Source organism: Neoarius graeffei, chromosome 22 (genome assembly GCF_027579695.1).
Source record: "Neoarius graeffei isolate fNeoGra1 chromosome 22, fNeoGra1.pri, whole genome shotgun sequence".
NCBI lineage: Eukaryota > Metazoa > Chordata > Actinopteri > Siluriformes > Ariidae > Neoarius > Neoarius graeffei.
In genome coordinates this window covers 43,215,143-43,328,094 of record NC_083590.1, presented here as the reverse complement: position 1 = coordinate 43,328,094, position 112,952 = coordinate 43,215,143, and the positions used below count along the sequence as shown (strand labels likewise).

Below are 112,952 nucleotides of genomic sequence, written 5' to 3'. Positions count from 1 at the left end.
GAACCACCATGGCACAGCCTTGCCATGAACTGGAAGCTGATGGATCACTATCTACAGTTCGGTGAGTTTTATATCACCATGGACTAAGAGGCTGCTATCCAAGAAATAACCCCCTGTTCCAAAATTGACAAAATCTGCCCCCTACACCTTCAAGCTTAACTAAAGTTTGCACCTGACCCAAAGAAAATTGTGTGCTGAATTCTAGTTTATTTTTTAAAGATGTATGCTGTACAATCATTCTGCCACAGAAAAAGAACAGTTCAGAGTAATCAGTGAAAGCCCAAATATTGCTATGACATTCATATTCAAGATGACATTCATGTCACTGTATGTAAACTTCTGACCACTACTGTAGGTCAATAGTAGTATTTTATAATCAGTGCAAAATCTGATTGGGAGCCAGTGCAGTGTGAATAAGATAGGGGTGATGTGCTCATATCTTCTAGTTCTAGCAAGGACTCTTGCTGCTGCATTTTGAACTAACTGGAGCTTGTTTATGCACTTATTGGAACATCCAGACAGTAAGGTATTACAATAAGCCAACCTAGAGGTAACAAAAGCATGAACTAGTTTTTCTGCATCATGTAGTAACATTATATTTCTTATTTTAGTAATATAACCCCGATTCCGGGGCAGCACGGTGGTGTAGTGGTTAGCGCTGTCGCCTCACAGCAAGAAGGTCCTGGGTTCGAGCCCCGGGGCCGGCGAGGGCCTTTCTGTGTGGAGTTTGCATGTTCTCCCCGTGTCCGCGTGGGTTTCCTCCGGGTGCTCCGGTTTCCCCCACAGTCCAAAGACATGCAGGTTAGGTTAACTGGTGACTCTAAATTGACCGTAGGTGTGAATGTGAGTGTGAATGGTTGTCTGTGTCTATGTGTCAGCCCTGTGATGACCTGGCGACTTGTCCAGGGTGTACCCCGCCTTTCGCCCGTAGTCAGCTGGGATAGGCTCCAGCTTGCCTGCGACCCTGTAGAAGGATAAAGCGGCTAGAGATGATGAGATGAGATGAGATGAACCCCGATTCCAAAAAAGTTGGGACAAAGTACAAATTGTAAATAAAAATGGAATGCAATGATGTGGAAGTTTCAAAATTCCATATTTTATTCAGAATAGAACATAGATGACATATCAAATGTTTAAACTGAGAAAATGTATCATTTAAAGAGAAAAATTAAGTGATTTTAAATTTCATGACAACAACACATCTCAAAAAAGTTGGGACAAGGCCATGTTTACCACTGTGAGACATCCCCTTTTCTCTTTACAACAGTCTGTAAATGTCTGGGGACTGAGGAGACAAGTTGCTCAAGTTTAGGGATAGGAATGTTAACCCATTCTTGTCTAATGTAGGATTCTAGTTGCTCAACTGTCTTGGGTCTTTTTTGTCGTATCTCCCGTTTTATGATGCGCCAAATGTTTTCTATGGGTGAAAGATCTGGACTGCAGGCTGGCCAGTTCAGTACCCAGACCCTTCTTCTACGCAACCATGATGCTGTAATTGATGCAGTATGTGGTTTGGCATTGTCATGTTGGAAAATGCAAGGTCTTCCCTGAAAGAGACGTCATCTGGATGGGAGCATATGTTGCTCTAGAACCTGAATATACCTTTCAGCATTGATGGTGTCTTTCCAGATGTGTAAGCTGCCCATGCCACACACACTAATGCAACCCCATACCATCAGAGATGCAGGCTTCTGAACTGAGCGCTGATAACAACTTGGGTCGTCTTTCTCCTTTTTAGTCCGAATGACACGGTGTCCCTGATTTCCATAAAGAACTTCAAATTTTGATTCATCTGACCACAGAACAGTTTTCCACTTTGCCACAGTCCAGAGCCTTGGTCCAGAGAAGACGTCTGCGCTTCTGGATCATGTTTAGATACGGCTTCTTCTTTGAACTATAGAGTTTTAGCTGGCAATGACGGATGGCACGGTGAATTGTGTTCACAGATAATGTTCTCTGGAAATATTCCTGAGCCCATTTTGTGATTTGAGTGAACCTAATGAGTTGCAACTTTCAGGAAAGCAGTTTGCCTTGCTGATCAGCGCTTATGCACCGACCATGACCAACCCTGATGAGGTCATTGAGAGGTTCTACGAGGATCTGAAAGCGACCATCTCACCCGTACCCAGAGCCGATAAACTAATCATACTTGGTGGTTTCAACACCAAAGTTGGTACAGATCACACGGCTTGGGAAGGAGTGCTGGGGGAAAATGGCATGGGCAGCTGCAATAGTAATGGGCTACTTCTGCTGGAGACCTATGCTGCACATGAGCTTCTCATCACCAACTCGTTCTTCTACCTACCAAACTCTAAAAAGATGCCGTGGATGCATCCTCACTCTAAGCAATGGCATCTACTAGATTACATCATTGTCAGGCAAAGGGACAGGCAAGACATCAGAGTCACCAAAGCCATGTGTGGTGCAGAGTGTTGAATTGATCATTGCTTGCTGATTACCAAGCTCAACATCAGGATCCAGCCACCCAGAAGACTACAGGGAAAAATGTCCCTAAATGCCTCAAGGTCTCCATGCTCAAGTGCAACCATGTCAGGCAGTCACTGGTTGAAGAAGTCAACAGCAAGCTGGAACCCCTATGTCTCTATTAGCAAGATGTTGAGACAGACTGGGTATTCTTTCATGACGCTGTCAACATGACTGCATTAGAAGTGGTGGGTCCCACCACTTGAAAGCATCAGGACTGGTTCAACAACAACAATGATCGCATCCAATCAGTGCTGGATAAGAAGCATCATCTCCACAGGGCCCACCTTAATGACCCTACATCCGCATCCAAGAAAGCTTTGTTCTGCAACATCAGACGGACCGTGCAGTCCAAGCTACGGCAAATGCAGGACAAGTGGCTAAGTGAGAAGGCCGACGAGATCCAGTCTTTCACTGATTGCCATGATATGAAGAACTTCTACTGTGCTCTTAAGGCTATCTATGGACCCACTTTGTCAGAATCATCCACTCTTCTTAGTGCTGACGGTAACACACTGATCACTGACAAGGTGAAGATCCTTGAGCACTGGACAGAACACTTCAACAGTGTTCTCAATCAACCATCCACCTTCAATGACAAAGTGATTGTAAGACTGCTCCAGGTTCCAACCAACCACTTGCTTGCTGAACTTCCTACTGAAGAAGAAGTGGAGAAAGCTGTGAAGCACCTTTCCAGTAGCAAAGCACCTGGTGCAGACTCGATTCCAGTGGAAATCTATGCCTCTGGTGGCCCATAACTGAGCAGGAAACTCACTGAGTTGTTCCAGTCTATGTGAAACCAAGAGAAACTTCTGCAAGACTTGAAAAATGCTTCAGTAGTCCTCACTGCTACATCTCACTGCTCTCCATTGGGGGGAAGATTCTGGCCAGAATCCTGTTAAACAATCTGAATCAACACCTAGATCAAGGCTTGGTACCTGAAAGTCAATGCGGATTCAACCAGGGCCACAGTACAGTAGATATGATCTTTGCTGCACACCAGCTACAAGAGAAGTGTCGAGCAAAACATCGATCTCTACACCGCTTTCATGGACCTGACCAAGGCCTTTGACACCCTTTCCCACAAAGGACTCTGAAAGATCATGGCCAAGTTTGGCTGCCCTGCAAAGTTCATCTCACTGGTCAGGCAATTCCGTGATGGCAAGCATGCAAGTATGCAGGATGATGGAGAGTACTCACAGCCATTCCCTGTATCCAGTAGCATCAAACAAGGCTGTGTACTGGCCCCCATGCTCTTCATCATGATGCTCTCAGCCATGCTAACAGACATTTTTCATGATGGCAACATTGGAGTAGGTATCAGATACCAAACCGATGGTAAACTGTTCAACTTGCGAAGGCTGCAGGCCAAAAGCAAAGTCCAGGAAGCTACTGCCTGTGACTTTCTCTTCACTGACTACTGCACACTAAATGCTAGTACATAGTCTGACATGCAGGAAAGCTTGGATCTGTTTTCCAAAGTCTGTGATAACTTTGGCCTTACAATTAACATCAAGAAGACCAAAGTGATGCATCAGCAACCTCCTGCAAGCCCCCTACATAAAGCCATGCATCACAATCAATAGCCAAAAGTTCACAGCAGCAGACAAATTTGTCTATCTGGGCAGCATGCTGTCATGTCTCATCAATGAAGAGGTCACCTACAAGATAGCTAGAGCCAGCTCTGCATTTGGGAGACTCCAGGACAAAGTGTGGGAAAGGAGAGGAATCACCCTACAAACCAAGCTCAAAGTGTACCGAGCAGTTTTGATTCCCTCTCCGCTATATGCCTGTGAAACCAGGACAGTATACAGTCAGCATGCCAGGCAGCTGAACTCATTCCACATAAGATGACTCAGAAATCTGCTGCACATCAAATGGCAGGACAGAGTGCCAGATACAGAGGTCCTCCAGAGGGCTGAGATGGAGAGCATTCACACCAATGCTCAAGTGCTCCCAACTCAGATGGGCAGGTCATGTGTGCCGTATGGCCAATGAGTGCCTCCCAAAGAGACTGCTGTATGACAAGCTGAAAGAATGCAAGCACTCTCATGGAGGACAAAGGAAATGCTACAAAAACACTCTGAAGGCTTCCCTTAAGTGTTGCAGGATCAATCCTGATTCCTGGGAGTAAGCTGCACAAGACCGATCTGCCTGGAGCACTCAGATCCATTTTGGAGTAGCTGGCTATGAAGAGAGATGAGTGGAGGAGCAGAAGCAGACACACCAGCAGCAGAAGAGCAGAGTCAGTGCCACCTCTCAGTCTGGCTCACCCCTTGCAACCAACTGTCCTCAGTGCAATCGACACTTTAAAGCCTGATCAGCTATCTTTGTACCAACAACAATTCCCAGTGATATGTGAAGCCGTGGTCGTCATCACTTGCAAAGGATGAACAAAGAAGACTTAAATTGTCTGGCCTTAATTTAAAATTGGCCTCAAAGTAGTTTGAATTTTTTGGGGGATATTTTTGATTTTGTCATTGAAAAAAATTCATGAAGTCATTGCTACTACATATTGCAGGTGTTCATGTGTCTCTGGTGGTCTTTTTCCTAGTTAATTTTCCTAGTCCATTTCCTAGTATTAAATAGAAATCGAGGATTATTTTTGTTATCCTCTATTAGTGTGGAGAGATACACTGACCTAGCAGCACTAAGAGCTTTTTTATATTTCAGGAGGCTCTCCTTTGACACCATTTATGTCCTAATTTTCGGGTGGTCTGTTTTAAGGTGCATGTGTAATCGTTATACCAAGGTGTTAGTTTTTTTTCTCTAATCATTTTTCTTTTAAGTGGAGCTACATTATCTAAAGTATAGCAGAATGTTGACTCGAAGCATTCAGTTGCCTCATCAAGTTCTGTGGGATCTGATGGTGAGCCAATCAAAGTTGATAACTCTGGGGGAATATTTATAAAACTTTGTGCATGTTGACATGAATGTACATTTGCTGCAGTAGCGTGGTGAGGTGCATACTGTATATTGTTGCTCAAACATATTTTGAATGAGATGAGATAATGATCTGAGGTAACTTCAGACTGTGGAAGTGTGACTATATTTTCTATATTTAACCCGAATGTTAATCTTAGATCGAGAGTGTGTCTACCGTTATGAGTAGATCCTATGACGTTTTGATTAACCCCTCCTGAAACTAGAAGGGACACGAATATTGTTTTCAGAGGGTCTTCTGCATTATTGAAGGGAATATTAAAGTCCCCAACAACTAAAGCTTTGTCTAAGTAAATAACAAGGTCTGAGATAAAATCCGCAAATTCAGAAAAAACTCAGAATATGACCTTGGGGGCCTGTAAATAATAAGTAACGGAATTGACGGAGTAGACTTTTTTTTTTGAAGCTACATATGTTATGCTAGCTTCAAACACTACTTTGCTTATGCTAAATAAGAGCCACAGAGCAAACATTAAATTACATTTAAATTAACATTTAAATTAAGCAAACATTGCTTAATTTATAACCAGGTTTTTGTGTCACGCCGAGATAATCATTATAAATAACTGTGATGCCTCCTCCTCTGCCAGTTAGATGAGGCTGGTGTATATACTGTAATTGTATCCAGGAGGACTAGCTTAATTTACTGCTACATACTCATTTGGTTTAATCCACGTTTCTGTAAAGCACTGTACATTAAATTCCTGATCAGTAATAAGTTCATTAATAATTAGCACTTTAGACGTAAGAGATCTAATATTTAATAGTCCTACCTTTAGATCAAAGGTGCTGGTAGTGGCTATACAGTCAGTATGATCTAATTTCATATTAATTAGATTACTAGAACAAACTCTCTGAGTATTTCTACTTTTTTGTATAGCTTGGGGAACAGACACAGTCTCAAAATAGTGGAATCTGAGTGATGACTCTATGCAGTTAGCAGACAGTCAGTTCATCTGCTCCCTGGCTGTGGTTCTGGATTGTTAACTAGGCCTGGTCTGAGATCAGCCATGCTGCAAGCTATGAGCTATGCTGCAAGAAATGAGAGCAGCACCTTTCCGAGTAGGCCAGCCTTGCCCTCAAAACTACTCCAATTATCTATAAAGCCCACATTGTTTTTCAAGCACCACCTGGACATTTTTAAATGAAATTAAATTATACAGGTGGTAAGTGGGTGGAGGAGATAGGACTCAAGATTGCTTAATTGTCCAGCATCTTTCATTGCTTTTGTATATCAACAAAACTAAAATAAAAGCAAATGTATTTCAAATATGTACATTTGTTACTGATTTATTTATATCGCACACCAGATACCTGAAATATCTGCTAAAATTAGATTGCATACATCATGATAAAATCTAACGAGGTGGCCTGTTATATCCATCAACATGACACTTATTAAAACCTAAAAATGAACCAGGAAAGCACAGCTGTTGTGTTATTGCAGATGAGATAAAGGGAACATATTTTTTCAACACTGCAATGCTTTTCATGAATCGCAGTCCTTCCTATAAGGGATGAAGCCATATTGATTTAGCGTCAGGTTCAGTGTAGTGCAGGATGGCAGAGTTCACAGATGAGTACTTTTTTGAGCACAGAATGTACAAACCTTGATTAAGAAGTATCTAGTGGAGAACTGGCTGGAAATTAGATTAAATTTGTTTGTCAACTAGCCCCAGAAGTGATATGTTCTGTGGCTCTTATTTAGCATTTAGTGTGCCAAATCCTCCTAATGAATAGTTGTGAATATTAGGCCACTGGGGAGTACTTTCTTTCCCTGTAAAGCTGTGTGTCTCTCTGAGACGGCTGCAAGCCAGGACAAGCTCTCAGTTGAATACTTGCAGAGGAATTTTGGTGTTCTCATGCTCCCTATATGAAACAAACACACACACACACACAGTGTATGCATGTGCATACAAGCCCAGAAACGTTCACTGCCCTACCCTGAGAACCACAGTGCAAAAAATCATATACAGTAACTTAGCAAGTGAAAATACCTTAATATATGCAATTTTACCTAAAGTTATTTTAAGATTGTAAAGCTTAAAATGTGTTATTCAGCTTTAACTCATTTTAAGCATTACATTTTCTTATTCCATAGGCAGATTATTTAGTTTATTTCTGGAAATAAATGCTTAAAGTTAGAAAATGTATCTGACAATAGAGCCAGACTATATAATGCTTGAAATTAGTATATAAAAAAGTATAGAAATGTTTAATAATTATATATTTGGTTTATTATAATCTTAGAAAATACTAGATACATTTGACTATATTCAAGTATGTCACAGAGAGAAACAATAATTTTAATTTTATGATTAATAAATCCCAAAACACTATTGTTGTTGTTCCTGCAAGTTTTACTATTCCTCAATAAATAAATGAACAAGTATAATATTTTTTTCTCATTTGTGTAACTGTGTTCTCTTTATCTACTTTTAGGACTTGTGTGAAAATCTGATGATGTTTTAGGTCATATTTATGCAGAAATATAGAAAATTCTAAAGCGTTCGCAAACTTTCAAGCACCACTGTATAATCATACTATGTTGTGGTATGTCCCTGATGTGGGTGGAATACTGAAGCACGGCAGGCGGGAAATGAGGTGTACTTTTGCTTTTCAGCTTGCTTTACTGTTTCACAGTCGTACTCTGAGACACACAACACACAGACATGCTCTGGTCAGGAGAGATTCCCCTTCTTTGCTCTCTCCCTCCCTTTCTATCCTCCGTTGTCACTGCAAAACACACATGCACATTAATCGATAATAGGTGTACTGACTTTGCCAATCACCTTCCCTGGCCCTGCCCTCTATTCACAAACCGACACTTGGCCATGCCCCCACTGCCACATATATGGGTGATTCTTAGACTACGGGCACTTTTATGTCCTTTGATCATATTTTATGAAAGAAAGAAAAAAGGGAAATTTCACACCTTTATAGTTATCTTTACAATGAGAGTGTTTTAGGAAATTTGTACTGGTAGTGTATGATGACTTTTTCACCTTTTTCAACATCATTATATATGCAAATGTTGCTGTTTTGTGGTTGTCCCACACCCAGACTTTTGATCTTCAATGATAAAAATTAATTGTAAAAAAATGTTTTTTCTAATGTTTTAAAATGTCACTGAATAAAGTAATGTCCCTTTAAAACACTGTAATGTCCCTTTAAAAGGTTTGTATGAAAGATTGTTTGGGTAGTTTCTGTAGAGATGAACAGTGACACCAGAGAACATGTCTGATATGCAGGGAATTTTGACTTCATCCATCAACTTTTGAAGAAAAGCCAAGGTAAATATAGCTTGAAATGAAAATATTTTTATTGCATGTCATTTCCAAACATGCCGTAACGTCAACTGAGTTTGTAAATAAGTTGTTTTTTTAACGCACATAGATGTATTTTGCGTGCACAAAATGCTAGATACCACTTCTTAGCTAATATAAGATGTTAGCGTAGATTTTTCCTCAAAAAACTGTAGGATTGTAATTTCCACCACCGTAATTTCCACCACATTGCATTCTTGGGTGGAAATTACAATGGTGTGGTGGAAATTACATTTATGCATGCAGGCGAAATTCTTAGATCCCCATACACTGCCTTTGCTCTCTCACACACTCAACTCATGCTCTCCCCACACATTCAGCCTATGCACACACTTCACACACTCAGTCTACTCTCCCCCATCACATCCTGTCCATGCTCTCCCACATCCACATCACTGAATGCTCTCTCACACCACAGACACGCATAGACCCCAACTACCTCATGCCCCTTCACATTACCCCACTCATAGCTCACTTCTCACTGACACACACAAAGTTCATGGTGCCCATCGCATCCAGTATAGTCCATGTTGTCCCACACACTCCATCTCCCTTTCACAGAGAGCCCATGTCCAGGCCAACCACCATGGCAGTGTACCCTCACTCACACACACACACACGCTCCTTGCTTAGCTCAGAAAACTGTGAGTAATCAGAATGTTTCAATATCTCATCCAAATGTCTTCAGGTTTACTTGATTGCAAGTTCACATGATGGCTGTGTTGTGATGTTTTCTTTCTTTATTGTGAACAGGGCCGTTGACAGCTTTGGCTGGGCCCGGGACAAAATAATCTGAGTGCCCCCCCCCCAAATAATCTGAGTGCCCCCCCACACACACACATATGCGCGCACGCACATCGCCACACAGCAACCACCCACACCCAACCCCTCTTTTCACAGTCTCCATTCACTCCAACCCTTAAATAACAGGTATTCCAAGCCCATTATAACAGTCAACCATTTTATTTCAACATTTCAACATATTTACAGTTTGAACATTTCTTTAGTCTGCAACTATTCAGGTGCGAAATGCAATGCGCCGGACTTTTGCTGTGGCAAAGTCGTCAATAAGGTCATTGAAGTCCAGCTTCTTTGCAAGTTCGCGCTCTATAGAGAGCATAGCCAGCCCATTGAGCCTCTCCTGTGACATGTTTGAGCGCAGGTAGTTGATAAACCAAAATAATTGTTTACGGGATGGAACTGGGCCTCAATGAGAACGGAGTTATGGCTTTCCCAAAATCTGAACATAGAAGCATCACCACTAGTGATGTGTACAGTGAGTTTTTCAGTGTATTTTTTGTCTTGTTTTTCATAAATGTCCTTTCCGTACTCGATTTAGAATGTTACAAAAAAAATTGACACCCTCCCAACCACGTAACATTAGCCTATCTGACCTGGGGGCTGACATGTTTATTACGGATAAACCAAAAGGATTACAACGTTCCCTGGATATAGAACTGGACCGAGAAGATTTCAAAATCTTAACGTGTAAGCAACAACAATAAAACAGAGGTTGTTTTATTCATTTAGGGCTTATTAGGCTACTTTCATTAATTGCGCTTTTCATACAGGCCTATCATTTTTCACTTGAGCAAGGGAATTGTTTGAAGAGTATCCAGACTAAGCGAAAGTTTAATGTTTTGCAACAGACTAACCTCAAAACACCCCATTTATAGCCCATTTGTTACATTAAACTCTATCTAGCTGGCAGTTTCACATGCCGTCGTATCTACACGGGATGATTTCCAACAAAATAAGGTTTAATTAACAAGAGGCAGCGTTCCACAGGCTTTCAGCTAACCGGAGTCCAGCTCAGCGCAGCTCAGCAAGCGTGCCTAAAACATTTGGATATGATTGCGGGCCAATGTGATATTCTTTGCTTCATTGAGATATATGCAACACAGTGTTATTAAACCGATATGTTTATGAAATAATTCAATGCCCTGTGCATTTCAGTGTTCACTCAGTGTACCCTGCTATCCCCTACTTTATAATTATGAATGGTGCGTCGCGCGTGCTGGGGTTACATTACGGGGCTGGAAAAAAGTTATCTGTGTCTTACCTGGCTCAGCTGCCCCACTGCCTTCACCACCTGCTGCATCATCTGAATCTTTTCTAAAATATCTATGCAGTGAGCCCCTGAGGCTCTTGGCTTCTTCATCTCTTTTTCTCTTTTCTTTTCTCCTGACTTGTACATGTTGGCAAACGGGCTCGCACGCTTATTGTCGAAGCGTTATGATGGAATAGTGCCATGTTATTTGGCGCCTTAATCAAAGACCAAACCATTTCTGCATTAGGGGTGGTAGGTGGGTTCTTGAATCTATTTTCGAAGACAATAAAGGCAAAAGAACCAGAAATCATTCATTGAATGCAAATATAGCACATTTTTCTCCCCCAAATCAACACATTTTGAAATGAAACAGAATGATTAATGGCATCTTCATGAGGGACCAGTTCTGGGCCCCCCCTCATGCCTGGGCCCGGGACAAAATACCCGGTTGTCCCCCCCTGTCGACGGCCCTGATTGTGAATACTGTTCCCAGCCCAATTGACTTGTGTTCTCATTGTGACAACTCCAGCTGCCGCCTTATTTTGTTTGTTTGTTTGTTTGTTTGTTTGTTTGTTTGTTTGTTTGTTTGTTTGTTTGTTTTTAGTGTTCCTGATTAACCATTCACATGCCAACAATGGTCATGCTCTCTTGGCCAACAATGGTCATGCTCTCAGGACAAACCTCCCTCTCTCTGTGTTCAGAATACTTTTCATGATACTGTCAAGACTACTGTTTGTGAACGGTTTCAAAATACTGTTCATGTTGTATGCAATATATGATATGAAATGTATATGAAGTTGTCTTTTTAAAAAGAAAGGTTCAAACATACTAAATGAATTTGTTGAATGGAATTGGGTGCTTCATAAAGTTTTAAAATAAAAGTTTTGTTTTTCTATGGGGTCCATTTATTGTAATTTCCACAACAACCAGTAATTTCCACTACGCCTAGTAATTTCCACCACCCCATTTCTTTTTAAACAAATAGTTACAAAACTCTAATCACTCATTAAAAACATCTGCATAATTTATGAGGTAATGTTCCACTTCAAGTAAAAACACAAGTAGTTACTCCTTGAAGTGTGTCTAACCATTCCAATGTTATATCTCAGGTTGTGGTGGACGTAAGATTCGTGTTTGGTCCTCATCACAATTAATTTTCCTAATCCATAAATTCATGGGAATTACAATATAGGCATAAACTGCTAAAACCATATATGAAATTGGTCTTCCAGTGAAAAGAAATGATGTGTATCATACTATTTTAAAATAAATGACAAATATTTACGTGATGGAAATTACATTTGTGCAAGGGGAGTCGGGAAATCTGTTAAAAATCACCAACTTGTCTTAGAATATCAGTGTGTTCTCTTATGAACCATCAAACTAGACTAGTTGTGTTTACCTATCCCAGTGTGACAATTTATATTTTCACACTTTTTTCCCCTTCAAGTTCACAAGGCCAATAGTGCCCATAGTTAAAGAATCACCCATATATAATTAACTACTATGTAAGTTTTATATAGTATGTAAGTATAATCAATCCTGAATCCGGCGGGAGAGAAAGTCTGCCACCACTATCTGCGGCTCCGGCCTATGGACCACCTCAAATTTAAATGGCTGGAGGGCAAGATATCAACGGGTGAGCCGCGCATTGGCATCCCTCATGTGGTGGAGCCACTGGAATGGTGCATGGTCCGAACAGAGGGTGAAAGGGTGCCCCAGCAAGTAGTATCGGAGGGTGAGGACTGCCCACTTGATGTCCAGGCATGCCTTCTCAATGGTGCTGTACTTACTTTCATGCATCAAGAGCTTACAACTGATGTACAGCACTGGACATTCCTCACCCTCCACCCTCTGGGACAAAATGGCCCCCAGCACTCTGTCTGATGCGTCTGTCTGTAAAATAAAAGGAAGAGAGAAGTCAGGGGAGTGTAAAAGTGACGCCCCCACACAGTGCAGTTTTGACTTTGGTGAAGGCCTGTTGGCACTGCTCCATCCACTGTACTGGATCTGGTGCTCCCTTTTTAGTGAGATCAGTCAACAGGCTGGTGATGTCTAAATAATTAGGTATGAACCTACGATAGTAGCCAGCCAGCCCCAGGAACTGTCTCACCCTCTTTTTGGTCTTGGGCCTCGGGCAGGCCACAAGTGCTGCAGTCTTGTCAATTTGGGGACACGCCTGCCCATGACCGAAGTGGAAACCCAGATACCCTACTTCCACCCATCCAACCATACACTTTTTCAGGTTAGCCGTGAGCCCTGAATGCCTCAGTAACTCCAGGATGGCCCTAAGGTGTTCTAGGTGTCACGGCCAATCGTTGCTATATATAATAATGTCGTCTAGGTTGGTGGCAGCATAGGCGACATGGGGGCAGAGGATCTTGTCCATGAGCCGCTGCAACATAGGGGGAGCCCCAAATAACCTGAAAGGAAGCATGACAAATTGGTGGTGGCACTCACTTCACATCTGATGAAGACGTTGGAGCGGCTCTTCCTCAGCCTCCTCAGACCCCAGGTACAATATGCCCAGGACTGTCTGCAGTTTGCGTACCGGGCAGGTGTCGGTGTGGAAGATGCCATCCTCTACCTGCTACACTGAGCCCACTCACTAAGGGAAATGGCACAGTGAGGATCCTCTTCTTGGACTTCTCGAGTGCCTTCAACACCATCCAGCCCCTATTGTTTCAGGACAAACTGAACAGGATGCGAGTGGACCCCTGCCTGGTCACCTGGATCTCCAGCTACCTCACTGACAGGCCGCAGTAGGTCAGGCTGAAGAACATCACATCTGATACTGTGATTAGCAGTACCGGAGCACCCCAGGGCACGGTGCTGGCCCCTCTTCTCTTCACCCTGTACACCGCGGACTTCTGTTACAACTAGGAGCTGTGTCACATTCAGAAGTTTGCCGATGACACATCCATCATTGGGTGTATCAGTGACGACAGAGAGGAGGAGTATAGGAGCCTGGTGAGGGACTTTGCTGTGTGGTGCAACAGGAACCATCTGCAGCTCAACACCTCGAAGACCAAGGAGCTGGTCATTGACTTTGGGAGGTCCAGACCAAGGTCACGACCAGTTCTGATCGAGGGAGTCGAGGTGGAGGCTGTGGATTCCTACAAGTACCTCGGGCTGTGGCTGGACAGCAAGCTGGACTGGACTTGCAACACCAAACACTTATACAGGAAGGGACAGAGGAGGCTATACTTCCTTAGGAGGCTGCGGTCCTTTAACATCTGCAGGAAACTCCTGTGGATGTTCTATCAGTCTGTGGTCGCCAGTGTCCTATTTTACACCGTGGTGTGCTGGGGGGGGGGGCAGCACATCCAAGAAGGACACATCCAGGCTGGACAAACTGATCAGGCGGGCCGGCTCTGTGGTCAGCATGAAGCTGGACTCTCTGGTGACGGTGGCAGAGAAGAGGTCTATGGACAAACTACTGAACATCATGGACGATGCCAGTCACCCTCTGCACACAGTCATCAGCAACCAGAGGAGCCTGTTCAGTGACAGAATGCTCCTTCCCAAGTGCAGGACGAACAGACTTAAAAACTCCTTTGTCCCTCATGCCATCAGACTGTCCCCCCCTCTGGGGGGGAGGAGGGGTAACAGGAGGACAGAGGATGGGAAGGAGCAGTAGCCTAGCCTAACAATAAGCAATACCGGACAATGTGCAATATAATGTGCAATATAAAGTGCAATATCTCCCCTGCCACCGCCCCTCCCCTTCTCCCCACCTTTTTTCCCCCTCCTTCCCCCCTCTCCCCCTTCCTCTCTTCCCCATATCTTATTCTTTTTATATTTGTATATGTAAATACTTAATTTATTTTAATTTATCTAGAAGTTTTCTCTATTTCTTTTCTCTGTTTATCTGTAATGATTGCTGCTGGAATCTTAATTTCCCTGAGGGAACCTGCCCAAAGGGATCAATAAAGTTTTATCTAATCTAATCTAATCTAATCTAATCTAAACGGTGCAGAAAAGGCCATTTTCTCTCGTGATAGTGGAGTCCAGGGGATCTGCCAATATCCCTTTGTCAAATCCACAGTCAAATAAAAGCGACCAGCACCTAATCAATTGAGCAACTCATTAATGCGAGACATTGGGCACGTGTCGAATTTAGACACAACATTGACTTTTCTATAGTCCACACAGAACTGGACCGACCCATCTGTCTTGGGGACCAGGACCACTGGGCTGCTCTCGTCAATGTGGGACTCCTTGATTATGCCCATTTTGTGCATGGAGTTTGTCTTGAACCACCTTTTTTTGTGTTTGGGCAAGCGGTATGGGAGGCTACACACCACCACCCTTGGGGCTGTCTTAATGTGGTGTTCTATGAGGTGGGTGTGGCCGGGAAGGGGCGAGAACACGAAATTCCATTTTCAACCTGGCTACCTCTGTGAGAGGTGGTCTCCACAGAGGACCAGAGCAGTTTGAGTAATTATTTTTGTTTTTACTTCCAGCCCCAGCTCTGCCTTCTCCAGAAATACTGATGACAGCGCTATGGGGAACCCCTCATTCCCATGTTTTAACAGGTTCAAGTGGTATATTTGTAGTGCCCCACCCCTATCCATTCACCTCACCTCATAGTCGACGTCCCTGATTCACCAAGTGACCTCAAAGCGCCCTTGCCAATTGGCAATCAATTTTGAGCTCGAAGTGGGCAATAAGATGAATTTCACTGTGCTCGAAGTGTGCATGTGACAAATAAAGTTTTCTTCTTCTAATACGAGTACTTTATCTCCTGGTGTGAACTCTCTAAGGAGCGTGGCCCTGTTGTACAGCTGGGCTTGACGTTCTTTTGCCTGCCATAAATTCTCCTGGGTTAAGTGCATGAGGGTGTGGAGGTTTACGTGCAGGTCAAGAACATACCAAATTTCATTTTTACTAGTTGAAAGTCCCTTCTCCCAATTTTCCTGAAGCATGTCCAAAATGCCATGAGGTTTATGGCCAAATAACAATTCAAATTGGGAAAATCCCGTGGAGGCTTGCAGGACCCCTCGTATAACAGTCTTGAGGGAATAACAGCGTCTCGAGCCATTTATCCCAATTACGTACATCTTCACTTACAAATTTCCAAATAAAATTTGAGTGTTTGATTGAACTGTTCTACCAAGCCATCTGTTTGTTTGCGATAGACACGTGCAGATGGATTAATTTGCCAGGGCCCAGAGCATTTACTTTGAATAAATTAGAGTTTAGAACCCATACAGTTCACAAAATGTGCGTGACATAAACGTAGTACCTTGGTCAGTCAAGATTTCTTTGGCAATCCCGACTTGGGAGATAATGCGGAAGAGTGTCTCCGCAATACTGTGTGCTGAAATATTGTGGAGAGGCACCACTTCTGGATATCATGTTGCATAGTCCACCAGGACTAAAATAAAGCAATATCCCCATGCTGACCAATCTAATGGCCTGACAAGATCCGTGCCAATTCTCTTGAAGGGGGTCTCAATTAGAGGGAGACGGCGCAAAGGCGCTTTTGGCATGGCTGCTGAATTTACTAGTTGGCATTCTCTGTATGCCATGCACCACCGATGGACAACCCCGCGAATCCCTGACCAATAGAACTGGGCCATTTTTCAGGCTAGTGTTTTATCTTAACCACCACCTATACACAATGCTTTTCCCCCGAAATAGGATGTGGATGGACACTAGTGGATATTTGTGAACATCCCTTTGCACACACAAAACCTTCACCACGAGTGCTCTCCCCAATGCCTCACCTTGCACCAAGCTTTAGTGGACTGAGGTCTGATTACAGCCGGAATCCACCAATGTGTGGCACATATCCCCTTGAATATTCACTGGTATATGATATGCTCCAGCCCGATCGAGGGCAGTCTCTGGTGTGTTGGGGATCCGGACCACAGCTCCCACCTCCATTGCAGAGCACTGGCCCTGGAGATGCCCAGGTTCCCTGCAGCGCCAGCACACTGGCCCAGGCTTCACCTCTGCACCAGTGATATGGGAGTCACTCACCTGAGGGGGAGAAGACACAGACACAGAAGGGGAAGACAGGAGGGGGACACCAGAGGTGCGGCAAGCCGGCTGTGTGGGGGCCAGCCCTCACCTCTGTGGTGGGGGAACGGAGCAGGGACGGGAAGAGGTGGGAAAGGGAGAAGGAGAGAGAAAAAGAGAAGAGGTGGAATGACCACCTGCCACCGGAACTGCTGCCAAATGGTCCTCCGCCAACTTGATGACTTGATCCAGCAATGTCAGGTGGTGGCACTGGACCCACTCCACCGTTCCTTCTGGAAGGCGTGCAATTAACTGTTCCAGTGTCACTATGTCGATGATTCCCTCAGAGTTGTGGTCGTCTGCCCAGTAGGCGTCCCAGAGGTGTTGGCTGAAGGCAAACGGCCGACTAATTTCATCCAGTGTCAATGTGCAGAAGTGCTGGCGTTGTTGTTCTGGGGAGCGGCCAACACACTGCAGGATGGCTCGTTTCAAGTCGGCATAAACCAGCCGGCTGTTGTCGGGGAGCTGTTGCGTGGCGAGCTGTACCTCTCCCATCAGCAGCGGTAATAGACAGGCTGCGCGTTGCTCAACCAGCCACCCCCATGCTTCGGCCGCCTGCTCGAAGAGTGCGATGAATGCGTCCAGATTGTCATGTGGTCCTATGTTCTTTAACGTGACGTGGGGTGGCTCCGCTGCGGTGGTGGTTGAGGAACCCACCTACGCGAGCAGGTGCCAGAATGCCTGGCGATCTTCCCACTGGGGCAGCAGCAAGACTTTGAACCATTGTTCCTGCTCCTTCCAGAGGGCAATCAGCACTTGATCCTGGCTCTGTTGGGCGGCAGCGAGGGCATGGATTAAGTCTTTAAGCAGGGAGGACTCCATGGGGTGGTTCCCTTCAGTGTCCCGACCACTGTGGTTTGTCCCCAATGTGGGTGGAATAATGAAGTGTGGCAGGCAGGAAATGAGGTGAACACAGACTTTATTTTGTGGTTTTCTTTACTTTCGCTTTTCAGCTTGCTTTATTGTTTCACAGTTTCACTCTGAGACACAGGGGCGTGTTTAGCCTATTTTTGGGGGTGCTCAAGCACCCCCAAAAACGAGCTCAGCACCCCCTAGCTCAGCACCCTCAAAAACACTGCTTTTGGACGTAATTTTCAGAAATAAGTGCCCTTGCGCACTGCACAATGAATGTGTGCGCGGGCGTGTGTGTGTTCTTGAATTCACCTGTTACATGATAGTTCTATGACCAGTAAAATACCTCTCCTCCTTGTGTCCCCTCTGATTGAGTTGCCTGTCCGCGCGAGTGCTTGCTACGACATGGTGTTTTTTTTAACTGGATTCCACGCCGATGAGGAACTCGAAGTAGCACCTGAGTATTACTGGCATAGCGAGATGTGAAGGTACGGACTGGAGTTACAATTGTTAAACACAACACAATAATATGCATAATGCAATATTGATGTTCCCTGGTCTATGAACAGAATGATAAAAACAACATTTATCATCCATATCGAGATACTTTTGTGCAGAGCTGTACAAGTGCTACGGTGCTAGACCACCGTGTGTTAGTCAATTTTATTTAATGTAACATAGTGTTTACTAATGTAAACTAATGTAAAATCATAATAATACACACTATTATTACACAATACACAATAACACATTAATTAACAATTACCACTGTTCAAAATGAATAGCTCCAACATTACAAATGCAGTAGTAGGTCTTGTTTAGTTAAAAATATAACGTAAATATTTGTGTCAGTGGTTGTAAATGTGTAGATATCATAGTTTATTGGGTCAGCTTCTGTTAAAACATTGCATAAGTCTAGTCTTGTCTAGTCTAGTCTTCTTGTCTAGTTAAGTCTAGTCTAAATGCGGAATAAACGTGGAAGCACTGTCGTTCAAGCCAGGTGCCTCTGTCAGCTCTGGGGGCTAAGCACCCCCAAAGATCAGATGCTAGAATTGCCCCTGCTGAGACACATACACACACAACACACAGACATGCTTTGGTCGGGAGAGATTCCCCTTCTTCGCTCTCTCCCTCCTTTTCCATCCCCCATTGTCACTGCAAAACACACACACACACACACACACACACACACACACACACACACACACACACATTAATTGACCACAAGTGTAATGACTTTGCCACTCACCTTCCCTGGCCCCACCCTCCATTCACAAACCAACGCTTGGCCACGCCCCCACTGCCACATATGTATAATCAACTACTATGTAAGTTTTACTATGGTATAATCAATCCTGAAAATTATTAATGATTGAAAACTCTATTTTGTACCATTATTTAAAAACCTTGTAAACTGAACACATTATAAACTAATAATAGCATAGGCCTAAAAGTGTCAAACTATAGCTCTCACAGATTAGATTTATTGACTTTATGTGTCATGTTGCTATGGCCATTTACATTAGCTTTTTCTCCCTGACTCTTCTAGTCGGGATGCACAAGATATCCTACCATCTCACAGCAGAGTCTGAACTCTTCAAGTATTCCTGTAGTTTGACATAAATATGGGAACTTAACATTTATTAAAATTGTGAAAGAAATATTTATTTTTGTGACCAGAGAAGCCTACACTCTCAAATGCATAGGGGGTAATTTCTCACTTATTCTGCTCTGTGCAACGGTCTTTGTGCTTTTTTGACCGCATATGTCTCTATATTTAGATTTTTATTTGAAAATTAGTTTAGTGTGTAAAAATATTTGTGAGATTGTTCTTGTGACAGCTTGGATAAGACGGTTCTTACAACTATAGTCACACAATTATGTTCATGCATTGAGGGAGTGGTATTTTAATCCCAGAAGGATTATGCATTCTTGGAAAAGGTGTGGCTCACACTCAGGTACCAATGTACCGTAAATAGACTATACTGCCATCAGCAGTCTCCAAATACCAACTACACCCCATATCTTAAGCTTCACAAATGTTTTGACTTACAGTATGTTAGCAGTTCAAATGTATGTATGATCCCTACATATTAATTTATATTCTCTTGTAGTGTGAGTTTTAATGAGTTAAAAGATGAGTTTAACAAGAGCCTTTTTTTCAGCTGCAGAGGATTTCTCATGCCTCAAGGGATGGGACATATTATGCAAATATGCCCCAACAAATGCAAGTTAAAACCACATATAAACAATATCCACAATATCCAGAAACAATTGCAATCCAGCCACTGGGGGTGCAAAAGCGTACTCTTGCTGCCGGTCCCAAGCCCGGATAAATGGAGAGGGTTGTGTCAGGAAGGGCATCCGGTGTAAAACTGTGCCAAATCTTACATGCAGATTGAAAAGAGAAATACCATACCGGATCAGTCGAGGCCCAGGTTAACAACGGCCGGCTCCAGTACTGTTGGTCAACAGGGTGCTGGTGGAAAGTATGCTACTGTTGCACCAAAACGGAGAAGGAGAAAGAGGGGGGGAGGCGTGTTAGGAGACAGAGTGAAAGATGGAAGGGAAGGAGCTTAGAACTGAGGGTAGGAACACTGAATGTGGGAACATTGACTGGTAGAGTGAGAGAGTTAGCAGGTATGATGGAAAGAAGGAAGTTGGACATTTTGTGTGTGCAGGAGATGAGGTGGAAGGGAAGCAAGGCCAAGAACATTGGAGGTGGATGCAAGTTGTTTTGTTTTATTATGGAGTGGATGGAAACAGAAATGGTGTTGGTATTGTTTTGAGGGGAGAGTTGGTCAACAGTGTGATTGATGTGAGGAGGGTGTCAGATAGAGTGATGGGCATGAAGTCGGAGATTCAAGGAGTGGTAATCAATGTTGTGTGTGTGTATGCCCCACAGGTTGGATGTGAGAATGAAGAGAAAGAGTTTTTCTGGGGAAAGATGGATGAAGTGAAGTGGGAGAAAATATACCGAGGGAGGAGCGCATGTTCATAGGAGCAGATTTCAATGGACATGTTGGCGAGGGAAACAGAGGAGATGAGGATGTGATGGGCAGGTATGGTGGAAGAGAGAGAAATGTGGAAAGGCAAATGGTGGTTAATTTTTCAAAGAGGATGAATTTGGCAATAGTCAATACATACTTTGAGAAGAAAGAGCAGCACAGGGTGACATTTAAGAGTAGAGGAAAATCTACACAGGTGAACTACATACTCTGCAGAAGGGGTAACCTGAAAGAGATTGGAGACTGTAAAGTGATGGCGGGGAGAGTGTAGCTAGACAACATCGAGTGGTCGTGTGTAGGATGAGCTTGAAAGTGAAAAAGAGGAAGCGTGAAATAGTGGAGCTGAAGATTAAGTGTGGAAACTAAAAGAGGTTGAACATCAGAAGGAGTTTAGGGAAGAAATGAGACAAGCATTGAGTGGTAATGGAAGTCTGCCAGAAGATTGGGATACTACTGCTATACCAGTAAGAGAGGCAGCAAGGAAGGTGCTAGGGTGGTCATCGGGAAGGAGGAAGGAAGACAAGGAGACATGGTGGTGGAACAAAGAAGTGCAGGAAATTATAAAAGAGAAGAGGCTAGCAAAGAAGAATTGGGATGATCAGAGAGATGAGGAAAGCAGGCTGTTACACAGAGAGATGAGACAGAAGGCAAAAAGAGCGGTAGCGAAGGCGAAAGCAGATGCATACCAGAAGTTGTATGAAAGACTGGAGATCAAAGAAGGAGAGAAAGACCTGTACAGACTAGCTAGGCAGGAAACAGGGAAGCGAGGGATGTACAGCAGGTAAGAGTGATGAAAGATGTAAATGTGCTGACAAACAAAGAGAGTGTATTAAGAAGGTGGAAAGAGTACTTTGAGGATTTATTAAATGAGGAGAATCCAAGACAGAAAAGGTCAGAGTCATTGGAGACAGCAAATCAGGAAGTAGAGTTGGTTAGTAAGAATGAGGTGAGGGCAGCCATGAAAAGAATGAAGACTGGGAAAGCAGTTGGACCAGATGGTATCCCGGTTGAGGCTTGGAGATGTTTGGGTGAGACAGCTGTGGAGTTCCTAAAGAGGTTGTTTAATAAGATCTTAGAGAATGAGAAAATGCTGAATGAATGGAGAAAGAGTGTTCTCGTCCCAATATACAAGAATAAGGGAGATGTACAGAGCTGCAGTAATTACAGAGGGATAAAATTGATGAGCCACACAATGAAGTTATGGGAAAGGGTATTGGAGGCGAGATTGAGAAGAGAGGTAGCAATCTGTGAACAGCAGTACGGGTTTATGCCAAAGAAGAGCATGTTGGATGTGATTTTTGCTTTTAGAATGTTAATGGAGAAGTATAGGGAAGGCCAGAGAAAGCTACATTGTGTGTTTGTAGACCTGGAGAAGGCATACGATAGAGTGCCAAGAGATGAGTTATGGTATTGTATGAGAAAGTGTGGCGTGAATGAGAAGTATATTAGAGTGGTGCAAGACATGTATGAGAACAGTGAAACAGCAGTGAGGTGTGCAGTTGGAATGACTGAACGGTTCAAGGTGAAGGTGGGACTTCATCAAGGATCTGCTTTGAGTCCTTTCTTGTTTGCCATAGTGATGGATAGCTTGACGGACAAAGTGATGCAAGAGTCACCATGGAACATGATGTTTGCGGATGATATTGTGATATGTGGTGAAAGTAGAAAGGAGGTTGAGCTGGGTTTGGAGAGATGGAGGTATGCATTGGAACAAAGAGGAATGAAGGTGAGCAGTAGCAAAACAGAATGCATGTGCATCAATGAGAATGGGGATGAGTCCTTTCTTGTTTGCCATAGTGATGGATAGCTTGACGGATGAAGTGAGTGAAGATGCAAGGTGTAGACGTAAAGAAAGTTGGTGAATTCAAGTACCTGGGGTCAACTGTGCAGGAAAATGGGGGCTGTGATAGTGAGGTAAGAAAGAGAGTGCAGGCAGGGTGGAGCAGTTGGGGAAGGATTTTGGGAGTCATTTGTGATAGGAAAGTCCCAGCAAAAGTGAAAGGTAAGATGTATAGATCAGCTGTGATGTATGGATTGGAGACAGTGCCCTTAATGAAGATACAGGAGGCAAAGTTGGAGGTGGCAGAGTTGAGGATGCTAAGGTTTGCGATGGGAGTGACAAGGTTGGACAGGATAAGGAATGAGCACATCAGAGGGATAGCACATGTGGAGAGCTTGGAAATTAAGCTAAGAGAGATGAGACTGAGATGGTATGGGCACATCCTGAGAAGAGATGCAGAGCATGTTGGAAGGAGAATGTTGAGGATGGAGCTGCCAGGCACATGAAAATGAGGAAGGCCAAAAAGGAGATACGTGGATGTGGTGAGAGAGGACATGAAAGTCACAGGTGTGGTAGAGAAGAATGCGGAAGACAGGGAGCAATGAAGACGAAAGATCTGCTGTGGCGACTCCTAATCGGGATCAGCCAAAAGAAGAAGAAGAAAAAGATCCAGAAACAATTGTGCCTTCTCTGGCCCCGAACTCATTTATGGTGGACTGAGGCATAATGGAAAACTGTCCTGTTGTCTGATGAAATTAAATTTAAAATCATGGACACCGTATCCTCCAGGCTAAAGAGGAGAGGGAGCATCCAGCTTGTTATCAGAGCACAGTTCAAAAGCCAGCATCTGTGATGGTATGTAAGTAGCAGCTTGCACATCTGGGAAGGCTCCAAACAACATTCTGCACATATTAAAACTGCATGGCTCTGTAGTAAGAGTCCAGGTGCTAAACTGGCCTGCCTGCAGTTCTGACCTGTCTCCGACTAAAAACATTTGGTATATTATGAAATGCAAAATACAACAAAGGAGACCCTGAACTGTTGAGCAACTGAAATTGTATATCAGTCAAGAATGGGACAACATTTCACTTTCAATACTACAGCACTTGGTCTCCTCAGTTCCCAAACATTTACAGAGTATTGTTAAAAGTAGAGGTGGTGCAACACAGTGGTAAACATGCCTCTGTCTCATATATATTTTTCCAAAAAGAATAAAATTTCTCAGTTTCAACATTTGATATGTTGTCTTTATCCTCTTCAGACATAATGTGTACAATTGTACACATGAAGTTCCATAGCATGAAGTTCCATAGTATTTTTTCTTGTGTCCAAAGGGGATATATTATTTTCAATGAAATATAGGGTTTCCATGATTTGCAAATCATCGCATGCTCTTTTTATTTCCATTTTATACAGTGACCCAACTTTTTTTGGAATTAGGGTTGTAATACAAATGTAATGTAACTCGCGTAATGGCACATACTGGTACCAGATACTAAATAGCAATAGTTCAGGTAATGTTAGCCTAAAATATGTCAACAAAGCAGGTGATGCTAGCTGTTCACTCTAATTCTCAAATAGTCTTTGATTTCACTTTAAAAAACAAAAATATTGACGTAACTACATACACATGTCAGTGTGCTATATCCATATTGTAAATCAATGCATTTATTGACTACTATTTACTAAAATTTGCAGTTCTTTCTCTCTGTATTTGTGTATCCAAATTGCCTGCCAAGAACTTCCTGGAACTACCTGAAGTCTATATAATATCACATGACAATCAAATATTTTGGACCCCCATTGACATGATTTTCTCTCTACATGGCTCTGATCTACTTGTGGCAAATTCAGCTGATTAGACATGATTATAAAGGCATACACCTTTTGTGTATGAGGTCCACAATTCACTGTGCATGCTAGACAAAATGCAAACCTAGGAACTCTCCATAGACCTTTGGGCAAAGGTGCAATTGTATGCAAGGGTTTAAAACGATTTCTAAAGTTTTGAATGTTCCCAGGAGCACAGTGGGATCCATCATTGTGAAATGGAAGAAGTTTGGAGCCACCAGGGCTCTTCCTAGAGCTGAAATTCAGTAACCAGCCCAGAAGGCCCTTGGTCTGGGAGGTGGCCAAGAAACTAATGGCCACTCTAACAGAGGTTCAGAAGTCTTCCAAATAGATGGGGGAACCTGCTGGAATGACAATCATCTCAGGAACTCCATCAAATAAGCCTTGATGGTAGAATAGCTTGAACAAAGCCACTCCTGATTAAAAGGCATATGGCAACTAGATAAGACCACCCCTACATAATCCATTATAGATAATGGAATTTTGGGAATTTGAAACCTTTATTCGTCACATGTACATGTGACGAATAAAGGTTTCAAATTCCCAAAATTCCATTAGAGCATAGTGAAATTCTCTCTCTTCATATAACCCATCTAGTGATTTGAGTACAAATACCCAGGGAGCAGTGGAGGATTAGACATCTTGCTCAAGGGCACTTCAGCCAAGAATGTAGCGGGAAAGTACTCCCCCCACCCACACATTTTTCCTGCTGGTCCAGGGACTCGAACCAGTGACCTTTTGGTCCCAAAGCTGCTTAGGCCATGGCTTCCACATGGATTTTTATCATTATTGATAATTGTGTGTAAATTTGTGGCCAAAGGTCAACTTAATCCATTTTAAATGAAATCTATAACACAAAGTATGCAGAAACAGAAGGGGTCTGACTACTTCCCAAGCCCACTGTATGATGGTACAGTAGGTAAACTGACAGTACACTCAGCAATAACTGATATTGCTTAGTGCTGCTGATCACTGGAGATATTATGTTCTTGACATAATATGGATTACTACAGTTGTTGAATAGGGCTATTTACTATATTTTTATTATTTATGATTTACTGTTTGGTCTCAAACACATTAAGAAGGCAAGAAGGCACTAGTTAACTTTTGATGAGGCACACCTGTTAATTGAAAAGCATTCCAGGTGACTACCTCATGAAGCTGGTTAAGATAATGCCAATGGTGTGCAAAGCACCATCAAGGTGGCTACTTTGAAGAATCTAAAATATCAAACATATTTTAACACTTTCCTGTTTACCACATAATTCGATATATGTCCCATATGTTATTTCATATTTGACTAGTACTGTACATGGGATCTGTACTTTTCTTAGATTCTTCCATAAGAGTTAGTACATGAATGGAATATCCTTCTGAAGGACAACCCATGCTGACAGAAATACCAATTTTTGTCCACAGTATAAACAGAAGCAGTATAAACAGGAATCAATGGCTCAGAAGTCAATAAAGGTATTGTCAATATGATATATAATGGATGAATGAGCCCAGGGGCGGTCCTGGGGGCGGGCCGACCGGGCAGCCGCCCGGGGCGGCATCGGGGGGGGGGGGGGGCCGCACGAACGCGAAAAAAAAAACAGAAACGGTCCCCCCCCCCAAAAAAAAGGTCCCACCCCCCCCAAAAAAAACCCGAAAAAAAAAAAAAAAAGACGGGCGGGGTGGGGGGGTGAACATTTTGGATGGGGAAGCCCAATACCAAAGTTGCGCAGGTGACGTCATCAGTGTGTGTGTGTGTGTGTGTGTGTGTGCGCCTAACTTGTCGTAGCCCCATAATATGCACAATCCCGCCAGCGGAACGTTGTACTAGTCATCAAAAAGACTTTACTACCATAGTCCTACACTACTATGACATTACACAGAGTCTTAAGTAATACATTACGACTTGATCATTGCCATTCTGGTAACAGCAAATTTATAACGGGCCGTGTCCGCGACGTACAACACACGACGAGAAATGTTTAAACGACCATGTAAAGCTGTTAACATTCTGTTGGCTAATACAGAGCCCAACGCGGGGGGGCGGCACGAGCGCGGGCGCGAAAAAACAAAAAAAACAAAAAACGGTCCCCCCCCAAAAAAAACCCGAAAAAAAAAAAAGACGGGCGGGGGGGCGCCAGCAGGGGGTTTCGCCCGGGGAGTAAATCACTCTACGATCGCCACTGAATGAGCCCTTTTGACAGGAAATGACTAAAGAACAGGAAGTATTTGTTCAGTACTTAGGGGAGGGAGCCCTCTGCTGATGTGGAAATGTCACAACATGAGCTGGTGTATCATAGCTTGATACAATCCTTGTTTTTAATCCTTGCACTTTAAGGGAAATTGATTTTCCTACACAGCAAGCAGCAGAAACGTAAGGTGCAGCACTGTAAATCTAATTATCTATACACAATCAGCCTCAGGCCACCACTCTCATAAACCGTTCCCCATTTATAATTTATAATTGTAATTAGAAATTAAAACTACAAACCTATATTAAATATGATTGGATTATATTAAATATAATATTCAGTGATGTGTTTCTGAAGAATTAGCTCTGAATAGTTTGGCTTCATGGTAATAGGAAGAAAAGGCAATAAAGTGCTCATTACACTCTTATTTGCACTATGACTGATTACTGCCAACTGCACTACCTCACTACCTCCCACACTGAGAGCTGTATATTCTATTACTTGTTCTTATTGGTAATGTTTTATTTCTTTTGGTATTTTGTATTTTAGTTTTTTATACGAATAATGCTATTTAGTTTTTGTATTAATCTTGTGCAATGCGGAAATGTTACTGGATACCTTGAATTTCCCTCTGGGATTAATAAAGTAAGTAAGTAAGTAAGTAAGTAAGTAAGTAAGTAAGTAAGTAAGTAAGTAAGTAAGTAAGTCTGTCTGTCTGTCTGTCTGTCTGTCTGTCTATCTATCTATCTATCTATCTAATGTTCAATAACACTGGACTTATTGAACCATAGGGAAATTAAATAAACACCACAAATAAACTACTTAAAGGGAACCTGCAGCCAAAAAAAAAAAAAATAGACATACGTAGGCTAGAAATATTACACATTTTGCACAAATGCATTTTGACTACCCTGTATTGTCACACTGCGTTGCATAAAGCAGTGCCTTAAAATTATTTTGTATTCCTGCTCACTCAAGGGCGCAGCCATATTGCTGGTGTCAAAGGTCAGCATGATGTCATATCATTGATAGGTTTCCTCAGCCAGTATCAAACCTCCCCTTTATCTCCAAGAGCCTAGAAAAAGCTGTCGCACAGCAGTTATGCTTATATTTACACAGGAATAACATCCATGAAATGTATCAGTCAGGATTTAGACCTCATCATAGCACAGAGACAGCACTGGTTAAAGTAGTAAATGACCTACTGTTGGCATCTGATCAGGGCTGTGTCTCGCTGCTTGTGTTGCTTGACCTTAGTGCAGCATTTGATACCACTAATCATTCCATTCTCCTGGATAGGCTAGAAAATGTTGTGGGAATTAAGGGAACAGCCCTCTCCTGGCTCAGCTCTTATTTAACTGATTGCTATTTGTATGTTGATGTAAATGGTGATTTTTCTAGACATACTGATTTTTTTCTTTATATACTATCTCATCTCATCTCATCTCATCTCATCTCATCTCATCTCATTATCTCTAGCCGCTTAATCCTTCTACAGGGTCGCAGGCAAGCTGGAGCCTATCCCAGCTGACTACGGGCGAAAGGCGGGGTACACCCTGGACAAGTCGCCAGGTCATCACAGGGCTGCTTTATATACTAGTGCATCTCAAAAAATTAGAATATTGTGAAAAAGTTCAATATTTTCCATCAGTTATTTAAGAAAGTGAAAATGTTATATATTATAGACTCATTACACATAAACTAAAATGTTTCAAGCATTTTTCTCATCTCTCGGGCGGCTAACCTGTATGTGGCGCATTGGGCGGCGCCAATCTCCGTTTCCATAGCCCTCAGCCTCTCGCCTATTACATAGCTAGGGTTACAGTGGGGGGCTAGTCCTCTGGTAACCACGAGAGTTTAACTCCCTATGCACATCTGTATTGCAGCGTGCCTTGCCAGAAGGTACCATTTTTATGACGGTCTTTGGTATGACCCGACCGTGAATAGAACTCCCGATCTCCCGATCGAGAGGCGGACACGCTACCACTAGGCCACTAGCCGGTCAAGCATTTTTCTATTTTAATTTTAATCAGTATGGCATACAGTACAAAAACATTTAAAAAAATCTCAAAATATTAGAATATTTTTATTTTGAGTTTGAGTAAAACAGTATGAACACAGTGTATCTCTCGGTCTAGTTCAGCACACACAACCACAATCATGGGGAAGACTGCTGACTTGACTGTTGTCCAGAAGATGATCACTGATGCCCTCCACAAGGAGGGTAAGCCACAAAAGGTCATTGCTGAAAAGGGTGGCTGGAAAAGGTGCACAAGCAACAGGAATGGCCGCCGTCTTGAGAGGATTGTCAAGAAAAGTTGATTCAAGAACTTGGGAGAGCTTCACAAGGAGTGGACTGAGGCTGGTGTCAGTGTATCAAGACCCATCACGAACAGACATCTTCAAGAAAGGGGATACAATTTTCACATTCCTAATATCAAGCTATTCCTGAGCCAGAGACAATGTCAGAAGTGTCTTATCTGGGCTAAGGAGAGAAAGAAATGGACTGTTGCTCAGTGGTCCAAAGTCCTCTTTTCAGATGAAAGTACATTTTGCATTTAATTTGAAAATCACGGTTCTAGAGTCTGGAGGAAGAGTGGAGAGGCACAGAATCCAAGGTGTTTGAAGCCCAGTGTGAAGTTTCCACAGTCTGTGATGATTTGGGGTGCCATGTCATCTGCTGGTGTTGGTCCACTGTATTTTATCAAGTCCAAAGTCAACACAGCCATCTACCAGGAGATTTTAGAGCACTTCATGCTTCCATCTGCTGACGAGCTTTTTGGAGATGCTGATTTCTTTTTCCAGCAGGATTTAGCACCTACCCACAGTGCCAAAACTACTACCAAATGGTTTGCTGACCATGATATTACTGTGTTTGATTGGCCAGCCAACTTGCCTGACCTGAACCCCATAGAGAATCTATGGAGTATTGTCAAGAGGAAGATGAGAAACACCCGACCCAATACGCTGAAGGCCACTATCAAAGCAACCTGGGCTTCAACAACACCTCAGTAGTGCCACAGACTGATCACCTCCATGCCACACCGCATTGATACAGTAATTCATGGTAAAGGAGCCCCAACCAAGTATTGAGTGTATAAATGAATATACTTTTCAGAAGTTGGACATTTCTGTATTGTAAATCCTTTTTTTGATTGATCTTAGGGAATATTCTAATAATTTGAGATACTGGATTTCTGATTTTCATGAGCTATAATAATGGGCATTCCCGAAAATTTTTCCACCTCTTCTACTGCTACAGCTGTTTCCTCTCTGCTCAAGGAGGCTTTTAAGCTTGAGGAGCCTCTCGTGGACCGCGCTCATCGTACTCTCCAGCCGAAGCCCGGAGAGCGCCCTCGTCCCATAATTGCTCGTCTACACTACCATACAGACTGTGTGGACATACTGCGTCGAGCCAGGGCTCAGCAACGGATCAAGATTGGAAACATGAGTTTTTCTTTCTTCCCCGACGACACTCCGAGGACGGCCCATGCCCGAGCCTCCTTTAATGATGTCCGACGCCGGCTCCGCGAAATTGAATTGCTCTACCAGGAGCGCCTCCAGATCACTCATAATGGTGCAGAGAAGGAGTTTAAATCATCAGAAGAGGCCAGTGCATTCATCAGGTTGCTCAATATGTAAGAGAACCGAGAAATGATACACAACTTTGAGGAACCAGTGACAGTTAATATTGACAGTTATCACTTTTTTATTTCATTTGTTTCCTCTTTTCTTTTCACTTTACTATTCTCATATACGCACATTATATGGTTTTCAGTTTTCACTTCAACTTGGACTTGATTGGTTGTACCGTTCTGTCAAATGTTGCTAGGCCTGCAGGAGCTCAACCTGAAGCTTGATAGTCATGCTTAAAGCTGTAAGTTTTTGTTTTGGGGATCTGACTCCTTGTGGAGTTAGCACTGGGTTCTCCATCGTTTGGGGATGGGGTCATTGTAAGTGCAATGGGGTGGGGTGGGGGGGGTTCAATCTGCAAGTGTGTCCCCCCCCCTTCCTTTCTTCCTTCCCTGGGGGTCTGCATTCAGTCTATTTCTATCTCTAGGAACTTAACATATATCCACCAATGCTAATACTTCTGATATTCCACATATTGGGTCCTCTGTGAGATTCTTGAGCTGGAATATTAAAGGCATGGGGAGTCCAATTAAGAGATCAAGGATATTTGCTCATTTGAAACGTCTTAAAGCTGACCTACTGTTTCTGCAGGAAACCCACATGCGCGTCAAAGATCAGGTCAGACTTAAATGTTCCTGGGTTTCTGAGGTGTTTCACTCAAATTTCAACTCTAAAGCCGGGGGGTTGCTATTTTAATTGGTAAGTCAGCTTCTAAGGTGATATCAGACAAAAACGGCAGATACTTAATTGTTCCATATTCCCATTTTATTAGTTAACATATATGCCCCCAATTTTGACGATCCGCACTTTATGAATAAACTTTTTGAATGTCTTCCCTCATTGAACAACAGCTTTCTTATAATTGGAGGGGACATGAATTGTGTAATTGATCCCAACCTAGACCGCTCTAACCCACGATCTCTGACCCCTTCTTTAATGTCAAGGTCACTTTCAGATTTTGTGTCCAAGAACGGTTGCACTGATCCTTGGAGATTTTATAACCCTTGTACCAAGGAGTATTCCTTCTTTTCTCAGATGCATCAGTCTTTCTCTTGGATTGATTATTATTTTATTGATGCTAAACTAATTCCCAAAGTACTGTCTGTTAATTATCACCCTATTGTTATTTCTGACCACGCTCCTCTTTCTTTAGATATTCAGTTCTCTTCACAACCCCGGTGCTCAACACCTTGGAGGTTCAATACATTACTTCTCTCAGATGCAATAAATTCGGTGAACTTATCAACTAAAATTGATGATTATATCTCTATAAATCAAAATGATATGGAACCAGTTTCTTGTTCACTGCTGTGGGAATCATTAAAGGCATACTTGCGGGGACAAATTATTTCCTACTCTGCCCACTTGAATAAGTCCCGTAAAGCCAAATTGCAAGAACTATCTATCAATATCACTAAATTGGACCAACAACTCGCTACTTGCCCCTCTCCCAGTTTACTTAAACAACGTGTTGATTTACAGACTGAATTTGATCACATCACCACCAGTGATGCAGAGCGACTTCTCTTATGATCACGCTCCACATATTATGAACATGGCGACAAGGCAAGTCGGCTCCTGGCTCATCAACTACATCGCCAGGCAGCCTCACGTATGATCCCTCAGATAAAAGATTCATCTGGCTCATTGCATAAGGATCCCACTACCATTAATTCTGTTTTTCACTCATTTTACTCCTCTTTATATATGTCTGAACCTCCACCTGACACCACTGAAGTGAATTCGTTCCTAGATAGCCTCAATTTTCCTGTGTTAAGCTTAGATGCTGCTAAAAAACTTGACTCACCATTAACGGTAGAAGAAATCACTCTCACTGTGAGTAGCATGCAAAATAACAAAGCTCCTGGCCCTGATGGATTCCCAGTGGAATTTTTAAAGAGATTTCAGGAAAAACTGTTCCCTTTACTGCATGCTGTTTATAAAGAATCACTGGAACATGGCACTCTCCCTCCCACTTTAAGGCAAGCCTCCATAAGTCTCCTCTTAAAAAAAGATAAGGATCCAAATCTCTGCAGTTCATACAGACCTCTCTCATTAATAAGTGTAGATGCTAAGATAAAGCTTTGGCCTGTCGCCTGGAAAATATTGTACCAACTATTGTCTCACATGAGCAAACTGGATTTGTTAAGGGGCGGCAGTTATTTTTTAATGTCCGCACACTCCTAAATATTATTTACTCTAAAACTACCACAGCAACACCCGAAGTAGTAATCTCGGTTGATGCCGAAAAAGCATTCGACAGGGTTGAATGGGACTATTTATTTACTGTACTAAAGAAATTTGGACTGGGAAATGGGTTCATTTCATGGATACATCTCCACAAGCAAGCATCTCCACTAATAGTATCCAATCCAGTTTTTTCACTCTAACCCGTGTTACCAGACAGGGGTGTCCCCTATTGTTCACACTAGCTATAGAGCCCTTGTCAATCTTTCTGAGGTCCTCCTCCACTTTTAGAGGGATCTCACGATTGGGCACAGAATTTAAGTTGTCACTTTATGCTGATGATTTATTGTTGTATGTCTCAGATCTTGTCCTTTCCATTCCCACAATTTTATCTGCTTTCCAGAGATTTGGATCATTCTCAGGCTGTAAAGTGATTATCTCTAAAAGTGAATGCTATCCTATCAATGCTTTAGCATCACAGCTCACACAGTCAAATGTCCCTTTTAAGATGAATCTGTCTGGCTTTAGGTATCTTGGGATCAGCGTTACCAGAACGTTAAAGTCACTTTTTTCTGCTAATTTTTTACCTTTAATATCTAAAATTAAATCTGACCTCCAAAGATGGAGAAGCTTGCCTCTCTCGTTAATTGGAAGAATTCACGCAGTTAAAATGAACATCTTGCCTAAATTTCTATTTTTGTTCAACTGTCTCCCACTTTTCCTGCCAAAGCAGTTTTTTAAAACAGTTGATCAAACTATTTCTGACTTCTTATGGTGTGGAAAGGCTCCCAGGATCTGTAAATCCACACTTCAGAGATGTAAATTCAATGGTGGATTGACACTTCTGAATTTCCAACTGTATTATTGGGTGGCACATATTCACATAATTTCATTTTGGTTCAAATCTATGAATCTGCCATGGTGCAACTTGGAGGCACAGTCATGTGTTTCATCCTCCTTACCTGCTCTACTTACCTCTTCTATTCCATCTAACCTCTCTGGCTTTATAAATAATCAAGTGTATAATCACAGTAACTCCACACTTAAAATTTGGTATCAGTTTAAGAAGTACTTCAAATTTAAGTCAGCATCTACATTAGCTCCTTTACTGAAGAATCATTTATTTCGACCTCTGCTTACAGATTCAACCTTTTTCGCATGGCATAATAAAGGCCTGAAATGTTTTAAAGACCTTTACAAGGATGGTATTTTTCGCAGCTTTACAGATCTCTCAAGAGAATTTCATCTCCCACCTTCTCATCTCTTTCGATACTTTCAAATTAGACACTGCGCTGAAGCTTTGTTTCCAGTTTTTCCTTCCTCACCGCCTACTCTACACTGGGAGGTGTTTTTAAACCACGATCCACTTCAAAAATCATTTATTTCTAAAGTTTATAATGAACTTCTTTCTTTTGATTGCTCACCAGTTACTAAAGTTAAGACTGCCTGGGAAGATGAACTGGATCTAAACTTGGAGGATGACTGGTGGGACACTGCTCTTAAGAAAATTCACACAAGCTCATCCTGTGCTCGTCTCACACTTATACAGTTTAAAGTACTGTTTAGAGTCTCTTTTTCTAAAGCTCGACTGTCGCAAATCTATCCCAGTATTGCCAACAAATGCAACAAATGTCATGCCTCATCCTGCAGTTTAACCCATATGTTCTACTCTTGTCCGCTACTCTCTTGCTTCTGGTTGAATTATTTTGATACCATGTCAAAAATACTTTCAGTGGCCATAAAAGTCTCCCCCCATGTTGCCATATTCGGGCTCCCAGAAGACCATAACTGGTTTACCTCTAATCAATTAGATATTTTAGCTTTTACTTCCTTACTGGCAAGACGCCACCTTCTTCTCCACTGGAAGTCGACTAAAGCTCCCTCTAGTCCAGTAGCTCATTGACACCATGTCTTTTCTAATGTTGGAAAAGATCAGATATTCAGTGAAAGGTAACTCTGTTAAATTTTATAACAAGTGGCTTCCCTTTCTTACATTCTTCCACTCTCTCCAGTCCCTGCCCCCTGACTGGCAGACCCTCTCTTTCTCTCTCCATTTTTTTTGTCTTTTGGTTTTATTTGTACTGTGCAGCTTTAATACTTAAATATAGCTGCAAGCAGCAATGCGGGGCCAAGCAGTGTGACCCAGCCTAAGTTGCCATGGCAACAGAAAGAACTGACCAGGCAGACGGTTAGTCCAAAGTTACTATGTACCAAGTTTGAGAGAAATTGGTCAAAAATTGAGGGAGGAGAAGGATTTTAATAGATTTTCACAAATTTCAAAATGGTGGAAAATATACCTGGTGGAATATGACGCCATAGAGCGTGTTGGATTCATTTTGACGGACGGATTCCAGAGATAGTGGAATTTTGTTTCTATCCAAAACGCATCATGAGATATGAGCCAAAAATCATTTTTCCTAGTTATAGCATCCCCTAGTGGCCTATTTGGTCCTAATGTTTTGTGCTCCTTTGGGGTGGCGTGGGGCATAAAGCCACCAAGTTTCGTTAAGATACGCCAAAGGACGGCCGAGATATGAGCACACTTCCTGTTTGGCATCTGCGCAGCCAATTTTGATTGGCTGCCACGGCCAAACGGTTATGAAATTCTAAAAACCGGGTAAGTTTCTTGTGCAGCTTAGTCCATATTTGCCATGTACCAAGTTTGGGAAAAATTGGTCAAAAATTGAGGGAGGAGAAGCATTTTAATTGATTTTCACAAAATTCAAAATGGCGGAAAATCTACTGGGTGGAATATGACGAGACGGAGCGTTGGATTCGATTTGACCCAAGGATTCCAGCGATACTAAGATTTTGACGATCAGACTTACGGTTCAAAAGTAACAAGTACCTGCGACTTTGACCCGTTGGTGGAGCTAGAGAGTTTGATGTGGTGAGTTGAAATTTGCTGATAAGAACCTTGAGGCAGCCTAGAATCAGTGTGCCAAATTTGAATACCTGTCGTCAGACGGTTCTATGGGTTGCCATAGAATTTCATTGATTTTAACAAAATTCAAAATGGCGGAAAATCCTCAAGTCAGAATATGACGACATAGGGTGCGATCGATTCGTCTTGACCCAAGGATTCCAGAGGCAGTGGAATTTTGTTTCTACCCAAAAGCAATCATGAGATATGAGCCAAAAGTCATTTTTCCTAGTTATAGTGCCCCCTAGCAGCCAATTTGTTCCAATTTTTTTGAGGGCCTTTTTGGAGGGGTGGGGCATAATGCCACCAAGTTTCGTTAAGATATGCCAAAGGCCGACAGAGATATGAGCACACTTCCTGTTTGGCGTCTGCGCTACCAAATTTGATTGGCTACCACGGCCAAACGCTTACGAAATTCTAAAAACCGGGTAAGTTTCTTGTGCAGCTTAGTCCAAAGTTGCCATCTACCAAGTTTGGGAGAAATTGGTCAAAAAATGAGGGAGAAGAAGCATTTTAATTGATTTTCACAAAATTCAAAATGGCGGGGAAACTATCCGGGCGGAAAATGACGTCATGGGGTCCGTTGGATTCGTCTTGGCCCAAGGATTCCAGGGATACCAAGTTTTTGAAAATCGGACCAACGGTTCAAAAGTTACAAGCAGAAATGTACCTGCAACTTTGACCTGCTGGTGGCACTAGAGGGTTGGGGGTGGGGACCTAGAATTTGTTGTGGAGAATCATGAGACTGTCCAGAATGTGTGTGCCAAATTTGAGCATTTTCCTATGTACGGTTCTATGGGCTGCCATAGACATCCCTAAGGAGAAAGTTGAATTGTCTATAATAATAATAAGAAAACCTACAAACACATTAGGGGCCTTCGCCAGCTTCGCTGCTTGGCCCCTAATTATTACATAATAGAACTTCCAGTTATTATTATTTTCTTTGAATTGTGTAATGTCTTGTTCTTGTTCGCATGAAAAAAAACATCCTAGGAGGTAGACTGTATGCCTTGCCCTTAATTCATCGAGATGCACAGTATTTCTGTGGTATCGGTATGTGTATTTTGCAGATTGTTGTGCAGGGATGGTGTGGTACTTAATGTAGATTTGGCATTGATTCCTGTTTTGATGTGCCTTGCCTCCTAATAAAATATATTTTTTTAAATAAATAAAATTGAGGAAAATTGAGGACATTAGACACTGGATGCTTATGAACTTATTTCTGCTTAACTCTGACAAGACAGAAGTACTTGTACTAGGACCACATGCAGCTAGAAGTAGGGTTTCTGATTACACAGTAACTCTGGATGGCCTTTCTGTTTCTTCATGTGCAGCCATAAAAGACCTCGGGGTGATTGTTGACCCCAGTCTTTCATTTGAGACTCATATTGATAATATTACTCAGGTAGTTTTCTTTCATCTCAGAAATATTGCTAAGATAAGACATTTAATGTCACTACACAATGCAGAAAAACTAGTTCATGCTTTTGTTACCTCCAGGTAGGATTATTGTAATGCCTTAGTGTCTGGATGTTCCAATAAGTGCATAAACAAGCTCCAGTTGTTAGGGTTTTGCTGGGATTCGAACCTGGTTCATTGGTGTGATAATCCAGCAAACCCCCACTAGGCCACCAGGGGGATGACTCAAATGCAGAGGCGTGAGGCGGAAGTAGAAAAAGAATCAAAAGGTTTATTTAAACTATATACACTATATACAGGGCAAAACAAAAGACAAAAAAAAAACCAAAGAGTATAATCCAAAAGAAAAGCAAAGTGCAAAAATTCAAAAGCTAAGAAGATCAAAAAACACAGTACAAAGGAAACTGGAGATAAACATAACAGCACAAAGACTCCGTGACAAGAGGACTGAACTCAGGGGTATAAATACACAAACTAATTAAGGACACAGGTGAAGATAATTAGGCAATTAACACAAACACAAAACACAGGAACAGTGGCGGCCTCTAGAGGCCAAAATAAACACGACATGAAAAGGAAATAACAGCGGCCTCTAGAGGCCAAAACAGTCCTAGTCCTAACAGGACCCCCCCCTCTAGGAGCGTCTCCTGACGTTCCCAGGGCGATCCGGATGGGCCGAATGGAAGTCCCGACATAGTTCTTTATCAAGGACATCCCGAGCAGGAACCCAGCAGCGCTCCTCAGGACCATAGCCCTCCCAGTCCACCAGATATTGCAACCCGCCGCGGACCCGGCGGGAGTCAAGCAGGCGATTCACAGTGAACACAGTCTGCCCCTGGAAGATGCGGGGGGGTGGGGGGTTCCTAGGGGCAGGGGCATACGTAGATGTCAGTACGGGCCGTAACAGGGAAACATGGAAAGTGGGGTTGATCCTCAGAGTCCGGGGCAACTGGAGCCGGTAGGAGACAGGGTTCACCCTGCGCACCACCTTGAAGGGGCCAATGTAGCGAGGAGCAAGCTTGCGGTTCTCCACCCGCAGTGGAAGGTCCTTAGTGGACAGCCAAACACGCTGCCCAGGGTGGAAAGCGTGTGCAGGTCTTCTATGGCGGTTGGCCTGAGTCTGGTTGGTTCTGGAGGTCTGTATGAGGGTCTTCCTGACCTTGCTCCAGGTCTTGCGACACCGTCTCACATATTGGTTGACCGAGGGCACCCCCGCGTCCTCCTCCTGGTCCGGGAACAGAGGTGGCTGGAACCCGAATTGGCACTGGAATGGCGACAGCTTGGTGGCCGATGACTGCAGGGTGTTGTGGGCGTACTCCGCCCATGGCAGCCAGGTGCTCCACGATGTCGGGTTATCCATAGCCAGGCCTCGCAGGGTGGTTTCCAGGTCCTGGTTGAGCCTCTCCGTCTGACCATTGGACTGTGGGTGAAACCCAGAGGAGAGGCTGGCAGTGGCTCCGATGACCTTGCAGAACCCGTGCCACACTCAGGAGGAGAACTGGGGCCCTCGGTCTGAGACGATGTCCTGTGGAAGACCAAAGACTCGGAAGACATGATTAAACAAAAGTTTCGCAGTTTCAAGAGCAGAGGGGAGTTTGCACAGTGGTATGAAGCGGCAGGCCTTGGAGAATCTGTCAACTAAGACCAAAATGACCGTGTTACCTTGTGACTCAGGGAGACCCGTGATAAAGTCGACTGCCACGTGGGACCAGGGACGCCGGGGAATGGTCAGAGGATGCAGGAGACCCTGGGGACGCTGTCGTGGGTTCTTGGTTCTGGTGCAAACCTCACAGGACAGGACAAATGACCTTACTTCCTTCTCCATGTTAGGCCACCAGAAGCGTCTTTTCAGGAAGTCCAGGGTCCTCCGAGCTCCCGGGTGGGTGGTGAGAGGGGAAGAGTGACCCCACTGGAGAACCTTGGCCCGGGCTTGATGTGGGACGTACAAGAGGCCTGGTGGCCCCGTCCCAGGACCGGGGTCCTGGCGTTGGGCTCGTCGGACAGCCTCCTCAATACCCCAGCGGACAGGGGCCACAATCCGGGACACAGGGATAATAGGCCCGACTTCATTCTCCCTGTTAGTGGCAGAGAACAGTCTGGACAGTGCGTCAGGTTTGGTGTTCTTGGAGCCGGGGCGGTATGAGAGGGTGAAGTCAAACCGACTGAAAAACAGGGCCCACCTAGCCTGTCGAGGGTTCAGTCTCTTGGCTTGCTGGAGGTACTCCAGGTTCTTGTGGTCAGTCCAAACCAGGAATGGATGTTGTGCTCCCTCCAGCCAGTGCCTCCACTCCTCAAGGGCCAGTTTGACCGCTAGCAGTTCTCGATCCCCCACATCGTACCGGGACTCAGCAGGACTCAGGCGGTGGGAGAAGTAAGCGCAGGGGTGCAGCTTTCCTTCCGAACGTTGAGAGAGCACCGCGCCGACACCACTGTCCGAGGCGTCCACCTCCACGATGAATGGTTGGGAGGTGTCCGGGAGAACCAGAATGGGTGCCGTGCAGAAGCGGTCCTTGAGGTCTTTGAACGCCTTTTCTGCCTGAGGAGACCAGCCATAAGATCCACCTGTCCCTTTGGTGAGGTCTGACATGGGTGCTGCCACAGAACTGAAGTTCCTGATGAACTTGCGGTAGAAGTTAGCGAATCCTAAGAACCGCTGAACCTCCTTAACGGACTTGGGAGTAGGCCAGTCCCGGACGGCCAGGGTCTTGGCAGGGTCCATTTGGAGTTGGCCTGTCCGTACAATAAATCCCAGAAAGGAGACCTCGGGAACATGAAATTCGCATTTCTGGGCCTTGGCGAACAGATTGTTCTGTAGCAGCCTCTGGAGAACCTGGCGGACATGGTGGCGGTGCTCCTGCACGGTCTTGGAAAAGATAAGGATGTCGTCGAGGTAGACAAAAACGTATAGGTTAATCATGTCCCTTAAGACGTCGTTGATTAGGGCCTGAAAAACAGCTGGTGCGTTGGTGAGTCCGAAGGGCATCACCTGGTATTCGTAGTGCCCAGACGGGGTGTTAAAGGCAGTCTTCCACTCGTCTCCCTGTCGGATACGGATGAGGTGGTATGCGTTCCGTAGGTCCAACTTGGTGAAGACGGTGGCGCCTTGGAGCAGGTCGAAAGCTGTGGACATCAGCGGAAGGGGATATCGGTTGCGCACAGTGATCTTATTCAGGCCCCTGTAATCAATACATGGTCGGAGCCCCCCATCCTTCTTGCCGACAAAGAAGAAGCCGGCTCCAGCAGGTGAAGTGGAGGGTCGAATAAACCCAGAGACCAGGGCATCTTTGAGGTATTCCTCCATGGCCTTGCGTTCTGGCTGAGAGAGTGAAAACAGTCTGCCACGAGGAGGGGTAGTCCCAGGGAGCAAGTCGATGGCACAGTCGTAGGCCCGGTGCGGAGGAAGAACGGCGGCCCTGCTCTTGCTGAATACCTCCTTGAGATCCCAGTACTCTGTGGGAACTTGAGATAACTCGGTGAGATCAGGGGGCTCGGCAGGAGACACAGGAGAGCTAGAGAGCAGACAAGAGGCATGGCATGCAGGGCCCCATTCCACAACCTGGCTTGTTACCCAGTCTATGCGAGGGTTGTGGCGAGTAAGCCAAGGAAGGCCTAGAATAACTGGGAACTCAGGTGAAGGAATCAGGTGCAGGGATATTTCTTCCTTGTGACCTTGAGACTGGAGGAAAACTGGAGAAGTAACTTGGGTGACTCTTCCATCACCTAACGCTTGGCCATCGAGGGCAGACACAGACAGTGGGACTTCAAGAGGTGCAGTCGGAATATTGATGCTTTGGGCGAAGTGAATATCCATAAAGTTCCCAGCCGCCCCTGAGTCTATCAAAGCTTGACAAGAGTGGACAGACTCACCCCAGGAGATGGAGACCGGGATGTAGATTCCTTGGCCAGGGAGTCCGGGAGAGAGGGTAGGCCCCGTCACAACCCTCCCTCGGCTGGACGGGGCGGTCCTTTTCCCAAGAGTTCGGGACATGATGCTCGGAAGTGACCAGGCTTGCCACAGTAGATGCAGCACTTGTCCCTCCTTCTGCGCTCCCTCTCAGATGCGGAGAGGCGAGTACGACCCACTTGCATGGGTTCTGGACAGTCACTGAAGGAGGTAGACGGTCTCCAGGTAGAGGTAGGGAGGCTGGGGGGGCTCAAGGCTTGGTGGCGTTCTCTCATCCTGTTGTCCAGACGAATAGCATGTGAGATGAGGGTTTCGAGGTCACTTGGGCATCCAATAGAGGCCAGACCGTCCTTGATGGGGTCAGACAGACCATGGTGGAAGGCTGACACCAGGGCAGTCTCGTTCCATCCACTTACTGCTGCGAGTGTTCGGAACGAGATGGCGTAATCTGCGACGCTTCCTCCTTGCCGGATGGACATGAGCTTTCGGGCTGCGTCGGTACTGATGTCTGCCTGATCGAAGACCCGAAGCATCTCTTCAGAAAACAGCTGGAAATCAAAGCACTCAGGTCCCTGTCTTTGCCAGATAGCAGTAGCCCAGGCTCGCGCCTTACCAGCTAATAAGGTGATCACAAAGGCAATCTTGCGGCGATCCGTAGTGTAGGTGGTAGGCTGAAGCTCAAAGGTGAGTTGACACTGGGTAAGGAACTCTCGGCACTCACTGTGCTTGCCGTCATACCTCTGTGGTGCAGGAAGGCTGGGTTCGCGAGGTGAAGAAGGCAGCATTGCAGGAGGCACTGGAGCAGGAGTGGGAGCTGGATCAGGAGCAGGAACTGGATCAGGAGCAGGAGATGCAGGCAGAGATGTCAGCTGTGCCAGGGTTTTCCCAATTTGCTGAAGCAGTTCCTCGTGGCGAGCGAGGGCCTCACGTTGGCTGGTGAGCGTACGTCCATGAGCGTCCATGGTCGCTCCGAAGCGTGTCAAAGCTGCCATAATTCCCTGAAGGTTGGCCGGGTAGACAGTTGAAGCAGCCTCTGCTGAGTCGGTCAGGACGGAGTCTTTCTGTTAGGGTTTTGCTGGGATTCGAACCTGGTTCGTTGGTGTGATAATCCAGCAAACCCCCACTAGGCCACCAGGGGGATGACTCAAATGCAGAGGCGTGAGGCGGAAGTAGAAAAAGAATCAAAAGGTTTATTTAAACTATATACACTATATACAGGGCAAAACAAAAGACAAAAAAAAAACCAAAGAGTATAATCCAAAAGAAAAGCAAAGTGCAAAAATTCAAAAGCTAAGAAGATCAAAAAACACAGTACAAAGGAAACTGGAGATAAACATAACAGCACAAAGACTCCGTGACAAGAGGACTGAACTCAGGGGTATAAATACACAAACTAATTAAGGACACAGGTGAAGATAATTAGGCAATTAACACAAACACAAAACACAGGAACAGTGGCGGCCTCTAGAGGCCAAAATAAACACGACATGAAAAGGAAATAACAGCGGCCTCTAGAGGCCAAAACAGTCCTAGTCCTAACACCAGTTAGTTCAAAATGCATTTTGAACTAACTGGAGCTTGTTTATGCACTTAGCAAGAGTTCTCACTAGAACAAGAAAATATGACCACATCACTCCGTCTTATCCACACTGCATTGGCTCCCAATCAAATTTCGTATTGTTTATAAAATACTACTATTGACCTTTAAAGCGCTGAATGGTCTTGCGCCACAGTACCTGAGCAAACTTCTAGTCCTTTATGACCCGCCACGCCTACTTAGATCAAAAGGTGCAGGCTATTTGCTGGTACCTCATATAGTGAAGGCTACATCAGGGGGCAGAGCCTTTTCTTACAAAGCCCCACAGTTATGGAACAGCCTTCCAAGTAGTGTGCGGGACTCAGACACAGTCTCAGCGTTTAAGTCTAGGCTGAAAACATAACTGTTTAGTCAAGCCTTTTGTTAAGTTTATTAAGTAAAGGAGTAGATCTGGAGGGTCCTCAGGCATAGAGTGTTTTGGTAAACTGAGATGTATGGATGCTGTCAGCCCCCACTCACTTGCTCACTTGAGTTTGTTGATGGTGTAGTGGCTGGCTGCTTTATGTCCCGGGGCGCCCTCATGCCTGCGTTACCTTCTGGCTCTCCTGATTTAGTTATGTCGTCATAGTTAGTTTTGCCAGAGTCCCTGCTTGCACTCAGCACAAAATGTATACTGTTCTTACTCATCAGGTGATTTTGGGCATACCTAATAACCTGTGTTTTCTCTCTCTCTCTCTCTCTTGCTCCCCCCCAAAACTCTGTCTGTCCCTCTGAGTTACATGTCAAGCCTGAGATCAAGATGCTGACCTCTTCTGCTCCTCGGACGTACTTGATCCACCCTGATGCCCTATGTCTGATTGGAGTTTCATCACATCACTCCCGTGGAGGACGGCCCCATATGGACAGTTGAAAGTCGGACTTGGAAGATGGCTCTGGACACTTACAGTAATGCTTTTATGGCTGAGGACTACAGTTGACTTGCTAACTTTAGGACTGCAGTTATTATGAACAGTTTTGCACTTAAGTTTCCATCAATGAAGAGTTTATAACTTCAACAAAACAGACCATGTTAAAACTGTTAAAATGTTATAATCTGTTATCACCCAAATGAGGATGGGTTCCCTTTTGAGTCTGGTTCCTCTCAAGGTTTTATTCCTCATGTCGTCTGAGGAAGTTTTTCCTTGCCACCATTGCCACAGGCTTGCTCATTGGGGGATTGACTAAGGATAGACTAGGGATAAAATTAGTCACTAAAATTCTGTAAAGCTGCTTTGCGACAATGTCTATTGTTAAAAGCGCGATAAAAATAAACTTGACTTGATTTTCCTGTATCTTGATTGGCTCACTGCTCCTGACACCATGATGTAGCCAGATGTACAAAAGATTGTTGAAAAATAGAGGAGTGCTAAGCCTATTGTTGCAAAAGTAATAAACATGATATCTAAGGGAAAGCATTTTTTCCTGTGTTCCATTGCTGACAACCGAGCAACATAAACAACTTGCTCAACAGTGGCTATATAACTTGGTCACAAGTTACACTTTAGAAACACTCTCCTTTGGTAGAAAGTCTGTTGCTTGCAAGGACCATTTTGTGCCTGATTGCTTTGAAAGGAATCTACAGGCTGAGCTCTTGGGTTACGCAGGTCATGTTAGACTTGAATCCAATGCTGTGCCAACAATATTCCAACACTATCCACAGAAAAGGGATTCAGGCCATGCAAGCTGATCAGCTAGAATAGAATGTGCTCAAAGCTAATTTTATATATATAAACACACAACAGCAAAGGGAGATGTTGAAGGACAACTCCAGAACCTGACCACCATTATAGTCTACTTTCACATGGAGTAGATCACCAGGTTTTGTAGAGGACAGCACCAGGTCTTCTCCAGATCACATTGTCTTGGGTTTGAACTTTGCAGGATACAGGAACAGTCTGCAAAATCACAATAGCTGGGATCCATTTTCTCCTTTGCAGTCGTTCCGAGTGAAAACGCGCTCACCTTTTCTGAAGTTCTTGTGCTTGACTTTACATGGTCTCTCTACCTAAACCCTTTGCTGTGACTGTACAACGTACTTGGCTCTTGGAGGTCTCAGGAGATCCAGTCCAATACAAAATCGCCATTACATAGCTCACATTGGTGTGACCTTTGTGGTTTCATGAGGAGTGTGTCTGTAAGTCAACGCAAATGTGTTAAGCCATTGGTTTAGAGAGCCATTGACTTGAGAAGAATGAAGAGCTTGTTTCATTGTCTGGACAAATATTTCAACAACACCTTTAGTCCTGGCCACTTGCGATGAACATCAATGACTACAAGGAACATATAATTCTCTTGTGGGGCAGTGAAGTGTACTGTATGTGAACTCATAGTCATGGCTTTTCTGCTCATGCTTGTTGTAAAGAGTGGTTATTTGAGTTACTGTAGCCTTCCTGTCAGTTCGAACCATTCTGCCCATTCTCCTCTGACTTTTTTTCATTAACAAGGTATTTCTGCTCACAGAAAGAAAGAAAAGCACAACTTTATTCATCACACACTTGTGAAATTCCTCTGTGCATTTAACCCATCTGAAGCAGTGAACACACACACGTACCCAGAGCAGTGGGCAGCCATGCTAACAGCACCCAGGGAGCAGTTGGGAGTTAGGTGCCTCGCTCAAGGGCACCTCAGCCCAAGGCCATCCCGTATTAACCTAACCGCATGTCTTTGAACTGTGGGAAAAACCAAAGCAAACTCACAAACTCCACACAGAAAGGCCCCGCCGGCCGCTGGGCTTGAACCCAGAACTTTCGTGCTGTGAGACGACTGTGCTAACCACTTACACCACCGTGCCACCCGCTGATGATTACTGCATGTTTGTTGTTTGGTTTTTGCACCATTCTGTATAAACTCCAAAGACTGTTGTCCCATGAGATCAGCAGTTTCTGAAATACTCAGACCAGCCCATCTGGCACCAACAACGATGTCACAGTTAAAGTCACTGTGATTTCATTTTCCTCTATTCTGGTGTTTGATGTGAACATTAAATGAAGCTCTTGACCCATGCCTACATGAGTTTATAAATTGCACTACTTCCTCAGGATGAGCCAATTAGATATTTGCATGATTGTGCAGATGTATAGGGGTACCTAATAAAGTGGTCAGTGGAGATACATTACAGTATGGGGTGTATGAGGTGGCCTGGGTATGTGTCAGACTCCTGGTCTGAACTTTTATAATGAAATGTTGATTAAATTGCCCCATTTTGATTACCAGTGCGACTGCATCCCAAAATTTTTTACTAGTTTCTAATAGAGTGCCAAGTGAGATTTTCTGATCTTTCTGGAATGGAACAAAACCAGAAACTAAAGTAAACCTTATAAAATATTATGAGGTGACTATTAATGTCAACTATAAGCAACAGTTTCTTGATTTATGAAAGACAACATTGTTAAAACAGCTTGCAAGAAAGGTCCACAGGACATCTGGTTCAGGATGTTGATGAACTTGAGTGAAATAGCTGTAGAACTTCAGGAGCTGAATAAAGTTACCTTTATTAACAAGGATCGCACTTGTTAGTACTGCTGCCTATGAGGCCAACAAGTTAATTAAATGTTATTCTGTGTACTAGGTGTTTTATGCCATTCTTTCTTTCTTTCTTTCTCTCTCTCTAACACTGTCAGTGGTGACACATGCTTGGATTCACCTGCTCGGATTCACCTGCTCTAATTCCTTAATAGGATTGCTGATTCTCCAGAAATCCTATTAGATCCTGATTAAGTAAGATCAACCCATTAGGTTTGGCAAAAATAATGCAAAAAAAGGTCTCATATAGTTCTACTAATTATTTTTTATATTACTGATAATTAATCCTTCTTTTCACTGATTGTGTCACAAAATAATCTACTAACTAGACATTTCGGAAATTAGAAAGCTAAAGCTCAGTACCCATACCAGAAGCAGTACCCCAAACTGTAGCTCATTTGCATTGTTAAATACTTATGGACTTTTCACTTAATATTTTCTGCTTGGAATCTTACTCTGTCTGTCCTTTCTGCACTGATTCTTAATTTCAGTTTACCTTCTCTCCATGTCCTGTTCTCAATCACCCCTCCTCTATCAGTTCACTTCCTATTGCTCATCTTTTCTCTCAGTTTCCATCTTTAAGCTGATCCCTTCATCCTTGATCTCCTTCATCCGATCCAATCCTCATCTGTTCCTCTCTAGAGGAAGGGAAAGAAAAAGAGTGTGTTTTTCCATAGGTAAGTTGCCTGTACCAGTCTCATAAAGGAACACATGAAAGGCAGAGATTGAGAGAGCTCAGAGGACAGTCTGTTGGATTGAGGTGTGCTAAAAAGCGGTGTTTCAGTTAAGAAGAGAAACATTAATTCTTCAGGAATAACAGAGAAAAGGCACTTTGAGTTGGAAAAAAAAGGTGAGTGAATTTTGGACCTCTTCTTAGGTTTAGTGGAACCAAACTGCAATCATTCTGTAGCAGGTTATTGTGAGTAGTGTTTTTTCATCCATTATCTTACCTTTGTTTTAAACTCAACAGTAATTTTGAGACTTTTTGAAACGGACCTACATAGCACATACCTACAACAACAACATTGTGCAAACCATGTCTCAGTGACATCACATGCAGCTCATTTGCTAATAAGGGAGGCATCAAGATAATGTCATTTTGGGACAAGGTTGAATATTGAGATATTTGTTGAACGTTTTATGTTCAGTTTTGGGTTCCCATACAGTATATGATTAATAATCACAGCAGGAAAGATGAAGGGAACTTGAGCTGAATCTGTGTGGATATTTAATAAAATCATCACTAAGACATCATAAATGTCATATTATACATCGTAAGGATGACTGAAAGTCACAGATGATCATAAAAAACAATGATGTAGTTTTTATAATCATCTTCCTAATCAGCAAAAAGTGTTGTTGTGGCATCATGATTACATATGTGTGATATCTGTTGAGCTTTTAAGAGCATGTTGAATCTCTTAAAAGCATCTCAAACCCCAGTCTCCATTCAAAAGTAAGAAGCAGTTAGTAATTGGATGACAGGAGATTTGATTTGACTCCCTGTCCCTTTGATTCCTTTTGTCTCCCAGACATTTAACATCAACAAAATGCGACAAAAAGCAGAATCATGGTGCTTTGTACATGTCCTTACACAGTGTCTGAAGTTTGTATTTATTAATGAGGTTTAGTTATTAATTTACCCCTAAATAGGTCAGTATGTAGTGATTCATTAGTAGACTGATAACTTGCACAAAGAACCAAGTGGAAACATTAACACACTGCTCCTTTTAAATATTCATTTGTATGTTTCAAAAAATACAACCTGAAATTAAATTATAGGAATGGTGTCTATAGTACTGCTATCAATTAACAACATTAAAGATATTCCCAAATTGTAAAATGTGCATTTAGATAGTGGATTTAGTGTTAGAAACTGGATTATATCCTGTTCAAATGTCAATTTATCTTCATTAACGAAGGTCCTTAATTATTTTACAATTATAAAAACCACACACATTCTTAGATGCTTAGTGACATCAAAATACCCTTTAAAAAAAGACACTGGCAAGCAGAATTATCTTTATGAAATCATCTAAAGTTAACAATTATAATAAGCTAGCTTGCTTCTTGGTATACATAATTCCACTGTTCTTATGTACAGTGGTAAACCACTGTTCTGATGCTGTCATGGTGAGGCCAGCTCATTTAGTGTATGAGGTTTTACTCTTGTTGACAAAAGCAAAACAATATAATGATTAAACTATTTGTTTTCATATCATAAGACCATCACATCCTTCTGCTCAAACCTACAGTTTGGCTCTTGTTTATTTTCTGTCTCACCATTGTCCAGGTCGCCTTATACAGATATCTATTCATTCCCATCAGTAATTACAGCCATCATCTGCTGCCATGGGTGAAATGGAGAAGATGAAAAAGGAGGTTGAATCCCTGAAGACACAGATCGAGGTTGGGTTTCCACATGTCTGTAATCCAGCACTGAGAATCAAAATGCAGCATTTATCACAAAGACTTTTATTGCTGCTGTGTGCAAGTTTGAATGTCTACGTGCACACACACACGTGTGTTTCTTAATGTTCAGATTACAAGACTAACCAACATTTCCAGAATAAAAAGAAAAAGCAAGCACTGAATTTTCATGAGATTTCCATGAGATTAGATCATTAGTGCTTACTCTGTTCCTCATACATCTACAATGCTTTGTAACACAACTGTAATTCATTAATTCATCCAATAGGCAGCACGAAAGGCAGCTCTTGACACAAACTTGGCTGCTGCTGCCTCTGGGGTGACAGCTACGCCCACCATACAGCTGAAGACCAGGAAGACACTGAAAGGCCACTTGGCCAAAATCTATGCCCTGCACTGGGCCACAGACAGCAGGTGAGGGGGGGAGCTCAGTCCAGTGAATGTGATGTGCCAATACTTTTAATGGCAATTGATCTACATTTGTTTTCATTGGACAGTGTGACAAAACATTTTGCAGTAAAAGATTTAAAGTTGTAAAGACAGGAGGACAGCACTGTGTTTGTGATGTACTGTATAATGTAGGCTGAAGTATGACACTCATTTTAGTTCCTCTAGTTTGTGTTTAAAGCTAACATCATGTCTTAAATGAGTTCAGTATCCCACCAACTGCTATAGTTCTACATGTAATTGTCCCCTGCAGTTAAGCCATAATCCACCTAGCCTAGTTAGGATTTTCCTTACAGCAGTCTCCCATCATCTTCTGGTCATCTTGAATCCACTTTAATGCTTAGTTAGATCAATTATCACACTCTGGCCTGAAATAGCCTCAGACTTAACAGATTTCACTGAAAACGAAGGAAGCAGAGATTTTTTTTCATTTACTCATTGTGTGTATTTGATCATACTGAAGTTTTGAGGGGCTAATTGCGATCCAAGTACTAATACAGTGTCTTATGGGTCCATATTTTGTGTATTCACATAGCGTTGTTTCAGCAGTAAATAATATAGCATTATGCTGGAAAAAATATGAAATAAATTAACAGTGCTACTGTGCATTTCTTCACCATTCTCTACCTTTTTTGTATACTCCTGTTGTCAGGCTAATGGTCAGTGCCTCACAGGATGGAAAACTCCTTATTTGGGATACGCACTCAGGAAACAAGGTGAGACTAATATACAGATGCGCTGATAAATCTATAGTGCAATCTTTCTGGTTTGGAATTATGGTCATTAATTGTACAGCACAGTATATTTGCTATGACACTTTTTTAAATCTACTGTTTTAATTACTAGGATTTCATTGTATTTATCAGTTCAATAGTCTTTTCATCTAATATATGACACACTTTATATTACATCTGGAGTCATTTTTATTTGATAAGTCTTGGTTTACAACAAGATCACCAAACACTTACCCATTTATGTAAGCAAAGTGCCTAGCCTCAGGCATGTATCTGACGTCATTCAATAGGACCTGTGAAATACATTACATTTCTACAAAAACACAACTTGTTCCAGCTAACTGGTATACAGCAATTGTGTGCACTTGTAAGAAACCAAATGAACCGTACACATTCATGATCCCCCTGATCTGTCAGGTGGAGATTACCTGTCTGTAAACAATGATTCTTAAACCATAAACATTCACCAGCAGTGTCTGTAAATATATAAATGCCTTGGACTTTCATAGGAAGACCTGTACCCATGGTCATAAGATGCTCAGAGATTACAACATAAGAATAAAAAACAACAGAGTAATCAATAACAACAGTGTTTAATAGAATAACAATAAAAGTCAGATACATTTAGTAAAAGTAAGTAAACCAAGAAGAAGAAAAAAGAAGAGCAGGAAAATAATATTACACATGAAATGTGTATTGTTCAATGATATTGCAAAGTAATAAATGGAATTATTGAACATGATATGAACATGTTATGAACATGACACTGCTCATGATATTGAAACATAATATTGCTGTTATGTTGAAAGAGTAATAATGATGTAATTCATGCAATTATCTAAGCCAATTAGTCACTTATGAGGCAGTAGTGCATCAAATCATGCAGATACTCATCTCCAAAAGCTTCACTTAGTGTTTACATCAAACAGCAAGGTTAGGGGAAATACAACCTGTCAGTGACTTTGAGCAAAGGCTGGTTTGAGTATTTCAGAAACTGCTGATCTCTAAAGTTTACACAGAATGTAGCAAAACAAACAAACAAATAAAATAATTTCCAGTGAGTGGCAGTTGTGTGCATGGAAACACATTGTTCATGAAAGAGATCAGATGAGAATGGCCAGACTGGTTTGGGCTAGACAGGAAGACTATGATAATCACTCTTGATAACCGTGGTGAACAGAAAAGCATCTCAGAATGTACAACATGAAAACCTTGTTGGACTCAGGGACGGACTGGGACCAAAAAAACAGCCCTGGACTTTCCCCCCAAATAGGCCCACTATACTATAGTATACTATACTATAGTGCTATAGTAAAGTGCTATAGTGGTATATTGTCTGTCATAACAAAACCCACACAGATGAACTATTTTCATAAGGTTTTTTTTTTGTCATAACAAAACCCATTAACAGATGAACAGGTTTTTGGGCTTTTGCTGGGGGTGGTAACTGAAAAACTGCTCCAGGCTGTAACTGTCTGAACTGGGGCGGCTGAAATATTGGGGCACTGATCACTCATTCTGGCACTTTCCTGGACTCTCCCTGTCATCTTTTGAGCTGCCACTATCTTCAACCTGAATAAACAAACAATTGAAAAGATGAAATTGGATGCTAATGCTATTGTTGATTATATCTAAACTATGCAATGGCATCTAGGAAAACCCTTCACACTGTGTACTGACATATGCTTGATTAACATTTGTTTAATAGTATTATTTGGAATGATAGCCTTTAAACCTGTACTTATACCTCAAAATTCTATTTTTAAAAACCAGCCAAAACTTTGGATAAACATAGCATTTGATACCTACCGTAGGCTACAGACAAGAAGAATAAAACAGATTTGGAGGTTTTTCCTAAATCCCAATTACATTTTTAGCCTTTTAGGTCTATTCTGTGTAAGAATTAGCCTGCTTGACACATTTTATAGTTTTAATATTATGCTGATTTTTTGGTAGGTAAGCCTGACAAACAGATCAAAAATTAGGCTATTAACAAATTGCACAATGTAATGCTGCTGTGATTAGTTATGATACCATTCAACCAATCATCCTTCAAACAACATTTGTAGCCTATTCCACAGACATTCCACCACGCACCACGAAAGAGAAGACAAAGATAAATAGTGCCAAAATGGAAAACACTTCTCCCCCTCAAACCTTTGGTTAATGATAGGCTAGAGCTTTGGTTCTCTTGAACATAAAGAGCCTAATCTGCATGAATTATGCAGAGGTGAACATATGAAATCGCGGCCATTTGTGCTTGCCTATCTATTTATAATTGGCTTGCTTGGTAGTTACGTGTTTGTTTTGACAGCAATAAACTACATATTTCTCATCATCACACTGCAAATCCAGTCAATAGAAGATTGGCCTACTATGAGAGGGGTCTATGAGTGGCCTTTACGTAACCTGTTTTATGCTATGGTTTTATGTCGTCACTTACCGGGTACCTCCTCCTCCGGTGAAATTCCCTCAGCTGCCTGCCCCTCATCATGACTATCATCATCAGCATGTGGTTGGTCAGGTTGGATGTCCACCTGGTTCTCAGTCTCGCTCGGTGATAACGTGACATGAACGTTACTGCTGCTGCTTGCAGTTGCACTGCTGCCAAAAAAGCTCTGTGAGCTTTCTACATTTTGAAGCATCTTCTTCAAGTGACTTCACTTTCTTTTGTTTTAACTTTTCCCATCCACCTTTCTCCTTATGTTTTCTGCTTGCCATCTTTCTGTTGACAGACACTAACGTTACTCTTCTTTGTTGGCTGTTAGGCCTATGGAATAATGATTGACGGATAAATTATCGTCTTAGTGCCACCTGTTGTAAGTTGATAGACTGAAAATTTTGGTTATTGAACAGGGCTGACGGCCATAGACCGGACAGCTGTTCTGGACTTTTCCAGAACGCGCAGATTGCCAGTCCGCCCCTGGACTATAGCCTCAGGTTACTGTTACTGGCTGACAGGAGTGGAACCCAAAGTGGTCTTCTACTGTTATAGTCCAACTTGGACTATAACAGTAGAAGACCACTTTGGGTTCCACTCCTGTCAGCCAGTAACAGTAACCTGAGGCTATAGTGGGCTTAGACTCAGTGAAACAGGACAGTTTAAGTTTATCTGATCTTCAAATGTCCATTTTACTTGAATAACTGACCAGTGCATGAATGTATAGACGCACAGGTATTCCTATTAAAGTGATCAGTGAGTGTATATGTGGGAAGGTACAGTATCACAGAGTCACAACTCCCATTAGTTCATGGCTTACATTCATTCATGCATTACTGCTGACTATTCAGTGCAGATGTTTTGGAATTGCCTTTCTCCATACCATCCAAAAGCATCTGAAGGTGTGAAGAACTATGGAAGCATTAATCTGTGCTACTCTACTGAATACAGACATATGGCTATATCTCTATCCCACCTCTTTTTCCTATATTAACTTAAACAAAACAGAAAAACAAATTCTTCTTTACATACCAGATCAATGCAGTTCCTCTGAAGTCCTCATGGGTGATGACCTGCGGATATTCCCCCTCTGGAAACCTTGTGGCCAGTGGTGGTCTTGACAACCTATGCACTGTATACAATCTGAAGACGCCCATCGTTAAGATTGTAAAGGAATTAGACGCACACACAGGTAACATGGAAGACACTTTGCCATCAATGCTTTCTCTTCAAGGGTCCAGTTCATCCTTCCCAGAATCCTCTGCGTTAAGTAGCGAGTCTCTATTTTCGATGTTAATGATATTCCAAAAACTATCAGCCACAATTCGGTGACATCCTAGGCCATAGATCTTAAACTGTAACATGAAATTGATGATATTTTGGCAAGGCATATTTTGTTCAAAGCTTCCAAGTATGACACAATGGGTTTTGAAGGGATCACTAATGGTAAATTTGCAGAGGTTTTTCTGCACAGAGAGTTAACAGTGTAGTGGTCACATGAGTTCAAAACACAGTGCCCCCTCTATATTAAAAAAAAGGATTGCTGTAGTTTTAGATTACTTCTTATTAGCACCTTAAACATGATCATGGATTACAGATTACTTGATGGATATTTCTGGGGTGGCACAATGGTGTAGTGGTTAGCACTGTCGCCTCACAGCAAGAAGGTTCTGGGTTCAAGCCCAGGGTTTCCTCCAGGTGCTCTGGTTTCCCCCAAAGACATGCAGGTTAGGCTAATTGATGGCTCTAAAGTGAGTGTGAATGGTTGTTTGTCTCTGTGTCAGCCCTGCGATGACCTGGCGATTTGTCCAGGGTGTACCCTGCCTCTTGCCCATAGTCAGCTGGGATAGGCTCCAGTTTGCCCGTGACCCTGCATAGGATAAGCGGTTACGGATAATGGATGGATATTTCTACTTTAAAAATACATTCTTTCTTTCTTACACAGTGACACTTTCTTTTTTTACACAGGTTATCTCTCCTGTGCCCGCTTTCTTAGTGACAATGAAATCCTCACATCCTCCGGTGACACCACCTGGTAAATAATGTTACTGCATTTGAAATATAGCACGGTTTCATTAGTGCTTTAAGGATTTCTAAACAATCCCACAAATGCTCCTATCTCCAAATTATTGTATTGGATTCTTTTTGACAAGTGGGTGCACTAGTCAAGTTTCCATAAATATGATCTTTGATCTGTACACTGGGATAATGCTAGTTTGTTTTTTTACTGATTAATCCCTCTATCTGCTCTTTAAACCCTGTTCTCTTCTAGTGTGCTGTGGGATATAGAGTCTGGCAAACAGAAGACCGTTTTTCTTAACCATGTGGGTGACTGTATGTGTCTGGCTCTGTCCCCTGATATGAACACATTTATTTCTGGGGCATGTGACTCATTGGCTAAACTGTGGGACATCAGGGATGGCAAATGTAAACAGACATTCCAGGGCCACACCAGCGACGTCAATGCCATTGCTGTGAGTGCAGGGGTCGGGGATGTGATTCATACTCGAACAAATTATTATAAAATTAACATTGGTAGTATTACATGACATTCTGCATAGTTCAATCTTGGTGTATACACTGATCAGCCATAACATTATGACCAGTGACAGGTGAAGTGAATAACACTGATCTGAGTGACTTTGACAAGGGCCAATTTGTGATGGCGAGATGACTGGATCTGAGCATCTCCAAAATAGCACATCTTGTGGAATATTCCCAGTATGCAGTGGTTAGTACCTACCAAAAGTGGTCCAAGGAAGGACAACCAGTGAACCGGTGACAGGGTCATGGGTGTCGAAGGCTAGCCCATATGGTCCAATCCCACAGAACAGCGACTGTAGCACTAACTGCTGAAAAAGTTAATGCTGGCTAAAACAGAAAGGAATCAGAATTGATGTGATCGCTCTCTGGCATATCACTGCAGTGACTGCTATGATGGCTTCAGCCATCAAAGTCTCTAAGGAAGAATTACAGTAGTGGTTTCCCTTTGCTTTCTACTGGATTATTATAAAGGTTTTCTCCTCTCAATCATTCACACCTATGGACAATTTAGAGCCACCAATTAGCCTAACCTGCATGTCTTTGGACTGTGGGGGAAACCCACACAGACACAGGGAGAACATGCAAACTCCACACAGAAAGGGCCCCATTGGCCACTGGGCTCAAACCCAGTACCTTCTTGCTGTGAGGCGACAGTGTTAACCAACTGCACCACTGTACCGCCTGATGTGATCTAGCCATCACAATTTGGTTCTTTTCAAAGTCGCTGAGCTCCTTACACTTGCCCATTTTTCCTGCTTACATCATTATGTTATCAACTTCAAAAATTGACTGTCCTCTTGCTGCCTAATATATTCTACCCCTTTACAGGTGCCACTGTCATGAGATCATCAGTGTTATTCACGTCACCATAGTGGTCATAAGGTGTATAGTTGGAATAATAGAAAATATTAATTTCAAAAGTGCAAAGCAGAGGTCAGAAAATTTACTTCCACCCATAGTGAGGGCCATTGGCGACTCCACAGTGATTTAATAATAATAATAATAATAATAATAATAATAATATCTATGGAAATGACTATTAGGTCAAACTTAAATAACCAGATTTTGGGGTGTGGAGTGGAAAAGTACCACAAAGACAAACATAAGACACCCTAAACTCTCTTATGGAGAGAGTACAGCTCATGAAGGAGAAAAAAAATCCTTTAGTGTGGAAAGCTCAGCTATACTGAATTACTCCTTGATCTATGTTCTTTCCTTCTAGTACCTGAACAATGGAAACGCTTTTGTGACTGGCTCAGACGATTGTACCCTCAAGATATTTGACATTCGCGCTGATCAGGAGGTGATGTGCTATGAGGACAATCAAGCAAACAGTGCTGTGACGTCCCTGGCCCTGTCTATGTCAGGCCGACTCATATTTGCTGGATATGACAACTTTAACTGCAACATCTGGGACTTGCTGAAGGGAGAGAAAGTGGGTGAGTGGAAAAAACTGTAGGGCTGAGCTTAAACAGGTTTGCATTGTGTAGAAAGGTACAAAGTGCTTGTGGAGACTTGGATTGTAGCAGTACATGGATGGTAGGTAAGCGAGACCTAAAGTAAACAACTTATACTCAACTCCTTTTTGTGCCCTCTTTTTAGGAGTGTTGTCTGGGCATGACAACAGAGTAAGTTGCATCGGAGTACCACTGGATGGCATGTGTGTGTGCACTGGCTCATGGGACAGCTTTCTAAAGGTCTGGAACTGATCTGGTCCAACCACCCCAAAAAAGGGAAGGAGGAGGGGGAAGAAATGAAAGAGAAAGGAAGGATAAAGTTGGAGAGGAGAAGTAGAGAGACTAAGAAAGAAGAAAGTCATGAAAAAGATCATGGCACTTGTCAAACATTAATGTCACTAAACTCTTTCTCTCCCAGTCTCTCTTTTTCTCCCACCTATGAATACTGGGAAATTAATGAAGTAATATAAATGTCCTCTCAAACATCATAAGACGTAGCATATTAACATGAGAGTTGAAATATATAATCACCTCATGACCAAGATCTAAAATAGCATAGGCTCAAGCTCATAAGGGAAGATAATAAATGTTAAATACATGAATTAATATTTTATTGTACTGGGTAAAACTGATAGGTTTACAGAAACTTATAGACTATTACAGACTTTGGTGAGATGTAAGTTATGTATATCATAAATAACAGGAAACATGCAGAGTTAATATCAGACCACAATGTACGTTTACCTACAACATGAATATGTCTAGGATTTTGATTTATTGAAGAGAAATGAAACTTGTCTGGGCCTTTTGTCTTTACTCAGCTGAACTCCAGATGTGACACATAATAAAAAAAAAAATCAGTCAATTCCTTTCTCTCATGTCCTTTGACCTCCAGATGAAACATCATATTTGTTGTATGACAAAATGTTTCTGTTACATAATCACTTTTATCCAATTTCATCACACCAACTGTACATAATTATGTCATTCTCTTACACTGGCACAGGATCTCTTAAAAATAATTGAAATGGCTGTGGAAAATCTAATAAACTAAGAATTCTGCATTAAACAATATGTGCACTGTGTGTCCTACTGTTAGATGGTTATCAGATGACTGAAACTGTTATTCCCTGATTATCAATAACTCTTCACTCCAAACGTTTGTACTTTGTAATTCATTAAGAATAATTAATCAAATCAAATGAGAATATTCTCTATATGGCCAAAAGTATGTGCACCATAATTATGCAGAACATCTCTGTTTGCTGTAACATTACAATTCCCCTTCACTGGAACTAAGAAGCTCAAACCTGCTCTAGCATGACGATGCTCCTGTACACAAAGTGAGCTCCATGAAGACATGGTGTGTGAAGGTTGGAGCGGAAGTACTCGAGTGTCCTGCACAGAACCCTGACTGAACTCAACCCCACTGAACATCTTTGGGATGAAATGGAACTGAAGCCTCCTCAACATCCCAACATCAGTGTCCAATCTCACTAATGCTCTTGTGGCTGAATGAACACAAATCCCCACAGACATGCATCAAAATCAAGTGGAAAACCTTCCCAGAAGAGTGGAGCTTATTATAATAGCAAAAAGAGAATAAAACTGGAACAAGATGTCCAACGAACACATATGGCTGTGATGGTCAGGGGTGTACAACATTTTGGCCTTATCGTGCAACTTAATACTTTTGGGGATTTAAAAATTTATTTAGGGGATTTGGGGATTTAAAATAAATGAAACATTAACTAAAGTAAAACATTTTTAATTATCATAGAGTAACTGAATTAACTGAGTGCTAAAAACAGTTGAATGATAAACAATGAACAAAGGGTTACATTTAATTACCAAATACTCTACTGAAATAAAACACTCCTGTCTATATATAATGTTAAGTGCAATAACACATATAGAAGTCTGAGAATTAACTGGATTTTTTCAGCTCTTCATTTATTGAGACCTCACAGAAGGCAGGTGGTGGTCAATTCTGTCTATATATAGAGTTGAGCAAGATTTTTCCAAAAGCAGAGGAGAAGGCAGGAGAGGAGTGTAATAACCATGACTCAGGATGTCACAAAATTCACACAAAATGCAGCTATATGTAAAAACTTCTCAACATACCAGAAAAATTCACAATAGTTAGTCCAGTGTAGTTTTCCAGAGTAACTGCACTTTTAGAATGTACAAATTTAACAATAACCATATGCTGAACTGGGGCGGCACGGTGGTGTAGTGGTTAGCGCTGTCGCCTCACAGCAAGAAGGTCCGGGTTCGAGCCCTGTGGCCGGTGAGGGCCTTTCTGTGTGGAGTTTGCATGTTCTCCCCGTGTCCGCATGGGTTTACTCCGGTTTCCCCCACAGTCCAAAGACATGCAGGTTAGGTTAACTGGTGACTCTAAATTGACCGTAGGTGTGAATGGTTGTATGTGTCAGCCCTGTGATGACCTGTTGACTTGTCCAGGGTGTACATCTGCCTTTTGCCCGTAGTCAGCTGGGATAGGCTCCAGCTTGCCTGCAACCCTGTAGAACAGGATAAAGCGGCTAGAGATAATGAGATGAGATGTGCTGAACTGACATTACAATCACCATCCACTTTAATCAGAACTTGTTCTTGATTCTAAGATTACTGTTTTTAGCTGGGAGGAGTGGAACCCAATGTGGTCTTCTGCTGTTGCATGCTGAGATACTTTTCTGCTCACCACAGTTGTAAAGCATGATATGATATGATATATACACACACACACAAGTTACTATAAACTTCCTGACAGCTTGAATCAATGTGGCCATTTTCCTCTGACCTCTCATCAACAAGGCGTTTCCACCCACAGAACTGTTGCTCACTCAGTGTTCTTTGTTTTTCACACCATTCTGTGTAAACGCTAAAGACTGCTGTGTGTGAAAACCCCAGGAGATCAGCCGTTTCTGAAATACTCAAATCAGTCCATCTGGCACCAACACCCATGCCACAGTGAAAGTCACACTTTGAGATCACAATTTTTCCCATTCTGATGTTTGAAGTGAACATTAACTGAAGCTCTTGATTTGTATCTGCATGATTTTATGCATTGTGCTGCTGTTAAGGGATTGGCTGATTAGAGAACTGCATCAAACAGCAGGTGGATGGGTGTTCCTGATAAAGTCGCCAGTGAGCGTATATCAGCATAATTTTGTTGGTTCAATTTTTTTCTTCTTTATGGAAACTTGAGAATGACCTTCATTTACTGTAAACTTTCAGAAGTTTAGTTACACTCATCATGGACATGAATGTCATGGCAATATTGGGTGTTCAATGATTTCTTTGTACCGTACTATTCTTTTTCTGTAGCAGAATGTACAACCTACATCTTTAAAAGGGGAAAAAAAATTTGATGCATAAGCTTCTAGTAATTTTGGGTAATCAATACAGGGTTAAAATTATATATACAGGGTCAAAAAATGTACACACCCATTTGGATTATTTATTCAGTGGTGCTGAAATTTTCAAAATGTCTTTTAACTTGCCAACTTAGACAACCTTTATTGTCATTGAGTATGCAACAAGTGTACACCAAACGAAATTTCGTTGCAATTTCGCACAGCACGGAAATAAATATGAAGTGTATTAAATTAAATTACAACCCCGATTCCAAAAAAGTTGGGACAAAGTACAAATTGTAAATAAAAATGGAATGCAATGATGTGGAAGTTTCAAAATTCCATATTTTATTCAGAATAGAACATAGATGACATATCAAATGTTTAAACTGAGAAAATGCATCATTTAAAGAGAAAAATTAGGTGATTTTAAATTTCATGACAACAACACATCTCAAAAAAGTTGAGAGAAGGCCATGTTTACCACTGTGAGACATCCCCTTTTCTCTTTACAACAGTCTGTAAACGTCTGGGGACTGAGGAGACAAGTTGCTCAAGTTTAGGGATAGGAATGTTAACCCATTCTTGTCTAATGTAGGATTCTAGTTGCTCAACTGTCTTAGGTCTTTTTTGTCATATCTTCCGTTTTATGATGCGCCAAATGTTTTCTATGGGTATTTAGATCTGGAGTGCAGGCTGGCCAGTTCAGTACCCGGACCCTTCTTCTACGCAGCCATGATGCTGTAATTGATGCAGTATGTGGTTTGGCATTGTCATGTTGGAAAATGCAAGGTCTTCCCTGAAAGAGACATCGTCTGGATGGGAGCATATGTTGCTCTAGAACCTGGCTATACCTTTCAGCATTGATGGTGTCTTTCCAGATGTGTAAGCTGCCCATGCCACACGCACTAATGCAACCCCATACCATCAGAGATGCAGGCTTCTGAACTGAGCGCTGATAACAACTTGGGTCGTCCTTCTCCTCTTTAGTCCGAATGACACGGCGTCCCTGATTTCCATAAAGAACTTCAAATTTTGATTCGTCTGACCACAGAACAGTTTTCCACTTTGCCACAGTCCATTTTAAATGAGCCTTGGCCCAGAGAAGACGTCTGCACTTCTGGATCATGTTTAGATACGGCTTCTTCTTTGAACTATAGAGTTTTAGCTGGCAACGGCGGATGGCACAGTGAATTGTGTTCACAGATAATGTTCTCTGGAAATATTCCTGAGCCCATTTTGTGATTTCCAATACAGAAGCATGCCTGTATGTGATGCAGTGCCGTCTAAGGGCCCGAAGATCACGGGCACCCAGTATGGTTTTCCGGCCTTGACCCTTACGCACAGAGATTCTTCCAGATTCTCTGAATCTTTTGATGATATTATGCACTGTAGATGATGATATGTTCAAACTCTTTGCAGTTTTACACTGTCGAACTCCTTTCTGATATTGCTCCACTATTTGTCGGTGCAGAATTAGGGGGATTGGTGATCCTCTTCCCATCTTTACTTCTGAGAGCCGCTGCCACTCCAAGATGCTCTTTTTATACCCAGTCATGTTAATGACCTATTGCCAATTGACCTAATGAGTTGCAATTTGGTCCTCCAGCTGTTCCTTTTTTGTACCTTTAAGTTTTCCAGCCTCTTATTGCCCCGTCCCAACTTTTTTGAGATGTGTTGCTGTCATGAAACTTGAAATTAGCCAATATTTGGCAAGAAATTTCAAAATGTCTCACTTTCGACATTTGATATGTTGTCTATGTTCTATTGTGAATACAGTATCAGTTTTTGAGATTTGTAAATTATTGCATTCCGTTTTTACTTACAATTTGTACTTTGTCCCAACTTTTTTGGAATCAGGGTTGAATGCAGCAGCAAAAATATTATGGGCGGTACGGTGGTGTAGTGGTTAACGCTGTTGTCTCACAGCAAGAAGGTCCGGGTTCAAGCCCTGTGGCCGGTGAGGGCCTTTCTGTGTGGAGTTTGCATGTTCTCCCCGTGTCCGCGTGGGTTTCCTCCGTGTGCTCCGGTTTCCCCCACAATCCAAAGACATGTAGGTTAGGTTAACTGGTGACTCTAAATTGACCGTAGGTGTGAATGTGAGTGTGAATGGTTGTCTGTGTCTATGTGTCAGCCCTGTGATGACCTGGCGACTTGTCCAGGGTGTACCCCGCCTTTCGCCTGTAGTCAGCTGGGATAGGCTCCAGCTTGCCTGCGACCCTGTAGAACAGGCTAGAGATAATGAGATGAGATGAGAAAAATATTATAAGGTGCAGTAGGCCTCTTAAATTCCGGTTAGTGATGATTGACTGCAGCTGGCAGCTTCTCTGTGCAGTGTGCACAAGATAAAAAGGGTTTGTTTAACACTCATTGGATTGACCAACACACAGTACAATGGAAAAGTCCAAGGAGCTAAGTGCAGATCTGAGGAAGAGGATCATAGATTTACACACTCAGGAATGTCTCTTGGAGCCATTTCTAAACAATTGTAGATTCCAAGATCATCAGTTCTTGTACATCATTATATGTAAATACAAGTTTTTGGGAGGTGTAGTCACTTTGCTAAATCACTTTGCTGGAAACTACCCAAACTGTTGCCATCAACTGAGAGGAAATTGGTTTAGATGGTCAGGAAAAACCCAGGAACCACCAAGGCACAGGCCTGCCCTGAACCGGAAGCTGCTGGAACACCAGTGTCACTACACTCAAGCGAGTTTTACAGCACCATGGAATGAGAGACTTTGTTCAAGAAAGAAGCCCCTGCTCCAAAATCAACATCTTCAAGCTCAACTAAAGTTTGAAGCTGACCATATGGACAAAGAAAAAGCCTTCTGGAGGAAAACAGTGTTTTATGGTTAGATGAGACAAAGATTAAGTTGTTTGGCCAGAAGGACCAGAGGTACAGATGAACACTGTACCAACTGTTAAGCATGATGGTGGTAGCATCAGGCTCTGGGGCTGTTTTGCTGTGGAATTGGTGCATTGGACAAAGTGGATGGAATAATGAAGAACCTCAGAATTCTTCAGCATAACCTCAAACCATCAGAAACTTGGACACAACTGTGTGTTCCAACAAGACAATGACTCCAAACACTAGGGCTGCACGATATCAGAAAAATATGCGATATTCGATAACATGACTGAATATCTCAATATCGATATGTATCACGATAATTAAATATATAATGTTTTTCTTACCTCTACTCGCCGTTCTGCCCTGTATCTAGCATTTAAAAAAAACACCCAATGCATCGCTTCCATTCCAACATTATTTTTTATTGGAAAAACATGGCTACACCTGCAATGGTGTCCATCAATCATCTTTAAATCTCTTAATTTTTGTGAGCGCAGCAGAAAATGTCTTAAGTTGAAGTAAACAAAAAACTGAAAACTACATTACATTAACATAAAGCATTCAAAATGGCAATTTCAGCGGCTCCCGGGAGATGAAGGTGAGCGACACAGATTCACCATAAACTCAAACACAATCTGTTAATAACACATGCGGGTGAGAGAGCAGTGGTGTGTGTGAGAGAGTGAGTGAGAGCGGTAGTGTGTGTGTGTGTGAGAGAGAGAGAGAGAGAGAGAGAGAGCGGTTTTATGTTTTTATGCTTCTGTACAGCAGTGTTTGTCCCAGTGAACCGCCCCACCACTGTTTTACAGGTACATGTCTTGCAAAGTACCAAAGTATCCTGAATCCAAAGTACTTCCAAATAGCAGACGTGCATTTTTTTTTTTTGGAAACCAGTTCCTCCTCACACAAGTTTGTCTCACCACACTTGCTTCCGCCATCACCACGAGGCTTTTACTTGTTTTGCAATAGGGGGCGGAGTTATCCCGCGGCGCTTGTTGACATTCAAATGTGATTGGACGGCACAGAAAAATGTGCCTTTTATCGAAATTTAAGTAATTTTTGCGGTATGTGTATCGCAAACTATGATATCACGATATCGATACTTTTTCGATATATTGTGCAGCCCTACCAAACACACATTAAAGCTGGTTGTGGAAGGGATAAAGCAGGCTTAAGCTTAAAAGCCCCCACCTCAATCCCATCAAAAATATGTGGACTGCGCTGAAAAATCAGGTCCGTGCCAGGAAACACATTTGATTGAACTCTCCCAATTCTGCCAGAAAGAGCAGTCAAATATCCAACCAGAATTCTGCCAGAAGCCTGCTGATGGCTATCAAAAGCGTCTGGCTCAGATGAAAGTTAATAAGAAACATTTATCTAAATATTCAGTATGCTGGGTGTATGTTTTTGACCCTGTGTTAATTTCAGAAAATCCTAAATAAATTAAAACTAGTGCACCAAATTCTTTTTTGCCCCCCTCTTTCAAAGATGCATGTTGTAAAATCATTCTGCCACAGAAAAAGAACAGTTCAAGGAAATCACTGAAAGCCCAATATTGCCATGACATTCATGTTTGTTTATGTAAATTTCTGACCAGAGGAAAAAGGGTGAGGCTTTTAACCTGAAGAACACCATCCCTCTCTGTAAAGCATGGTGGTTGCAGCATCATGTTGTGGGGTGTTTTGCTGGAAAAGTGGCTGGTTCACTTCAGAAAATAGATGGCATCATGAGGAAGTAGGATGATGCAGAAATACTGAAGCAACACCTCAAGACATCAGACAAAAAGTTAAAACTTGGTTGCAATTGGGTCTTCAAGCAGGACAGTGATCCTAAGATTAACTCCAACATTGTAACAAACTGGCTTGGAAATACTGAAGAGATCACCACAAATGCCCAGAATCACAAAGAAAATTTGTGGACTGAACTGAAAAAGTGTGTTTAAGCGTGAAGGCGCACAAACCAGCTCGGTCATCAGGAATAGGCAATAATTTCAGCAAAGTTTTTTGAGAAGTTTGTGGAAGGGTACAAGAAGATTTAGAGTCAAGTTCAAACAATTAAAAGGCAATGCCACCAAATATTAAAAAAAAACCTGACACACAGAAATGCTGATATAGTAAATAAAAGCTGAACTATAATCAGTCTCTTAACTATTATTTTGAAATGACCACTTATGGAAATAGATAACCTAACTGAATTAACACAGGAAATGGAAGATGAAATGTATGGGAAGATGAAATGTGCAAAGTTGCAAAAAATTGAGTCTGAATATCTTTAGTCTTTGTTCATGTAAACTTTTGGTGTCAATGAGCCTTGGGGTATGTAGCTTATAACACAAATGTTATTGTTCTTAAAAAAATGACACACACACACACACCCCAGTAGCCCTGGGTTTTTTTTTTAAAGCATTTTCCAGTGTTTCCAGTGCATAGTGATAGAAGATTTCAAATTATCTCAAGAAATAACTAACTATCACTCAGTTCCAACATTAAAATTATTATTAATTATTAGTATTAAATGTGTTAAATTAGCAAAATTTACTTTAGCCCACCTCAGGCCCAGATAAAATCCCATATAACAGCCCATTTAATGTGCACCTGGGCCTCAGTCAGCAGCCACTAAATACTACCTCCTATCTACAGTAATACATGAACATCCTAAAAATGTAAGAAATCAAATCAGATGAACTTAGACACATAGTCTCTTTCCATACGTTTTTATTCAGTCCCTGATTTCCAATTATGACAAACAGCCATTTTGTAAAAGAACTGCACATAGTCATCTTAGGTAAAGCAATAAAGTGAAAATAGTGAAAGACGACGTACACTCATGACAGCACATATTCTATCCTTAAATAGCCACCACAGGGGTGGGCAAATCATAAATTAACTAGCTAGTCCACCGAGCATGTAAACGCTCCAGGGTACATGCCCAAAAACGTAACTGACCAGATTTAAAAAAATAAATAAATACATTTAAAAAGGGGGGGGGGGGGGGGGGGGGGATAAAACAATGTAACACTATACACCAATGAGCAATAACATTATGACCAATGAGAGGTGAAGGAAGGTCTCCTTCCTTTGACACCCCACAAAATTTGCCATTTTGGAGACGCTCAGACCCAGTCATCTAGCCATCACAATTCGGCCCTTATCAAAGTCACTCAGATCCTTATGCTTGCCCATTTTTCCTGCTTCCCAACACACCAAATTCAAGAACTGACTGTCCTCTTGCTGAATAATATATCCCATCCCTTGACAGGTGCCATTGTAAGGAGATAATCAAATGTTATTCACTTCACCTCTCAGTGATCATAATGTTATGGCTGATCGGTGTATGGTGAGCTAGTTAAGTTCGTTAATACAGACTAAAGGAAAACATACGAGGATGATTATTATTCTTTTCTAACAACATTAAAGTGGCACATCGGGTTTGTGCCCTCAACAAAACATCAGCTAACATTGGAGTCTGGCTGTTGGCTGCTTGTTCAGATGTTTAACCAGGAGGTTACAATTTATTTTACTTGGGTTCATCAGTTTCTACATCGCCTGGAGTTCCTCATCTCATCTCATCATCTCTAGCCGCTTTATCCTGTTCTACAGGGTTGTAGGCAAGCTGGAGCCTATCCCAGCTGACTACAGGCGAAAGGCGGGGTACACCCTGGACAAGTTGCCAGGTCATCACAGGGCTGACACATAGACACAGACAACCATTCACACTCACGGTCAATTTAGAGTCACCAGTTAACCTAACCTGCATGTCTTTGGACTGTGGGGGAAACCGGAGCACACGGAGGAAACCCATGCGGACACGGGGAGAACATGCAAACTCCGCACAGAAAGGCCCTCGTCGGCCACGGGGCTTGAACCCGGACCTTCTTGCTGTGAGGCGACAGCGCTAACCACTACACCACCGTGCCGCCCGCCCGGAGTTCCTGTTTCTGAAAAAGATCCATCATTCGTGCACACTAATTAATCTGCCTAGCAAAAACTGTTCTCGCATCATCCAGATCCTGCCTCATTCGACGTACATGTAGTGGCATAAACCAAGATAAACGTAACCTACAAACCAAATTCAACATTTTGTTTTGTGAAAGGCAATTAGAACTCGATTTATTTTATTTTTTACTGTTGAACAAACATATCTGGCTAGTGATTTGTCCACCCCTGCACCTGCTAATGGTTAGTAGAGCTAGAGCTCACACTCAAAGCTTACATTAATATTAGAAGAAAATTTGCTATTAAAAGACAGAAACAAAAAAGTCTTCTGGAAAGCATAATATAACGACCATGAAAAGTTTTGACTTACTGTCATTAAAAACAAAGCTGTTCTTTGCATGTGAGCTCACGTGAAGTCAGTGTCATGGTGGTCATCATAAAGACACAATGATTTGCTAGAACAGTGCTACAAAGACCTTCAGTCTATTCCATGATCATATATTACACATTTAACTTTCGAGCTGCCAAAAGCATTTTCCTCGCTGCGGCTTTTAATGAGTCAAAACCTCAAATAACAAGGAAGACTGTAATAGAATTTCTATAGAATCAGCAGGAGCACAGATTTAATTCCATGCAAGTTCATCAATGAAGCAGTACTTTAGTATAGTGGGTTGTCCACTCAGCTTGCACGATTAGAAAAATGTCTTTTTAATGAGAAACTAAATGTTTATTTCTTAAAGATGCTATTTCATTCCCTGCGTTAATGTACAACACAACATTTAGATGGCCAAATATTTTTCTTTTTTTTTCTAAGGAATGAATTGATTTTCAGTGTAAATAACCACATGAATCTGACTAAGCAATACGTTATGCATAATTTTACCATCCTCCCATAAAACACAACATCCACTTGACAGTGCAGCAAAGATGCCTCAACTCTTGGCCACAGGATTTGATCCTGTCACATGAGCAAGACAGAACTGTGAACAACAACCGCCACAAGGCCCAACCCCTAGGCAGCATTTTTTTTTTGAAAATAAATAAAATTTAAAAATTGTCAAGTAAATTATTTGGTACAAATACACTGGCTCCCAACCCTGGTCCTGGAGTACCCATTGTCCTGCACATTTTCTGCTCTAACACGCCAACTCCAACTTCAGGAATGGCTGATAATTAGCAAACCTTTTAGCTGAATCAGGTGCATTGGGAGCAGAGGAAAACAAACACTAAAATGTGCAGGAGAGGAGGTACTCCAGGACCAGGGTTGGGGACCTGTGTATTAACGATTCACAAGATAACGGCAAAGAATTAAGCAGAAGTTTACCTTTATATCCAGAGAATTAACATCCTTGAGTGAGTGATATTAATGCACTTCAAAGAAGCATCTACAGACCTCTGAACTACTAGATCTTTAAAGGAGGAACAAAAAAACTGAAGCTAGTGAATAAGAACTTCAGCAGTGCAAAATAGTTAAGAGATGGAAGTGTTTCTCAAAACAATTGCACTCCAAGTCATTAAAGGTTCTACCTTGAAAAAAAAAAGCTGTTCACGTAGCTACTAATCGTGTGCGAAGTTATTCAAAATGAGGGCAAACTGGTACAGAAATGAAGTTTGTTTAAATGGAATAATAGTATTTTAGTCAACAAACCTTGGTGCAACAGAAGCAAAAATTAGTATATGGTGTGAAACAAAATCTATTTCTCCCCTTCTAGCTGCCAGGAATGGTGATGAATACCTAGATATGTGCCCTAAGCAGAGACCTTCAACAGATTCATATAATGAAAGTAATGTAGTTTTTGCTCCAAATACATTTTGTAAGGTACCTCTGGCTCCTTTTAACTCCTCACTAGAGCCTACTACCAGGATTTTATCTAGAATTCAAAGTGAATGTGGCGCTTGTGACAGCTGATGCAGATGAATCCCAGATCTCAAGAAATATTTAATTTCACTGAAAGTGACCTGGAGTCTGACATGCTGAGGAGAAGCCACCTTTTCCAAGGGATTCATCTGGGAGTGGTTCCCTAACAAAAAGACTCCACTGACACCAGTCCATACCAGCTTCAGAGCAGAGAGGTAGCACAAGAGACACATGGGACCCTCAATGTGAAGTCAGAACACACTGACCTGCTAGAACTGTGAATCTACAGCTCTAGGAACACCAAATAACGCACCACCCCATTGACCCAATAATGCCTAGTGAGTAGGTTCCAGGACCTTTAGTGACTGGGCAGAAGGTACTTATTGCAAATACTACATCGCTGTCATTTCACAAATCTGGTGAAGGTTTTGGCATGGAGCACACATATACGAGCATATCCAGGTGTTAAAACTACACCTGCTGGTTATCAAGTGAAGAACCACATTTTTTTTTCACCCGCTGCATTGGAAACACTGTGCTGAGCAAGAATTCTAACTTTTTTTCAGTGAAGCACAGACACACAGCTGGAGCTAAGAGCCTTCTATTGTGAAAAGCTTTTTGATCAATATATACACACTTGTCTTTTCTGTCAAAGTAGTAGGTGCATGGACCAAAATTTGGTTTTGTATTTTGAAAAAATAAAGGTGCAACTGCAAGCAAAACCTTCAAACTGTAAAACCCTACTTATGTTACACTGTGATGTTACACTGGTATTATCATGAACAATATGTTACTAGTGATTTATCATTTCCATACTGGGTCATTATCCAGAAGATTCTTGAACATATTAAGATGTTAACATCCTTTGATTTTAGGACAACAGTAGGGGAACCCATAAACCATGGTGCAGATTTTGCACACACTGTTACTAAAAAAAAGTTGTACCCATTAAAATATTTATTCATGCACTTCTGAATCTCAATGCTATAAAGCTTAGTGTATTTCCTGACAACCAAGTCTGATGTTTAAAAATAAATAGTGAGGCAGGCAAACAACAAAGATTTTATTGCTTAAACATGCATCTTAGAGAAGCACTGCTTCTGTTTGACCAGCCTTTTTAATTACCATTAGAGGAGCCACTCAACAGCAGCCACAGTGGAATTCAGCACTAGGATCAAACAGGAACGCGGCTCGGTTGCGGTCGCTTGGAAGGCAGTCCAAATGATACCAAGCGTCACAGTTGTCACACTGCACCCACTGCACTGTGTCCTGCTGCGGCAGACAACAACGCACTGCAGCACAAGGCTCGATGCCCTGTGCCACCCTCATTTCTTCCTCATTTTCATCATCTTCATCCTCTGAGGATGACGATGATGATGATGACGATGAGCTAGATGACGATGAGGAAGCAGGAGATGGAGATGGAAGGGAAGGCTGGGGTTGTGGATGCTTCCTTGGTCTGCCACGCCGTCTACTGCAATAATAAAAGATTAGAGATAAAAAAAAAAGGTCTCAAAGTAGATTAAAAATGAGCCACTATCCTAAAATAAATGGCATCAACAAGACTAACAGTCTGCTGTCAATTAGAGCATCTCAGCTTCTTAGGAAGATGGGGTTAGAGTGCAGGGTGAGCTATGGTACAGTGCCCCTGGAGCAGAAAGGATTTTTAGCTTTGGTCCCAACAATGGCAGCTCGGCGCTGTGAGGCTTGAATCAGGAACTCGGAGCCACTTTAACCACTGAGCACCACTGCATGCTAAATGATGAATGAGTTTAATTAATCTTCAGTAACCAGTTTATCCTGAGCAGGGCAACTGTGGAGAGATACATAGAACAATAAGGAGGCCACAGCCGAACATACTTAAAGTTTTGTGATGATGGCTCAAGGCTAGTTGTGTGAAATATCTGCTGAAATTCAATTAGCTGAAAGTGGCTGTATTTTTGAACTAATTCCACGATAACTGAAAATCCAGTTACATTCTAGTAGGTCAATGCAGCACACCAAATTTCAACTCCGCTGGACTTTGGGTTCCTGAGAAGCAGCCATCAATCGCAATGCCAGCAGCGCTGGCCATGCAGGAAGTGTCCATCTGTTTACATAGTAAATTGCACACTTTCGATCACCATGTACCAACAGAAAAAATATCTTCTGCTTCACATTTTATAGGAAAAAAAAAAAACTTTCAGAATATGTACTCAGATTTGCACGATACTGCTTACTTCTGACACTGCGATCTTTTTTCTGGATGTTGACGGTGAAACTGCTGGGTGCGGCCATGTTAGTTTTTGGTTGAAAGCCAATGACGCGCCACCCCTGTAACTCTAGCTCGCTTTCTGTTAGTCGACACTGGCCGAAATCTATACCAGAGCTCGGGAACAATGATGACCCCTGGTGGGCCTTTTCGCCGTAATTTCAGTCAAACTGGAAGCCGGCCAGAGACAGCGGAAGTTCTAGGCACAGTCAATAGATGTGCATCCTTCCATGGGGGGGCGGCGCTTCTGGGGGATAGAGAAAAAAAAAAAAGGTGGCGCTCAAAAGTACATAGCACTTTTGAGCGCCACCCTCTGTATTGTAACGTGTGAAACTGTGCTGCCACCTTTTGCTTGTTGTGCCATCACATGCAATAATGGGCATTTGTATGCCAATTAAATGAGTTGTAGAGAATACAGTCAGAGAGGACAGATTTAATAGTTTAAGTGAATAAATATTGTATAAATTAGTGTGTATTTTTTAATTTATGAGTGTCTTGTAAGAAATACCAATAAATTTGATAAAATAACACTGGGGGAAAAGTCAACATCTTTGAAGTACACTAGCCTAGAATAAATTGGTGACATTTTGCAATATCAATCTTTTTCCATTCTTCAACAATGACCTCTTTTAGTGGCTGGATGCTGGATGGAGAGTGATGCTCAACTTGTCTCTTCAGAATTCTCATCTCATCTCATTATCTCTAGCCGCTTTATCCTTCTACAGGGTCGCAGGCAAGCTGGAGCCTATCCCAGCTGACTACGGGCGAAAGGCGGGGTACACCCTGGACAAGTCGCCAGGTCATCACAGGGCTGACACATAGACACAGACAACCATTCACACTCACATTCATACCTACGGTCAATTTAGAGTCACCAGTTAACCTAACCTGCATGTCTTTGGACTGTGGGGGAAACCGGAGCACCCGGAGGAAACCCACGCAGACACGGGGAGAACATGCAAACTCCACACAGAAAGGCCCTCGCCGGCCCCGGGGCTCGAACCCAGGGCCTTCTTGCTGCGAGGCGACAGCGCCAACCACTACACCACCGTGCCGCCCTTCTCTTCAGAATTCCCCAAAGAAAATAATTTCTTTACACCACAAAGGTGAAGGCTACAAGAAGATCAGCAAAGCTTTAATTATCAGTCAGAATACTGTAGCAAAAGCGGTTCAAAAATTTAAGAAAGATGGAACTGCAACCATCTCACAGAGATGTCCTGGTCGTCCATGGAAGTTAACACCTCGACAGGAGCGTCTTCTGATGAGAAGGGTTGAAGAAAATCGGCATGCAAGTTCATTGCAGTTATCTAAAGAAATAGAAAGCCAAACTGAGGTGACTATTTCCTGTGACACAATACGGCGTACACTGCAGAGGAATGGCATGCATTGATGCCGTCTATGAAAGAAGCCTCTCCTAAAGCCCAAGCACAAAAAAGCCCACCTAGAGTTTGCCAGGGCCCATGCTGACAAAGATGAAGACTACTTGGTCTCATCACTCTGGAGTGATGAGACCAAGATAAATGTTTTTGGAACCGATGGCTTCAAAACTGTATGGCGTTGCAAAGGTGAGGAATACAAAGAAAAATGCATGGTGCCTACAGTGAAACATGGTGGTGGCAGTGTCCTTATGTGGGGCTGCATGAGTGCTGCTGGTGTCAGGGAGCTGCATTTCATTGATGGCATCATGAATTCACAGATGTATTACTCTATACTGAAAGAGAAGATGCTGCCATCATTCCGTGCCCTTGGTCCTCGTGCACGTTTCCAACATGATAATGATCCTAAACACACATCTAAGGCCACTGTTGGATTTCTGAAGAACAGGGTGAAAGTGATTCAGTGGCCAATTATGTCTCCTGATCTGAACCCAATCGAACACCTATGGGGAATTCTGAAGAGAAAAGTTGAGCATCACTCTCCATCCAGCATCCAGTCACTAAAAGAGGTCATTGTTGAAGAATCGAAAAAGATTGATGTTGCAAAATGTCACCAACTTGTTCATTCCATGCCTAGAAGACTTGGTACTGTTATTAAAAATCATGGAGGCCATACAAAGTACTAGATGTAGTAGTTTTTGTTGTGGGGTGTACTCATTTTTGCACCACCCTAATTTGAGTAAAACTGAAATGTGTAATCTAAGTTATATTATTAACCTTACTTTCACGTTATAAGTTAAACAGATGTTATATTAAACTTTGTCTTTTCAACATTTTGGAAATTGTTTGTGTTCATTGAGATATTGTTTAAAATGTTACTTTTCAAAGGGGGTGTACTCATTTACGCAGAGCACTGTATATATATATTTTGTGTGCGTGTTGTTATATGTGCATGCATGCATACACATACATACATTTTATATATGGCGGCACGGTGGTGTAGTGGTTAGCGCTGTCGCCTCACAGCAAAAAGGTCCGGGTTCAAGCCCCATGGCCGACGAGGACTCCCCGTGTCCGCATGGGTTTCCTCCGGGTGCTCCGGTTTCCCCCACAGTCCAAAGACATGCAGGTTCGGTTAACTGGTGACTCTAAATTGACCGTAGGTGTGAATGTGAGTGTGAATGGTTGTCTGTGTCTATGTGTCAGCCCTGTGATGACCTGGCGACTTGTCCAGGGTGTACCCCGCCTTTCGCCCGTAGTCAGCTGGGATAGGCTGCAGCTTGCCTGCGACCCTGTAGAACAGGATAAAGAGGCTAGAGATAATGAGATGAGATGAGATATATTTAACCGAGGAGGAAAATAAAACCCAGTTTTGAATTCAAAACTTCATACTCTTGATATGCCACAGTCCTTGATCACAACTAGATTTAAAAATGGCCCATCATTGCTGCTATTAGGACTTAACATGGCCCCCAATGCAAGATCATTCCCCAACCTTTGACTAGATCCATCTTTCATGGTCAGTTCAAATCCATTTCACCCATCATGAATTACAGCTATTTATGTATATAATTAATATACAGCTATTTGTGTATATAATAATTAATAGATCTCACCATGTTCTGATAATTATTAAGGGTCACACTCAGTAGTTTAACAGTTTTGTGAAGATCCTAGTACTAGTTTGCAAAAGTAGATTCTTTTTATTATGCAAATTACAGATGAGTGGGTAGAGTTAAATTATTCAAAAAAAGGCACTTTTATAGCTTCAGAAATAGATCGAAGCTAGCAAAGACTTTTGACTGTACACCATTTTCCAAAAGATATGCTTGATTTTGTGTACATAAACACAAACAGCACCTCCCTTTGTTTTGTTTTTTTTTTGCTAACAGCTCTCTATTAGGTAAAGGAGTAAATCTGGAGGGTTCACAGGCATAGAAGTGTTTTTAGTAAACTGGGATGTATGGATGCTGTCGCCCTCCACCCAACTCTCACACATTCACACAGGTTTGATGACGATGGAGTGACAGCCCCCAGTGCAAGCCCCCTTTATGTCCCAGGGTTCCCTCATGTCTGTATTACCTTCTGGCTCTCTCTTTTAGTTACACGATCATAGCTAGTCTTTCAAGCTACATGCTACTCCTGAGATACCAGTGATCTTGAATCTATCTACCCTCTGGACCTGCCTGATCCATCCTAATAGTTCTGAATAGTTTACACTTAAGGCTCCATCATTGAACAGTTAATAAATTCAGTCTGATACAACAGACTGAAAGTTAAAACGCTAATGATGTTCATAGGCATAACACTACTAAACTTTATAGTGTACAGTTGAAAATAAAATAAAAAAAAGGAAGGGGCAGCACAATCAACTTTAAAGGTCATAGGCAATGGTCGGAGGTGAAACATAGAATAATCAACTTTATTGTCTAGAAGAACGACCCAAAAAGCTAATTCAATCTTCCTAGCATCTAATTTGCACTCTAAAATTGAATAAAACGGTTAAAATGTACTGTTTTGCCCAATTTCCGAAGGTTTGTTTACATCACTTATGCCCACTTTCACCACTAGTGGACAGTCGTCGTGACATCTTTTAAGCCAAATAGACTGGGAGCAGTTCTGTGTTTACTTGCGAACCGAGCACACGTGTATGGACTTTGGTCGTGAGAGGTTGTGTAAAATGTCTGAAGGCGATAGTGATTTTGAAGTAGGAACTCTCCAAATTGAATATCGAGAGGTGAAACCATACATGTATGAACCTATGGCCGTTGCAAAGCAATCGGCGAATGTGGCTCACTGGTTTGACTGTGCAGCCTTGGAATCGGACAGCGACTCGGCCGATTCTGATCGTGGTGACCCCGGACCTCAACAAGACTCGCGCCCAAACGATTTATCCTGGTAGTGGTGATAAATCCCTACTTTCGTCGTAATACTAAATAAGAGCCCTTTTGAAGAATAATTAAACCGCCCTCCCTAGTGGATATAGGTAACGATTACTTAACAGTGTGCCGGTAGGCCACATTCGCCTGCCATCCGCGACAGACTATTTATAGCCTACTCCAAGCAAGGAAATATCCCTTTGTCTCATTTCCACAATGATTGTACAGGATCCCTCAGGATTCTTGACTTGTCAATTACAAGCAAAAGTAAAAATGTTTACCTCCAATCTTTTTGCTTGAGCATTGCTGGTCCGTTTCTTCTTTGACTGCTTGATTTTGTTTCATGCGCACAATCCACTCGCTCCGCCTCTTCTCCTCTTCCGGAAAAAGCCAATCCACTCGCTCCGCCTCTTCTCCTCTTCCGGAAAAAGCCAATCCACTCGCTCCGCCTCTTCTCCTCTTCCGGAAAAAGCCAATCCACTCGCTCCGTCTCTTCTCCTCTTCCGGAAAAAGCCAATCCACTCACTCTACCTCTTCTCCTCTCTTGGTAAAAGGTAAAACCTTTTTCCTGAACCAGTCCCGTTGTTACAGTTCAATAATACAACAATAATACAACAATAAGGCATGGTTTTTCTTTGGAAATTCCTGAACGCACGTCTGCACTCAAGCCAACCGGCAATGTAAGTAAACGGAAGTGGACTCAACTCAAGCAGTTTGTTTGTCTTGAATGATGTCACGCGCCGAGTGGTCACGAAAATCGCCGAACAGAAATTCGCCGCGATCCGCGCCGAATTTTCATTATTACTTATTAACAATACTTCCTGGTACCAGAAGAATATTACAGAGGGTTTAACATATAAAGTTTCAAATGTGCATAACTTAAACCATTGCCTATAACCTTTAATATATCAATAGGGCCGCAACAATTAATCAACAAATGTGATTCAATTTAATAGGTAAAAATTGTGGGCAATTAATTTCATTACTGATCAGTTGGACTGTTATGGATCATGCTGCAACGTGCTCTACACCACTTCATTTACACTAAAGCCACGTTTGCTGGAAAATGAACAGAGAGGAAGCAGTATGACCAAAGACCTTGAAAGTATGGTAACCTGTGTTTTAATGTGAGGATTAATAAGACGTGGAGGCATAATTAGAGAAAAAGGGCACCCTCTAAACCACGTTGTCCAACAGTTTCACAAATTTATGGTCATTTCTCCATTACTGCCATATCATTCAACAAAACAGTTTGTATGAGAACTAAATGTGCTGAAAATGACCAATCATGGCCTAAAATGAATGATTAGTCTATATGAAGTCTCATAATTAGCCTATGAGAAACATTTTCTCACTTGAAAACACAAATCCTGTCATGAAGCCAAAATTGTTTAGTTTCTTTTATTTGGGTTTTGCATGTGATCTATAAATGTCCTGTGTCCAGAATATGAATTCTGCAGACTTGGCCACTAGTGTCTTACTCAATTAGCTTAATTTTTTTTTTTTTTAAGTTACTGGTGAATGTTCTGGCTAAGCGCTGCACTGTTCACTCGTCAACCACGGTCAATTAATTAAGAAGGGCCACAACAAATATCATTTGGCATTTCTGTTACTGAAAAAAAAAACAATATAAAACAAAACTGAGTGGAACAACTTTTATATCTTGTATAAAAGTACTCACTCTCTCCTCTGGGGCAAATCTAATGATCATTCTCTGTTCCCAATAGCAAAATGAAAACACAAATAAGGAATCTGAAACCGTTTGTTTTAAATAATCACATGATTATTTAAATGCACAAATTTCAAGTGACAAACTACACTTATCAATCCTCATTACATGTACAGCAATTTCAGATTACTTTTAACATTGAAAAATATTAAGCTCCTTTAATGAAATGTCACGAGTCTCCAAGACACTCGAGGCCCAAATACGACCTGAAGCCTTGTTTCATTCAGCCCACATCAACAAGCTAAACTTAATAGGAAATGGCCCAGAGTTCGACCTTTCTTTTCTAAACAGAGTAATTCACATAATGTCTGGCAGTATTATTATTATTATTATTATTATTATAATAATATGACCAGATCTGCCAAACGTTCTGCATTTTGTGTAGGACCATCACAATTTAACATCAGACCACGCTTGTACAAGTTATCACGCAAAAAATATACCAAAAAAAGCAGGTTTTTTTCCCTCCCCATAAAACAGCAGAGGAGCCAACTGACACCAATCTGGAATGACTTGTGCAGGTGTTCTGAACTCTCTGATATTACCCAACGCTACCTGAAAGCCACGCCCACTTCCCCCCAATCTCTCTCACACTCCATTTCATTAATGTGAAATAAAATCAATCAGTGTAGGTTCGACTTAGATAACGGACACATTTCACATCAGGGAACCAGATTTATTAGGGATGCCACTGAAACATTTTGATCAAAAACGGCTCTCAGTTTTTGACTGGAGGGGGAAGAAAGACCTGATACTTCATTGTAGGGCTAACACTTTACAAATAATAACAGCAGTGATGATTAGCAAGTGACTGAATACACTGGGGTTTTTTGCTGCCCTGCTCCGTCACTGCAGATGTGTTCAAAACACTGAACACAATGAAGGTCCATTACATATAGTCCACAGGGACGCAAGACAACGGATTTGTAAAAAGGACCTTACTGAAAATAAGCGGTTGTGTGTGTTTAATTGCTTGCTGCAGAGTTGTTTAAAATTCATCATCAAGCTAAGGTTTTGTGACTGCAGCTACTGACAAACAGCATGACTATTGTTACACTTTTCTGTCCCTTGTTTTCTAGTTCTGGATGATTAAAAATCACTTTTCACAATGTTTAAAGTAGGAAAAATTAACAATATTGCACATGCTTAGTATTTACTAAAGAATGCCATGTGTGGCCTAGCTTATTTAAAAAAAAAAAAAATCATCCCCGTCTATCCTTCTGTTAATTACTTTGAATTTTGAGACAAAAAGTGTGAATACCAAGTTAAAGCTATTCTATCTGCACTGTTTTATCAAGCTGAACCATTTGGTCCTGTCATGAAAGAGACATTTAAATTTAAATGTTTTTCCACACACAACCAGAAGGATAAAGCAATAGTAACTCCTCCATCTCCATTGTGTTGCTCTATTCTTTTGTTCTGCTGCATCTCAAGAGTTAATTATTTAAATTACAAGGGGAAAGGGGAAAAAAAAAAAAAAAAAAAAAAAAACTGTTGAACATCTTTAAACTCAGTTTTGTATGTAAAATGAAAAGTGAAGTGAGTGAAGTATGAAACAAACACTGAAATATACTGAATTGCTGAATCAGCATCTGAAATGTTTTCTCCAAGCTCAGCTGATCAAAATTAGGGTTTCTAAAATAAGTACTCCTTGCATGCAAGATGATCACAGACATTTATAAAAGACGAGCACAAAAACAGTTTTAAGGTCAGCAAACTGAGGTACCTGGTGGTTGTGGCATGGAACCGTGCAGCATGTCCCCTCAGCGCTTTGGCTGGCTGTGCTGGGGAAGTGGCCAGCTGATAATTGTCACCTCCAACGACCAGTGAAGAGCATAGCGGAGTGCTGTTCGCCCTTCTCCTGCCACGTGGAGCTGAAGAGCAACGCTTCTGTTGCCGACATCTCACCAGATTTACACCTTTGTTATGGCTTGGACTTTCACTCTTACGCTTCAGGATCAAGGTGAAAGGAGGATGATCGAGTTTCCCATTGCTCAGCTGATTGAAAATGACTGCATTTTGTTTGGGCATGACCAGCTTGGTGTCAAATTGCGGCCTCATACTTAACTCCATGTTGGACAGAGAAGACTGGAAAATCTCCGACTCCGACTTGTACAAACGTCGTCTCTTCCCAGCTTTGGCTTTCCATGCTTCCTCCAACCCAGTCCTGCAGCCATCATGGTCCTCCACACTGTCATCTTCCAAAAGCACAGTGTGGGCTGATTTGCGTCGACTCTTGGATGATGGTGGGATGAACTTCACAGTCTCTCGACCATCAGAAAGAGAAGGAGGAGTTGAAGGTGGCACCAAAGTTTGAAATGAAGGTGTGTCGGCTGAATTTAGGCCAGTGGTTTTGTCATTTTTCTTGAAGGTCCAGCAACTGCCATTGATCTTACTAAGGCTGCCAATGGAGTTGAGAATGACTGTGGCTTTGTTGATGGACAACTTAGAAATGTCAAGACCAGGCTCTTGTTTGCAGTCCAGGCTTGTTCTGATCCGGTTATTGATATTGGACGAGAAAGAGCTTGCCTTTGGGACAGTTATGGCATCAAATTCCTGTGGACTGACCCTGACCTTCTGGAAAAGGAAATAGAACTCTGGGCTCCCTTGCACTGTTTGGCCACCAAAGGTCAGCGTATCACCATCAAATATCTCCAACAAGACACCTGACTGGATTCGAACATCATTCACCCACGTACCTATTAACAGATGTAAAAAAAAAAAGTTAGTGACGCTGCAGTCACCAGTAATGATCTGCACCTTCATATAAAAACACTGATGTTACAGAAATAATTTTTAACTTGGGGCACAAAAATTTGTTTAATTTGTTTATCCAAATTGCTGATATCTGGAATACGCTGAAATGACAGTTTGGACAAACGGGGGGGGGCCCACAACACACCCCACTGACTACTTTAACACTAACCATAGCTGCTCCGGTCCCTCACTTGGACCTTCCAGCTCTCCTCTCCTGCAGTGTCGGTCTGTTTTTCAGCATGCAGCTCAGCATGTACACGTGAAACAGTTGCTGAGTCCAGGGTAACGTCGCACAACTCTGCCAGCCTACCCAATCTGAACACAGAGTGCGCAAGTGCTGGCCGAAAAGTGTACAGGTCATGAGCAGAGTCTGATACAGCATTGCCATGGCTGTTTACAATACTCGATGATCCAATTCTCAACAGCTGGAAACAGGGCTGGATTCCAGGGAACATGTTGGCACGCCCACAAGGGAAAACAGCCAAAATGACACCCACTTTTAGATAACTTACATAGAACTGCAGCTTGCAGGATTACAACCCACCATTGTAGATTGTCTTTAGTCATTCAATAGTAGATAAAATCCTCTGTAAATTAGGAAAAGGTTTACACCAGCATCATATAAAAGTGTTCGTGCAAACAGCTGGATGTATGATGGTGAGGTCACAGTCAGATGATCTTCATCCTAGGAAGAAATAAAGACATCCATACATCACTTAAACAGAAATATGAGTATTTATTGCAGCGGAAAATAAAACATCAGATCACTTAGTACAACCCTGATTCCAAAAAAGTTGGGACAAAGTACAAATTGTAAATAAAAACGGAATGCAATAATTTACAAATCTCAAAAACTGATATTGTATTCACAATAGAACATAGACAACATATCAAATGTCAAAAGTGAGACATTTTGAAATTTCATGCCAAATATTGGCTCTTTTGAAATTTCATGACAGCAACACATCTCAAAAGTTGGGACAGGGGCAATAAGAGGCTGGAAAAGTTAAAGGTACAAAAAAGGAACAGCTGGAGGACCAAATTGCAACTCATTAGGTCAATTGGCAATAGGTCATTAACATGGCTGGGTATAAAAAGAGCATCTTGGAGTGGCAGCGGCTCTCAGAAGTAAAGATGGGAAGAGGATCACCAATCCCCCTAATTCTGCGCCAACAAATAGTGGAGCAATATCAGAAAGGAGTTCGACAATGTAAAATTGTAAAGAGTTTGAACATATCATCTACAGTGCATAATATCATCAAAAGATTCAGAGAACCTGGAAGAATCTCTGTGCGTAAGGGTCAAGGCCGGAAAACCATACTGGGTGCCCGTGATCTTCGGGCCCTTAGATGGCACTGCATCGCATACAGGCATGCTTCTGTATTGGAAATCACAAAATGGGCTCAGGAATATTTCCAGAGAACATTATCTGTGAATACAATTCACCGTGCCATCCGCCGTTGCCAGCTAAAACTCTATAGTTCAAAGAAGAAGCCGTATCTAAACGTGATCCAGAAGCGCAGACATCTTCTCTGGGCCAAGGCTCATTTAAAATGGACTGTGGCAAAGTGGAAAACTGTTCTGTGGTCAGACAAATCAAAATTTGAAGTTCTTTATAGAAATCAGGGACACCGTGTCATTCGGACTAAAGAGGAGAAGGACGACCCAAGTTGTTATCAGCGCTCAGTTCAGAAGCCTGCATCTCTGATGGTATGGGGTTGCATTAGTGCGTGTGGCATGGGCAGCTTACACATCTGGAAAGACACCATCAACGCTGAAAGGTATATCCAGGTTCTAGAGCAACATATGCTCCCATCCAGATGACGTCTCTTTCAGGGAAGACCTTGCATTTTCCAACATGACAATGCCAAACCACATACTGCATCAATTACAGCATCACGGTTGTGTAGAAGAAGGGTCTGGGTACTGAACTGGCCAGCCTGCAGTCCAGATCTTTTGCCCATAGAAAACATTTGGTGCATCATGAAACGGAAGATATGACAAAAAAGACCTAAGACAGTTGAGCAACTAGAATCCTACATTAGACAAGAATGGGTTAACATTCCTATCCCTAAACTTGAGCAACTTGTCTCCTCAGTCCCCAGACGTTTACAGACTGTTGTAAAGAGAAAAGGGGATGTCTCACAGTGGTAAGCATGGCCTTGTCCCAACTTTTGAGATGTGGTGTTTCATGAAATTTAAAATCACCTAATTTTTCTCTTTAAATGATACATTTTCTCAGTTTAAACATTTGATGTCATCTATGTTCTATTCTGAATAAAATATGGAATTTTGAAACTTCCATATCATTGCATTCCGTTTTTATTTACAATTTGTACTTTGTCCCAACTTTTTTGGAATCGGGGTTGTAATATGCAGTATATCATGAACATTAACACGTGAACAAAAAGTTATTTATTTATCTTTTAACTCTTCATGGTGTAAAGCCCTTTAGTGGTCAGCTGTGACTTAGCTTCTGCAGCTACTGCTTTCTTATTGTTTAGCATCAAGTCTTAACTGTCACGCTAGCAGAGCTGTCCAAACGTCAATGACCTTGAAAATGATGTCTAAATACAAGTCAAATTATACTATGCATTTATTTCTCTCTTTTTTAAATAACTATTATTGAGTTTTATAAATCAGAGACACGGTGCGCGTGCAGTTTTAACGCCAGCGAGTAAACAGGAAATGGCGATGGGAAGGCGCTAAACACGGCTGAACTCCCGGCTCAAGTCCACAAAAAATTAAAATAAAGTGCCTAAGAGTCATTTAAACTCCTGTTTCAGCTGAGCATTAGGGCAATAAACCATTATACAAATAAAAAAACCATGACATACCCAAAATATTACGCCAGATTACTACAAACCTGAACATTATGCCTCTTATTGTTTCCTCCTTACTACATTTTTTAGCGATTTCCTCCCAGGAAGTGCTTTGAAATTTGGCGCGCCGGTTTCCTTGCGCGAAATTTAACGCCACTTCCGCTCTAGCTGCAGCATTAGTAAAGCATCTGATTCAGTCCTTAGGAGAGTGGTTTCAGTATTTTTGTCATTAGTAAGACACTCGATAGTGTTCAAGGGTCTGTTCGAAACACACATGAAACAGAAAGACTTCGAGTCGTATCTTAATTGTTTGCCAAGTTCCCTCTGTCGCTCCAGAACCAAAAGTTCAGGGGGCGGAGTCATGTATAATCCAGCACCTCCCACACGGGCGGAGTCGAACCATTGGACTGACCTCTAAAGCGGGAATTCTGAGCTCGGGATTTTCGACTTCCGTGCATTCGAGGTACAAAGTGGGAAAAACAAACAGACGCCTGCATATTAATTTTATTAGCAACGCAACAAATTAACAATCCAACGATTGTTAATTTGTTGCGTTGCTAATAAAATTAATATGCACCTTAATTATTTACCTCAGAACAGTGAAGTATAGTCAGTGTTACAGATTTAACAAGTCAACATGTCCATGCTGATTGATCTAAAGCTAATACTTGTATATATACAGTAGAACTAATTTAAAGTGAAGTGTAGCTGTGTTTACTGCTGATGCTATGAGCCGCCATGTTGATTTAACGTCAGAGGAGCCATTGGTTGAAAAATGGAACCCATGTTCAAGGGGAGTTTCCCTTCCCTTTTTCTGGTTTCTGGGGAATTAGAAGTTACCTCTAGTCAAACTCAGCAAGAGTATTCCAACCTTCAAGTCCTGTCAGAAAATATCATAGCTACTGAAATATTTTGTAATATACAATCGTAACAACTCAATCTAAACTCATACAAACAAACTTCCAAGGAGGATTAGTTTTTTTTTTTTTTTAAAAGACCAAATCACTAATTTCCATAGAAACCATAATAATAAAGACAGTGTCTACTGTCTGTGGCTTATCTCTGAATACAAATGATTGTAAAAATGAATAAAACCATTAGATATTGTGATTTTAAGCAATGCTGATGTTAATAACCTAAATCTTAAGCCTGTCATTGACAAAGAACAAATGTGATTAATCTGTGGCTGGTGAGATCTCACTTTCAAGTTAAGGACATTGCTTAATAAAACTGAAGGAATTTCTAGATTGAACTTTGGCTAGCCCATGCCATCAGATTAATTTAGTTTATTTTAAGCCATTCAGAGCTGTACATGATCATCTGCTTCAGCATCACCCAATTGCACTTGAGCCTCACATCATGGACACTGTCCTTCAGGATTTTCTGCTTTAGATCTGTACGTTAACTTTTTGTACATAGCACTAGTGCTACAGAGTTTGATCGTTTTGTAGCACAGGCCACAAAATTGTAGCAAGTATGAAACATCTATTACCATCTCTAAATTCTAAAACCAACCACAAGTAGTGCAGTTGATCATTTAAACAGGTATGTGACTGGCAAAGGACATGAACGTTGCATACAGGGCACATGAAAAATCCAAACTTTAAAAGAAATGTATCCAGATATATCTGTACATTTTTCTCTTTCATTTTGCCCTGAAGTTCATTTAGCAGTTGTTCTTGAGTTTCTTCCTTGCAGGCTTGCCCTGGGCATTTGCTTTAGCACTTGAACATCTCATCTCATCTCATCTCATCTCATCTCATTATCTCTAGCCGCTTTATCCTGTTCTACAGGGTCGCAGGCAAGCTGGAGCCTATCCCAGCTGACTGCGGGCGAAAGGCGGGGTACACCCTGGACAAGTCGCCAGGTCATCACAGGGCTGACACATAGACAACCATTCACACTCACCTTCACACCTACGGTCAATTTAGAGTCACCAGTTAACCTAACCTGCATGTCTTTGGACTGTGGGGGAAACCCACGCGGACACGGGGAGAACATGCAAACTCCGCACAGAAAGGCCCTCGCCGGCCACAGGGCTCAAACCCGGACCTTCTTGCTGTGAGGCGACAGCACTAACCACTACACCACCGTGCCGCCAGAGAAAAATCTGGGTATCTGAAATGTGTGCCACCAGTGATGAGTTTTTAGGCAATGGAGTCATTACTGTCCAGGTCCAAATGGTGGCACTATACCAAAGGGTCACATTGGGCATGTGGATATCATCAGAACTATCATATCCTTTAACCTGTGAAGTTCGAACCATATCAGGCAACGCATGGTTAATTTATGACACACCTCCTGTTTGCGTGGTGTAACATGTAAATTTATTGTTTCACCATTTCACCAGCTTGTAAGTTGTCGCAAATCCCTTCGCAATTCAAAGTCAGTAACATCTTGAAATCATGTATACCAAATATGGCATGAATCCAACAAACCACCTAGGAGGAGTACGTTAAAATGTAACATGTCAAAACGTACAAAACCAAAAATCTCACTTCCTGTTGAGTATGGCTGATGCAATGTCATCTCATTATCTCTAGCCGCTTTATCCTTCTACAGGGTCGCAGGCAAGCTGGAGCCTATCCCAGCTGACTACGGGCGAAAGGCGGGGTACACCCTGGACAAGTCGCCAGGTCATCACAGGGCTGACACATAGACACAGACAACCATTCACATTCACACCTACAGTCAATTTAGAGTCACCAGTTAACCTAACCTGCATGTCTTTGGACTGTGGGGGAAACCGGAGCACCCGGAGGAAACCCACGCGGACACGGGGAGAACATGCAAACTCCGCACAGAAAGGCCCTCGCCGGCCCCAGGGCTCGAACCCAGGACCTTCTTGCTGTGAGGCGACAGCGCTAACCACTACACCACCGTGCCGCCGCTGATGCAATGTATATTGTAATTTTGTTTGTCGAGGGGCACCCCGCACACCTACTAAATTTGACATGGATAGGTGAAACTACAGTTAGGTCCATAAATATTTGGACAGAGGCAACATTTTTCTAATTTTGGTTTTGTACATTACCACAATGAATTGTGAACAAAACAATTCAGATGCAGTTGAAGTTCAGACTTTCAGCTTTAATTCAGTGGGTTGAACAAAATGATTGCATAAATATGTGAGGAACTAAAGCATTTTTTAAACACAATCCCTTCATTTCAGGGGCTCAAAAGTAATTGGACAAATTAAATAATTGTAAATAAAATGTTCATTTCTAATACTTGGTTGAAAACCTTTTGTTGGCAATGACTGCCTGAAGTCTTGAACTCGTGTACATCACCAGACACTGTGTTTCCTCCTTTTTAATGCTCTGCCAGGCCTCTACTGCAGCGGTTTTCAGTTGCTGTTTGTTTGTGGGTCTTTCTGTCTGAAGTTTAGTCTTTAACAAGTGAAATGCATGCTCAATTGGGTTGAGATCAGGTGACTGACTTGGCCATTCAAGAATATTCCACTTCTTTGCTTTAATAAACTCCTGGGTTGCTTTGGCTTTATGTTTTGGGTCATTGTCCATCTGTATTATGAAACGCCGACCAATCAAGTTTGGCTGCATTTGGCTGGATTTGAGCACACAGTATGTCTCTGAATACCTCAGAATTCATCCGGCTGCTTCTGTCCTGTGTCACATCATCAGTAAACACTAGTGACCCAGTGCCACTGGCAGCCATGCATGCCCAAGCCATCACACTGCCTCCGCCGTGTTTTACAGATGATGTGGTATGCTTTGGATCATGAGCTGTACCACGCCTTCGCCATACTTTTTTCTTTCCATCATTCTGGTAGAGGTTGATCTTGGTTTCATCTGTCCAAAGAATGTTCTTCCAGAACTGTGCTGGCTTTTTTAGATGTTTTTTTTAGCAAAGTCCAATCTAGCCTTTTTATTCTTGAGGCTTATGAGTGGCTTGCACCGTGCAGTGAACCCTCTGTATTTACTTTCATGCAGTCTTCTCTTTATGGTAGATTTGGATATTGATATGCCTACCTCCTGGAGAGTGTTGTTCACTTGGTTGGCTGTTGTGAAGGGGTTTCTCTTCACTGTGGAAATTATTCTGCGATCATCCACTACTGTTGTCTTCTGTGAGTGTCCAGGTCTTTTTGCATTGATGAGTTCACCAGTGCTTTCTTTCTTTCTCAGGATGTACCAAACTGTGGATTTTGCCACTCCTATTACTGTAGCAATTTCTTGGATGGGCTTTTTCTGTTTTTGCAGCTTAAGGATGGCTTGTTTCACCTGCATGGAGAGCTCCTTTGACCGCATGTTTTCTTCACAGCACAATCTTCCAAATGCAAGCACCACACCTCAAATCAACTCCAAGCCTTTTATCTGCTTAATTGAGAATGACATAACGAAGGAATTTCCCACACCTGCCCATGAAATAGCCTTTGAGTCAATTGTCCAATTACTTTTGGTCCCTTTAAAAACAGGGTGGCACATGTTAAGGAGCTGAAACTCCTAAACCCTTCATCCAATTTTAATGTGGATACCCTCAAATGAAAGCTGAAAGTCTGGACTTTATGTCCATTATATAACTATAACTTGAATATGTTTCAGTAAACAGGTAAAAAAACAAAATTTTTGTCAGTGTCCAAATATGGACCTAACTGTATATACAAGGCAGGAGTCTCTGACATACGGGGATGCTATGGAGTCCCCCGGACACACCTGGGGTCAAGCCCCTATCACTGAGTAGCAATGCGCCTGACTGACGTATGTACCAAATTTCATGAGTTTTCGCCCATGGAAACCACCTCAAAAATGGCAAAAAGTGTTGAAGAAAAAGAATAACAAATATAGCCACAAGCAGCAACGAGGGGCCCCTTGCACCTCTGGTTCCATGACCCATCACATGTTTTCATCGTACAATGCACACGCATCCAAGATGTGAGACAAAAGCCTGGGTATCTGATGTGTGCCCCATGAGTGATGAGTTTTTAAGCAATGGAGTCATTACTGTCCATGTCCAAATGGTGGTGCTATACCATAGGGTCACTTTGGGCATGTGGATATCAGAACCATTATATCCTATAACCTGTAAAGTTTGAGCCATATCAGGCAATGCATGGTGAATTTATGACACACTTCCTGTTTGTGTGGCATAACAAATTTATTGTTTTGCCATTTCAACATCTTGCAAGATATCGCACATCCCTTCACAATTCAAAAGTCAGCAACATCTTAAAATCACATACAACAAATATGGCATGAATCCAACACACCACCTCAGAGGAGTACATCAAAATGTAACATCAAAACACACAAAACCAAAAATAACACTTCCTGTTGAGGATGGCTAATAGAATTTATATTACAGTTTTGTTCATCCTGGGGCACCCCACGCACCTACCAAACTTGACACGGATAGGTGAAACTATATACTGGGCAGAAGTCTCAATGACATGTGGGGGTGCTTTGGAGTCTCCTGGGCATGCCCAGGGCCAAGCCTCTATCCTTGAGTAGCAGTGGCCAGGATTGATGTGTGTACCAAATTTCATGAGTCAGAGTTTATAGGTAATGGAATCATTACTGTCCAGGTCCAAATGGTGGCGCTATACCACAGGGTCACTTTGGGCATGTGGATATCATCAGAACCATTATGTCTTATAACCTGTGAAGTTTTAGCCATATCAGGCAATGTATGTTGAATTTATGACACACTTCCTCTTTGCGTTGCCTAACACATACATTTATCGTTTTGCCATTTCAACAGCTTGCAAGATATCGCAAATCCCTTCACAATTCGAAGTCAGCAACATCTTGAAATCACGTACACCAAATATGGCATGAATCCAACAAACTGCCTCAGAGGAGTACGTCAAAATGTAGCGTCAAGACGCACAAAACCAAAAATAACTCACTTCTTGTTGAGGATGGCTAATAGAATTTATATTGCAATTCTGTTCACAGATAGGTGAAACTATATACCAGGCAGAAGTCTCAAATGTCATGGGGGGTGGGGTGGGGGGGGGGTGCTATGGAGTGTGTGGTAAAACAGGCCAAATCGCCAGGTCCAGGTCCACAAAAAAAAAAACTGGCTCCGCCACAAATAGCACTTCAGTGCAAGGTGTTTTATTTACAGTGCACCCAACATACAGGCAAACATGCAAAAGTTGCCAAGAGCGGTGAAAAGGTATATTGTAGGTTATATAATACAAAAAAACTTAATAAATTACAAATAATAATAATAATTAAAGACGTAGGAGAAATAGCACTTCCACAAAATATGGAACTTTTACAGCCACAGTCTACATTACCCTTGCTGTCCCCTCTCACTCTCCCATACACTGAATGAGGATCCCCTTTTAGGCCCTAAGCCCCTCCCCTGGGTCATACCAACCCTGCACTTTAATCAATTATTGTCACAAAAGGCATAATGGATTACATGTGCAGCAATAATCACACATTCATATAAACACTACACATTCCCATAAAAACTATTGCACTTTTGCCCATCTAGCATGTATAAATAACATTCACTGAACCCCCCCCCCCCCCCTTTCCCATAGTATAATCCAATCCCACGACGCATTGCGCAGGCCAGACACTACTAAAGTAGCCCCAAGTTTGAACCACTCGGTTTGGCTCTCATTTCCCTGCATTGGACCATTCAAACAACCCACCAGACACAGAAACGCCACCAACAGACACGCCAAACACAAAATACAAGAAGACAAAGAGCGCTCAAAGATAAGTACAAACACAACATTCAACAATGACCATTTTATCGTGTGTGGCATAGCAAATTGTTTAAAAGTACGAACCACTAAAGATGAAGTCAGTATGTGTGTGCGCGTGCATGCGTGTGTGCATGTATGTTACTCTCTGCTACTAACTTTAGGTGTGCACCCCTGCTGTCGTAGCCGTAATATTATTGTTTAATGAAAGTAGCGTGTAAACGGGAAAACAACAAGCATGTGTTGCGTGCTTAATAAAACAATAGGCAGCTCTACAGATGCCGCTCGTGAACGGAGACAGAGGCCTCTGTCACATTACCTTCCCCCTCTCCTAGATTGCTGAGTGTCGGCAATCTGGATACATAGTCAGCCAACAGATTGTGTTTACCTGACTTATAGCGGATGGTAAACCTGTAAGGCTGTAATGCAAGGTACCGTCTCGACACCCGGGCATTATGGTCCTTCATGGTCTGGATCCATGTCAGGGCACGATGGTCCACATCAAGATCAAACTCCCTCCTAAGCAGATAGCACCGCAAGCTGTCCAGCGCCCATTTGATTGCTAGGCACTCCTTTTCTATTGTGGAGTACCTTTGCTCTCTGGGCAACAGTTTCCGACTCAGATACAGGACTGGTTGTTCTTCTCCCTGTTTCCCTTGGCACAGCATGGCTCCAATGCCTACAGAGGAAGCATCCACCTGCACTAGGAACGGTTGTGTGAAGTCTGGGCTTTGGAGAACTGGGGATGAACACAGGCATTTCTTAAAAGTGGTAAATACACACTCACATTCCTCTGTCCACACAACTGGGTTTCTGGCTGCTTTACTGGTGAGGTCAGTCAGAGGGCCGCGATGGTGGAAAAGTTGGGAATAAACCGTCGATACCACCCAACAAGGCCCAGGAATGAACGGACTTGTTTCCTTGTGCGTGGACAAGTGCTGCTGGATATAGGCTCCACCTTATCCACCTGTGGCCGGACCTCCCCGTTGCCAACCAGATATCCAAGACACTTTACTTCCTTCTTGGCCCACTCACATTTCTGGACATTTAACATCAGCCCTGCCTCTTGGATTTGGCACAGTACCCTCTGAAGATGCTGAAGATGTTCAAACTAGGTCTGGCTGTAAATGACCACATTGTCCAGGTATGCTGCACAGCAGTCATCGCAGCCTTGCAGGACGTGGTCCATCAGCCGCTGGAATGTTGCAGGGGCCCCATGGAGCCCAAACGCCATAACGGTGAACTGGAAGAGTCCGGCTGGCGTCCGGAAGGCTGTATACTCTCTGGACCGCTTCTCCAGTGGCACTTGCCAGTAACCTTTACATAGGTCCAAGGTTGTGATGTAACATGCCTGACCCATCCTCTCCAGCAGATCATCGATGCGGGGCACAGGATAGGCATCAAATCTGGACACTGCATTCAGCTTCCGAAAGTCAATGCATACTCTGAGGGAGACATTTTTTTTTGGGACCACCACAATCGGGCTGCTCCACTCACTGGTGGAGGGTTCGATGACCCCCAGTTCATGCATGGTTTGGATCTCGGCCTTCAATCCTGACATCTGAATCTGGTGTTCCAGTACCCCTGTACGGCCAGGCCTGGGCTGAAACAAGGATGGGAAGTTGCCAAAGGTCTCTAGGACCTGAGTCCTTTGCTCCACATTCAGATGTTCCAGGCTTACCCGCCCCTCATGCTGCCAGGTCTCCAAGTCATCTCCATTCTCCTCATCTTTGTCCACTTTCTGCACCATCATCACTTTAGCCTCTGAAACTCGATCCTCTTTCCACTCTTTTAATAGGTTCACATGATACACCTGGGTAGACTTGCCTTTTTCTGGGTGGTGAACTTCATATGTGACCGGGCCCATTTTCCTTGTAATGATATATGGGCCCTGCCACTTTGCTAGGAGCTTGCTGGTGCTTGAGGGGAGCAGCAGGAGAACCTTCTGACCAGGCTTGTACTCACGATGCCTGGCATACTGGTTATACCACAGCTTCTGGGCCTTCTGGGCCTTCTCCAAATTCTCCGCAGCCTCCTCTCTGTACCTCTGCAGGCGGTCCCTCATCTGCAGGACATACTGTACAATGCCCCCCTCAGGGGAGGTTGACTTTGGCCCCTCCCAGGTCTTCTTTAAGAGGTCTAAGGGGCCCTGGACTTGCCACCCGTAGACCAACTGAAATGGGGAAAACCCGGTAGATGCCTGGGGCACCTCCCCGTAAGTGAATAGGAGAAAAGGCAGCCATTTGTCCCAGTCTTTTCCTGTGTCAGAGACGAACTTCCTCAGCATATTCTTGAGGGTCTGATTAAATCTCTCCACAAGCCTGTCCATCTGTGGATGGTAGGGACTAGTCCGAATCGCCTGGATGCCTATTTGTCGCTGTAGTTGCCGCATCAGCCCTGATGTGAAGTTTGTGCCTTGGTCCGTCAACACCTCTTCTGGAAACCTCACCCTGGAAAACAGCTGGACCAGCGCACTGATGACCTTTGGGGTGGTGATCAAACAAAGTGGGAAGGTCTCAGGGTACCTAGTCACATAATCACAGATGACTAGAATGTACTGGTAACCAGTGCTGCTCTTCTCCAAGGGGCCCACAATGTCCATGGCAATACACTTGAAGGGCGTGGAGATCACAGGCAATGGATTCAGAGGCACTCTGTCACACCTATGAACGGCACCTGTTTTCTGACAGACAGGACATGAAGCACAATAGGCATGTACATCTGTATACATAGAGGGCCGATAAAATCTTGACGCTAACCTGAGGTAGGTCTTTTGCAGAGCCAGGTGTCCAGCCCAGGGAATGGTGTGTGCAAGGTGGAGAGCTGGAGGTTGGCATGTGGTAGGTAGCACTAAATGTTTCATTTTCTCATCCTCAACATATAAAAGGCCATTCTCTATCAACACCCTTTCCCCATCTGGCCCCTCAGACTTTCCTTCTGCTTCCTCCATTAATGCTTTTAGTGACACATCAGCATGTTGTAAGGCCCCCAAATTATCTGGAACCACCCAATCCCCAGCATCAAGCCCCGACACATCAGTTTTGACTACAGGAGAACCAACATATTTTTCCAAACGCCGTTGTCGGCGTGTCTTCCTGGGCCCTGGCACAGACTACTATACAAGTCTGGCAGAGGCTGAAGACCAGCTTGTGTTTGGGCCCTTGTCATCACTGGACAGGAAATCTGGACATCAGACAATTCTTCATTTTTTGTTACCCTTAAAAGATCAGACAACACTGGCAGATCCCTTCCTAAGACCATATCAACAGGCATCCCCTTTACCACCCCAGAACTTATCAAGTATCTTTGTCCATTCACCATTACTGTTACCTCCATTGTGGGGTACTCTTTCTTGTCACCATGCACACACTGTACAATAGTTTTTCCTTCATAGTTGACAACATCACAGGGGACAAGATATTTCTTTATGAGAGTCATGGAACTCCCAGTGTCAACTAATGCTTGGACTACTTGACCATTCACAACAATTTCACATTTCATTTCAGTAACATCTTCCTCCCCACAAAGACTGTCCCCCTCGCTTGGTACATAGCAGAACCCATTGAACTTAGGTTTATGCACCGGACAAACAACAGCCTTATGACCTGGTTGCTGACAGTAAAAACAAACCAGCCCTTGACCCACATTACGGACACTGTCCCCTTTTACAGGCCCACCCCAACAGAAGTACCTTTATTGTCCCGAAAGTCTTTGGGGTCTCTGACTGCAGTAGCCACTCTGTATGCTTGAGGACCAGTGGGTGGACGGTGTGCTTGAGATCGTAGTTGGCCCCTCCGATGAGCATTCATATACTGCATGGCAAGTTTTGCTGCTGCCAGTCCATTCTCTGGCTCGTGCTCCTTGACCCAGGTTCTGACATCGTACGGCAGTACTTGTAGCAGCTGCTCCAGGATAATCAGCTCACCGACCTCCTCCTTTGAGCACTGCTCTGGCCGAATCCACCAGTGGTAAAGACGCTTCAAGCGATTGTAGGTCTCTGTAGGGGTCTCTCCCGGCGGTGCAGTGAGCTCCCTAAAGCACTGTCGATACGTCTCTGGGGTAATGTCGAACTTCTCCAGCAACGCCAACCTCAGGTCTTCATAGGTGTTAGACTTTTCCTCGTCCATGGCTGTATATGCCTCCAACGCCTTCCCTGTCAGCAATGGCACCAAGCGACATGCCCACTCCTCCTTTGGCCAGGCCCAAGTTTTGGCCATATGCTCAAACCTCAGCAGGTAGTTCTCTATGTCCTCACCATGCTGATACAGAGGCATCTTCGGCTCCTTCCGCCTCACTCTTTCCAGTGGGACAGGTGCAGGCATGGACTCAGAAATTGAGTCCGGCAAAGAATCTCTGGCAGTAGGACGCCGAGGAAGTGGTGTAGGAAGGCCCATCCGTGGACTCTCTGACACTGAAGTTACAGCCCCTGGGGTCATCTGTGGTTATGGTTGTTGCTCAGGTTGCTCTTGGACGAGGTGTGTGGCCAGATCTACTTCATGTAAGGCTGCTGCTTCTGCAGGGCTCTGTGCCATAGGATGATGGTTCTCAGGAGTGCTGGCAGTGATCTTTCGGCGTACCACCGGCTGCTCTTCCTCTTCTTCCTCCTCAATGTAGTCCTCCTCAGACTTCATCTGGCCCAACTTCCCCCTCTGGGCATCTTGCTCTCCATGTGCACTGTCCATTGTGGCTGGCCAATCCCACTTCTGACACCACTTGTGGTAAAACAGGCCAAATCGCCAGGTCCAGGTCCACAAAAAAAAAAACTGGCTCCGCCACAAATAGCACTTTAGTGCAAGGTGTTTTATTTACAGTGCACCCAACATACAGGCAAACATGCAAAAGTTGCCAAGAGTGGTGAAAAGGTATATTGTAGGTTATATAATACAAAAAAATGTAATAAATTACAAATAATAATAATAATAATAATAATTAAAGACGTATAGACTGGTACCAAAATCCAGAATTGTGACACCTAAAGGCATTTCTGAGACAAAGTCGGCAAACAGTCTTATTTTGTCAATTTGGGTGTGCCGAATTCAAATCTGCAATATGCCGAGCTCCATCTGACCTCTGTTGACCTCTAGAGGTCATTGAACTTTGGGCCTGTAAACGTCTCAGCTGAACCCAGTTTCTCAGCTTTCTAAGGAATGAAATGTACTAAAATGATTAATGAAGTTAGCAAATGGCCTTGTTTGTTAAATGTTTGGGTGCTGAATTCATTTTTCATTTGTAAAATGACATATGACCTCTGATCACCTCAAGCTCATTAAACTTGGCCTATAGGCCTATGCATTTAACGGCATTTTTAAACTGACTTTATTCCCCCAAAAAGAATATGAACAGACAAAAAACAAATAGAAAGGAACAAATACAACATTAAATGCCAGTCCATGTACATGTGACTTACTTTTCACAATGAGAATGCCTAGGCGATCACCTTACATAACATTGCATTACATTTAGCGGTTATTGTTTATACAAAGCTACTGAAAAAAGGACAGATTCAGCAGCATACAAAATGTGGGGGCATACAGGGTATACAGGTTAATCAGGGTTAGTATACATGAGAGTTTTTTTCTTTGTTGTTTGTTTTTTGTTTTGTTTTAAATGGGGTAAAGCCTTTACAAAAAACAAAGAAAAAAACTCTCATATATATGCTCTCATAAAATGCCTTTAACTCCTTAAATAAGCACTTTTTTGAATTTTGTTACCAGTCTAGTAGGAGAAATAGCACTTCCACAAAATATGGAACTTTTACAGCCACAGTCTACATTACCCTTGCTGTCCCCTCTCACTCTCCCATACACTGAATGAGGATCCCCTTTTAGGCCCTAAGCCCCTCCCCTGGGTCATACCAACCCTGCACTTTAATCAATTATTGTCACAAAAGGCATAATGGATTACATGTGCAGCAATAATCACACATTCATATAAACACTACACATTCCCATAAAAACTATTGCACTTTTGCCCATCTAGCATGTATAAATAACATTCACTGAACCCCCCCCCCCTTCCCATAGTATAGTCCAATCCCACGATGCATTGCGCAGGCCAGACACTACTAAAGTAGCCCCAAGTTTGAACCACTCGGTTTGGCTTTCATTTCCCTGCATTGGAATTACGCGGACCATTCAAACAACCCACCAAACACAGAAACGCCACCAACAGACATGCCAAACACAAAATACAAGAAGACAAAGAGCGCTCAAAGATAAGTACAAACACAACATTCAACAATGACCATTTTATCGTGTGTGGCATAGCAAATTGTTTAAAAGTACGAACCACTAAAGATGAAGGCAATATGTGTGTGCGCGTGTATGCGTGTGTGCGCGTATGTTACTCTCTGCTACTAACTTTAGGTGTGCACCCCTGCTGTCATAGCCGTAATATTATTGTTTAATGAAAGTAGCGTGTAAACGGGAAAACAACAAGCGTGTGTTACGTGCTTAATGAAACAATAGGCAGCACTACAGTTGCCGCTCGTGAACAGAGACAGAGGCCTCCGTCACATTGTGCCACTGACACACCTGGGGCCAAGCCTCTATCCCTGAGTAGTGGTGGCCAGGACTGATGTGTGTACCAAATTTTATGAGTTTAAATTTTTGGCCAATGGAGTCATTACTTTCCAGGTTCAAATGGTGGCGCTATACCAGAGGGTCACTTTGGGCATGTGGACGTCATCAGAACCATTATGTCTTATAATCTGTTAAGTTTTAGCCGTATCAGGCAATGCATGGTGAATTTGTGACACACTTCTTCTTTGCATGGCGAAACATACATTTATTGGTTTTCATTTCAATTTATTGAGACTCATTTCAACATCATGCAAGATATCGCAAATCCTGTTGCAAGTCAATTGGCTAAAACAATGTATATTTCAGTTTTGTTCATCTTGGGGCACCTTACACACCTACCAATTTTGACATGGATAGGTGAAACTATATACTGGGAAGAAGTCTCAATGATGTGTGAGCACACTATGGAGTCCCCTGGACAAACCTGGGGCCAAGCCTCTATCCCTGAGCATCAATGGCCAGGACTGATCTGTGTACCAATTTCATGAGTTTTCGCCCATGGGAACCACCTCCAAAATGGCAGTGTTGAATAATAATAATAATTAAAGCCGCTAGCGGCCTTGACGGGCCCTCGCACGTGTGGTTCCGCAACCCAGGACATTCCGCCACCCAACAAAACAGTCACATGTCATATATTCATCAAATGTTCAAAGATGATGTGCATGTTGCAAATGCCATGACTGCTTGACAGATGAGAGATAGACAGACAAAGACTGTGTGTGTGTGTGTGTGTGTGTGTGTGTGTGTGTGTGTGTGTGTGTGTGTGTGTGTGTGTGTTTTTCTGTGGTGTGAAAATGTACATTTACCGGTATATATGTACAAAACTATACGTGTCTCCTCCTTATCTCTATCTCACGCTGTAATCTTAAGTCATCTTAGCTTTCCTGTGTCTGCAGTGTGTGTGTGTACATGCAGAGTTTTCATATGTCTGCAACAAAATGCACAATGATGGCAGGTCACTAATATATAGATTTAGGCACTGCCTAAAAGCGTAGTTCCCATCTGTTTCTGGGTTGTAGAATTTTCTTATATCCTAGCCAGTCTCTTTTATTTCTTTACTGGCTAGCACTGGCCACTAGGCGGTGTGTATGACTGGTAATTACTAACACTGGCCACTAGGCAGTGTGTATGACTGGTAGTTACTAACATTGACCACTAGGCGGTGTGTATGACTGGTGGTACACTTGCACAGACAAACCACAAAAAATCAACTCCATGGGTTTACCATTTTTTCTTAGGTATGGTGCTCCGCTGGAGCTCCGCTATTATTGTGTGTGTGTGTGTGTGTGTGTGTGTGTGCCTATTTGTCAGGGGAGAGAGAGAGAAAAAGTGTGTGTGTGTGAGAGTGTGCTCATAGATGTTGCGTGTGCATGTGAGTGCATACTTGTGAGAGAGTGTATGTGTGTATGCATAAATATGCATATGACTGAGTGTGTGTATGAGTGTGCACAGAATTGTATATGTTATATCATCAGACTCACGATATCCAATATTTTGTAAAGTTTCAGATCAATCCATCAATGAATTGAACATTTTTCGCCATTTCCTGCTTGGCCAGATGGTGGCGCTGTGCTAGGCATCTGAATTACACGTGAATATCATCACAATCATAATACACAATATTTTGTAAAGTGTCAGATCAATCAGTTAAGGCATTGCCAATTTCTGGCACATTTCCTGCTTGGCCAGGTGGTGGCGCTATAACAGGCAGGCCCATTGGGCGTCAGGTTATCATAATAATCATAATATCTATTGAAGTAAGAAGTGTCTGACCATACAGTCAATGCACTGTGGCTTTCTGACACGTTTCCTGTTTACGTGGCAAGATATTAAAATCATAGGCCATTTCAACATATTACAAGATATCAAGATATCAAAAATCCCTTCGCAATTTAATATCAGCGACATCTTGGCATCACGTATAACAAATTTCACATGAATCTCATGAGCCGTCTAGGAGGAGCATGTTAAAATTCATCATGTGTCAAAACACACATATTCAAAACCCTATTCTTTCCTTGGCCAGTTGGTGGCGCTATATCAGACAGGCCCATAATGGCTAAAGAGTATCAGAATCAGAATCATATTACAAGATATCAGAGTTCAACATTCAGCAATATCTTGGCATATTATATGTTATAATATTTCAACATATTACAACATATCAAAAATCCCTTAGCAATTCAACTTCAGCAATATCTTGGCGTCATGTATGCCAAGTTTGACATGAATTTGATGAACCGTCTAGGACAGTGGTTCTCAAACTTTTTTCACCAAGTACCACCTCAGAAAATACTTGGTTCTCCAAGTACCACCATAATGACCAACATTAAAATACAGTAGCGTAGTAGGCCTAAGTATTCATTAAAAACAAGGCGGAGGTTTTATTTAACAAGTATATTTAATATTGTTGGCCACTGTAACATTACACACAGTACTTTGAACAGTAACACTGTGTTTAAATATAGGAAAATAAAACACTGTACTTAATGAATCAAATAAAATTAATTGCACATAAAAGTGAAATAAACTAAAATAAATATTAAAAGACAGTTCTTAAAGATTAAATGAAAATGTACTTAAAAGTTAAATAACTGTACTGTACTTAAATGTTAAGTAAAAAAAAGTACTGTACTTGATGTACTTGAAAAAAATCAAAACAGGCTATGCATAGCTGCAGTTCTTGCCGTTTCTTAAGTCCAGTGACTGCTTTCTGAAACAGAAACACACACCCACAAACAGAGGAAGAACAATAAGATTAAGAATAAAACAAAAGTGAGGAAAAGCATTAAGAATAACAGCTTATAATGTTAAATATACACAGACTATTGACTGATTGACTATTGATTGACAACTTACTGAGCTTAATGTGATGGGTGTGCATGCCTCTGTGAACACAGTCCTGCAACGTCTGGGTCAATGGAGGTCAGCTTCAGTCTCAGGTTTGGCTCAGCATCCACCTTGCTTCTGTACTTTGTTTTTATGACAACAAGTGAAGAGAAGCCTTTCTCACACAGGTAGGTGGTCACAAAAGGAAGGAGAAATCGCACAGCCTTGTCAGAAAGCACAGGGTATACACTGTACCGCTTTATCCAAAAGTCCAACAGAGTGTGCTTTCTGAAAGATGCCTTCAGTGTTTCGTCACAAGACAGCTCTATTAACCTCTCCTGCTCAACAACAGTTAAGTCCATTGAGGCCATGTGAGAGGTGTCGATGTTGAAAGGGTTTCTCATCCAGCTGCTAGCTTCATATTTAGGCATCACTGGGAAATAATTGCAGAACTGTTGTCTGAGTGATGTGAGGTGTGCAGTGATGTTCTCCCTGACTCCATCATCAAGCATCAGGTCATTGTCAGACAAAAAACTCTCCAAAGCAGGGAAAGCTGAAACATCACCTGTCTTGACTTTGATTTCAAATAACTCCAACTTTTTCAGCAGTGCATTGATTTTGTCCTGCACATCAAAAACATTGATGAAGAGTCCCTGTAATCCCAAATTCAGGTCATTTAAACGTGAAAAAATGTCAGACAAGTATGCCAATTGACTGAGCCACACAGTATCCTCAAAAATGTCTGACGGGGAAATTTGTGTCCTGCAAGAACATCTGGACCTCTCTGTGCAATTCGAAAAGCCTTGAAAGCACCTTTCCTCTTGAAAGCCACCTTACTTCAGTATGAAGCAAGAGTTGGACATGCTCACTGCCCATCTCCTCGCAGAGCACATGAAATAAGCGAGCATTCATCGGTCTGGCCTTGATGAAGTTCACAGTTTTTACAGCACAATCCAGCACGGACTTCAGGTCATCAGGCATCCTCTTCACTGCCAGCGCCTCGCGATGGATGCTGCAGTGAGTCCAGCGCATCTCAGGTGCCACCTCTCGGATGCGAGCTGCTACCCCGCTGTTGCGACCCGTCATGGCCCTCGCTCCGTCAGTACATACACCCACACACTTTTCCCAGTCCAAGCCATGCTCCTGGATGAACTTGTTCAGTAACTGGAATATTTGCTCTGATGTAGTTCTGGTCTCCAGTGATTTACAGAACATAAAGTCCTCCTGCGCCACACCGTCATATTCATATCTCACATAAACCAATAAATTGGCCAAATCTGCAATATCTGTAGTCTCATCAAGCTGTATGGCAAAATATCTACTGTTCTTAATGAGCTCAATCAGTGTCTTTTTAACATCATCAGCCATGTCGTTTATCCTCCTTGACACAGTGTCATTTGAAAGCGGCACCAAGTTTAACTCTCTGGCAGCTTTCTCTCCACACATGATACGTGTCATCTCTTTGGCTAATGGTAAACACAACAGTTCCCCGATTGTGTGCGGGTTACCAGCTCTGGTGATCAGGAGGCTGGCACGATATGAAGCTTCCTGTGCTTTGGCTACAGGTGTACCATAGGACAGAATGGTGGACTTGGACTGCTTCAGTTCATCACGTTTTCGTAAAAAAAAAATCCATTGGTTTGTCCTTCAGTGCTGTGTGTTTGGTTGTAAGATGCCGTTTGAGATGCGATGGTTTCATGGACTCATTGCTCAGAATGTTGCCACATACAACACACTGCGGCCTGGGCAGCTCCTCTGTCCCGCTCCAAATGAATCCCAGTTTTATGTATTTTTCGTCATACTTCCTCCTTACTGGTTTCTGCCGTTTGCTAGCAGTTCTGGGGCTGGTTTTGCCACTGTCGTTAGCATCTGCACTCGGCTCACATACGTCCTCTACAGTTCTCCCTCTCTCCTGATCCACGCTCCCATTCGCGGATTTAAGCCACGACAGTAATTTTCTCGTACTTGTTATAATTAGCAAAGTCACCTCCACCTTTTCCCATCACAGCCTAGTCTACCAATGGCGGATAACCATCTGTCAGCGGAACTGGCAGGAATGCGTACGTACGCTACAGTACATATGGCTACCCAGAAGCACTTGCAAACTTTTTAAAATTATTAACTTAATTTGTATCTCCTTTCATTTTCTTGTCATCGGTTGATAAGATATTTTCATCCATTCGGATATTATGTATAGTATTTAACGTTTTTTTTATTTTATTTATATTTAATTAAGTGATTCTTTGGCGTATCACTAGAATGGAGCCCGCGTACCACAGTTTGAGAATCAAGTCAAGTCAAGTTTATTTGTATAGCCCTTTTAACAATAAACATTGTCGCAAAGCAGCTTTACAGAATTTGAACAACTTAAAACATGAGCTAATTTTATACCTAATCTATCCCCAATGAGCAAGCCTGTGGCGACGGTGGCAAGGAAAAACTCCCTCAGACGACATGAGGAAGAAACCTCGAGAGGAACCAGACTCAAAAGGGAACCATCCTCATTTGGGCAACAACAGACAGCCTGACTATAATATTAACAGTTTTAACATGAGGACAGTTTCGTTGATGTTATAACTCTTCATTGATGGAAACTTGAGTGCAAAACTGATTCATGATAACTGCAGTCCTAAAGTTAGCAAGACAACTGTAGTCCTCAGCCATAAAAGCATTACTGTAAGAGTCAAGAGGTATAACCTCTCATCACTAATTATGACAAGTACGAGAAAATTACTGTCGTGGCTTAAATCCACGAATGGGAGCGTGGATCAGGAGAGAGGGAGAACTGTAGAGGACGTGTGTGAGCCGAGTATAACCCTCTGGTATAACCTTCAACTGTCCTCATGGGGCCGTCCTTCACAGGAGCGATGCGATAAAACTCCGACCAGACACAGGGCACCATGATGGATCAAGCAGGTCCGAGGGGCAGAAGAGGCCAGCATCTCAATCCCAGGACCAACATGTAACTCAGAGGGACAGATTGGGGGGGAAGAGAGAGAGAAAGAAAACACATGTTGTTAGGTATGCCCTAAAAATGACAAGTATTAAATCTGTGTGGTAGGCTCGCAGAGACGAGAGTCTTGACATCAGGCATAACACACAACAATGGCATGTTAATATGGTAAAAAATATATCATGACCTGCTCTGGCTGGATGCTTGATTGGGTGATGGGAGCACACTCCTCAGCAATGATGAGATGCAGATGGGACCCTTAGGGCTGGCCAAGACAATTCAGTTACATTTCACCAGGTCTGGGACATGCGACAGAAGTCTGACGGCCAATTCCCTGCAGGCTACGATAGCCAGCCGAGGTCTCCACCCTCTCCACCAAAAGATTTCCTGTTGATTCCATGTAACTCAGAGGGACAGATTTGGGGTGGGGGAGGGGGGAGGGAAAGAAAACACAGGTGGTTAGGTATGCCCAATGTCACCTGAATAAGTAGGAGCAGTATACATATTGCACCGAGTACAAGCAGGGACTCCGGCAACTAACTAAGACAGCATAACTAAAAGGAGAGAGCCAGAAGGTAACACAGGCATGAGGAAGCCCCGGGACATAAAGCAGCCAGCCACTACACCATCAACAAACTCAAGTGAGCAAGCGAGTGGGGACTGACAGCATCCATACATCCCAGTTTACCAAAACACTCTGTCTGAGGACCCTCTAGATCTACACCTTTACCTCATAAACACCATTAACAAAAGGCTTGACTAAACAGATATGTTTTCAGCCTAGACTTAAATGCTCTGACTGTGTCTGATTCCCGAACATTACTTGGAAGGCTGTTCCATAACTGTGGGGCTTTGTAAGAAAAGGCTCTGCCCCCTGATGTAGCCTTCACTATACGAGGTACCAGCAGATAGCCTGCACCTTTTGATCTAAGTAGGCGTGGCGGGTCATAGAGGAGCAGAAGTTCACTCAGGTACTGTGGTGCGAGACCATTTAGTGCTTTAAAGGTCAATAGTAGTATTTTATAATCAATACGAAATTTGATTGGGAGCCAATGCAGTGTGGATAAGACAGGCGTGATGTGGTCATATTTTCTAGTTCTAGTAAGGACTCTTGCTGCTGCATTTTGAACTAACTGGAGCTTATTTATGCACTTATTGGAACATCCAGACAGTAAGGCATTACAATAATCCAACCTGGAGGTAACGAAAGCATGGACTAGTTTTTCGGCGTCACGCAATGACATTAAATTTCTTATCTTTGCAATATTTCTGAGATGAAAGAAAGCTATCCGGGTGATGTTATCAATGTGAGTTTCGAATGAAAGACTGGGGTCAATAATCACTCCGAGGTCTTTTACTGCTGCACGTGAAGAAACAGAAAGGCCATCCAGAGTCACTGTGTAATCAGAAAACTTACTTCTAGCTGTATGTGGTCCTAGCACAAGTACTTCAGTCTTGTCAGAGTTAAGCAGAAGGAAATTAATAAGCATCCAGTGTCTAATGTCCTTAACACATTCCTCAATTCTATAAAGCTGGTGTCTCTCATCAGGTTTTGCAGAGACATACAACTGTGTGTCATCAGCATAACAGTGGAAACTAATACAATGTTTACGAATAATATCGCCCAGAGGTAACATATATAGAGAAAAAAGCAGTGGACCCAAGACAGAACCTTGTGGAACACCAAACTTTACCTTGGTACGTCTAGAAATATCACCATTTATATCAACATACTGATAACGATCAGTTAGATAAGACCTGAGCCAGGAGAGGGCCAGTCCCTTAACTCCCACAACATTTTCTAGTCTATCCAGAAGAATGGAATGATCAATGGTATCAAATGCAGCACTAAGGTCAAGCAACACAAGTAGCGAGACACAGCCCTGATCAGATGCCAACAGTAGGTCGTTTACTACTTTAACCAGTGCTGTCTCTGTGCTATGATGAGGTCTAAATCCTGACTGATACATTTCATGGATGTTATTCCTATGTAAATATGAGCATAACTGCTGTGCCACAGCTTTTTCAAGGATCTTGGAGATAAAGGGGAGGTTTGATATTGGCCGATAATTGGACAGCTGACAAGGATCAAGGTCAGGTTTTTTAATCAGGGGTTTGATAACTGCTAGTTTAAAGGATTTGGGTACATAGCCAATCATAAGAGAAGAATTTATTATTTTTAGAAGCGGTTCAATTACTCCAGGCATTATCTGTTTGAATAGATGTGTAGGTAAGGGATCTAGTATGCAAGTTGAGGCTTTTGATGTAGAGATTAATGAAAGTAATTCAGTTTCTTTTAGGGGAGTAAAACATTCTAACTGATGATCCGATACAGTTATATAGTTAACTACAAGGTCACTTTCATTGTCTGACCTTAAATTAGTAGTTTGAATTTTTTGTCGGATATTCTCAATTTTGTCATTAAAAAAAATTCATGAATCACTGGTCTAGGAGGAGCACGTTAAAAATGACCATGTGTAATTTCACTCCAAATGGCCTTATGACATCTTCATTCCAAAGTTCTACCCATTCATTTCAATGGGAAATGGAAAAAGGGGCGCTGGGAAGTCCCTGGGCCATGCCCGGGGCCAAAAGTTTGTGGCTGAGTAGCAGTGACAATGACTGATGTGTGTATCAAATTTCATGAGTTTTCGTGCATGGGAAATGCCTCAAATAAGGCCAAACGCGGCAGAAAAAGAAGAAGAAGAATCCTTGGGAAAACAATAGGGTCTTTGCACCGAACGGTGCTCGGGCCCTAATAATAATAATAATAATAATAATCCTTCGAAAAACAATAGGGTCTTCGCACAGAATGGTGCTCGGGCCCTAATAATCCTTCGAAAAACAATAGGGTCTCACACCGAACGGTGCTCGGGCCCTAATAATAATAAATAGTAATAATCAGTACAGAAACAATAGGGCCTTGCCCCTCCAGTGCAGCGGCCTGTGGTGAATGCCAGAGGCCTTGCACCTCCAGTGCTCAGGCCCAAATAATAATAATTAGAACAGAAACAATAGGGCCTTGCACGTCCGATGCAGCGGCCTCTGGTGGACACCAGATGCCTTACACCTCTGGTGCTCGGGCCCTAAAGAAGAATCAGAGCAGAAATAGAGCCTTGCACCTCCGGTGCTCAGGCCCTTAAAAAAATCTTTACAGAAACAAAAGGGCCTTGCACCTCCAGTGCAGCAGCCTCTGGTGGACACAAGAAGCCTTGCACCTCCAGAGCTTGGGCCCTTATAAGAATCGGAGCAGAAAGAACAGGGCCTTGCACCTCTGGTGCTCGGGCCCTAAAAACAAAAAATCTCTCAAGAAACAACAATCTCTCGAGAAACAACAATAAAACAAAATGCAAAAGTAGTTTTAAGTACCGTAGGGCCTGAGCAATGGAGGTGCAAGGCCTCTGGTGTCCACCAGAGGCTGCTGCACTGAGGTGAAAGACCAAGTTTTTTTTTTAATTATTATTATTTTTAAATCAGGGATTTGATAACTGCTAGTTTAAAAGGATTTGGATACATAGCTGATTCTAAGGGAAGAATTTATTTATTTATTTTAGAAGAGGTTCGATTGCTTCTGGTATTTCAGAAGAACGGCTCCTCAAATTGCACCAGTGAATATCCAGGGTTTGGATATTGAGATCGTGGAGGAGTACAAATACCTGGGTGTTCACCTCAACAACAAACTGGACTGGACTAACAATACAGATGTCCTGTACAAGAAGGGCCAAAGTCGTCTCCACCTGTTGAGAAGACTGAGGTCTTTTGGTGTGTGCAGGACACTGCTTAGGACTTTTTATGACTCTGTGGTAGCATCAGCGATTTTCTACACTGTGGTCTGCTGGGGCTGTGGAAGTTCAGAGAGGGACAGGAAGAGACTTAATCAACTGGTCAGAAGGGCTGGCTCAGTCTTGGGCTGTCCTCTGGACTCCATTGAGGTGGTAGGTGAGAGGAGGATGTTAGCCAAGCTGACATCAATCATGGATAACCCCTCTCATCCCCTACATGGGGCTGTGGGGGCTTTAAGCAGCTCTTTTAGTAGTAGACTGCTACACCCACAGTGTAAGAAGGAGCGATACCGCAGGTCATTCATATCTGCTGCTGTCAGACTGTATAACACCCACAACTTGTAATGTAGCACCAATAACCTGTTTGTCGTTATATTTGCACTACTTCACCACTACTACCTCTGCCATCTCTCATCAATGCAATTATTATGTGCAATAATATAGGCCTCAACTATTTTTATGCATATATATATATATATATATATATATATATATATATATATATATATATATATACACACACACACACACACACACACACACACAGTGGGGCAAAAAAGTATTTAGTCAGCCACCAATTGTGCAAGTTCTCCCACTTAAAAAGATGAGAGAGGCCTGTAATTTTCATCATAGGTACACAACTATGAGAGACAGAATGAGGGGAAAGAATCCAGGAAATCACATTGTAGGATTTTTAATGAATTAATTGATAAATTCCTCTGTAAAATAAGTATTTGGTCACCTACAAACAAGCAAGATTTCTGGCTCTCACAGACCTGTAACAACTTCTTTAAGAGGCTCCTCTGTCCTCCACTCGTTGCCTGTATTAATGGCACCTGTTTGAACTCGTTATCAGTATAAAAGACACCTGTCCACAACCTCAAACAGTCACACTCCAAACTCCACTATGGCCAAGACCAAAGAGCTGTCAAAGGACACCAGAAACAAAATTGTAGACCTGCACCAGGCTGGGAAGACTGAATCTGCAATAGGTAAGCAGCTTGGTGTGAAGAAATCAACTGTGGGAGCAATTATTAGAAAATGGAAGACATACAAGACCACTGATAATCTCCCTCGATCTGGGGCTCCACACAAGATCTCACCCCGTGGGGTCAAAATGATCACAAGAACGGTGAGCAAAAATCCCAGAACCACACGGGGGGACCTAGTGAATGACCTGCAGAGAGCTGGGACCAAAGTAACAAAGGCTACCATCAGTAACACACTACGCCACCAGGGACTCAAATCCTGCAGTGCCAGACGTGTCCCCCTGCTTAAGACAGTACATGTCCAGGCCCATCTGAAGTTTGCTAGAGAGTATTTGGATGATCCAGAAGAGGATTGGGAGAATGTCATATGGTCAGATGAAACCAAAATAGAACTTTTTGGTAAAAACTTGTCGTGTTTGGAGGAGAAAGAATGCTGAGTTGCATCCAAAGAACACCATACCTACTGTGAAGCATGGGGGTGGAAACATCATGCTTTGGGGCTGTTTTTCTGCAAAGGGACCAGGACGACTGATCCGTGTAAAGGAAAGAATGAATGGGGCCATGTATCGTGAGATTTTGAGTGAAAACCTCCTTCCATCAGCAAGGGCATTGAAGATGAAACGTGGCTGGGTCTTTCAGCATGACAATGATCCCAAACACACCGCCCGGGCAACAAAGGAGTGGCTTTGTAAGAAGCATTTCAAGGTCCTGGAGTGGCCTAGCCAGTCTCCAGATCTCAACCCCATAGAAAATCTTTGGAGGGAGTTGAAAGTCCGTGTTGCCCAGCGACAGCCCCAAAACATCACTGCTCTAGAGGAGATCTGCATGGAGGAATGGACCAAAAGACCAGCAACAGTGTGTGAAAACCTTGTGAAGACTTACAGAAAACGTTTGACCTCTGTCATTGCCAACAAAGGGTATATAACAAAGTATTGAGATGAACTTTTGTTATTGACCAAATACTTATTTTCCACCATAATTTGCAAATAAATTCTTTAAAAATCAGACAATGTGATTTTCTGGATTTTTTTTTCTCATTCTGTCTCTCATAGTTGAGGTATACCCATGATGAAAATTACAGGCCTCTCACATCTTTTTAAGTGGGAGAACTTGCACAATTGGTGACTGACTAAATACTTTTTTGTCCCACTGTATGTGTATATATATATATATATATATATATATATATATATATATATATATATATATATATATATATATATATATAATGTATATATGTGTGTGTGTATATATACACAGAGTCTACCTGTAATGTGCAATTTTTCTGAGCCTCTCAATAAGGCAATTTTTCGAAAATTTTTCATGGTAGATAATGCAAATAGCCCTCTGTATTTAATCTTTCGTTTGTCTAATTTTTATTTCAGTTTTATTTGTTATCTGTATGACATTTTCTTGCTACTGTAACACGTGAATTTCCCTGATGTGGGATGAATAAAGTGAATCTAATATAATCTAATTATCTGTTTGAAGAGTTGTGTACTAGTTCCCTTACAAGTTGAAGATTTTGATGTGGAGAGTTATTATAATTTATTAAATTATAAATTAGTTTGATTTATCTGAGGGGAGTAAAACATTCTAATTGCTGATCTGATACAGTTATACTATTAGAGTTACTTAAATGGCCTGGCCTTAAAATTAGTAGTTTGAATTTGTCGTCAGATATTTTCAATTTTGTCACTGAAAAAATTCATGAAGTCGATTGCAGGGGTGCATGTGTCCATAGTGGTCTTTTTCCTAGTTAATTTTGCTACATTATTAAATAGGAATCTAGGATTATTTTTGTTATCCTCTATTAGGGTGGAAAGATATGTTGATCTAGCAGCACTAAGAGCTCTTCTCTACTTCAGGAAGCTCTCCTTCCATGCTAATTTGAACACTACCAATTTTGTTTCACGCCATTTATGTTCTGATTTTTGAGTAGTCCGTTTTAAAGGGCAATTGTTATACCAAGGTGCTAATTTTTTCTCTCTAATAATTTCTCTTTTAAGTAGAGCTACATTATGCAAAGTATAGCAGAATGTTGACTAGGCATTCAGTTGCCTGATCAAGCTCTGTGTGGGCTGACAGTGATCCAATCAAAGTTGATAACTCTGGGAGACCATAAGACGCTGTAATAGTTGACGTGAATTTATGTTTAATAGAGGAGCATGGCAAGGTGCATATATTATTGCACAAATATATTTTGAATAAGATGATATAAATGATCTGAGGTAACTTCAGACTGTGGAAATGTGACTATATTTTCTGTATTTAATACAGATGTTAGTATTAGATCGAGAGTGTGACCACCCTTATGGGTAGGTCCTATGACATTATGATTAACCCTGACTGAATCTAAAATGGACATGAACACTGTTTTAAGAGGATCTTCTGGGTTATCAAAGTGAATATTAAAATTTCAGACAACTAAAGCTTTGTCTAAGTAAATAACAAGGTCTGAGACGAAAGCTGCAGATTCAGAAAGAAACTCAGAATATGGCCCCGGGGGCCTGTAAATAATAAGTAACAGAATTAACTGGGTAGACTTATTTTTTGAGGCTACACGTTAAATTAGAACTTCAAATGTATTAAGTTTATAACCAGGTTTTTGTGTTACGTCTAGATAATCATTATAAATAACTGTGATGCTTCCTCCTCTACCAGTTAGATGAGGCTGGTGTATATAACTGTATCCAGGAGGACTTGCTTCATTTAAAGTTCTCTATTCATTTACATGTTTCTGTTAAACACAATACATTAAACTCTAATCAGTAATAAGTTCATTAACCATTAGCACTTTAGATGTAAGAGATCTAATATTTAAGAGTTCTACCTTTAGATCAAAGGTACTGGCAGAGGCTGTACAGTCAGGATGATCTAATTTTATATTAACCAGATTACTAGAACAAACTGAGTATTTCTACTTTTTTGTTTAGCTCAGGGAACACACAGTTTTGATATGGTGGAACCTGAGTGATGACTCTGTGCAGGTAGCAGACAGTTGGTTTAGCCTGTTCACCTGCTCCCTGGCTTTGGCTCTGGATTGTCATAAGTTAACTATCTGTCTCATCGCATCGGTCCTGTGGAGGGTGGCCCCATGTGGACAGTTGGGGGTCGCGCCTGGAGGATGCTCTGGACTCTTGCAGTGGTGCTTTTGTGGCTGGGGACTGCAGTTGACTTGCTGACTTTGGGACTGTGGTTGTCGTGAATGGTTTTGCACTCGGGTTTCCGTCGGTGGGGGGTTTATAGCATCAACGAAGCTGACTTCATGTTAGGACTGTTAATGTTATAGTCATGTTGTCTGTTGTTGCCCAAATGAGGATGGGTTCCCTTTTGAGTCTGGTTCCTCTCGAGGTTTCTTCCTCATGTCGTCTGAGGGAGTTTTTCCTTGCCACTGTCGCCACAGGCGTGCTCATTGGGGATAGATTAGGGATTAAATTAGCTCGTATTTTAAGTCATTCAAATTCTGTAAAGCTGCTTTGCGACGATGTTTATTGTTAAAAGCACTATACAAATAAACTTGACTTGACTTAAGTAGGCCTGTTCTGAGGCTACGAGCTATGCTGCAAGAAATGAGAGCAGCACCTTCCCGAGTGGGATGGATACCATCCCACCTTAACAGGCTAGCAGTGCCCTCAAAATTAGTCCACCTTAACAGGCTAGCAGTGCCCTCAAAATTAGTCCAATTGTCTATAAAGTCCACATTGTTTTCAGAGCACTACCTGGACGACCAGCAGTTCAGTGATCATAACCTGCTGTAAGCTACTGTACATCGCCATGCTGCATTGGGATGGGGCCAGAGCATACTACACCATTGGATATCGCCTTCGCTAATTTAAACACCTCCACAAAAAGTTACTCTTAATAACTTCAGACTGACGAAGGCATATATCATTAGCTCCTATGCAGATAACTATCTTTGAGAACCTGTGCTTGCCTAGGACCCTGGCTCCTGACTAAAGCTGCTAGTGCCCTTAAGGCCTAGCTAATTTCACATGCTGTATGATAGTCTCCTATAACCAGAGCTCTTTCAGGTTTCTCAGCAGGTACATCACTGAGGAGAGCAAACCTGTTTGACATGTGAAGCGGAGAGGAGTGATGCTCCCGTGAGCAAGCCTCAGTAGTAGTTTTGGCTCTACAATTATGCCACCACATCGTCACCCATTCACCCTGCTGTGAGGGCTCTAATGCTGGAGTTAGGGGATTTCTAACTACACCTAGGGTATCCAGACTTTCCCCAACAGAAACTATACTGCTCACTAACCCTTTCTTGAGTCTGGATGCCACTTCCAAAGCTGCAATCTTCTCCATCAGAGAACTAACTAATCTGCACTTATCACAAATAAAGCCATCACTAATAAGAGAGGAAGAATGACTAAACATCCTGCACTCAGCACACTGAACAAGCTGAAGGTGTGCCCCTATGAATGAATGGATTTATGTACCTTAATCGAAGATCTGTTGATATTAAAGCAGATCCGATGTGGATGGCCTCTGCTTGCAGTCTTTGCACTGGAGAGAAAAAAAAAAAACCTTCCGGTTTTGGCTTTCCCCGAAAAAATTTAAAAAGCAGAAAAAGGAAAACTGAAAGCACAATCAAAAATGAAAAAGATACTGGAAATTATTTGTAGAGAAGATAGATTAGTGATTAACGCCAACACTCGTGGAAAAAAGGAGTCGTTGCAAACAAACAACTCCAACACAACTCCAGATTCATTGAAAGGACTTGATGTTACATATCCCTAGTATTTGCACCATTTGTAGGACGGGTGGGTGCTACACAGCTTTTACAGCGGGACACATCGTCAGTTGTGTACCTGAGCGTCACCGGGTGTTTCGGCCACTTAACACAATACACCCTCTGCTGAGGCAGGCCCACCACAGGTTGATCAGGCCTGGGTGTGTGTCCCGCTGCTAGCTGTTCCTAGCAGCCCAGATGGTATCGCCTCTCTTCAGCCATAACCAATGGCTTGTTCTCTCTGCAGTGCTGGCCAGTTCTTTGATGGCTTGTCTGTGCGCCTGCCCCCTGACTCCAATCTCCCTAAGGAGCTTTGCTGTTGTGCTTGCCACAAAGCCCCTGCAGCCCACCTCCACTGGACGCACCCTTATCTTCCAACCTTTGTCCTCTGCCTCAGCTGCAAGGTCAGAATAATGCAGCTTCTTGCGCTCAAAGGCTTCTTCAAGGGCATCCTCCTAGGGAACTGTTAGCTCAATGATGTAGGCGAGCCGGCAGGAATTAGACCAGAGGACAATGTCTGGACGAAGGGTTGTTATTGCAATCTCTGGAGGGAAGATGAGCCTCTGGTCTAGATCCACTCTCATCTGCCAGTCCCTGGCTGCATTCAGTGGGGACAGATCCATGCTTGAGGGCCCCCCCCACGCTTATCTCCCTCCCGCACAAACAATGGCTGGTGACTGTGCGCATTCTGGATGCTGACGAGCTTGCTGTTAGTTGCTACTCTCTTGCGCTCAAGTTTGTCGGCCAAACACTTGAGAACTTGGTTATGTCTCCAAGTGTATCTGCCTTGAGTGAGGCTAGTCTTGCAGCCAACCAGAATGTGTTTGAGTGTTGCAGGGGTTGTACACAGGGGGCAAGATGGGTCTTTTCCAAGCCACAGGTGCAGATTAGTGGGAGAGGGTAGGACATCATATGTAGCTCGGATGATGAAACTCAACCGGTTGGACTCCATGCCCCAAAGCTCGCTCCATGTTAGTTTCTTCCTCTCAACCCCCTCCCACCTCATTCAGCGGCCCTGTTTGGCTTGTGCCACAGCTTTGGAGCATCTGGCTGCTTCTTCCTGTCGTCGCACTTCCTCCACCACCAAAGTGCGACGCTCAGTTATAGATGCCTTCTGCCAGAGAGGTGTCATAGCTCCAAGGCCAAATCCTGCTCTTCCTTGTTGGACGTGGCCCACTACGTCCCGGTACAGGAGGGCAGATTTGGCCTGTAGCACCGCTGTGGCAGGGGTCCACTTCCTCCCAGTTGCTAGGGTAGGAGCGGCACCTCTTACCATGGGGTCCCGGGAGTCGGCAAGGGACATGTCCAGCCTCACCTTCACACACTTAAAATCTTCCACCAGACTTGAGATAGGCAGTGACAGGGATCCTTTACAGTACAGTCCAACACTGCTGACGCACTTCGGAAGCCCAAGCCATTTCCTCACATACGTGTTCACTAGCCTTTCCAAGCGATTGGCATGGCTAAGTGAAACCTCGTACATGGTCAATGACCACAGCAGCCTGGGTAGCAGCCCAAACTGGTAACACCACAGCTTCAGCTTCCCTGGCAGTGCAGTGTTGTCAATTTGCTTAAGGCCATTAGCCACATCCTGCTGAAGTTGCTGAAGTTGCCGAGTGTCTTTGAGGTCTGCATTATACCATCGCCCAAGGCTCTTAATGGGCTTCTCGAGGACTGTTGGAATTGGTTCCTCACTGATGTAAAATCGCTCACCTCTTAGTTGGCCTTCCACAATGGAGATGCTGCATGATTTGCTTGGTTTGATTTGCATTCTTGCCCATTCGATGTTTTCTTGGAGTTTGTGGAGCAATCGTCTGGTGCAAGGTTTTGTTATTGTAATGATGGTCATGTCGTCCATGTAGGCCCTTACTGGTGGAAGACGCAGGCCGCTCTTGGTCCTCTCACCTCCCACCACCCAACGAGATGCCCGTATTATTAGTTCCATAGCCATGATGAAGGCCAACGGTGAAATTGTGCAGCCTGCCATGATGCCAATTTCCAGATGTTGCCAGGCAGTGGTGGTGTTTTCAACCATTATACAAAACTGGAGATCCTGAAAGTAGCCCTTGACCAATTTTGTGATGTGCTCTGGTACCCCAAAGTAACTGAAGGCTATCCACAAGATGTTGTGAGGGACTGACCCAAAGGCATTTGCAAGGTCTAGAAAGATCACATGCAGGTCTCTACGCTCTTTCTTGGCCGATTGTATCTGATGCCAGATCATATTGGCATGCTCCATGCATCCTGAGAACCCCTGGATCCCAGCCTTCTGCACTGATGTATCAATGAAGTTGTTTCTTTGCAGGTATGTAGAGAGCCGTTGGGCCAAGACTCTGAAGAATATCTTTCCCTCTACGTTCAGAAGGCTGATCTGGCGGAATTGACTGATGGTTGCAGAGTCCTTTTCTTTAGGGATCAGAATTCCTCCTGTCCTTCTCCATGCCTTTGGAATCACTCCCTTCCGCCAGGCCACCTTCATTAGTTTCCAGAGGTACTTGAGAACTTCAGGAGCGTTCTTGTAAAACCGGTAAGGGATACCATTGGGCCCAGGTGCTGATGCTGATCTTGCCTGCCTCACGACCTTTTCCACTTCGCTCCATGTGGGGGGCCTGACATCCATCTGGTGTTCAGGTGCATGAATTGGTGGCATGTTGTCCGGGATGGTAACTGACTCATACCTTCGCTCATCAGAGTAGGTCTTCCTCAGGTGCTCTTCCAGGTCTTTAATCGGTGCTTTCAGGCTCCCACTCCTTTCTTTGTCAAAGATGCCCTTTACAAAGCAGTAGGGGTCAGTATAGAAACGGGTCCTTGATCTTTCTTTCCTCTTGCGCTGCTGCCTGAGGTGCTCAGACCTTCGCAGA

The 112,952-nt window shown here is 42.6% G+C and overlaps 3 protein-coding genes across 14 annotated transcripts; 1 reads left to right on the top strand and 2 right to left on the bottom strand.

The window, feature by feature from the left end:
• Positions 1 to 7,858: 7,858 nt before the first annotated feature.
• gnb3b (guanine nucleotide binding protein (G protein), beta polypeptide 3b) lies at positions 7,859 to 56,780 on the top strand. Of its 10 annotated transcripts, none has more exons than XM_060904829.1 (10): positions 7,859 to 8,720; positions 46,349 to 46,521; positions 47,965 to 48,080; positions 48,370 to 48,515; positions 49,201 to 49,264; positions 52,758 to 52,914; positions 53,691 to 53,757; positions 53,995 to 54,196; positions 55,489 to 55,705; positions 55,869 to 56,780. In XM_060904829.1, exons 3-10 carry the CDS (start codon positions 48,024 to 48,026, stop codon positions 55,973 to 55,975), a joined length of 1,017 nt encoding a protein of 338 aa, XP_060760812.1. In that variant the 5' UTR covers positions 7,859 to 8,720; positions 46,349 to 46,521; positions 47,965 to 48,023; the 3' UTR covers positions 55,976 to 56,780. The 10 variants fall into 10 exon arrangements, with proteins under 10 accessions (XP_060760812.1, XP_060760813.1, XP_060760811.1 ...); XM_060904830.1 differs by having other exon boundaries at positions 46,241 to 46,521; XM_060904828.1 differs by having other exon boundaries at positions 46,210 to 46,521.
• Positions 56,781 to 64,630: 7,850 nt separating this feature from the next.
• LOC132870887 (transcription factor 19-like) lies at positions 64,631 to 81,884 on the bottom strand. Of its 3 annotated transcripts, none has more exons than XM_060904823.1 (4): positions 81,556 to 81,884; positions 78,888 to 79,403; positions 77,688 to 78,660; positions 64,631 to 69,200 (listed from the first exon to the last, which is right to left on the bottom strand). In XM_060904823.1, the coding sequence occupies exons 2-4, from the start codon at positions 79,171 to 79,173 to the stop codon at positions 68,867 to 68,869; spliced, it is 1,593 nt and encodes a 530-aa protein (XP_060760806.1). In that variant the 5' UTR covers positions 79,174 to 79,403; positions 81,556 to 81,884; the 3' UTR covers positions 64,631 to 68,866. The 3 variants fall into 3 exon arrangements, with proteins under 3 accessions (XP_060760806.1, XP_060760805.1, XP_060760807.1); XM_060904822.1 differs by having other exon boundaries at positions 81,585 to 81,884; XM_060904824.1 differs by having other exon boundaries at positions 79,231 to 79,403; positions 81,585 to 81,884.
• Positions 81,885 to 98,352: 16,468 nt separating this feature from the next.
• LOC132870433 (zinc finger BED domain-containing protein 5-like) lies at positions 98,353 to 99,000 on the bottom strand. The gene has a single exon (XM_060904068.1). The coding sequence runs from the start codon at positions 98,995 to 98,997 to the stop codon at positions 98,362 to 98,364; it is 636 nt and encodes a 211-aa protein (XP_060760051.1). The 5' UTR covers positions 98,998 to 99,000; the 3' UTR covers positions 98,353 to 98,361.
• Positions 99,001 to 112,952: the final 13,952 nt, after the last annotated feature.

Bases quoted from the DNA above. Each gene is read 5' to 3' on its own strand.
- gnb3b (XM_060904834.1), top strand. From the start codon at position 48,024: ATGGGTGAAATGGAGAAGATGAAAAAGGAGGTTGAATCCCTGAAGACA. The intron at 49,265-52,757 runs GTGAGACTAATA...TTTACATACCAG, and splicing joins ATACGCACTCAGGAAACAAG to ATCAATGCAGTTCCTCTGAA. The intron at 54,197-55,488 runs GTGAGTGCAGGG...CTTTCCTTCTAG, and splicing joins GCGACGTCAATGCCATTGCT to TACCTGAACAATGGAAACGC.
- LOC132870887 (XM_060904823.1), bottom strand. From the start codon at position 79,173: ATGTTCCCTGGAATCCAGCCCTGTTTCCAGCTGTTGAGAATTGGATCA. The intron at 78,661-78,887 runs GTTAGTGTTAAA...ATCTGTTAATAG, and splicing joins GAGGGACCGGAGCAGCTATG to GTACGTGGGTGAATGATGTT. The intron at 69,201-77,687 runs GTACCTCAGTTT...TTATTATTGCAG, and splicing joins TTCCATGCCACAACCACCAG to TAGACGGCGTGGCAGACCAA.
- LOC132870433 (XM_060904068.1), bottom strand. From the start codon at position 98,997: ATGGCTGATGATGTTAAAAAGACACTGATTGAGCTCATTAAGAACAGT.